The sequence below is a fragment of the Ammospiza caudacuta genome, chromosome Z, assembly GCF_027887145.1.
Source record: "Ammospiza caudacuta isolate bAmmCau1 chromosome Z, bAmmCau1.pri, whole genome shotgun sequence".
Taxonomy (NCBI): Eukaryota; Metazoa; Chordata; class Aves; order Passeriformes; family Passerellidae; genus Ammospiza; species Ammospiza caudacuta.
Window position 1 is genome coordinate 31587621 of NC_080632.1, and position 121896 is coordinate 31709516.

Genomic DNA, 121896 nt, shown 5'->3' on the forward strand with positions numbered 1-121896 from the left:
TCCTTGCCTTCCAGAGGTACTAGAGCCACTATTCAAGAGCTTAAATACTTCTAAATACAGCAAAGTACTCCACTTTTCAGAGCAGTAACCTGTTCACAGTGCATTGCAAGAGCTTCAACAGAATTTAAAAGGCTCCTTAAAAGAGATTGGATGGGTATAGTATTCTCAATACCTAAATAAGAATGTCTCACCATTACTTTCACTCCAGCTGTGAAAGGTTTCATCTAACAGGAGAGAGCAGCTACTGACTTTGGGCTGTTCTTCATCTCTCAGATCTATGACTGTTAATGGGAACTTCAAGAAAGGCATATAGAAGATAAGGGCACATATTCCTCAGGAACCATCCAAAAAACACTCTCAAAAAACTTGAAGGGCTCAAAGTCCTTCAACAACAATGTACTGTTAAGAGCCTAGATGGGTTTGGCTTTCTTGCATTAGCTTTTCTTCATATTTCCTTATGTCATTCTATAACGCCTAGTGTGTTTGTTTGTCAACAGAATGAACTGAAGCCCTTGGGAGCAGTGCATGGTGGTGGATTTTCTCTTACTAGTGATGAGGCTGACCTGGAATGAAGACTAGACAGAGCTAAAAGAATATAGTAGGTTTTTATTAAAAGGCCTCAATGGATACACCTTGGGCAGTACAAGAGCCTGACCAGGACTACACCCAAGATGGACCCAACATGGTCACAAAATGGACAACCGGTCACGGGGTCTCACACTTTTATAGGTTTTGATTCATTTACATATTGGAGTTAATTGTCCAATTACAGCTTCAGGTTATGAAGTCCCATCCTCATCTGATCTCTTCAATTCACTGTTTATGCTTTTGTTTATGCTTTTTGAGCTCGAGGCTTGTAGCAGTTGTCCTTGGTCTCAGCCTGGAAAAGGATTGTTTTGTCTGCCTACCCTGTGAAGAGAACCTGCTAACACTTAATATGAAGTTCAGAGTTACACACCAAGGCAACACAGAATCTGAGAAATAGGACTTAAGGTATCACAAGCATCACCCAGATTTGGTCCTTTTTTTTTCCTGGTAACCTCAACCTGACTGATTCCAAAGAAGACTTTTTCAAATAATGGTCAGAAGGAAAAAAACCTAAAATGTTGATATTATCCACCCTAGTATTTTCTCTAATTTTTTAATAGGGAAATTCTAGACTTTAAATAGAAGTAGATTTACTTTCCATAAGTCTGCTCCCTAAGGTTCCTTCAAACTATTCATGCCAAGGGGAAGAATTCCTTTTCCACATCTGAGTATACTGCAATAACTATAAAAATATAATTTTCTATCTAGCCATTGCTATTCTGATCTATACAGACTTTGTAGATCTTTAAGGATTCAATAGAATGTTAAAAATGTACCAAATTTGTTTCTGCATTACAAGTTACCTTTACCCCCCCCCTTATTCTTTAAACAGTCCCTAAATAGCAATAGGTGTTTTAGCTGCATCTAGATTTATTTCTTCTCTGAGACAAGTTCTTTGGTCTGCGTAAACATCTCCCAAAATCATAGAACACAGAAATCAGGCAAAAATGGCTTCTGCACTACGCTCATTTGCATGTGCTTAGGCAAAAAAGTATTTTTGAAAGTCTTTGACTCCCAACCAAAACTGCATTAGGTGACCACAATTGGTGAACTGCATTCTTTTCATGCTTTATGCTTTCCCAGACACATTTGTTATAGTTCTACACAAATCCAGTCAGGTAGTTTACTCCTTAGCCATCAAACAGAGAGAGAGCCTAATACCTGAGGACTATTTGACTTAGCTGCTCTAGTAGTCAATTAAAAAAAAAAAAACAAAAAACAAACAAACAAACAAAAAAAAAAACCTCCACATTATCTGACAAGCATGAATCTACCAAATAAACCTTCCATTGAACCAAATTTGATAATGCTGTCCAAAGCAGAGGAGAATGTTAATTCTTCTCTTGGTTTATTTTGGTAGGGGAGATGGAAGAAACCATTTTTAAAAATACAAGAAATCTTCCATTTGCAGCGTATCTTTGTAAATATAGACATTTCAGAGAGAGAAAGTTGAATCCTAAGGTGCTGATACAAATGACTGAGGAACAATTATGGTGACTCTGGGAACCCTTACTGTTGTCTTTGTAAAACTGATCTCATTTATAATTCTTGGAAGATTCTCTTATGCTTACATGCCTGACATGGCTTCAGCTAGGGTGGAGCTAATTTGCTCTCAGCAGCTGTTACAGTGCTGTGTTTTGGATTCAGAATAAGAGTGGTGTAGATAACACACTGATGCTTTGGGTTTCTGCTAAGTCATGCTTATCCTGAGTCAAGGACTTTTTGTTTCTTCTCTCATGCAATGCCACTTAGGCCATACACAAAAGAAACTGAGAGGGAGCACAGCTGGTACAGGTGGCCTGAATTCACCAAAGGGATATTCCACACCAGTATACAAACTGGGGGAGTCGCCAGGAGTCTGTGTGTGAAACAGGGTCTGGCATCCATCATAGGGAGAGATTAGGGGTTGAGCATGCAAGTGGCTCTGTGTTGCTTAATTTCCATCCGGGCTTAAACTACAACAATGCCACAGAAAATAATGAAAAAACAAAAATCAAAATACCTGCTACTAAGTGTCTTTTTCCTGATTATGACAAAATAAGACTATGTTGATGGTACCTGTTCTGTCTGATGGCACTGTTTCTGGCAAAACATGTTCTAATACACAGTTGGTATAATTCTGAGCATATTACTTTATCAGGCACTAAACAGGTACTAACCTCCTTTTTAGTCTACAGTATGGAAGGAAATAGACCAAACTACAGAGACCTCTTGATCTGATTTTTATGGAGCAAACAGAAGAACATGTGCCGAGCTGAAGGCATCAACAGACACTTGCATGCAATGGTGATCATAGAAGCACTACCATAAAGTCAGTACAAATTAAGCAGCCACTAATGATACAATACAGAGCACAATACAAATATGACAGGCCTCTTTCCCTAAGCAAGAGTATGAATGTGTTACACTTGTATATTACTTGTGCAGTGTAGTCCTCAACTGCTGGTAAAACCATATGCTGCAATCAGATAATCTCCTGCTTTTGACAAGATTTATTGGCCCACTGCTAGGTCTGTATCAGTCAGATCCATTGCTGGCAATGCAGAAGTTACAAAGGTCTCTTTTATTATTAGAGATGGGCTCGTGGGGCTTTGTTCACAGCACAGAAAAACACTGCCTCTTGGTGGGTTGAGTTTTATATACGTGTCTTCTGAAGACACTCATATATAGCTGTAGAATCAGTAAGATTATTCAGGGTGAGTATTTTGTTTTAACCAGTCTTAGCTTGGTCACTTCCCCACAAGTATAGGTAGACCAGGATGGAGCACATATGACTCCCATGGTGCTGCTGGCAGCATCTGTGGGGCCTAAAAACTGTCAATGAAGGCAAACTTTTCATAAGTGTTTGTAAAGGGAGAGGATGGGAGGCAATTTTGTTTGGAGGTTTTGTTTGCTTAATTTATAACTAGTCAGCTTGATAATGACCAAAAGTGAAAGAATATATTGATTTTGCACTATCTTGTTCAGCTCTGTGCTACATTGGTTCTATGACTGGTCAAAGAGGTGTAGATGGCTCTGTGCTAGATCTCCACTATAAACCAATATAGGTGTTGCCATTAGAGCTCTTCTGAAATCAATGTCAGAAGTTATGGAGCTGCCCTTGCTGGAGCACTTCAGCACACAAGCACAAAGGAAGTGGTATATTCTTATTATGTGGCAAGGTTTTGGTAGTGAGGGGCTGCTTGTTTGACCTTTGCAAGAAAAGACAAGAGCTGTCCACATGTCAGACAGCAAGGTCCAAAATGGACTCACCACTGAAGTCCACATATTTTGTATATGAAAAGACCTCCACAGAATGTCTATGTGCAGCTATGGAAAACATCTGGGTTATGAAATTGGTCTGAGTGCCCTAGCAGACTGGACATGAAAAAAAAAAACAGTAAATGAATTCCAAGTGATGTCTATTAATAAAGACTTAGAAATAACATAAACAAATCTAATGGAAATATTACACTTTATACTATCCCTCTGTCTCACTAGCAATACAGAACAGGCCAGTTTAACAATATTATTTTACAAAAAAAGGGGCTACATTAATGTCTGACCCTTCTAATTAGTGTGATCATAATCTATGCTATTTTTTCTTGTATAAACTTTAACAGTCTTTAAGGATAAAGTTCATTTTTTTTTCATTTCCACTACTTGAGTTGCAATGTGTTCTTGAACAGCTAAAACCTGCCTAAAACCTGGTAAAGTCTAAAGAAGGAAAAGGACATCTGCAGAGGCAGGCTTTTTTTCTATTCCTGTATGCATTTTTACAGAGCTCACAGAATTGTTAGAATTGGAAGGGACCTCTGAAGATCACCCATTCCAACACTCCTGCCTAGGCATTCCAATCATGCTGGCACCAGGGCTGCCCTGTGGTTCCACCCCCAAGAATTTTGGGTGCAACCACAATGGAAGTGACCTAGCTCAGAGCTGCCATGCTGCTGTGCACATGTTTAGAAGAGTTTGGGGACAGCTTTTCAAGCATGTCTCACTTTTTACAGGCAACTTTTACATGCTCATCATCAAGCACTTTGCACACTGGCCAGAATGGCCAGAGAGGTCAGAATCCAGAGTCTTGTACATCTGATGCTGAAATGGGATTTGCACCTGGGTAAGCTTGTCAGAAGGCTTTCCACAGGGTTTAGGCTTGTGAGCTGTGGTGGTCTCTGTCATCAGCCAAGGGTTTTTTTCAAATGTACCTTCCTCATCAGCATTCTTTTGCTTAAAAATGGCTTTAAGGTTGCTTCAGTCTGTCAGAGCATTGGAATGCTGTGATTCTTCCACAAACATATGTCAGGAAAGAAAATAATTTTAGAAAACAGCAAACAACCAGCAAGGATGGCATGGGGCATGCAGGATTGAACAAGAAACATTCCCCGGGTTGAGAATTTTGTAGGGCTCATCCATCAGTAGTATCCTAAAGTATCCTGAAGTATGCCTACTATTCTAGGTAGAGAGTACTGCCTATTCCTCTGGATTTCAGCTCTAGCCAAGGACAAAGCAGCAATTCACAGGATTTCTGGAGGAAATGTAAAGCTTTATGCCATGGAATTTATTGTAAATATATGCTCTTAATAGATGAATGCTACAATTGAAAAGAAGTCTGAAATTTTCAGATTGAAGGATCCTAACCACTAACCCATCATGTGTATGCTTTTAAGCCGTTTCTAGTCATCATTTACTACTCAGATCTGAAAAATCTCCATGCTGTTTACACTGTGAGATTGCAATGATCCATATGGCATTGGTGACATACTGACATATGTTGTAGCACATGTTGTGAAGGCTTCTGAGCATCAGTCTTTTCCTGAGGAGTAAGAAGGTGGGGATGCAGGAAAGAATGTGCATCTCCAAGCACAGAAAGTATGGATGCCTCCTCCTACTTTAGAGTTTGTGGTTTTGGCAGATATTTCTTTAAGTCTGTGTAATCTTTTCAAGATTTTCAAATCTCTTTTCTGTCCTTCATGTCTGCTCTGACCCTTTTGTGAAGGAGCTTCCCAAAGGTCAGTGAACTCACTCCCCACCATCCATGGAATAGGGACTTCCCTGCTCCTCTCTCCATTCTCCCTCTGACACTTGTCTGTTTCTTTTCTGTTCTCCCCTCTGTGATTCCCTGTGTTTCCTTGCCTCTCTTTTCAGAGGGCAGAGTGTGTTGCTGCCTCCCAGTTGACTGCTTTCCCTCTGGAGGACAAGAAGGAGGGCAAAGGGTGACACAAGGAGGAAGGGGTGTAAGGAAAGGAGCTGTGGGACACATGGTGTGGGGTGGGATGGAGATGAGGGCTTTGACCACATGAGGAGCACCCAATTTCAAATTTTTAGGTTCTTCTTTGCGAAACAAGAACCTAAACACTGCTCATGAGCTGAGGACTGTCATACTCCAGTAGGATTTTCAGTACTCTGGAAATACGCAGAAATACCTTAAATTTCTCACCAGCCCAAAGGTAAAAGATGGCAGCAGTTAAGAAACCCTGGGAAGTGGACCTAAAATAAAAAATTCAAATTAGTAGGAAATTAAAACCTCTGTATATTTTCCATGCAACCATTATTTTCTGAGACAGATTTTTCAGAACACACTTTGGTTTTCCATATGATGGCTGAGACCATCACTCATTTTTCTTAGTGTTCTGTGTTTGGACTTCCCAACCTGCCAAAATTATTATGTGTTTCACAAGTGACATATGACATATGCTGCTAATCAACCAATTTGTTTAAAGCTGTATTTTTTTCTGCCACAGATGGTGGCAAAGGCTTAAATTTAAAATTAGCTTTCAGACAACATTTTAACAATGTGCATGTCCAGAAAAATGTGTAATAACTCCCATCAATGTTGAAAATTTGACACCTCCATCTCTTATTTGTGAATCTCATTGTGAATGTATATATTTAATTTTGTTGTCGTCTGATATTTTCCACAGTTCTTGTGTCACCTGGTTTCCAAAAAATAATTTTAAATTTTCAATAAGTAAAAACAGAGGGGTGACTGGAAATGTTTTTCAGAGCTGAAATTAATTTTTACTTTGTCAACTTCTTTATTTCCTGGATGAGTGTTTGTCTGTTTATTTGTTTTGTCTACCACAACACCTCTTCACACAGCTAGACTGTATTTACTGTGATGAGAAACACTCTAGAAAGAAAGGCTTGAAACTGGCTTGTATCTACGGCCAACCACTTAGTGGGAATGACTGCTATCACTTTGAGCTTCCTGTTATTTAATTGTAAGTTTTCTGAGCTCAGGTTTGCAAAGCATCAGAGAAGTGACAAGCACAATATTTGAGAGAAGATGACAGAATAGTAAGTACACTCACTTTTCATCAAGTGTGTTTTCTGCAGTTGTCATTCTCAAGCCCAAAGAGACCTATTACTTAAAACACCCATCTCTGGAAAACTCTAAGCTTCAATGTGAAAATGGAATATTCCAACACTCCAAATTTTGTGTATACTTTCACAGACGCGTGTTTGCTCTTTTGTCACCTCATCATCTCTGGCTGATAGAAAACTCATCTCTAACCTCTTCATTCTCTGAGAATAATGGGAATTTCATCTACTGTAGAAACTTCTGCCAACTTCTAAAATATCCTCTTTTTTAAACTATTGCTTCCTTGCTTCTTTTAGCTGGTTTAAGCTGGCTTTGTTCCACTTGTGTGCTATGGATTCAGTTGTGTGCTGTTTCTGTAGTTCTCCACTTTTAAAAATACTTTTCTGAGCCCAGCAGCTACACTGCATTCTATTTTCTAGTCTCTTCTCACAAACCTGTTGAACAGTTCAGCCTTTCTGACAATTAATTAAGCATATTAGGACCATCCAGTCACAGTCATTCCTAGGTTCTTGTCTTCCCTCACTCATTGCTGGATTTCATCCTTCTCCTGTTTTTCTAGTCTATTTTTGAATAAGGAACAGCTGTAAATATATGTAATTAAATGTCCGTGTAACTAATATCTGACCTTAAAAGGGGGAGAAGACCATGCCAAGCATTAGGAAGTTTTTCTGTCTACTGCTCTGGGAGAGAGTCACACAGTGTAGGGCCTGTTTCAAATGCAAGCAGAGTCAGACGAAGTCACAATAATTTCAGAGTACTTTTGAGTTTGACAGTAGCTGAGGATGTTGTTATATGTTGTAATATGTTATTGTAAAATGATGAACTAATAGATCTGTATATGTAAAACGTTGATTAAGTTACCTGTCATTTTATAACCTGAAGCACATGAATGGAAAAAACAAAATGTATGTGAGTTCTTGAGATGCCACTGTCAGGGGAAACTGATGGGAAGGAGATTGCATGTAACAGATACTGTGTAGGCTTAGATGTTTGACACAGTCTTTTCAAGGTCACTGTAAAGTGAGATTGAAAATACCCACAGTAAATATGTGTTCCTAAAGGACTAAGCAACTAACAAGTTCTCTTATATGATTTACATCTGAATTAATGAATGAAACCCTTGGATTTTTCCTCTTTTTTCCTGAAGAAACTTGGAAGAATGACATAAATATCTGAACAATGAATCTTTTAAAGCTTAAGAGATGCCTATCTAAGGATTTTCAAATGGAATTTTTTCAGAGCACTAGTTATATCTTATTGAAAGAGAAAAATCATTACTGAGAGCTAAAGAGAAAAATCATTATCGGGAGCTGTAGTAACGTAAAATTATACTGAGGAGTTGATTACATGGCAATCATGAGTGACTCTCAAGTGGTTTGCCACATTGGAACCCTGAGGGGCTGAATGCTTGTTACTACCCTCAGTGGCTGTGCAGTTCATGGATTTATGGGTTTTGTCATCTCTGAAAAATAAATACTTCTCTGTTTTGGTTTCAGCTGGGATAGAGTTAATTTATGTTCAGCAGCTGTTACAATGCTGTGTTTTGGATTCAGAATGAGAATGGTGTCAATAACACACTGATGTTTTGGTTTACTACTAAGTTGTGTTAATCCTGATTCAAGGACTTATTCAGTCTCATGCTCTGCTAGTGAGTAGGAGCACAAAAGAAACTGGGAGGGAGCGCAGCTGAAATAGATAACTTAAACTGGCAAAAGGGAACATCATGCCCAGTGTATAAACTGGGGGGACAGAGTATAACTGAGTTATCAGGAAGGGCAGCAGATCTGGGCGTGGGAACAGGGTCTGGCATCCTTCAGTGGTCAGTGAGCAATTGCATTGTTTTTTTCCTTTTTACTACTACTATTATTAAATATTATTACTGTATTTTATTTTCAATTTATTAAATTTCTACTCAATTAATTAACTGTTCTTATCTCAACCTGTAAATCTTACCTTGATTCTCCTCTCCATTTTACAGGGAGAGAGCGAGGAGGAGAGAGTGGAGGCTGAGCAAGTATCTGTGCAGTTCTTAATTTTCAGCAGGGCCTGAAACCACATCTCCCCTCTTCCCTCTAAAATGAGAATGTGAGCTGTAGATATAATTTCCACAGGTTGATTAATTTGTCTTACTGTAATTTGCTCTTGCTTTCATTTTTAACTCCGCTTGCCAAAGAAACTGAACAGTCTGCTGTCATTTGGGCTGAGATTAGAAAGAAAGGGGTGAATGGAAAAAAGAAAGTAGATGGAGTGAAAGAAAGGTTGCAGAACTGAGTAGGAGCATTGAATTTATAGAACCAGGATGACAAAGTGAAAATAAAAATCAGAGAAGACCCTATTAGGACATTAAATAATTCAAAACCCCAGGAAAGCATGAAAATGCAAGTCACAATTAGAGATACCAATTTTTTCCTTATGCATTAAACCTCTTTCTATGGTATATTTCCCTGTGAAGAAAAACAATTACAAAAGGATAGCAGATGATCCAGATTAAGAAAATACTGGGCCAGTTCTGCCCTACACAAAGTGAATGAAAACCTTCAGTCCCTTGCTATGAGCAATCTATAGATCTGCTAAGTAAGAAGGCCAGAAGGAGCTGCTTGTCTCAGAGTAACAGAAGTATCTTTCTAAACTATTAACTGGGAAATACAGTGAAGGGGTTCAGTGTTGATGCCATGCCCTTCAACTTGGGGACATATTGATTATGGTCGATTAAAGTACTTCTTTGGCATACTTCCAACAATCTATTAAAAATGCCACTATAAGTAGTATTTTTCACACTCAAGAAAAAGACTCAATTTTGCATCTTGAAGAGACTTTTCTGATAGTTTTGAAACTTCTCCAAACATTTTTTTGAGCTCAAGAATTTGTTGAAATTATTGTTTCCTCAAAAACATTTTTTTGTTTGAGAAACTTGCATTTTATAGGAGGAAAAGGATGCTTTGAATAATTCCAGGCTCTGTTTAAGGAACAAAAGAAGCTCTTTTGAAAAATCTAGTGCAATTTGCCAAAATGGATGTAGAACCTATTTACCACTGTTTCAAAGTTAAGACTTTGTAACCAAATATTCATGAGTAATGATTCTTGTTACTCACTTTGACTAATATAGGAAAGCCATAAATATGTTTAATATTAAATAAATAATGTCTGTTTAAAAAAATTATCTACTTGTGGTTTTCAGTAATGGCGAAACACAGATTTAAGTCCTCTGGAAATGCCTTTGCAGATAGATGACAAGATGTTAGATATGTACAGCCTCAACAAGGATCATGCCAAATGTCTTGGCTTATCACCATGTTCAGGACCATGGTGAATGTTGCATAGTAAATGGAACTGATAATATTTAAAGATTTTCTTTAAATATTTTATAGAATTTATATGGGAAAACATCCAATCCAACTATTTTCCTATAATTCAGTGAATAATTGGTCTTCTTAACTAATGCTCCTCAACGTCAGCCCTTTGTGTATGTAGGCATGTGGGGCACTTGGAGGCTATTAAGGAATGCATTAATTTTATTTTTATGTGCATCAGAGTCGTGATTTTTCAAGTGTATATCACCAGAGACCTGCTTAAAGGCTTTATCTTTTTGATTACTTCAAGTTATTTCTTTTTATCTTGAATTTAAATGGACCTTGCTTTATTATTGCTGCTTTGTTTTCTAAGTGCTGCTGTTTTAACTGCTAGTGTACAGCATATTCTACATTGGGACTGGAGACAATTTTTCTGTAAAAGCTATAAAATGGGAGATTTGTCCCTCCACTACAATAATTTGTCCTTGGGTTTTACAGTTCACAAATCACAATTTGAGATAGATCAATAATTGTTAGCATTTCTATAACATCCTACATTTCAGGAACTTAAAGCACTTATAAATCCCCACGACCAGAGGCCTGAGAATGCCCTGCAAATGTTACTAATACTGTGGTGTGTGATTTTCTCCCACATGCAGGGCTACATGAATTTACTTTAAAACTGAAAGCAGAACAATCAACTCTTTGTACTTTGGCTGCAGTACTAGAACTGGAACAGAAAATGCAGATGTGGTTGTCCACAGCCCCTGAACATAACCTCAAGAAGACTGAAGAGATTCATTTGTGAGATTCAAGGGGAGAAGGGATTTACCTGGGTCAGATGAAGAGTTGACATTTTTGGATCAGGTTTATTACAGAACAGTAGCAGGGTAAGGAAAAGCAGTTATAGGGGAAAAAAAGCTTGTTATTTGTTTGAACAATACTATTGCAGCAAAAATCCTTGGATTAGACCTTTCTCATTATGTCTATAGGTTATCAATGCAATATGTATGTCATTTTCTAAGGCTCATCTCCGTTCACTATTTTTTGGATGCAGCTTCAAGTTACCTGGCATTTCTATTTACTTATTTAAGCTCCAAATGTTTCGTTGAAAGCTTTCAAATGAAAGCTGATCCACTGACAAAAAAAAAAATGGCTGGAAAATATCCCCCCCCAAAAAAAACAAAAAACAAAACAAAACAAAACAAAAAAAAACCAAAACCAAAAAAACCCAAAAAAAAAACCCCAAAAAAACCCAAAAGTAAAGTGAGGAAAAGGTTTTCTGTTTTTTTTACTTTAAATCCTTGATTTGAAACCAGCTGCTGAAAATATGAGTAATAGGGTCCAGAGACCCCAAAAACAAAAGTCCTTTTTTGAAGTCTGAGAGACTTGGAAAATCCAGCTGGAATAATTTATTTCATGGTCGCATTTCTTTTCTTTGAATGATTTAACATATCTGGAATGGAAAGCAGTTGATGAGAAATGTCAGCCCTAGATATGGCAAAAAAAAACAAATGAGGGTGTTTGCTAAACTGAACTTAGTGATTATGTTCAGGAAATTCACACTTTTGCACTCAAATATATATATTTGCTTCACCCCAATACAAACTATCCTCAATATCTGTTGCTGAGGCTTCTAGGGCAATAATTTCTGCAGCCCTTCTGCTGAACCGAGTTTTCCCTGGAGAATTTACTTGCCTTTGGGACTTGTGCTCCTGCAACTTTGCTGCAGGATTTAAATCAAACAGAACAAAGAGCAAATCTCCAAATATTTCCTGTAGGTCCAGTGCTTATACACTCCCTGATTTTCTTCTCTTTCAAATAGTACTCTAAGCTGCATCCATTATTAATACTGACATTGTTCATTCCCTCCTATGAGAACTGTAAGACTGAAGGTTTATCCTCTGTGTATTTGTTTATTTGTCAAACAGGGAGATCATTCTCTCTGAAATATATTTTGTAACAATCAGGCAGGCGAAGCTCTATTTAATGAACCTGCAGCTGAGGGGGCACTGAGAAATAGATTACTAAACAAATAATAAAATAAAAATAAAATAAAAAATAAAATAAAAAAATAAAATAAAAAAGGGAGGAAATTACCACTTTCAAATACTCCACTTCCCAGGAAAATTCCAGCTTTTGATGACTCTTTGTCCAGTACTACTAAGCTGAGGAAGAGTCTCTCTGCATGCTGTGACTGTCTATTCCAAATGGCTGACTGCCAGCAGTTTTGCTGGGAGTAGAAGCCATCTGATATAACAGCACAGAGAAAAAGACTGAGTGCATCAGCAGGACAGAGAACCAAATGGCATCCAGAGCACAGCCTGTGTTTTCTGTGCAGTTTGAGAGACAGCACAAGTTGAACAAAAGCATGATTTCATTGGTAACCATCTTTTATCCAATGGGCTATTTTTAAGCGCTAAAAAGGTAAAAGATGCGCTTGTTAGTTATAGCTTGTTAAATAAGGGCTTGAACAGCTCCAATCTTGGTCAAATAGTCCTTCAACACAAGAGTGAAGGAAGATGACAGAATCACAGAACTAACAAGGTTGGAAAATCACTGCATCCTATCAACCAACACCACCTTGTCACATAGACTGTAGCACGAAGTGCCACATCCAGTCTTTCATTAAACACCTCCAGGGATGGTGACTCCACCTCACTGATCCAAAAATGTCAACTCTTCATCTGACCCAGGTAAATCCCTTCTCCCCTTGAATCTCACAAATGAATCTCTTCAGTCTTCTTGAGGTTATGTTCAGGGGCTGTGGACAACCACATCTGCATTTTCTGTTCCAGTTCTAGTACTGCAGCCAAAGTACAAAGAGTTGATTGTTCTGCTTTCAGTTTTAAAGTAAATTCATGTAGCCCTGCATGTGGGAGAAAATCACACACCACAGTATTAGTAACATTTGCAGGGCATTCTCAGGCCTCTGGTCGTGGGGATTTATAAGTGCTTTAAGTTCCTGAAATGTAGGATGTTATAGAAATGCTAACAATTATTGATCTATCTCAAATTGTGATTTGTGAACTGTAAAACCCAAGAACAAATGTCCATTCCAATGTCCAGCCACCCTCTCTGTGAAGAAGCTTTTCGTTATGTCCAAACTAAAGTTCTCCTGATGGAGCTTAAGACTACGTCCTCCTGTCCTGTAAGTGATTCCCTGGGAGCAGAGACCACTCTTGACCTGGTCGCACCCTCCTTTCTCTAAAGAGACCTTACACATCTTTCTGATGAGGGCCTGTGACACTGTCTGTTAGCCCCATGTTGCACTTGCCTCAGAGCCAGACTTCAGCACAATGTGCCCACAACACTTCACATTTTTTGACCTAAATGTACTTTCCAAGTCCTTTTGTCTCCGTCTGAACAGTAGCACAAAAGCCAGCAGAAACTTCAGCCCTACAAACATTATTTGCCATCACAAGAACTGCCCTGGTAGGCCGTTAGTACCACACGGCTGTTTTCTCACTTTGCACCCTGCCCCAGTGGAATGGGGCAGGAGCAAAGGAAGCGCATTGGCAAAAAACCTTTCGGATCCAGCTAAAAATTGTTCAGTAAGTGAAGGAGTGGAAGAAGAAAGAAATACATTGAAACAAAACAAGTGCTGCAAAACCACTCACCACCTCTCACAGGTAGACTGAAGAAAAATATGGCCAATGTCTCTAAACCCTCTTCTCTTTATTTCATTGCTGCCTGTGGTGTGACACGGTGTGGAATATCTTGATAAACCAGCTTATCTGCCTTGTGTCCCATCTCAACATCCTGCCCACCCCCAGTCCCCTCACTGGGGTGGCAGAGGGAGAAACAGAGAAGCCCTGGGTGCTGGGAAAACACTGCTCACCAACACAGCTGTGCTATCAGTATTGTATTGGCCACAAATCTAGAACACAGCACTGTGCAAGCTGCTACAAGACCATTAACTATACCCCAAACAGACTCAGTAGTCTTGCGGTTTTTTGTATTATCTCCACTGTAAATTTCCTTGACTGATTTTCCATAGCTGAAAAGGGGGACATCAACATGTGTTCTCTGACTATAATGGGATTGCAGTACAAACTGCTTTGGTTCCTCTGGAAGTATGGCACAAGTCCTGCAGTAGCCACAGGATGAAGGCCATGAACAGTAAAACCCATAACATACTCAGAGCTACTTACAGTTCCACGGAGAGTGAGGGATTGGAGTGCAGCGAATAAACCCACAGCTGGTCCCAATCAGCTCAAAAAAAATTAAACTGAAATGTGCTTTCTGCTGATAATAGCACCTCTATACTCAGAAAAACATCATGTCATTCCCTGGAGGAGGTAGGCCCTGACATAAGGCAGACATTGCTGAGCAGTAAGTCTCTAACAGGCAGCAAGCACCTCTATTTTCTGTTTAACATAGTATCTTTTCTGAGATCACGCCAAGCTGCCAATGTCTGCACACTTTATCAGTGTCATCCCCACGCTGTTTTCCAAACAAGACAAAACCCAGAAGAGAGCATAGTTGCTGACTGGAGGAACTACACAGGCATGGGTGGAAACATGTTTAAACATTAGAGCTGTTTCCCATGACGAAAGCATCCTTGCAAGAAGGGCCCCAGTAATCTGGACCATTGAGGTGTTTTGAAAGGGCATTCAAGGTTACAAAATTTTGTGCCAAATACTAGCCTGTATCCTCACCGTACTGTTGGTCTAATTTTGTTTTCTTTTCATATTTGGTATGAATTTGCATTTTTTTTAGTGAGACATGACCATTTAAGGAGTTTCTGGAATGAAAGCTGAAATTACATATTATGAGGTGGCACTAATAAATGAAAGATGACCCATCACTAATAAATGAAAGATCACCTATCACTGAAGCAAGGCAATGCAGGAATATTCAGGCTCTAGAAATATGTGCTCAGGTAACAAATAATAATACTACTAATAATTACAGTTCGAGAACTTTTGTTGACATTCATATTAAGTTTTATTTATGTGTCTGAGTTAATAGGACATAAATCAGTAAGAGTGGCATAATTCTGTCTTCAAATGATTGAATTTGTGTACATATATTCTGCTGAAAGAGACAGAGACAACAAACTTTAAAAAAAATGAGCTTGTTTAAATATTGCTTTCAAATTCACTCAAATAATGCCTAGGCATCAATTATTTTATTTGTGACTGCCAGGTAGGTGCTTGTAGACAGTTTGAATTTGGTTTCTCTTCTTAATCAATGAAAAATCATGTTAAAGGCAGAATAAAGAGGATAATTTCAATGTTTCCATTGACCTAAAAAGCTAGCACCTGCTGATAAGGGAAAAAAATGGGAGTCTGATTTCTTAAGTACATCAACACAAATCACTTAAGATTGGGCCATCAAACACCTTATCAAGTTTCCATACTTTATACTTATGAACACTATTTGTTGTTAGTATGATACAAGACAGGTTTTCTAAAACTGACCAATAGGCTATACTAAGGTTTTTCTATTTTGCAAAACAAATTGCTAACATCAACTATTCAAAATGTACAAGCCACTTCATAGTTTCACAATTATAGTGGGATTTGTGACTTCAAAATGACAGATTTATAAACATAAATTCTCCCAATTTCAAACATGTCAAAATGGTTAAGTTCTTTGGTTAACTCTAGGAAATGCTTAGTTTTTCTTCAATCAAAGCCTAATTCTAATTAGTATCTGATCTTGGTTTTGTTTTTCTTGCAGATGTTTCAATCTGACAAGGAAAGGCAGTTAGTGCCTAACCTTCTATTCAATTATGATGCTTATCCCCAGTTACCTTTTCCTATTTATGCTAAAAAACAAAATCCTAGTAATAGTTTTTGAAGCATTATTATATTCCTAAGAGCCAAAGTGAGGTCTGTTTGAGTTTACTTTGCTCCTTTTTATTTGAGAGCACGTGTACATGCTGCATAATGTTGAAACACAACTACTGAAAGATCATCAGCCTGGGGTTGAAATGGTCTAAAAACTCCAAGTTAGCAATGTGTCTTGTATTTTCATCTTCATTGGCATATATTAATAGCTATGCATACAAAACAAATTCCCCTTTGTGGAGAATGAACAATGTAAATGCAATTTGTATCTTAAATTTGGAGTTGAAAATGTAATACATTCAAACATAAAAATGTTTTCATGAACTGAATATTCCTGAGGTGGTTTAAAATGCTTAAAATAAATATTGAGCAGATGACAGAAAAACTTGTCCTCCATATCACAAAAGCTGTTTTAAAACAATAATTTAAGTGCCTAATGAACATTGACTACTCTGGGATTCTAAATTATTAATTGTGCAATCTACATCAGTGGCAAGCATTGGTGGAAATAGAATGCAAATGGGCAAGGCAAACATACATTATAAATTTTGCTGTATTAAGAAGTACTTGCCATGAAACAAAAGAAATTGATACAAAAGAGAGTTTGTTCTGGGTCTTCGGATTCCAAGTTTCCTGAAGACAAAGGTTGTGTAATTTGCTCAAAACCTTTCGTTTGAAAGGATTGTATCAGCCGTACATGGTCAAATGCTTGTTCTCCAAGAGACAAACATACTGTTTGGTTGTGAGGTTGCCACACTGTAGCTGTTTGGGATTGTGCCTTTCTTTTGACCATTAGCTGTTTCAGCTTCCAGGCTGACCCAAACATCAGAACTTGTTCAACTCTACCAGAGAGAACTAACCTGTCTCTATATTTTGTTTTAAAGTTAAAAAAAAAAAAAAGCTGGAGTGGGTGAAATAAGGTAAACATCTCAAACAAAATGTATACCAATTTGTTTTCTAGATAAATGAGGCAGAAAGAAGGAAAAAACCTCCTATCTCTGTAATTACAAGTTCTCCATCATTTTCTGAAGTGCACTTTAGTGTATCTCAGAGATTATAACATGCTCTTATGCAATTGTTCATCTTGCCTTGTTTTGACCACTAATCCTTATTCTCAGTAATGGATTAGTTTTCATCTAGACTACAATCAAAACCCTCATGTTATTTTTCTGTGCACTGTACTTACTAAAAAATTGTGTTTTGCAACTTCAGCTTAATGCAAAGCTAGTAGCTGCATAATGTTTAATCTTATTATGTGTCCATCCAACTGAATGTGAGTCCGAGGAAATCAAGACCAGAAACATGAGATCCAGGCTTAATTAAATTTAACCAAGCTACTGGTGGGATGACTTTTGTAACCTGATGATGATGCTTTCCAGGCTGAAGGTGCTGGGTCTACTCATAAAGGAAATTAATTTATTTGAACTGAGGGTTCTGCCATGACCACTGAAAAGATTAAATATAAGAGCTAGAGTGTGGGTAGAAGGTCTGTTAGGTGTTTGACCATCTGGCATTAGAATGTAGTGATGTCAGGGCTTGAAGAGAAGAAAACAATGCTTTGGAAACTCCTTCTGACCTGAAGGAGTGATCCCCAGGGACATGGTGTATCAGCATCAGTTTGTCTGTATTTATGTACATAACTGGTGTTTCAAGCCAGGCTGAGTGTGGCATGCACTACCAAAAGCTAACAGCCAAGAGAGTTCTCACACTCTCAAGGTATTGATTATTGATTAGAATTGATTGGCCTGACAGTCAGGCTATTATTAAAAATAGGAAAGTGTTGAAGGCAATCAGTGATTTTTAAGTAAATACCTTAGTAATTACCTATATTCAGTATGTTCACCCAAGTGTATTAATTTAAAAGAATTAATCTAATATTTTTATTGCACATTCTAATCACAGAAGGTGCATGTGATCTGAAGGTGCAATCATTCATAAACTCTTAATCTCTCTTATTTATAATGGAAGACAAAAATTACCTGCAGAGGTAATTTTTGTAAATTGGCAGCATGTTCTTATTTTCATGCACTCTTGCCAGGAAGCATAATGTTCCTGTTCCCATATTATGAAGTCTAGATTTGTTTCAGATTTCTTGTAGACATAGAAGTTATATAAGTAAACTGCAATGACAAACTACTTAATAGCTGTTTAGACTTCTAACACATCCAAGTCAAATCCTGGATTTTATGTAACCTGTGAAAAAGGAAGAGAAGTATTTTCTTTTGAAATGTTTAAAATTTTTAGCAGAAGGCTGTTCCTCATGGCTCACTGAAATAATTTAAGGCTTACTAACTTACTCTTCTGGTAAAACTAAAGCAGAACTTTGTGATTTCTCATATTGAGTTTGGATAAGAGCTATAGCAGCTTTTGAAAGAGCCTTTTAGTGCTCCAGCAGTGAATTAATTAATTGATTATTAATAATTTTGGAATAGGGAATCTGCTTCTTGTTGAAGTTTTTTCTGAATCACTGTTGGCTATCTTTTAAGTGGGATTCTTGTTGTACAGGTCACAGTATTTAGGAAAGTTCTGAAAATTCTAGCAAAGAGTATTTTCAAGGACTTTGTAAGTTTACTAACTCTCAATATTTTTAACTACTATTATGTTATGGTAACCATATACTTCTTATATACAATCTGTAGCCAGACTGTAATACAGGAAAAATGAGGGAAATTAATTCTAGCAAAGCAGTTTTGTATGCAGCCTACCTTATTTCACTGGTACAAAAATAAATGGTAATGATAGAATGGCAACCAAGTGCAGTGAAACACAACTCAAGAAATGTTACCAGCTGGGTCTTGAAAGAGTTTCTAGGGTATACATTTCTCCAGGTTTTCTCCTTCTGTCTCTGACCTCAAAGCCAATTTTCACAAAGGAGGTTATGTGGTGTAGCTCAGCAGCCTTTGGTAGCTCAGACCCTTTCTTCTCCAAAGAGCCTGGGAAGGCTTTTGCTGATAATCAAGAAGACTCTGGTATCCCCTTGTGGCTCTTTCAGTTAAGCATGGGAATAACTGATAGTGGCTCTAAAGATGCCTAGGACTGAGCCTTTTAAGATAATGACTATGAGGAGATGCCACGTGATTCTGTTATAAAAATGATCCAGAGTGGCACTACAGAAGGTATCACATGGAGAGAAAGCTGGAGTATTAGTATTAGTCCTCAGTGTTGACCTCTAATCCTGCTGGGCGATTTCTCCTTGAGGTGAGAAAAGGGAGGGCCGAGAACACACATGTCTGTGGCAAACAGGGTCATCATCAGGAGCTCTTGGTGACAGGAGGGCAGGGTGCAGTGGGGGATACCAAAGAGCAAGAGCTCATCTCAGAGTTACAGCCTGTCATGGGAGAAGAGGACACTGAGGGTAGGGTGGAGGATGAACACCAGCAGTGTCACAGCAACTAAGTGGAGACTGGCAGACTATTCAAGGGTGAGAGCCCACTCTTCGACCCAGGTAGGGGGGCATGCTCACAGAAGGAGTGTGTGAAGGGAGAAAGAAGGGGATGTCATCATGTTTCTTTTAACTATTACAAAGCTGACAATTTTCCTTGTGCAAGAAAGAAACAGATTCTTTCACAGAACGGGACCACTACGAATTAAGAGGAGTGTGGAAAATCAGACAGCTACAGAAGAGCTGAGCTGGGTAGAGATGCTGACCTCCTGGCCCTGGCACAGTGGAAGCCATGGGAGAGATAAGCTCGAGGCAAGAACAAGAAATGAAGACGTCATGTCTGGTCACTCTGACTGCTCTGAGAAGAGAAGATATAAGTAGGACAGTGATGGCACAAAAGAATGTAACCATGGATTGATAACCATAAAGATTGTGTTGCTAAGGGAACAGGGGCAAAGGGATCCAAGCAGAAAATTTTGTATGTAAGTTAGAGAACTAAAAATACTGGTGATTAGTGTAATAAAATGAGTTTGCTTGCATAGCATGGTCTATGTCCTTCAATCACTGCAGAAGTGCAAGAAAAATTCTCATGTGTCAGTTCAGCCACAGACTACATATTTCTTGCCCAAAAACCTGACAGGAAATCTAGTAATATTCTAGTGAACTATCCTAACCACTCCTCTGTGGCATGAGTGACCTAGTAACCCAGCAGAGAGTGGCCTGATGCTAGGTTAAAGTGGCTCCTGTGAAGCAGCTGAAAAATGAGGCCATACAGTACCTCACTGGACCATATCCATGTAAGTTACATTCTTCCTCTCATCCCTACTCTTCACAAGGACCCTTGACCCTCTTTGCCTATAGAGAGCAGCCAGCCTTCTGCATCCCTACCTTCACCCATAGGACATGCCTATGGTGTCCTGGCAAATCACCCTTAGTGTGGGGACTGTTGGGACTGTCAGGATTACAGTTCATGGCCTAAAAAAAAAAAAACCAAAAACAAAAAACTCAGAACCTTCAGAAAACAGAAATCCAAAGTTGCAGCACTACATTTCAGCTATAACTAACTATATATAATTTTGACATTAATTGTTCCCAGATATTTTTTGTATAAAAGATTGATTTGGAAGATGACTAATACAACTTCTCTCCTTTAGCTGCAGGATTTGTAATTTAATCACAAAATTCTCATGTCATTACAATTACTGTGTCTGTTTGAATTAAAAATTATTATCTTTTACATAGTATGTAAATTTTTCCTGCTATATAATAAGAACTCTCTTTGAATCTTACAAATTCAAGCACAAAATTCCTGGCCAGCTTGATTTTCATTTCTTTTAGCTATAAGATATTATCCCAAATATATTACAAATATATTACCTGTAAGAGAGGTGAAAATTTGAAAGTTGACACAGTGGTCTTTCAGCATAAATCATTATTAGAAATTAATTAGAGTTTACCTGAAGTAGAAAAGCCATATATTTATTGCTGACAGTGTTTAGCAATTACATCTTGGTTATTTACAACAACAACCCCCTTTTTCTGCCTTGGGACATGACATTGTGATTCAGAGTGTCTAACTTGAGGTATAGCTTTGGAATAAAAAAATTAAGAATTTTTCCATCATATCAATAATCACTTACCCACAGGGAGAGCTGGGTAGCAGCAGGGTAGACAGAATCCATAATGCAGCTAAATAATTTTATCATTATTACCAAAATTGTTTACATGTAAGGAGGTTATACAGGACTGTGAATGACAGAAAAGGAGAGTTTCTCCCCATGGATAGGATCTGCTCTAGCCATGGCAAAACCCACAGGACCCTGCCTGATGCTGCACAAACATGGGGTGCCCAACACCTAAGGGGATGTAAGGTTCTTCTCACTACCTATAAGCCTCTTCTTATTCGTTTTATTAAATGCCTGTTTTATTAGATGCCTCATTATGTTGGGTTTTTCTCACTGAGATTCAGAAATATCCCTTCGCTGACTCACTCTCACCTCACTCCACTTTCCACCCCTGTGCAGGACAACTCCTTGAGTAGCCAGCCAATATCTCTAGAGAAGATGGCTTGCTACTTCTAAAAGGTATATTTGTCATTAGAACTTATTAAATAAGACTGCCTCAGTTTTTCCCATCAGACAGCCACCCACAAGTTCAGCTCCTGACAGGCTGTACCAGATCCAGCACACATACAGAGGGGAACAGATCTACATCCCATCACAGAGCGCTTAACCGAGCCACTTCTTTTGCACATAAACATTTGTGAGCGCAACAAATCACCTTGCCCTCAAAGTTACCGGATGTGCTATATCCTCACTGTGCTGGATGCTTCAAAAGAAGGTAGAAATTGCCCATATAGGGGTGTCCGATATTTTTGAGGGCAGTGATATTTTGGGAGTAGTCTTTGGCTCAGTAAATCTGTATGCACTCAAATGCATACAGATTTAGAAATAGATCTTCAGGTTTACTAGTAGTTTAAATGCTGATTAGTAATACTTAAAAGAGCACATCTTCAGAAAAAGGGAACCAAAATTATTTTTTTCTTCTACATTTTAATGGGCTCTCTTGCTTTCCTGGCTTTCATTTAAGTAATTTATTTGGACGGTGCCAGGGTATGGTGGAAACCAGCTCAGCAGCCATTTCTAGTTTGGGCACTTCAGATGGCCAAGTACTGGCCTTCTAAACTGAGCTCTATTGCTTTAAATACTTGAGTGACCACATGAACAGTGCTTTTCTTTAGAAGCTTAGCATTTATATATGCAAGAAATTATGAAATTCCCACTCCAAAGCTAGTGAAAAAAAGCTTGCCTTGCATAGCATCTGTTGTGGTGCTATTTTGAAGCTAGAAGCCAGAAAGCAGTTTATAGTTATTGTTATTTTCAGATTGTTCTTCAGCTGGCATGATTTGGGCATTATAGGATGGGAGAAAGACATCAAAACAAAGTTAAATATGGGTGTGTTTGACTCTGTCTTCAAAAAAAAGAAAGATTTCCTGTAAGGTGTCTTTTTGTCAGGTCCTCAGGACCACAGCAAACAAGTAAACTAAGAACACATCAGTCTTGCTGACACAACTTCCAAGATTCGTGCTTGAGCTGGGAAATCCATTTTAGTTTGAAATTTGAAGGCACAGATCACCAGCTATCTTACAGTATATGATTTGCTAATTTTACAGGAACCAAAATCTGCCGATAAAATACAATAGAATATTTATGTTGGAAGAGACCTACAGCTATCATCTAGTCCCCTTGCCTGACCACTTCAGGGCTGACTAACAGTTAAAACATATTGTATAAGGACATTGCCCAAATGTCTTCTAAATATTGAGTTTTGGGGCATCAACCATCTCTTCAAGAGCCTGTTTCAATGTTTGCCTACCTTCTTGGTAAATAAACATTTTCTAATGTCCAGACTAACTATTCTGAACCTGAACCTACCCTGACATGGCTTCCCATGCATCTTGTCACTAGATCCCAGGCAGAAGAGGTCAGCATCTCCCTCTCCACGTCCCCGTGTTAGGAAGCTGTACAAATCAATGAGGCCACCCCTCAGCCTCATCTCTCCAAACCCAGAGCCCCCAGCTGCTCCTCACAGGACATGCCTTCCAGCCTTTTTTTGGCTGGCTGGTGATGCTGTGTCTGCTGCCCCCCGGGATGGGGTTTGCCCTCCTGGCTGCCCGGGCGCACACTGCTGGCTCACCCTGAGCTGCTGCCCACCAGCACCCCAGAGCCCTTTGGCAGGCTGCTCCACACGCACTCCTCTCCCAGCTTACACTCGTGCCCAGCCTTACTGCATGCCAGGGGCAGAATCTGGATTTGTTCTTGTTTAATTTCATGCCACTGATAATTACCCAGTGCTCCAATCTATTTCAGATCCCTCTCTGAAAGTCACGCTAGGTTCTTCAGCCTGGTGGTCCCAGGGAGGCCACATATTGCCATCAATAGAAGATCTGGTCTGCAAACAGGTATTTCCATTCCATACCACAAGGAACTTCCAATACCGTACCTTCCTGTTGTTTCTTCTTGCATTGGTCTTAGTGCAGGTCATGTTATATATCTTTAATAAACACTGTATCACAGCATAGCTGGGGGGCTGTCAGGCAGCTCAGCAAACTGTGCTGCCTAATCCCCCTGCTGAAAGAGGGGAGCTGGACTGCTAGAGCAGATTGCCCAACACTTCTGTCCAGTTGAGATTTGAATGAAGCCAGGGACACAAATGCTACAATATTTCTCAAAACCTCTTCCAGTGTTGATGACCCTTCCCTTATTGAAAAAAAAAAAAAAAAAAAAAGGCAGCATTTTCTTTTGCTCAAAAGGAACTTCTTGTATTTAAATATATGCCCATTATCCTTTTGCTGTGTGCCACTGAGAAGACTGCTCCCTAATATTTGCTCCTCCCTCACCCACTGAGCTAGTCATTTAGCTTTAGAAGATCATCAGGCTGGTCACATATGGTTCCCCTTCATAAATGGTGAACTGACTTACTTCAAGTAGTCATGCTGACTAATCCAAGTCAGCTTCTTGTCCTTCATATACACAGAAGTTACTTCCAGGATTATGTCCTCCATCAGATTTGCAAGGACTGAGGTGAGGCTGAGTCCTCTAGTGCCCTTGGTCCTCCATTTTGCCCTTTTTTAAGACAGGAATGACACTTTCTCTTTTCCAGTCCCCAGCAATCTCTCCCACTTGCCACACCCTCTAAAAGGGAATGGAGAGTGGTCTTATAATGGCATCTGCCAGCTCTCACCACAGTTGTGGGTGCAACCACCAGGCCTCATGGATTTGCATGTGTCTGCTCTGTTCAAACACCCCCTAAGATGATCCTCTGCAATATTGGAAGTCTTCCTCACTTCCAATATTCCCACAGGTCTCCTGTCCTGGTATTCCTGAAGGAAGCCTTAGTTCCAAAGCCAAGGAACAGGTGGATTTTGGCTTTCCTAATTTCATTCCTGCACATTTGGGCAGTGTCTTCATTCTCTTGAATTCTTCCCTATGTCCAAGTTCTGTTAATGAGTTCCTCGTTCATCTTTGTAGGTATCCTGCCATCTGTGCTTTAATTCCTGTCTATTCTTGAGGTCCTTGGGCATCAGCCAATATAGCTGTTGTAGTAATCTTGCATATTGTTAGTCTTCGTTGCAGGCATTAGGGTTTTTTCATTTTAAATAAAGGAAAAAAGAGAAAATGATCATGGCATTTCAACACCAACAAAATTGTTATCCATATCACTATTAAAACAGAAAAAAAAAGTCTGCATTTCAGGTATTTTTTTTCTTTTTATTTTTTTACTTAATGCAGTCTTGATTGCTCTTGACTAAACTTTTTTTACATATTTTTAAAATTTAAAGGTTTGTAAGATTGTAAGGTTTCACCTTTTAAGTTTGTGCAGTATTTTGAGCCTTGTAAAGCTGCCATTTACTAGTAAAATATATTAATCAAGCAGTAAATAAATAAAAAGTTTCCTTCCTGAGTCCTAGTTTTCCCCAAGACTCAGTCTTGGGCCAACTCTGTTTAGTATCTTCATCAACAACATGGGTGAGAGGATTGAGTGTACCCTCAGCAAGTTTACAAGTGACACCAAGTTGGGTGGGAGTGTTGATCTGCTGAAGGGCAGGAAGGCTCTGCAGAGGGACCTGGACAGGCTGGATTGATGGGCTAAGGTCAGATGTTTGAGGTTCTGCAAGTGGAAGTGTGGGCTCCTGCCTTGGGGTCACAACTCCCCCAGGCAGTGCTACAGGCCTGGGGCAGAGGGGCTGGACAGTGCCCGGTGGAAAAGGACCTGGAGATGCTGATCAGCAGTGGCTGAACATGATCCAGCTGTGCCCAGGAGGCCAAGAAGGCCACTGGATCTTGGCTTGTATCAGGACTGTATCAGCAACAGTGTGGCCAGCAGGACCACAGGGGCTTTCCCCCTGTACTCGGCACTGGTGAGGCCACACCTTGAATGCTGTGTCCAGTTCTGGACCATCACTTCAGGAAGGTCATTGAGAAGCTGGAGTGATCCAGGGAAGGGCAACAAGGCTAATGAAGGGTCTGGAGCACAAATCCTGTGAGGAAGAGCAGCTGGGGGAGCTGGAGTTGTTTTAGCCTGGAGAAAGGAGTTTCAGGGAGACCTTATCCCTCCAACTCAGAATATTCTGTGATCTGAAAAGATATTAAATTAAATGTTTAAATTCTCTACAACTGCCTGAAAGGAGGGTGTAGTCAGGTGGGGGTTTGTCTTGGTTTGGAAAGACAGGAGTCTGCTAAGGAAGGCAGGAGCCTCTCCTGAAACAGGGATTGTAAACCCTCCCCACTGCTCCGAATTGCTATAAATTTTAAATTAAGGGGCTCTCAGACAAAAATATGGGAGCAGGAAATAATAGTTCTTTAGTAGGGAAGGAAAAATTAAAAAGGATAAAATAAACAATGCAGTTTAGAACAACACTGACAGAGTCAGAACCCAATGTGACACTCTGTGGGTCAGGGTGTTGGTGGCAGTCCGATTAGAAATGTGGCCACAGTCCTCCTGAAGTATCAGGTGTGGTTCTGTTGGAGCAAGGGGGTTGTGTAGAGAAGGATGGTTCTGTAGAGAAGGATGTATTCTTCCTCTGAAGATCCAGTGGAAGAAGAGGCAGCTGCCATTCCTCTGAGGAATCCAGTGGAGAAAGCCGGGCTGGTGTCTCGAAAACCTCTGGATTATATCTAGGTAGGAAGGCTTGGCTCCACCCACTAGGCGCAGCATCTCACAATGGGATGCTATAGTTCTTATCAGCCATGCAGGGACATTCAGTAGTCTGTTATCAGCAGATGTCCCCTCCCGAGGGAGGTGTGAATGTGGTCACTCAAAGAGAGAGATAAGGCAAACTGCTCACTTGACAAAAGACAATCTGCCATACAGGTGGTAATAGAATACATCTTGCATTGCAATCTGGAACAGGGTTACTACCTTTTCCCAGAACAAAAGGAAATTACCTCAAGTTAAACCAATGGAGGTTTAGATTGAATATTGAGAAAATGTTGTCAAGCATTGTAACAGACTGCTCATGGAAGTGCTGAGTTACCATACCTAGAAGTGTTTAAAAGATGTGTGGACATAGTTTAGCAGTGAACGTGGTAGTGTTGCTGAGTTGGCAGTTGAACTTAATGGTCTTAGAAGTCTTTTCCAACTTTAACAATTCAATGATTCATTATGCAGTATCAAATAAAAGAACAAGAAATGGAGAGATAGATGAGGATTTTACATCACTCCTAATTGAATTTAAATACTAAGAAACTGTGATGTTGAAAAAAAACTGTAATAAGGAAAAGACAATATGTGAAATTTTTTATTTAAACCAATACTTAATGATGTAACTATATTTTTAAGGCATCTTGAAGTATCAATTTACGTTTTTATCTTTTGTGCTGTAAGTACAACTCACACATTGAATTGATATTATTATCTTTGGAAGTATTGTTTTGAAGAACATCTGATGAGCAACAAAATCTTTAAGAGAAATTTACATTGTGCATGAAGAAACAAATTATTTACAATTAGGGATTAGGATTTGCTAACCTCTCTGCTTCCACAAGCTCAGAAGTACCACAGAAAAATCTGCTGTTGCATAAGAGTATTACTCATTCTGGCCACCTGCTTTAAAGATTCTTTGCCAAATCTCTTTATGGTCAGTTTTGAACCTTGAAATAGGCAGGGATTAAGAAGCATCACTTTTTCAAAGGATTTTCATTAAAAAGGTGATGAAAACAGTGTTTGCAACTTCATCTCTTGATTTTCACTGTTTAATATCACATAGCACTTGCAGCTCTTTTTCTGTTCACTCATATAATACCTCCACATATTTAGAACTTCTTCAACCCAGGCCATCTTTACTTTTACAGAAGGGAAAAGAACCCAACTATTTGAGCACTCCCTAGAAACCCAGACTTGAAGTCATTGACCACACTAAAATGATTTAAAAGTTTTTAATGTTATAATGGCAATACCTTGCCCAAATGGTTTATCTGAAGTGTTTAATCCTTTTACCAGACAGGAACACAGCTGTGTTTCATGATGCAGATAGGCATAGCTCTAAAAATCTTTGGAAAAGAAAGAAAGACAAAAAAGACTTTCTGAGTATTTACTCATTTGTGCCTAATCTCTGTGTATATGACAGCAAGATAGATCCGTTTTCAGTGCTTGCACACCACCTTTGATATCAGCTGAGTTTCTGCTCCTACGATGAGGACAGAAAGATGCTAGAGTTACAATCTACTGTTCTGCTCAGCAACAGAAACTGCAGTGCTACCAGTTCCTCTTCTTGTGAAAGTCAGAATTATTTTATCAGGAACTGAAGTGACAGCAGTACTTTGCCCCTTGCAAAGAAAAATGCTGCAAGGCAAGAAAGAGATCTAATAATGGAAAAGAATCAAAGAGTTAACAGATAATGATCAATCTTTCAGTTACTTAATCGGCTATACAATATACCATATGGGGATTCTCCTTCCCTTTCCAGTACGGTGCATTAATAAAGCAAACTTCAAACAAATACAACTAAGATGCACTCCAAGTGCACTCCAGGACTAACTGGATCTTGTTAATGGAAGACAATGTAGTATAACATATGCTTGAGAAGGTTCTCTGTGCTTCTTTACAGTGGTTGTCTGGTTAACCTGTATGTGCATATATTTTAAATGTCATTGGCAAAAAAATTGATTAAATGTAATGCTGTAGTAAACAGGAGGCCACAGCACATAGGTCTACAGTGAAACAACAGATGGCTCAGGTTAAATCTATTTATTAGCAGTCACTTGGCAAGGAGACTGGAAAAGAGAAACAAAAGAGACAAACAGATGCCAGGTGTAATATAATAACACTTGATATAACAGTTCCACTAAAACATGTTTAATTTTCTTGTCTCTCCTAGCCTCCCACCAGAAATTTAAAGAGTCTATTGTTTCCAAATAGGAATCTTTAAAAATATGCAAAATGCTTACTCTAGGATATGCTAAATAGCTGGTTTTCTACTGCTGAAAAACAGGAACACTTTTGTTACTTGAGTGGAAAATCAAGGACAAGAAGCAGTGCAAAGTCATCAAACAGTGATGGACGGCTAGTTTGCCATGGCAAAGCTGGATAGCTTCACTGCATTTCTGTCTGTTAACTGCTTTCACACTAAACTCCCTCCCCTCTTTGATTACTGTAACACTGCACTGTAGTTTCTTCAGAATTCAGATTCCATTTTCCACAGGCATTATTCTAGTTTTTGCTGTGAAGTTTCTGAAGGGATTAAAAATGGTTTTAGTGTTTTAATTTTGGCTTTAACCTTGAAGACCTAGTGAGCAATACAGTAGTTTATGTGTTCTGAAGAAAATTATCCTGTTTTTGTTCCCTTTAAAGATATCTAAAATGTCAGTGCATTTGTTTTCAGGCAATAAAGCTGTTAACTGGGGTGTTGACAATATGGTGACCATCTCACTGTTTTTTCCCTCCTCTTCCTTCAAAGGTTTGGAGTTCAGGAGAAACAAGCTAGCTTGGTTACTGTTAAATCAAACTCACCTCATATCCTTTTGTAAGTGTAACTTTAATTCTGAGTGATAATGAAGATAGTAACTGTATCCCAGCCATTGTCAAAGTGAATTTCTATTGCATGTGGTATCACACTCTGTTATTGCTTCCAGGTAACGTGGCCTCTCTTTCACATGGCAGCCTTTTCAGAAAGCTCCTTGTTAGTGCATAGCAAGAGCTGAAAAAACCTACAAAAGTCTCAGATTACCTCTTTTGCATTGTAAAAACGATACATGGAATAATAAAGACATTAGGATGTGTTACTATCCATTATTCAGTTCTGCAGTTATTGAACATCTGGCATGGGGAAGATGAGATGCTTATTTACTTACCATCTGTATTAATATTGATTTCCAGCAGGCAACACAAGCACTCCACTTTCATCTGTTTAAAGGAGGCAAGTGTGAAACAAAAATAATTTAACTAATATTAAGAGATACATGTTTAAATGTTATTTTTAAAGATTGTGTATTACATACCTTTTCCTAAAGTATCATTTGTACAACATTTTTTTATGGATTCGAAACAAGACTAACAAGGATTGTGAAAGGTCAGTTTATCTCAAGTTTACAAAATAACAAGAAGTATAACACTGCAGGTGAGTATAGCGAGATAAAAATAATTTTGTTTTGTCTATCTGATATTATCCAGTAGAGCTGAATCATGCTGATTTTCAAATATAATTAGGAAAAAAACCCAAAACACACAAGCAGCCTCTTCTGTAAATTGCAGTTATGAAAGCCTGATTAGCCAGAGGTTTCCTTGACCTCTGTTGGCTGTTGATTTGTTCTGTCTTTGGCCTCTAAAATTAACACCTTTCCATTTTAATGTGCACATTAGAGGTTTGAAAGAAACATATGGACATGTCATGTTTGGAAATCACCAGTAACTTATAAAGAAATCAAATGTTGAACAGAATTAAGAGGAATCGATAATGTTAAGAACAGCCACAAGAACCTCCATAAATTCCCATTTAAGACTGCAAATGAAATAAGTGGCACAGATGAAAATACTAATTAGTAAAGATTAGTTAGACTACTATTCATGAAACAAAGGAAGATTATGCATAAATTAGTGTTTTTTTTTTTTTTTAATGTGTGCAGGAGTGTGTTTTTCTCAGTATTGAATGAATTTATGGATGGTTTACTAAAAACAATGTAACCTTTACATACCAAGTAGCATATTTATCAAGAACATTGAACTTTTGACCCATTTAAGTCAAAGTAACCCATAATGCTTTTCAAAAACAAATGGGCAGAGAAGGCAACTAAAAGAAATTCTTACTACAAACTACTGAGAAAGAAAAAAGAAAGACGTCTAAAGGAATATGTTTTAAATGCAAATAAAATTATGAAACCATCCTTGTTCTGTCACATGAAAGAGAGGGATTACAATATAACTGGGTGGGGAAGTTGACTGTAGTTGTCCATCATGAGACGCACATGTGCCCAAGAGTTGGGCTGCTGAAGAACATTCCAACAATGGACAGGCGGATTGAGCTGCCAAGATTGAAATGTTTCAGGAGGAGCAGGACTGGCAACAAAAGGGTGAATTATCTCTCGCTTGGTGTATATTTATATAAATGTATGTGCATATAGTAAGAGGGTGCAGGATCTGGACATGATGTAAATGGTATAGAATACAGGATGGATTAAATGACGGAGTTAATTTCTGCCATAACCATGAGGGAGTGGAGCCCTGTCATCACCAGAAGGTTGTTCTATGCCACCTCATATCATTGCTGGCAGTGGGGCAAGGGGGCCCTCCAGCTTCTGGGAAGAAGGGCGTGCTTTCCAGAGGGAGGAAAGCAGATGTTTCACTGGCAGATGTTTCATTGTCTTGGACTTTGTGAGCATTTTACATATAAATCACTGTCTCTGTACATTTTTCCCATTAATATTGTTGCTGTTACCGCTCATTTTTTTGTCTCATTGCTCCTTCCGGTAAATTGTTCTTAATCTCAATCCATGATCTCTGCCTTTTGTGCATTCTTTTGGGGTGTAGGGAGGGGAAGTGAGAGGTGGTGTGGTTTTAGCACAATTACTAAATTGGGGAACACCATTCCTAAACCACAACAATCTTATTGTCCTGCATCCCAATTCCTATGTTCCTGTCCCCATGTTGAGGATCCCTTGTAGAGGAAGATCCTAATGCCATATAAAGTTGTATTTGCACAGAAAAATCACATTATCACATTCTGGCCACCTTAGTTTTCCATTCCCAGTAGATAAAACTCTGCTTTTAATAAGTCATCACAATATTCAGTCTGTGCCCAGTGCCTGGGACCATGTTGCTTTCTGCAGTTCTCATCCTTTCAGTTCAATTTCTCATCCTACTTCACACAAGGTAGTGACAGCTGTGATTGCTCAGTTACTTTCTGCTGGGCTCACATTGGTAAAAAGAAAGCGTCACAAGACCCTGAAGGACTAACAAATATAATCAGAGTCTGAGTTCTTTGTCACAGATCTGCCAGAGACTTCTGCTGCCTGACCATAAGCTGAATTATTTATACTTTTTAAGGTAAAAGAGTAGCTTACAGGGAATTCCAGACCTTTTTTCAGAAAAGTCTGTCGACTTCATTATTTGGAGAAATAATTTCCTGAGGGCAGGATTTATCAATATGTTCCTCCTCTGCTCTTCTGTGTAAGAGAGAGAGATGGGAAAATACAGTCCTTTTTGATTCCTACTTTTTCAGGAATCCCCAGGAAGATGTAAACCTGACAAGGATTGTTATACTTCTGCCTGTGAGACCAGTGAAGAAGACTAGAAGTGTATGGCTACAGTTCAAACATCAGCTTGAATCTCCAGCCAAGCCCTAGTTAGTTTTGGGGTTTGGGAAACAGATGAGACAGAATCACTTTGGCAGTCACTTCTGAGTGGAAGCTACATGGGTGGTAGCTTGGTCTCTGGGACAGTATCTTGAAGCTCATGGAAAAAAACCTGTTGATTCTGTTTACAAGGTGGTATTAACTTAGGGTTGTGGCTACAGTCTTTAAGAAACAAAATATGTCACACTTATCAGAGTCACCTATCAATAAAGAGGTAAAAAAATCAGTTCCATGCCTCTCCTGCTTTTCTGCAAAAACTTAAAAAAGTACATATCTATATTCATATGAGAATCTCTACACCTATATACCTTCACGTTTTCATCTACAGAAACCAACACTTTCATGATTGTCTTGGTTTTAAAGCCAGGTGTCTGCTAAGGAAGGCAGGAGCCTCCCTTGGAATGGAAAATGTAAACACCCTCCCACTGAATTATTAGAATTTTGAAATTAAGGGGGTCTCAGGAAAAGAGATTAGGATAGGAATAATATTTCTTTACTGGTGTGTAAGATAAAGCAAACAAGCACCCACGGCTGCGGCACCGACACCAAACAGGCCCCGGGCCCAGTCCCGGCCTGCTCGGCCGCGGGCCCTTTCCCTGCGCTGCAGTTCCGGGCACGGCCGGCAGGGGCGCTGCTGCTCCCGGGGCGGGGCGGGGGCGGGGATTCCCCGCGCCTGCAGGGGGCGCTGTGGCGCGGGCTGGGCAGCGCGCGGTGATGGCGGCTCGGCCCGGCCGGGAAGGGAGGGAGGAGCGGCTTCGCCTCACGGCCCCGGGGCAGCCGATCCCGGTGCCCCAGCAGGGCTCTGAGGAGCACCAAGCCGGGACGGCAGGAGTCTCGGCAGGCAGGCAGGGAGGGAGGGAGGAGCGGCTTCGCCTCACGGCCCCGGGGCAGCCGATCCCGGTGCCCCAGCAGGGCTCTGAGGAGCACCAAGCCGGGACGGCGGGGTCTCGGCAGGCAGGGGGAGCGGGGCTGCAGAGCAGTGAAAACTCGGAGCGGTGCTGAAGAAGCGGCAGGGGCAGGGCAGGGGCAGTTATTTCCGCTGAGAGAAGATGAGATTGAAAATCTGAATAATTTTTCCATAAAATGCTATAACTATAATGCAGTTTTCCTTGTGAAAATTCTTTAAAAGTTTTGGTTTTAGTCCAGCAGAGAAACAAACTTGAGAAGTGTGACTGCTATAATGACATGGAATTCTAGCTTTTTACCAGCTGTAATAATATCATTGTTTTCCAGAGGATTACAAAACTAGATTAAAAATATTTATTCAGACTACAGTACTTTTTAGAAGCTCTTCTGCCAGGGCATCTCAAGAGCAATTTTTTAAGCCTTGCAATATTCCAGCCATGAACAGCACACCTGCATACTACAGAAAAGACAGAGATTTAATAATTTCCTGACAAACTAGTAGCCTACCATCATGTATGCTAACTGTTGTTTGACCCAAACACAATGAATATTATATTCTACAAGCTAATGACTATCATTAAGCACACAAAATACTACTGTTCACAAAAGAAATCTCTGCAAGTCTCAGAGGAATGTAAGTCAAGAAGAACCCTTATTTAGTAAGAGACATGCTATCTGTAAGTAGGAAAGTTCAAAATAATTTAGTTTCTTTTTTAAAAAAATAAGACACTTCAGTGTTGAATCATCACCTTGGATGATTGGTTCAAGGATCAGGAACACAGGTTGTGTTTTTCGTGGTCATTCCACTAGCAAGAAAGAACAACAAAAGGAATAGGCAGAGTGATCAGTCCAACACATGGATAGGAGTCTGATGTAACTGGAAAAATGAGCTTTTTGACTGTGGGATGGTGTTTTTAACATCTTGTCTACCAACATCTGATGGGCTGCACCTTTCACAGAGAGGTAAATGAGTTCCAACACAGGAACTATCAGCACTAATTGGTAGAATCTGAAACAAGTCTTGAAGCAGGTAAGGGACAAAACCAGGCTGGCCAGTGGTAAGGAATGGGATGGCATGCCAAAACTTGAGGAACTGAGTGCTAGAGGCGTCCTTCAGTCTGCTCCAGGAGGTGTAACTACAATGAACCACACGTGAAATGCTTCTACACAATATATGCAGCATAAAGAGTGAGCAAAAAGAGATCAAAGCCTTGGTCCAGTGCCATCACTGGCATAAGTGAATGCCAGCTTGATGAGCACTGTGAGTGTTGTGCCATGTCAGATGGTTACAGGATCTTTAGGAGGGATAGGTAAGTGGTGAAGGTGGGTGACATTGTACGTAATGGAGGACTGGGATGTATGGATCTTGTAGTTGTCACTGGCCCAGCTGAGAGCCTTTGGGAAAGGATTAGGGGACAAACAAATAATGTGGATGTTAGAGTGAGAATCTACTATACACCTCCTAGCCATCATGATAAACCAGTGAATTACTCTTCTAGGAACTAACAGACGCCTGTAAATCAACTGTCCTTGTCCTGACAGGTGACTTCAGCTTGCCAGATGTTAACTGGGGAAACCACACAGATGCACAAACAGGTCCAGAAGACTCCTGAACACCTGAATGATTGTTATGCATTGTGTGAGAGCTTTAGACAAGCCCTGCCTTAGGATCAGATTTTTGGCAGCAACTCTAAATCCCTGTACCTAAATCACTCTGTTTTGCAAGTTCTTAAGGATGCCCAATCAGGTGTATTATAAAATAAGTTATTTACTGAATAGAAAGGAGATTAGCAGATAAAAGGCCTAATTTACAGTTACCTACTAGACAGGATAAAGCAAAAAGAACTACTAGTGGATTACATAAAACAGCACATGACATAAAGAAACCTATATTATAGCTAGCAAAAAAAATAACACAGATTAGGAGTCAATGTAATTTACCACTGGATTGACAATAGGGTACAATAGTGATGATAGTCCTTTCTCTCAGCCCCCAGGAGAATAATCACAAAGTAGGCATCCTGACTTCGGGAGAAAGCTCTACACATTTCAGGGAATGTATGGACTTCTGCTTTGTGAAAGTTTGGTGTAGCTTTTACAGTTTTTGAAGTGAAATGTCTGTCAGTCAGAAATTCCAGCTCATCTTTCCACATCTGCTTCCACAGCAAGATGTGTACTGTCAGCTGAAATACCTCACTACAAGGCACTGAAATAACTCACTACATGGAAACTGTCCTGATTGAGTTATTTCACCAAGGCTCATCTTATGTGAGAGAAAGATGTCCTGAGTTATTGCACCAGCTAATAAACAAGAGATAAGCTCTCCTGTGGTGGAGGGAGAAGCCCTGCTACTATGATAACTTCATGGTACATGTACTAAAGGAGCTGGTCAAAGCTCCTTGATGTGTTGCTTGTTAACAGAGACGGTCTCATGAGTGAAGCACTGATTGGTGCCATTCTTGGCCACAGAGGTCATAAAGCAATCAAGTTTAAAATCTCTGTTGTCAATTGGAGCAAAACTTAAGCTCTGGACAGGGGTGGAGCAGACATCAGGCTGCTCAGAATAGTAGTGAGGAAGGTCTTATGGGGAAAAAGTTTTTGAAGGTGCAGGGGCCCATCAGTGCTGGTCACCTTTTAAGCATCTCCTCTGAAGGGCACAGGAGATGACCAAAGAAAGCCATTGTTGTGATGTTTCTTGATTTTGGTAAAGCCTTCAATGTTGTCTCTCACAGGATCCTTCTGAAAAAAAATTGGGCAGCCCACAGCTGGATAAACACATCATGGGGTGGGTGAGCAGCTGGGTCACGGGTCAGGCACAAAGGGTGACAGTGAATGGGGTGACATCAGACTGGGGACCTGTCACTACTGGGGTTCCACAGGGCCCCATCCTCAGCCCTCTGCTCTTCAACATCTTCATAAATGACCTGGACACGGAACTGGAAGGGATACTGTGCAAGTTTGCAGATGATACAGAAATGGGAGGAGCTGTTGACTCCTCCAGGGCAGGGAGAGGCCCTGCAGAGAGATCTCCACAAACTGGGGGTCTGGGCAATCACCAGCCATATCAAGCTCAACAGGGGAAAGTGCTGGATTCTGCATCTGGGATAGGGCAGCCCTGGATGTATGGACAGACTGGGAATGAGGTGCTGTAAGCAGTACCATGGAAAGGGACCTGGGGATCCTGGCAAGTTGAACGTGGGTCAGCAGTGCCCTGGCAGCCAGGAGGGCCAACCCTGTCCTGGGGTGCATCAGGCACAGCATCACAGCTGGGCAAGGGAGGGGATTGTCCTGCCCTGCTCTGAGCTGGGGCAGCCTCACTTCCAATGCTGGGAAGAGTTTTGAGTGCCATAATATGAGAAGGATCTAAATCTATTAGACTGTGTCCAAAGGAGCCTGCAAAGATGGTGGAGGGCCTTGAGGGGAAGCTGTACGAGGAGCAGATGAAGCCACTTGTTCTGTTCAGCCCAGAGGTGACAGAGGACAGACCTCACTGCAGTTACAACTTCCTTGTGAGGGGAAGAGGAGGGGCAGGTACTGATCTGTCTTCTGTGGCAATCAGTGACAGGACCCAAGGCAATGGCCTGAAGTTGTGTCAGGATATTTGGAAAGGTTTTTTACCCCAATAGTAGCTGGGAACTGGAACAGGCTCCCCAGGGAGCTACGACCCATGCATCAGGATCGTAGCATTAGCCTGACAGAGTTCAGAAAGCTTTTGGACAATGCTTTCAGGCACATGGTGTGACTCTTGGGAATTGTGCTGTGCAGGGCCAGGAGTTGAATTCAATGAACCTTCTGGGTCCCTTCCAACTCAGGGTGTTTTTTGATTCTATTCTATGAGTCTGTTATTGCAATCAAGAGATGCATCTTTTATTTATTAAATAAGAGACCACTATTACATCTGAAATGTGGACTAATTATTCTAAATGCATTGATCAATTTGTTAAGAGCTTTTAGGTAAAAATGTAGAGTCTTTATTGCTGCCACAATCAGATTTACCTCACATAGCCATATTCTGCTCACTGATACAAATACCACCTCCTTTTACTTAATTTCAGGAAAACATCTCAGAAGTACTCTAGGCCAAAAAGGGATGATAAATGATTTGAGATAGAAAATTGAAGTCCATTGATTAGAAGCAATTTTTTATGTTTTACAATAAAAAGATGAACAACATGATTCATGGAGACAATTTGCAGACCAACTTCTTCTCTCTAATTGCTGCTGGTCTAATGTAGGAGCACACTACTAGAAAGTAGAGAAATCCATTTACCCAATAATATCATTTAAGCAGTAAAGAGAAATAGTGGATTTTTCCATTACCTTTTATATTAGCTTTGCTACATTCCACCTGTGACCCTTATTTTGAGAGTGCTATACTCCTTTAAACAATTCTGTAAGCATAATAAAGTTCCACTTCAAAATTTTTCAAAGTAGACTAAGGACATTTCAAAAAACCCCATAATTAAGGACATAACCAATCTCACTAATTCCTGATAATCTACTGTAAAACTAAATTATCTGCTAAGAGGTCTAATAAATTCTCATCTTCAGGAGCAGGAAAGAACATTTTCTGTATTTCCTTTGGAACAAAAACTAGATGCTATTCTCTTCTGACTACTTACTCTGTGGTTGTCCCAGGGTCTGCAAATTTTGTTTTTAGTATTGTTTGAGGCTTTGGGGTTTTGTAACAGGAAATAGAGAGTCCTATTTAAATCAAGATAGGATTTCTTTACTTTTAGTCCTGTTCATGGGATAATAGATGGCTTTTTGCTGCTGGAGAGATAGAAAGCATATCCTTAACTCCACTCATTGTATCAAGTCACAGTACACAAAATAATTATCTTTGTGTTCCAGATGTCTGCACTCAGAACCATTTCTATTAATTACTGGAACAGCATTAAAACAAATAACATTAGTAAAAACAACCCTGGTGCAGAAGTTGATTCTGTGCAATGCTTTTAAGTTTTTTTTTTTATTGAAATAAGAACTTTTGAAAGATATTTTCAAAAATACCCAGAAGGAAAATGCAAACACATTTGAAGTAAGTATTCTTCATTATTTCATATTGAAAACAAACAACATCAGTAGCAGTGTCAAGTTCCCTAGGAAGCTGAAATATTTTTATACATTGATTTCTGATCATCCCAATGAATGTGTGCAGTAAATGCAACGTGTTGTGACACTTTAAAATATTTTCTGTGTTATAGCAATACCAAATTATTTATGCAGGAATAACAGCTTGAATTCTGCATTATGCATAGAAAGGCCCCAGAAATGTGAAAAAAATCTTGCATCTTTTATGGTAAGATGTGTACAGAGAAAATAGAAGAACTGAAAATGCCAGCTTATTTCTTTTAATTGCAGCAGCTCTATTTATGAACATTAATATAACTAATAAAACTCTCATTACACAATGCTCTGTTTTAAAACATCAGAGAAACCTGCAACTTCCTGAAATCTGTATTAATGCTAACTGCAGTAATTCAAAACCAGTGTTAAATATCAGCTACTTTTCTAAATACTGATTTGAACACATTATTTAGCTACTGTAAGAGCATGACTAGCGTAGATACATCAGTGTTATAGTATTTGCTGATATTTCAGCAGTACCTAGGGTTTTAAAACAGGCCTCACAATTACCTGATTGGGATGTTAGGGAAAAAGAAAGGAGTTCATAAATATAAATTTTGCAAAGACACATTTTAATTAATATATTACACATACCTAAACACAGGAAGTAATTTTTTATAAGTGGTTTGTATCTCAAAAAGGGGTCAGTAGTTTTGATCTGTCTGTCTGCTGATAATCCCACTACATATAAAGGATTTACTGATGATTTAGACAAAATGAGCTAAGTAAATCGTTCTTGAAAGGACTTCTCCAAACCAAACAGAGCTCATTACCTGCTCCAGGAAAACCAAGGAAAAAGTGAAAAATAGGCTATGATGTCCTTTTTTAACAGCAGGAACTGGATTAACAAAAACTGTCAAGCAAGAACAAACTTGAATTTTAATGTCAAAAGACATTATGAGAAGCAATTTTCAGATTTGGACAATATAGACATATACATAGAGCTGGATATATATCAGTATATATTGATACTTTAAGCAAATTTACTAAAGAAACAACTTCTGCAAACTAAGAGATACTGTATTTTGAAATTAGATGGTGACTTTGAAGACTGCAAAACCCACATTTTTTTAGTACTGGAGGTAGTTGTCAGCACTTAATGTCTTTGTGGATTCAGTTGTGGATTTCATAAAGGTTTCCCTTTCTGCTACTGTGATCATATCTTCTTTTCCATTTCTTGCTAATGAATTGTACAGGTTGCAGGCCTGAATTTAGAACCATGCAAAGAAGCTCATTTTTTATCAGAGATGCCTTAAGATATCATTGCTAAGGGACAGAAGATGGGCCAGAAGAAGTTCCCAGCATAAATAGGGCTCCACTGGCAAAAAGTGCTTTGGTGATTCTACATGATAGATACAGAAATTACACAGCTGTGGATAAGCAAAATTGACACATCTATAGGTCATAAATGCCTTTCAAATAAACCAAATTTTTGTGGGTCTAACTGCATCCACCCTGGGATGGCTTTAGGAATATCTCAAGTGTTGTTATTCTTCAAAAGGAAAACATTCTGTATTTTGACCCTAAAAAAAAGCTTTATAGCTGCTTCTAATTTTACAGTCATGGGAAAATGCATTTGAAGGGATCTATCTTTTATCTTTCTTCTCACTTATCTCTGTGCTCATAGGCGCTGCACGTCCAGCCTGGATGCCTGTCCCTTTCTGCTATACCATCAAACTTCCATTTATTTTCAGCCCTGCCAGTTTCTAGAGTTTCAACTTTTAGCATCCGCGCATTTATCACCATCTTACAGTTCGTGCTCAGACCCTTTCTCATAGCTGTGCAAGTTTCTCACCTTAGTTGTTCTTCCTTTTTTCTTTTGCAGGCTTCCACATAACCAAAAGATTTGTTGTAGCATTCATGCTTTCAGTAAAGTATCTATAACGTAGTGTATACCTGAGTAAGATGGCAGTGCTCCTCTCTTCCAGCTGTTATGTGGTTACCTGAAATCAAATAAAACCCCAAATCCTTGACTTATGTAGGAAAGTGAGCATGGAGAAAAATTTTGAGAGTATACATCCTCAGGCTTGCATATCAGGAACAAAAATTTAATATTTTTGGGTTGCAATATAAAAAAGTAGTTACAGAAGTAGTTACTTCTGCTTCTTGGGGCAGAAATACCTCTTCCTGCTATTGTTTTTCTATTGACTTCTTATTCATCACTGAAAATACTAGAACAAGAAGGAAACATAACAGAAAGCTGCTGCATTCTGATAATCTTCATCTTGTAAAATAATCACCCAAAATTTTCTTCAGGATTGTGAACCAAAAGTAGAAAACCAGATTTTTCTGGACAAAGCATTTATTCTACTTGATTTCCTGTATTCTGAAAGGGCAATAAGTTGGAGACAGCAATAAGTTACTGGGGTACCCAACCCCCTGAGGTGGAAGACAGAGATAGAGAACAGAATGAACCTCCCACAGTCCAAGGAGATATGGTCAGTGACTTTCTAGAATACTCAGAACCACACAAATCTATGTGGCCAGATGGAATCCACCTGAGGATACTGAAGGAGCTTTTGAAAGTGCTGTCTGAGCCACATTCTATCATTTATTATTAGCCCTTGTCAAATGAGGAATCTTAGATGACTGAAGGCTGGCCAATGTGATGTTCATCTACAGAAGGGTCATAAGAAGGATCCAGGCAACTTTGGGCCTGTCAGTCTGACCTGGGTACCCAGGAAAGGCATTGAGCAGATCATTCTGAGTGTCATTGCATGGCATTTGCAGGACAACCCATCAGGAGGCAGGTCCTGCTTGAACAACCTGATCTCACCCTATGAAGTGGGTGATCCACTTAACAAATGAGGGAAAGGCTCTGAACATTGTCTGCTTTTTCAACATTTTTCACAGCATTCTCCTGGAGAATCTGGTTGTTCATGTCTTGGATGGGTCCACGGCTCACTGGGTTAAAAATTGCCTGGATGACTGGTCTGAGGGCACTGTTGAATGGAATTACATGCAGCTGGTGGCCAGTAACTACAGGTGTTCCCCAGGGATCAGTATTGGGACCATGCCCTTTTATGTCTTGATCAAGGATCTGGATGAAGGGGGTTAAGCACATTTAGTAAGTCTGCAGATGAATTAATTTGGGTAGGAGTGTTGATCTGCTGCAGTTTAGGAAGGCCCTGCAGAGGGATCTGGACTGAGGCTGAGAACAGCAGTATGAGATTCAACAAGTATGACAGTGGTGTGGTCAGCAGAACCAGGAAAGAGATTGTTTCCCTGTATATTGCCCTGATGAAGCTGCACCCTGTTTTGGGCACCTCACAACAAGAAGAACATTAAGGGGCTGGAGTGTGTCCAGAGAAGGGCAGCAGAGCTGGTAAAGGGTCCGGAACATAAGTCTAGAACCTGAGGAGTGGCTGAGAGAGCTGAGGGTGTTTAGCCTGGAGAAAAGGGTAAAAGAGAGAAAAGAGAGAAAGCAGGGGAAACCTTATCACTCTCTACAGCTCCCTCACAGGAGGGTGCAGCCAGGTGGGTGTCAGCCTCTTCTCCCAGGCAACCAGTGACAGGACGAAAGGTAATGGTCTCAAATTGCTCCAGGAGAAGTTCAGATTGGATGTCAGTAAAAATTCCTTCACTGAACAGGCTGTCAGTTGGAACAAATTACCCAAAGAAGTGGTTGAGTCACCATCCTTGGATGCATTTAAAACATGTGTAGATGTGGAACTTAGGGAAATGGTTTAGTGGTAGATTTGGCAATGCTGGATGAATGGTTGAACCCAATGATCCTGAAGGATCTTTTCCAAGTGGAATGAGTCTAATATACTAAGTAAAGCATTATTTCATATCTTAGGGTTAGAATTAAGAGTTAGGGATTATGGAGTTTGGTTTAGGGTGCTACAGTTTTGTGTTGGGTGTTATTAGGTTTGGTTAATGTTTCCTTGTATTATGTTTTATGTTTTTACTATTACTTACTTAGAAGTTCCAAGTGAGTGTAGAGAAACAGTATAAGACCCTTCAGTTGAAAAAACACAATTACTAAAATAGTACAAATGATGATGAATTTACAATTCAAGAACAAAAACTGGAAAGAATATGAGAAAAAGTAGTATAAGCTGTGCACAGAGTGGTAAAGTCAGAAACTGGAGGACAGGATTACTGTAAGGTTGTAAGGTTTCTGTGCAATTGAGGTACTTGTTTTTAACAATATACTAGTTCTGTGTATTTATTTCTCTAACCTAGTGAAGATTTTCCTTAGCTAGCTCTATCTATCCTCACTGAATTTATCAGTTATCAAAAAGATATTTCAAACAATACTGTAATAGGCACTTCATGTAGCTTTGCTATGAGTTCCAAATTATTATTAATTAATATTGTGATGATTAATGTTATTTATAAATGTTCAATAAGTGTTTTAAATCAGTTTTCATACTTTGATTAACTTGTGTGGAGATTTTTTGTTTGCTGGGTTTTTTGGTGTTGTTTTTACAGTTTAAGTAATACTAATGATGTGTGGATTGCGGCATAAACTGTACTTGTATTAGATTGTGCACATACCAGGTTTTTTAGAAACAACTTGACTAAGCTTTGTGTGGTAACTGAAAGATTGGTAACTGTAAGAATTTCAGAAAACTAGGAATAGATCTTATATTCATAAAATAGTTTTTCTTTGCACATAAGCGTTGCAGTACCTGAATCAGTGATGATAGACAAGAAGTACATTTTAACAACATTTTATATTCACTAAAACCTCTGATTATCTGTGTCTGATTGTCTCATTTTCTTGATTTCCAACCATTGAGTGCAAAGATACAACCTGTGGCTGAGGATGCCCACAAGCCTAAGATTGCTGAAAGAATCCAGGAGATAACACTTTCCTCTTGCCATGCTACCCTGCACGCCTAGTACTAGACATTTTCAGATAAAATACTCTACTACATGGGTTATTGATATAAATCTTTACAGGCTTTCTTTACTGCTGGTTATTTATTTAAAAAGTAATAAAATTTTCATGTGGCTGCTTTACTATTCCACCATAAGTTAATATTTGAATTCTTGTGTATATGTTGTTTACAAATGGTTTTCTATACACCAGAAGTGTGGAAAATCCCATTTTGTGTTTACTGTATCATTGATATACTTTAGTAATGTATTCTGAGAACTCATTGGGATACATGGATTGAAAATTCTCATTTAAAGTTAAATAGTTGTTTAGCAACTTTAAAATTTAATTAGAACCCTTTCCTGCATTTCATTAAGAGGTTATTTCATAATTACTCAGTAAATAGGTCCTACCTGTTTACTAATGCAGAAATGACAACTCATGACACTGCTGAATTACAACTGCACAGCTGGAGAAGGTACTAAGAGAAATAACAGATAACTGCATTATTTAAGAAACATCGGGGAAAAGTCAACATCAACAATCCTTCCTCAACCTTCACCCATTCTGCCCTTCACTGTTGTAAATAGTGCTACAAAATTCAGCATGGTTGTCTATATTCTAATTAGAACCAGTTCATTATTTACTTATGCAGCTTAGAGGAACTGGGACATTGGTACCTAGAAGAAAGCCATGCTTCTAACCAATGGAAGGATGGGTGAAATGCTGCAACAGACCCTGTACTCACTGCAGTGAGTTTAGTCCAGTGAGTGAACAGGATGGTGTAGAATTGGGTTCAAAACATACAATTTCCTTTGCTTGCGTGATACCTGCATTGCATGCTCCTCTGAATTCTGACAGGAAAAAAGGAGTTAGCACCATGATTCAAGACTGTTTAAAGGTTTATAAAAGGTAATGTTTTATTAGGATAACAGCTGGACTGATGATCTTAATGATGTTTTCCAGCCTAAACAATTCAATGATTCTGTGTTACTACCTCTCAAAAAGACAAGCATTTTGTTATTACTGTAACCTTATTTTTGTACTCATTCACAAAACTACAGTATATACTTTAACACTTCTGAGAAATTAGAGTTCAGTGGAATACTTATGAGAAAATAACAATTCACTGTGCCTTCCTTTCTCTTTCGGTAGGAAAATTTCAACAAGAAACATACTGTAGATACTAAGCCCTGTCAAATTAAGCAATTTATTCCAATTATTTTGTATACCTTCACTATTAGCTTTAATCATTATTACCATGTATGTTTTTAATTCTAGGCTGCTTTGCAGTTGAATTGGGCTTTCTACAATTACATATAGATCACATATGTTACAGAAAGCTTTGATTTTCTCTTTTCCCCTTCTTTATTATTCTTTTTTGCTCCTAATAAAGACATTCTTTGTTTCATGAAAGAAAACAAAGGATACAGTAAGCTCTTTCCCATTTTGATATTCATAGCTCTACCTCTTAGCTTCCTTCCCTTCAGTTCTTGACTTCCCTCTTCATATATTTTCATCCTATTTTCTTCCTGCTGACTCCAAAGGGTGCCTGTCGCTATCCTTCAGCAGAACAGTGGTTATGGCTCCACACACAAAAAACTGGCACATGCATTCTCTATGTCCCTCCCCCTGCTTCTTTCCACCCCTGCAGCATTTCCTCCTTTTTACCTCAGGGAACTAATTCAAGCTAAAATCCAGCCCAACAACTGCAGAGAACTTTTAACCCAGCAGCTAATGGTGATGGTTTTGATTGTTTTTAATGCAGACATAGAAGATGGCATGCAAGCATGAAAACTGGGCCAGGAAGGATTTAATACCTTCTTTTAGTGTCCAGTATGGTTTATAGAGATCTAAAGCAAATGCAGAACTAAGCTATGAAGTGATCAGGTCATTTTTTTAGTCAGCCAAATTCTACCAAAAATTTTACGTGCAACATGGGGCGTTATTTTATTAACTAGGGTTATTACACAACTTACTCTAAAAACGACACAAATTATATCAGCTTATACATCTTCATGCCGATACCACAATGTCCAACAGTTCTCAATCTGTGTCAATTGTACCACAAATAATTAATTGCACTGAACCTGTTCCCCGTAAAACCCAAACATGTTCACTTCCTGTGCCTGAAGAGCATGAGGTTACCCAAAGCATCTGAGAGGTTCACAGGCTTCTTCTGTAGAAATAATATACAAATTTTTGATTTAAACAACGTTCCAAATGGGTTAAAAGACCCATAGAGCAGCATGAAGCTTTTGGCAGATAAGTTCTGCCACAAGAGTGTACAATAAAAGTTTTGGTACTGTTATTGGACACTCAGTGCACACCACTAGAGCAGCATCAAGCACACCATATGTGTAAAGCACATTGTTTCCTTGCCTAGGACAGCAACCTTAGTTTATTTAAATAGACTTTTCTACAGAAACCAAATCAAATTAAAACCAGTATATGATGTTTAGGCTTTTTAAATGTTGCTTTATTTAAGCTTTTGTTTTTCTTCCCTCCAATCAAGTACAGAAGAATCTTGCTAAAATACACTTTCTTTAAGATACCTGACTTTCTTTCCAACCACCCTTTCCTTTTCCACTAAAAAATTCTCCTCCTCTAACAATCCCTTTCACTCCCAAAATGAAGTCAGAAACAGACACACCATTTCCCACTACCAGAATATACTTCTGTCATGATAAAAATTTGTTTTGCTTACTTCCATCACAAAACATCTTTCTTAAACATTTAAATGCTTATTATAATACATTATGAAAGTATTTCTCGGGAAGATGTAAATTACACTGAAGACATACTACTGGATTCTTAGATTCAAAACTATTCATGAAATAATGAGTCTTCATAAATAACATAAACTGTGGATTTAAATCAGTTTGTTAAGATTATCATAAGATTAATATTTTTCCTTAGCACATATTTTCATGTATGTACTATTCAAATTTTCATGTAGATGAGAAAGACGCTTCTGTAAAGAAAGCTTCCCACTACAAAGAAGCAGCAACAGAGGCTTTAATATTTAATTTCTATCTACAAGCTAATGGTTTTGTAAAAGTTCCATCAATACATAGCATATGGTTGAAACATGTCAGATTCTGTGTCACATGGATAAATTACTAGTAAAAATATGGAAAACGTATAAATATGTACACATGCTGTGTTTTGTATACTTGTTTCTGTCTTTGCAATGTGATTAACAATCACTACTTATGTATGGAGAAATAACACTGAGCTGTCAATACTCACACTTATGCTACCTCTTTATTTTTGTACATGTACCCAGGGCCTAATTTACTGATTCATTACTATAAAGGCCATTATGAAGATATCATTAGATCAAACTAACTCCCAATTCTATTTTTCAAATAATAGAAATGGAAGAATGGTCACTGAATCAGGAATTTTAAATGCATTTGGGAAAATGACAGTCACCTAACCTTCTATCAAGTGTCACTTGATAGAAGAAAATCAGACTTTTAGGGCTTTTTGGTCTCTTGATTAGTCATCGCCCATCACCAATATTAGACAGTAGATAAAGAACTTGGCTGGAGATTGAGGATTATTTCACACTGCCTTTTCTTATTTTACATTAAAATATTATAATTAATATTTTACAACACTGGTATTAGAAAATAAGGTCATAGATAAAACATCATGTTGATTTTAAAAATATCATGAGCATCAGCCTCATGTTCTTTCATGAACAGGCCCTGTAAGTAAGACACCTACTTTTCTCCTATTTTGTCTTTGCCTACACTACCCAATGTGATCCCATAGCACTGAATGGCTGATGCTTGCCTTTGTATCTGACCACCTCTAAAACAAAAAGTAACATCTATGTGGAAGTGCTCTTCCATATACTAACATTTATTTTAAAGTAATATATTATTTATACAGGCCCTTACTGCACATAAGCTTGTCAGAATATTCTCAGCAGCTCAAACAAATTTTTCAGTATTTGCATTTGAGTCACCCATTTGAAAATAAAAGGTTTAAGACAAAAGACATGTTTTCATAAAAAGATATCTAATGAAAGATAATTTGAATGTTTTAAGTTGCAAGTAGATCCTTATTTACACTTTCTACTTAATTGCACTTTCTAGTTTGGAGAAAATGTATGAGGGAATTACACTAACAGTTGGTACAAGGGTGTAAATTACCTAAACATATGCTTAAGCAGTCAGCAGCATTAGAGGCTGCTGTATTTTTTTATGATAAATGATAGATTTTTGTTTAATAGCAATAACACTTGCCCAAATTTTATATATAGTGTGGTAGATAGGAACAGGCGTTCGGAAAATCTCGCGATGTCACGGAAAGCAGCAGGATTCCTCTCCCCCTAACGCCTAATGATAAGAGATCACCCAAGAATGTAGACCCCCCTAACACTAGTAACTTTCCACTCCTTATTAACCAATTACAGTAAGGTAAGACCCCCTGACTTAGAGAAAAAACCTCCCCGATTATAAAACCTGACGAGACGGGGCAATAAAGGCCTTTGGACCGTCCACCACGTTGGTGCCTGCGTGTGTTCTTGGCCCGAGCGACCCTAGAGAGTTTGAGTCGCCGTGCCGTTTCCTCAGAACCAAGTCGCCTTGCCTTGCATCAGAAGGCAACAATATAGTACACATGTGTTAAATTACGATTGTACAGTAATTATGAATATAACAAGAGATTGTCCTAGGAGCAGGAAAGTCAGTTGTGAATATTTAGGTTGAAATTACATTTATTTCCTAAATCCCGTTAGTGGAGCACAACGCTTAAATTATCACAAATCACAATCTTTTCCATCAAAGATTCTTTCAATATATATTTTCACCTTAGCATTTATAGGTTTATTTTAATTTGAAGAAATAAAATAAGGTTTGTGAAGGTTGTTATTCTGTCAATAATTTGAAACTGAGAAAAGACTTTAATCTTCTGCAGTTAGTGCTACTATTGCATCATTCTTGGACTGTGATTATCAACATCAATAAAATAACTCCTTGACCCTTTAAGCAGAAATACTAATCTGCTTTTCATAGAATAATCATAGAATTGCCAAGGTTGCAAGAACCCTTTAAGATCATCCAGTCCCACCATCCAGCATTACCCCTGCAATAACCTCTAAATCACAAAACCACACCACCTTGAGTATCACCAGGGAAACCTATTTCCTGACCACCCTAACAGTGAAAAAGAATTCTTCTAATATCTGATCTGAATCTCTCCTGTCTCATTTTAAGGCCATTTCCTCTGGTCCTCTCCCTGCTGGCATAGGAGAGGAAACCAGCCCCCACCTCACTAGACCCTCCTTTCAGGGCATGAGGTCCCCCCTGAGCCCCCTCTCCCCCAGACTAAACAAACCCAGATCCCTCAGCCATTCCTCATAAGACAGGCTTTCTAGTCCTTTCACGAGCCTTGTTGGTCTTCTCTGGACACTCTCCAGCACCTCAAAGTCCTTTTTAAAGTTAAGGTCCCAGAACTGAATACAGGATTCAAGGTGTGGCCTCACCGGTGCCAAGTGCAGGGGGACAATCACTGCCCTGCTCCTGCAGGTCACACTATTCTTGATAGAGGCCAGGGTGCCACAGGGCTTCTTGGCCACCTGGGCACACTGTTGGCTTATATTGAGCTGGCTTCAACCAGCACCCCCAAGCCCCCTGCTGCTGAACAGCTCTGCAGCCACCAGCCACTCCTTCCCCAGCCTGTAACACTGCATGGAGTGGTTGTGACCCGAGGGCAGGATGCAGCACTTTGCCTTATTGAGCCTCATGAAGCTGTCCTTAGCTTGAGTGTCTCCAGGTCTCTCTGTAGAGCTTTTTCCCCCCTACAGAAAAGACTATGCTCGTCCTAGAAGAAAATTCCAACCTACCAAATATGCAAACAAAAAGTTGTTTAACATATCGAGGTGGACTATACCAGCTAAATTAACTGTATTGGATATCTCTGAAGTTTATACAAGGTAATAAGTGAAAAATCTAAGTCAGTGTGCAGGGAGATGCTCATTCAGCTTCGAAGAAGCATTAGCTATGGAATGTCTCCCAGCTCCAATCTCCACTTATCATAAAGATGTTCAACGAGGCTGAGGACTAGATGCTCTCTCTCAGTCAATTGGTTTGGAATTCCTACTGCTTTTTGAATAGCCACAGAATTGAGGCAAATTTTCTTTACCACAATGACTCTGTGAGAGCTCCCCTGGTACACAGGGAAATGGCCTTATCCTGAAAAGTCTCTAGTCTCTTACTCCTAGGAATATCTCTCTCAGTTCACCCAACTCAGCTCATCTCTCTGGTTTCTGTTGTATTACCAATTCAGATGGTTTTTGGAGCCTGCATTTTGCCCTTTTTTATATTAACTGAACTTTGTTGAAGTCAATGTTTGTTTTGTCCATGAAGATAATGTAAAAGATGTTTTGGTATTCACTTGCCACAAAGCAGTAGGTTATATATTACCATGGCTTTTTAAGTAGTATCATCTAGCCAAAAATGTTCTTCTAGCATCTGCAGTGCCACTACAGTAAAACTATTTTAAAGCTAGCATTAATTGTGACTTGTATTACAGTATGAAACCTGTAATACAGCCTAAATAACTTACAGCTTACAAAGGCAACACAGATACTGGAAGAAGCAGGTGAGGCATGAGCAGATGACAAGAAGCCTACTAACCTTCCCAAGCCTACTAACAGTGTCTGTTGAAAGGTATTACAACTTACTGTGAGTAATGGGACAGGGAATGTGGCGATGCTGACCAGATGTTGAGGGCTCAGTGACCCACATCATGTCATGGCTAACCTGAGCAGGCAAGGTCTGTGCTCTGCACAGCCAGTGTGGTCTTCGGGCTGTTGGGCTGTGCAAATCTCTTGGTGGTGGGACAAGCTCAGGCAGCACAGTGGTGGAGGAGCCAGTAGGCAGCTCTTGTCTTCACAAAACTCTCGTACCAGAGCTTATGCCACCTGCACGGCCTTGCCTTCATCTGAAATTATTAGTTCTAATAACTAGTTATTGGGATATTAGGACACAAGACAGATTATGGACTTTGGACCTGGTTAGCATAAGAAATTTGATAACAGGATGCCTTGGCAAGAGCAAACAGAACTTTGAGAATTAAATCAAGATTGCAAGAAGATCAAATCAGACAGATTTACTGAAAAAAAGAAAATTACATCAGATTTCTGCAAGCGAGAGATGTTTAAAATGCATAAGTTTGTTTATGTGATTTTTTACCCAATCATTGTAGTAAAACATTACTTGTGTTCCTAAAATACTATATGAGCAGTTGTACTCCACAATAAATTCAGACTCTTTGACCACCTCAGAGTCTTCCCTGTCTGTCCTTATTGCTGATAACTTTTGTTTTAAATTGTATTTTAGAGTCAAAGCGTCTTTCTTACTGAAATAATATGTACAGCACCTCCTTGTAGCAACTGACAACTCTACCCTGCAAACACATAAAACTCCCCAAGGGACGAGAGGGGGTGCTTGTATCCCACAAGGACATTCTGGATGACACTGGAAAGATTACAGCAGTACCTGATGAGTGGTTAAAGGCAAGTGCCACACCCATGTACCAGGAGGAGGATCCAGGGAATTACTAACTTGACAGTCTGACCTCAGTCCCAGCAGTTAGAGCAAATCCTCTCTGAATCCATACCTAGGCACATGAAGGTGATGGTATTTTGAAACAGTCAGCCTATGTCAAGCCTACAATGTCATGTCTGCCCAAACAAATTCCCTCTAGAAAGAGTTGTCTGATTGTGTAAATAATGGGAAAGTGGTAGAGAAGCTTCCACACATGGCAGGGAGGACCAAGAAAAGAAAAGAAAGCAATGAGATATAGAGAACTAGTACAGCACTGGTTGGACACATGGACTTGTAGAAATATAAGCGCAACAAAGACAAATACAAATTACTTCATCCTTGCAGAAAAAACTCCATGCAACAGTCTGGGCTGGGAAACAGCCACTTAAGGAGCTCTAGAGTAAGAGCTGTGGGTACCTGTGTGCAGCTTAACAGAAGTCAGCCGTGTGACCTTGCGGTGGCAATAACCATCAGAGGCAGCAAGCAGGTCCCAGAAAGAAGCTGCCCTCTGCTTTCAGCACTCATGAGGCTGCATGGGGAGTGTTGTGTCCTATTTAGCATTCACCAGCACAAGAACACTGCTAACAGTGAAGCAGGTGACCAGCAGACACTGCCAAGGTGGTCAGGGAGATGGAGCACATGCCATTTCCTGGAAAGGATGACAGCCAAGTTTTTTTAGCCTTAAGAAAAGAATCAGAGGCTGAACAAATTCTAACAGCCACACACTGCAATTTCACCCTGTTAGAAAACCCAGTACAATAAGAAGTTTTTAAGGAAAAAAGTGACAGACTGTGCAATATACATTTAGATGAGCTGGCGATCTGCAAGGAACTTACAAACTCTTCTGTGGAATTCACCAGTTGCAATGTCAGTTTACCTTCATCCTCTCATTTGCTGTTATTACTATTGATATTCTGTTCCTTCTAGGAGCATAACACCAAAGAATTGGATCTAAAATGAGAGGTGTTACCTACATGTTAAAGTCCTTTCTGCCTTTCCCTCTCAGATAAATACCATTTAATTTCCTTGCCACCAGATAATTCAGAAACATTGTATTATAAATCATTCTTTCCTCCCTATAGCAAAAAGCTTAAAGTTATTACCTTTTTATTCAAAACAGGAATGTCTGAGATTATTACAGCAAAACATCAAGAAATAGATCTTTAGAACCAAATGTTATGTTTATGGTTCCATCTAAAAATGTTGCATTACCATGAAAATTTCTGCTTTTTACATGACCTGAAATATATAATTCTTCTACTGTGAACTTGCATTACTGATCAGTCCACAATTTCTTTTAGGAAACCCCTTAACATTCTTCACTCATACTTTGAAATTACATTATCTCAACTAGCTGGTGCTTCCTGAGAGCGCTGCCTGCATTCAACAAGGAGGTTGCTGGGTTATAATAACATGCACATTTGTGGCCAAACTAATATCCAGTAGGATTAGATTAGTTCTCAAGCCGTTTTTTCCAGCCTACTCTATTTGAAAACCTGCCATATTTCTTGATCCAGCCATGGCCTTGTTCTACAGTTTGAGTGAATACTTTGAAAAGAACTAGGGCACAGCAAAGTTTCTGAGAGGCTTCTGTGTTCTACTAGCTTCCCTTAGTGACAGAGCTTTTAGAGGACATTCTGATGCAGGTACCTGGCACTGCCATAGCACATTCATTGGTTTCATTTTCTTGAATAACGATAAGGCAAGAACTGACTTTCATTGTTAACAGGGTAACATCCATGTCCCTGTGTGAGAATATATATTGACACTGAATTAATTGGATATTTTTACTGTGACCTGTGACTGGTGTTTTTCAACAAAAAAAAGGAGCTTATTTTCACCATTAAAAGGAAAACATTCTTGAAGAACACAGACTCTGAAACTGCAGTCAGATATGCTGCAAGTGCAGAAGTCTACTTAACACCTGAAACAAAGATAACAAGAAGTTAGTTGGTGACACACTGTAAACAAGAGATGACAGAAAGTGCAAAGGCTGCCTTCTGCCAGAAGGCTACATGTAACTTGCGAGAGCAGCTGCCATGACAAATGCCTTCAGCAGCTGCTACAGGAGTGCTGTTGCACTTTACAGAAATGCGGCTGTTCCTCTTCTGGGGTGGCAACGTGTGTTGTGAATTCAGCCTGTAAGAACAGTCGTTATGTGAAGGGCTCTGACACACACCACTGCCAGGTACAGTGAGGCAATATAAGCACACCATGCAATACACACAGCACCAAATCATTATGAATGTTAAGGGAAAAGTTGATTCTGAGAGTGGACAAAGTGGATAAGGCAAGAACCAATGACTGCTATGCAGAGCTACACAAACCATTTTCTGTTTGACATCAGCTCTTAAATAAGCATGCTCTCTCAATATAACTAATTGAATTCCTTTTCTTGTTGGAAAAAACTATGCAATATTTCTCATTAATTCTAAAAGCTTGAACACAGATCTGGAAACCTTATACACCAAAAAACTGTAGTGAACTATCTGCAAAGCAGTCATGCTGTAAACAGCTTTATTGAGATCTTCTTCCTTGCACTGGACCACAGGCATGACAGTGGCTTTCCAGAGAGCACATGTTGCAAATGAAGACAATGGAGGACAATGGAGGAGAGGGAGAAGGTCACACAAGTAACATTTCCTTTCAGGTGGGAAGGTGGGGGATGGAGGAAGATAACAGAAGGCACAAGCAGTTATTGTAGCAGAGATGGCTAAACATTAATGCAAATGCAAAAAAAGAGGGGCAGGTGTGACTTCATCATCTAAACCAAACACAACACGTAATTTGATTTTGCAGTTTGAATAACATGACTCTTGCTTTGCACAAGCAGAATAAAAATCTGTGGATTATTTGTGCCATCTGAAGTCTGAAGACTTCTATCCTCTTATGTGCTAAAACAAAAACTTCAAAGGAAGTTTCCTAACTCATTATAGGAGAAATATTTCCACAAAACAGCACTGAAGGTTTACAGTCAGCTCTATTAACTTCTGCAAGGTTTACATGAAATGAAACTTGGTCAGTTTCCTACTAACAAGCAATTTTTTTCTGAAACTGTAACTCAAGATCCAGTAATGTAGGTTCCAGATAAGCAAAAGCTTTTGCTGTTACAGTTTTAAACAATGTACTGCTCCCCAAATCCTCAGAAAATAAACCCAGAGGTGGCTCATGAGGTTTTTAATTTCCTCAGGTTCTCTTCAAAGTGGGAGGGACAAGGAAAGAAAGGGACACAGGGATGGTTGTTTTTATAAAAAAAAAAGCCTAAACCGCCTTACACCTCAAGCATAAAAACCCTCAAGATGTCCCATGCTCTACCTTCCTCCATTTTTACCTTACTTGGCAAATCATCTCTAGTTTTCCTTGGAGTCTTCAAGCATGGTTCTCAATTTGGGATTGAGCAGTAAGCTATACTGACAACTTGTCACAGCAAATCTCAATGGCCTAACAAACATTGTTCAGAGAAAGAAAAGGCTTTGAAAAAATATAGTGACAGGTCACTTAAAAAATAAATCCCTCTCCCAGCCACCAATTTTACATTCTTTGCAAACACTGCCAATGCTGGGCAGACTGCTCCAGTTACTGGTTCCCCTATTCCTGCCAGAATATGAACTCTTCAGAATCTACACAGAAAGAACCCAACTCAAGCCAATCAACCAAAGAAAAAACAAACAAACAAAAAACCCCAAAACAAAAACTAAAAAATGGGCGAAGGGGAAAGAATGGGAAGAAGCTAACAGAAGAACGAAAAACTTACTAAAATAATTTCTTATACTCTATACACTCAATAAAATATTTCTTTTTCTTTCAAAGTGACTAAGCAGCATCCACCAAAATTTAAATGAAAACTTTAATATATTATTTTAGAAGCAGAAGTTTTAAAAAATCAATCAAAATTAAAACCAGCAATAAGTATACTATACAACATGTGCACAGCAAAATATTTGATTACACTGTAAAGGTTAGTCAAGTAACTATAAGAGTTAATGAATGAGTTCCCTCTGGTTTCAAAACTACTAGCAATGATTAACATTAATGTGACAAAAATAGAATCCCCATATGTTATGGTAATTTTCTGCTAATAAACACCTTAAAACACCTGGCTTTCTTTTAAGTTATTTGTAAAAAAATAGAGGGTTTTTAAATCTCCTTTTTGCATAGGATTGGATTTTTTCCCTCACACCTGAATATTTAGAAGACAATCTTTCTTTTCTCTATACTTGAGGTTTTTGCACAGTGAATATAGATTTGAGTCTTCAGATTGGCATAGGCAGAAGGGACTGTACTTGATTTAAATTTATTAAACTGATTTTCTCCAAGAAAAAACTGAGAGTCTCCTGCACCTTTCTTTTAAAAATCAGGTAAGTGCCTGCAAAAGTAAAATAACAAGACGGTTTGTTCATTGTTATACATTTATTGACAAATTCTGCTACTCAAGATTGCCAGTCTAGAATGCGCAGGATTTTGCAGAATGAAAAAGTCAAGACACAAATATTCAAAATCTTTTTCCAATACTGTCACCACACAAAGCAATCTGCCCAGTTTTGCTCCCATGAGTCATCTCCTTGTCACTTTTACATTATAATTCCTGATAAAAGACACACCACTTAACTCGAAGTTTAACTTCCAAGAGTTCTTCAAGGGAAATCTGACTTTAACATTTCCTAATCTATAGTCTGGAATTTTGCACATATTATTTATTCAAACGTTTCTTCAATTGTTCTAGATGCCTAGCATCAGCATCCTGGAGAATTAATACAGTAGCTTTAGACTGAAATGGATTAAACTCAATGGTCATCAAACAACAAAGATCTATCAGCTGTTTTTGACATTTCTCTAAACCATCCTTAAGTTTTAGACGTAAAGCGGGATCCTTTTTCAGCTTATTAATTTCAGGCACTGAAAAGCCAATGAAACTTGTTAGAATATCATCAGCAAAATCTACTTCAAGATAAGCAGAGCCATCAGAAATTTTTGCCTTTATACCCCAGGACCCATTGCTTTTTGTGAGGTTTCCAGTGAGAGTGACAATAAAACATTTAACTTTCAGAATTGTAACAGTTTCTGGGTTTTTTGCAAGGAGAAGGGAAATATATGTAAAAGGTGGAGAATCTAAATCTAAATGTGTCTCTAGTGCCTTGCAAGGAAAGGTCTGTGAATCATGTCTTTGCTGATCTCCTTCTGGATCCATTTTTAAGGAAAATACAGGATCATCATTTAATACCCTGCTGTCAGAAGTGTGTTGGTGTTTACATCTGCTCTCATCTAGGTCTGTATAATTCTGCCCCTCTTCAGGAGGAGTTTCCAAAGAAAATGCTGATGAACTGCAGGTCTGATGTAAGCCCTTGTGCGGCAAAATGCTACTAATGTTATTTCCATCTTCATCAAATATCGTTCTTCTCATGTTCTTTTCGCTGCCGATAGGTTCCCTGGCCTTATCTCTTTCATTCACATGGTCTTCTTCACCGGTGCTATTTAAAGATGAACTGCAGGAGTTTCTAGATGTATGTGGAAGTCTGCCAGTAATTAAACCCATGTTTCTGTTCATCTCCACTGGTGGCACATCTTCCATCTCTCTTTGCATCTCTTCTTCCAGAAGAAAATCATCTTCTAAAGGAAAGTCATTTAAAAAGCCATCAGCATATTCCATGGGAGGTGAAACTTGTTCATCTGACTGAGGCAAAGGACTCCCAGATTTCTGTAGCAAAACATTTCCATTATGTGCACTCAGTGAACCTGAGGCAGTATTAAAATTGTTGCTTCTACTACAGTATCCACTTTCTAAAGATGTCCTGTTGTTTAAAGTAAATTCATCATTTTCATCAAGGCTGGCTAAAAGCTCTTCATCTGAAGGGCCAAGAGCTTGTTCTAACTCATCCACAGGCCTTGAAAAAATCTGTTCATGTCCAGCTTGTCCAACGGAATTAGGATTTTCAGCTTCTCCAATTAATCTAGCAAGGACTCTTTCCTGACAATAATCCTCAAGAAGAGTATCAACTTCACCGCCCAACAGTTTCACATTTTCTGGTTTAAGCAGAAGAACTCCGAGACGATATACAATATTGCCCTGTACAGTGATTTTTGTTCCAGGAGGAAGACTACTGCAGAGAACGGGCACTGGTTGATACTCCATGCCCTGAATTTGATGTACGCCATCTGTTAATTGTAGCATCAGCATTCGAGTCGGCTTTGCTTCCCAGGGCTTCTGAAATGTCTGAGTACTGGCTGTCACTTCTTCATTTACCGTGCTTTTCCCTCTTAGCTTCTGCAACTGAGAATATGCTGGCTGGCTAACATCCACCAGTGAATCAATCTGTACCGAGAAGCAGCCTGATAACTCTCCCTTGGGAGTATCCAAGATGCAGTTAGGCAAAATGGGATATTCCAAGTCTCTCAGATCAGTAAGAAGCCATTGCTCAAATACCTGCTTGTTAATCTGAGCTTGACTTAAATTACAACCACTGTTTTCTTCCTGGATCCAATTAATACATGCTTCCAGCCATGTTAAAGGAACTTTCACGTGCCATGTGGATGAAAGCCAGGTTTCCACTCTTGCTACAATGCTAGATGTAGACATTTTCTTTTATGGTCAGATACTGAATTCCCTAAAATTGAATCCAAAAAGACATATTTAATCTTTTGACAAAAACGGAAATTATTACAAGTTTCATGTTTATATTGCATAAAAAAATTAAATTAAAACACTTCTACAGACAAGGAAATTCATAGGCATTTCCAATATTTAACATTTCAATCAGCATAAAACGTATGTGCAATTATCAGCATAAAAGTTATGTGCAAAATATAAGAAAAGCATGGAGACTTATGCAAGCAACCACACTTCTTTTCTGTTTATTAAACTAGAAACATATAAATGAAACTATTTTCTTATAGATTGAAAGTGAACGGACAAAAAACCCAAACCATAAGAGCAGTAGGTTTTAAAATATATCTCCTCTTCTTTTATGGTTTTCTTTCTGTTAACACACAGCATACTTTAGAAATTGACCTGAGATGTTACTCTCTCACTTCACCAGCACTGTTAGGAACAGAAGAGGATCTATAGAACCAAGCTGAGGTCTATCAACACCTATATCAGAGGAGTGACTGACAACAGAAAGCTGGCTTTGAAACATTGTTATCTGGAGACCCAGTGCAGGACTTGGCTGCATAAGCACCAAGCCTTGGCAGCCATCAGGGACATCAGCGGCTAACTAACTCCTTGTTAGTTTAGGAAGTAGTTCTGCACAAACAGAGTAGAACAGAAGTATTTCAGTTGGAAGGGACTCTGATAGATCATTTAGTCCAACCACCTGACAAATTCAGAGCTGACCAAAAGTAAAAGCACATTAGTAAGGATATTGTCCAGATACATCTTAAAAACTAACAGGTTCAGGGCACCAGCCACTTCTACAGGAAGTCTGTTTCAGTGTTTGATCATGCTCTTAGAACTAGAATCATTCAGATTGGAAAAGACTTCCAAGATCATTGAGTCCAACCTCTGAACACTACCACCATGCCAACTAGATCATGGCACCAAGTGCCATGTCCAATCACTTCTTGAACAATTTCAGGGATGGTGACTCCATCATTGCTTAAACACCCATTCCGTGAAAAATTCCTGATGTTCAACCTGAAATTCTCTTGGTACAACCTGAGGTCTATTTTAAATAATGACCCCCAGGTTACAACAATTTCCTTTCAAGTAGATTGTGGAGACCAATAACGTCTCCCCTGAGCCTCCATTTCTCCACCCCTGCTCCCTCAACCACTCCTAACACCACTTACTCTCTAGGCCTTTCACCAGCTTTATTGTCCTTGGTAAAGAAATTATTCCTGTTGTCAAGACTGAACTTCCCTGATGCAGCTTTGAATCATTCCCACATCTATTGCTGGATGCCAGGAACTCAGCAGCATTCCCTCTCCAGGTCCCCTGCCCAGGGAGCTGTACAGAGCAATGAGGTCACCCCTGAGCCTCCTTCTCTCCAGCCCAGACAGACCCAGAGCCCGCAGCCCCTCCTCACAGGATGTGCCTTCCAGCCCTTCCACCAGCTCTGTTGTCCTCCTCCGGACCATTCCAGGACCTCCTTCCCACCCTTGTCAGAGCGTGGGGCCCAGCCCTGCACACAGGACTCAGGGTGAGGGCAGCGGGGCTGAATCCAGCAGGATGATCCCAATCCCAGCTGGTGATGCTGTGTCTGCTGCCCCCCGGGATGGGGTTTGCCCTCCTGGCTGCCCGGGCGCACACTGCTGGCTCACCCTGAGCTGCTGCCCACCAGCACCCCAGAGCCCTTTGGCAGGCTGCTCCACACGCACTCCTCTCCCAGCTTACACTCGTGCCCAGCCTTACTGCATGCCAGGGGCAGAATCTGGATTTGTTCTTGTTTAATTTCATGCCGCTGATAATTTCCCAGTGCTCCAATCTATTTCAGATCCCTCTGCAAGGCTCCTCTCCATCGAGAATATCAGCAGCACCTCCCAACCCGGTATCGCTAGCACACCTGCTAATGGTGCATTCAAACCCTGCATCCATGTCAGTACTACAAATATTGAAAAGATACCAAGTTGCCTAAAAGCGCATGGATCATGTTGAATCCCTCAGAAAGGGCGACCGAGTAGCTCAATCCTTCTACAGGATAAAACGAAAACAAAACCTACACTAAAAATATTTAAGAAACACCAGGTATGGGTTCTGCTGTGTTTATTGGGGTATTTTTGGCATTTTGACCTTTAGAATGAACAAAAGAACACCCTGCCTCCAAGCTCTCCCCGAAAAATTCACCACTCGGAAGATACCGCCTAGTTAGTCCAAGCAAAGCGCCAGCTTTCAACAAAGGAGGTGAAAGGGCTGAGGGAGGAAGGGAAGCAGAGGCGGAGGGAGGAGGAAGACCTGAGTGAGGTTAGGCCGCACCTTGCAGCTCCTCGGAGGGGACGAGAGCTCCAACTCACCGGGGCGAGCGAGCGAGCGGTGGTGGCGGGGCGGCCGCGGCTGCCGCCGGCCTGAGGGACGGGGCTGCGCCCAAGCCCGCGCTCCCCGAATCCGCCGCGAGCACCCAATAGCCAATGGGAGGCGCGCGTCGAATCATCGCGAGAGTCTCGCCACAGCCGGCGCCGGGCTGCACGCACAAGGCGGGGTTTTAGGGGACGCCATTTTCTCGCCTCTCGGCCACAGCAGCTCCCGCTTTTCTGGGCCGCCCCCTCGCTGCCCGCGCCGCTCCCAGCGCGGCTCCCGCAACCCAGGTAGGAAAGGCAGGCCGGCCGGCCGCGGCACGCGTCTAGCGGCGCCACCCTTTCCCCGGGCCCGTCTCGTCCTTTTCCTCACGGAGGGCGGTGCGGGTCGCGGCGCCGCCTCCTGTGCTGACGGGCAGCGGCTTCACCCAACGAGGCGGCGGCGGTGCTGCACGGGGGGCGGTGGCAGGGCCAATCGCGGGTGGCGCTGGTGGATGTGCGCGTCGGAGTCCGAGGCTGCTCCCTTTTCTTTCCCGTACGCGGCGGGGCCGGCGGCGGGCGCAGGTACACGCAGCCCGCGGCGCCGTGCGGCCGGGGCCGACGAGAAGGGGAAGGGGGTGGGAGAAGGACACAGGCCGGGTAGGGCCTTGCCTGGGCCGGTAGAGCCGCCGATGGACTCCGCTCTGCGGCGCGGCGTGACACAGCGGTGCGAGACGGCCTGTATCTCCTGCCCTGGGGCCTCAACCGCCGAGGGCTGCCGTGGCCACAGGGCTTTCGTGGGGTTTGCGGTAGAACGAGGAAAACACTGCATGGAGGACAGTGGTGTGTGGCCACTTCGGCTGTTGCTGAGGGGCTTAAGGTGGTCTCTGTCCCTGTTGCCCCGCGAGGACAGCGCGCGTTTCGCAGCACCAGCGGGTGCGCTCCAAGGGCAGCGGCGCGGCGGCCGCTGCCGGCTTCCCGCGCCCACCCCAGGCAGTTGTGCCCAGGGAGAGCTTCTGTGGGGGATTATGGCGAGCGCAGCGAGGGCGCTCCGGGCCGCGGCCTGCGCGGAAGCGGACCCAGAGGCCGATCGGGGGGCGGAGGCTCCGCATCTCGGCCTCGCCGCTCTAGGGGGAGGGCGGAGTGCCTGTGGCGCTAAGACTGACCCTGCTCCGCCCGCTGCGCCGCGCTTGGAGCCGCCGGGCACCTTCTTTGTGTCCGCTCGGGCCGGGCTGGGTAACGCTCCCCGCGGCCGCGTGGTGGTGGTGGCGGCGGCCCTTCCGCTCCCGGCTCCGCCTCGCAGCGGGCCGGCGGGCGCCATTTCGGAGGGCGCCATTTCCGTTGTTCCTCCTCGGGGGTGCCGCAGCAGCGCCGCCGCGCTCGCCCCGTTCCCCCGCGCTGGGCGGGCGGCTGGAGGCGGGGAAGAGAGGGGCAGGCGAGAAGCGCCGCTGCGCCTTGGAGGCGCTCTGACGTTCCTCAGCTCTTAGGTCTGTGGTCGCTGGTTCCACCCCTCGTGTCTGCTTTAGCCCTTCAGTGTTCGTAGAGAACCTGACTTTATTAGTTATGTGAATGTCCTCGATTTACCTAGCTGAGCAAAGATTACTGAGAACACATGACGTGATCACAGTTAGCTCCCCGCTGCCTTAGAATTCTTGGCACAATTGGAAGTAGATTGGCCGGTGTCTGAAAGGGCTGTTACACTTTGTCCATGTCTTCCTTACCGCCCGTCCACGTAACAGCGCAATTTTGGCAGCGTCTGTCTGAGATCCCTCTTTTACTGAACTTGTGCATGCCCGTTAGTGCGCTTCAAATACGTGGAAATGCCGGCATGTGTTGGGGAAGACAGAGCCTGCTTTTAGCCCCTGCAAGCCGGGCAGTAATTACATAGCTGTCTGAGAGTACGTTTAATAAATTAGAATCAGCTTCTTCCCCACCCCCATTGCCTCTCCGCCGATTATGGATACAACAATGAGTGCCTGCTGTTTGTTGAGGCAATGGAAGTTAATGGAATGCAAAGGGAAATATGTGATTGTTTGGCTGTACTTGTAAATCATGTTTTCAATGATAGTAATTGAATATTTTTTTCATTTATGCTTCTCTCTAATGTGATTTAGTCGCTAAAAGCAAGTCACAGACTTTCAGAAAATTGTAGTGAAGTAGAGGAGGTTTTGGAGGAGTGTCCATGCAGTGGGTTGTATGTAACTGCAGAGGGTGATTTTTTTAAAAAGACGTTATTTAGTGTAGTTGCAAGTTGTAATTTTTATTTTATTCATCAAATATAGTTGAGAGGAACACATGCTCAAATGCGTGCTAGTAGAGAATTTGTAAAACAAATGCTGATGATTGCTGTAACAGGAATTTTTATTAAGTGCAAATAGCGTTGGGCTAAATAGCAGGACCAGATTTTGGTGTAGTGCCCTTTAGAAAGAGAAACCAAGGCACATATCTTATAATGTTGAGATTATGTGGTTACTTAAAACTTGTGTGTGCCCAAGAAGTGTAATTCAGACATTAAGGGTTTATGTAAGTCTACAGATTTCACCTTCAACTTCTCTTCGTGGTGTGTTTGGCTTGGCTGTGGTTTTTCTTTTAAAAGGAAAAAATTTGCAGCAATAGTTTAGGTCAACCCTTTGGTTTCTTGCTGTAGCAGAATCAGACTCACAACGTGGGAAGACTCACAACTGATATATGCTGTTTTCATAGGCTCTTGAAGCAATAGGCTGTTGGATTTTGATCCCGCCCAGAATACTTGAGTTTTTGTCAGCAAGGATATATAACAGTGGTAAGTTCTAGCAGCAGGCATTTATTTTTTTCACTTTAGCATGAGGTACAGTTTGTCTTTTGACAAAAAAAAATGGACTGTCTTTATTTTTCAACAGGTTTTGCTTGCCTACACAAGAAAAAAAGGCAATGGAGACTGAACAACAGGAGGAGACCTTTACCAACACAGAGACAAATGGTAAATTTTTTAAAGGACTATTCATTTTTAGAAAGACTCTCTTTAAAATTTTAGTATTCCAAAGAATTTTATCATGATTTACCTTTACTATATGTTTGCATCAGCAGTAATTTTGTGTTCTGCATTAATTGTCTTCTATTTTAATTAATGTATCTTTACACATGCTTTTGGAGCATAAATATATAATCTTTCTTGTTGATGTGTTTTAGACATGAGAACTGAAAGTTATGACTAAATGTTGAAACATATTTCATAGGTGTATGAAGAATGTGAATATGAATGGTATAGGGCGTATCTGTTAATTGTATTTTGTTCATTGTAACAGTTACATGCAGGAGTATGAATATATGAAATATTGCTAAAAGCTTAATGGAAAATTTCTTGGGAAGTACCAGGAATGTTTGGGCATTATTGTTGTTGACGCATGCAATTTTTTCCCAGAATATTTGAAGTGCTGCTTTGCTGTTATTTCACCAGTATTTCAGTGTCATACAAACTACGTTTGAGCTTTATGCCTGAAAGGTTTTCCCCAATTGAAATTATAAATAAATACTAAGTGGGTGATGCTGCATTCCTTTGGACGTGTCTAAAATGTCGTGAATTTCGTACTGACTGTGTGCAGCATTTTCATTTAAACATTTTCAGTTGTTAATTAGTAAGAAAGCTGTTGACGTGAAGACTGGTTTCTGTGCTATGGATGGTCAGAATAGAGCATTAACTGTAATTAGTTTTGCGCTAATAGGAACAAATGTATTAATAGTACAGAGCATGACTTCGGCATGTGTTCCACTTCATTTTGACTTAGAAAGTTAAATAAATGTTTATGTTTCCCCCCTATGGACCTCTCTACAGGCAAACGTCCTGCAGAAGATATGGAGGAAGAGCAGGCCTTCAAAAGATCTCGGAACACTGATGAGATGGTTGAACTGCGCATCTTGCTTCAGAGCAAAGTACGCTTTTTTACTTTCTTCGTGTGTAGCATTGCTCAAGATGGTGGTGACAAAGTGTATGGTGAGATGGAAGTGTAGAGAAATTATGTGCTTTTTTGGAAATGAGGTAACTTATTAGATTAATTTTCAGTATATAGGAATGGTAGTTGTAGGTGTATTGCAATGGAATTGTCCTCCAGGTTCTCTTAAAAGGATAAGTCCCTAAGGATCAATACAGGGTTTATTAAAAATATATACTTGCTAAGAAGTAGAGCAGTAAAGAGTCTAAGATATGTTTACATTTGAGTGGAGGGTAGCTATTTGGGGGGTAATGACTGTATATGAGTCTTTGAAAAAGAAGGTTTTTAGAGGATTATAAATAAGTGCTTTTAGATTAAATATGTGAGATGAGAACCTAAGATTTTAGTAATTCTCTCAAATAGATCTACTAAACTTGTTCAACTATATCAACAGGAAGAAATGTGGGAGTAGTTTGTTAGGGATTGCAGTGATTTTGTTGACAAGTATAAATAATTCAAATTGCTGTGTATGAATTTGCTCTGGTGTTTCCAGTTGCTACAGATGATTTATATGTTCTGAAGTACCTCAGTCTTTGGTGTTGGTGTGAAAGACTGTTGCCTGAACTCTGTGTGGCATTTCTGACCAATAGCCAAGTCACATGGAGTACCATTTTGCATGCCTTTAACATAATATGTAATAAAAGCAATATTTTTTGTAGAATCCTTGAAAGAACATGGTAAAAATGTCGTTTTCCAATTCCTACTTTTTACTATTTGTCAGTTTATTCCTGTTAATGTTGGTGGCTTTAAGGAAGTTGGTGACTGTTAACATTAATTTCAGCCTTTTTCAATTTATATTGCTCTGAGAAATTAGTTACTTTACTGATGTGCAAAACAGTATTAGCACTTGAAATTATCAAATATTTGGAGCTTAAAATGGAATTTGCAAACATATTCCATAAGGGAAAAAAAAAAAAAAGATCAGATAATGGAGGAAGTAGTTGACCTGCATTACACTCATTTAGTTTCTTTTTTTTAATAGATCTAGGCTATGAGAAGCTCAACATGGGCAGAATTGCCTAAAACTTCTCTTTAGAATTGAAATGTTAATGGCAAAGCTGAGTTATCTTTCTTTGTGTGCTGTGTTCTGTGGTTGTAAGAGCTTTTGGTAATTTTTTTGTAATGCCAAAGTGATGTGTCCCCCCACCTCTTGGGCCAACCAAAATAGATCTACTGTTCTTAGTGTTGAGTTCATAAACTTTGTTTGTACTGAGTTGTCATAATGTAACTTCTGAAAACTATTTTCCAGAATGCTGGAGCAGTGATTGGAAAAGGTGGCAAAAATATTAAAGCACTTCGTACAGACGTGAGTATATATGAGTTTGAACTAATTTAACACTGCTTCTTTCAGAGCACTACATCGAAAACTTGATTGCGTGCATTTCTATAAATGGGAGCAATTCAACTCTATAGACATCCAATTTACAATCCATTTGTATTGATTGTCAGAGTAGATAACAGTTCCTCAATTTCTGTTTCAATTAAAACCCAGCCTGATGCACGGGATGAGAGGTTTATGTTAAATCTCTTCACTTTTTAATAGGATTCTGTTAAATTACACACTTGAGCTTGAAGTGAGTTACCATCCTAATTAAAAATATTGACAAAACTTAAACTCTTAATAGTACCATTCCCCATCCATGCATCAGTTATAGTACTGCTGAAACCCTTGCAGGTGGCTGGCTTAACCCAGTGATAGAGGAATTCTTTAACTTCCTTCAAAAAAGCAAAACGAAGTCATCCATCTGTTCCTTAACAGCTTGCACATGAAGCACAAAACCATTAATATTAAGGTTTCTTGCTTTAAATATGAGTATAAAACACTAAAGGAGCATTGTATTCTACTACTTGGAAGTATTTTTAAATGGTCATGACTTAATGCCTGTTCACATTTTACAGGGGGCTTGACTCTGGTGATTAGACACATGCTCAGCGTTAATGTTGTGTATTTTTAAAACTTGGCAACACTTCTTAAATTCCATTCGTTTACACTCCTGTACTTAACATCAGCTACAATTTCAATGGTTTTCCAATCAAGACTCTGTTCAGCACAATATTTGGTGGTATATCATTACAAATCAGTTCCAACTAAGTTCATAAACTACTGCAACTAGAGTTGAGATTTTAGTTGAAATGGTCAGGAATCATACATATGCTCACTAACTTTGGCAACTAGTTGTTCCTCTTTTTTTAGGGTTTTTTTAGTCGGGTTTTTCTGTTCTGATTTTTTTTTTTGTTTGCTTTTTGAGTAAATCAGTATGTCACCTATGTCCAGATAATTTAGATCGGTCTGGATCACAAACTCCCGATTTGCCCAAGGTTCTAGTACTATCAGTCTCGACAGTTTTTGCATCTACCCTCATGAGCCAGCCTGCTACTGAAACGTCATTTATTGAAAGTAGTAGTTTAGTCAGTAGTAGTTTTAGTCAGATCAAGTGACTCATTTTTAAAGTCCATACTGTTAGGCCACAGTCGGTGTAGCAATCCGTTATTGTGTTAGCCTTCAGAACAACTTAAGCTTGTTTCGTTAATTGAGAGTAATGAGTATAGTTTGTATTAAATTAAAATTTATTGCTTTTCCCCCTTTTCCCTCTCCTTGTTTTTTTGGCCATATATCTCCGTTGCCCATGTACTGGATCGACTTGCCCCTGCGTTGCCCACCATGACGTTGGCCCATCCGCCCCTGAACGCCCATGTGAAAACCCTGGTTGGCTATGCCCAAAAATGTGCTCGTTGCCAAACGGGTACCATACTTGACAACTTCCGATTGAATACCCATGCCCAATGCCAACATCCACGAACGCCAATGACCAATGCAGTACAATGCCAGTGTTTCAGTCCCAGACAGCAGTGGCCCCGAGCGGTATGTCCCAACAGTTTATGCCTCACTGCCTGAATAGAAAGAGAGAAATGTATTTTATTACCTGCCTTTGATATAATTAAATAGTATCCCCTTATAGACGGTGTATTGTTTTTTTTCAAGTTTTCTGTCTTATTTTCCCCATTAAGTCTTTTTGTCACTGAACTTTTACGTGAGTTGCCCACCCAAACAATCCACTAATTTTATTTCAATGGAAGGAGCACAGCTTCAAGTGTTGCATATTTGCTGCATTGTAAATCAGATTGGTTCAAAATAGTCTCTCGCTCTGTCTTTGTGGCCCACCTTGCTCCCCTCAACATTGCCTGTTCATAATTATTTCTGATGAAGTGCTAATTCCGGTTCGCTTTCCTTCACTTCTCATTTGTTTCGTCTTTTTTTTGTCTTGCATTTTGTATTTGTTTTCTTGGAGGCCCCATTAGTAATCTGAGTTCCATAACCTTATTCCAGATACAACGTTCACCACTTGTATATCCTCACATTTAAAATGAGAAGGTGTGCCAGTTCTACGAATGTAATAGCGAGGGTATCCTAATTAGTGGTGGCGGGGAACATGAATATTCACTTCTACTTTTCAGTTCTGCGTCAGTTTCTTGCCCGCTTAATTTGAGCCCTTCCAAAAGCCCATTCTGTCTTTCTCTTTCTGCGAGACCTACCTAATCTTAAATTTCTCATGCATATATACTGGGCATAAACAAAGATGCATGTGTTGTAAATTGAGCAAACAGGTTTACTTTAAATGGGGAATACTTGTAATCTCTTCTTTGTAGTAAATCTTGTTAAAATTTTGTGCGTGATGATAAAAATAATTTACTTCTATTTTTCTTTTCTACCTTCTCCATATTGTCTGTCATTGTGGCTTCCAACAGCATCTTGAGTATAAGTGCAGATATAGAGACAATTGGAGAAATCTTGAAGAAGATTATCCCTACTTTAGAAGAGGTATTTATCTTGAAATTTTCTTCTGTTTCGAACGAAAAGATTAGCTTTTGAATGAGATTGTTCTAGAGTATTTGCTACTTTTTAAAAACAGGAAACTAGAAAAGTGAAAAATGCCAAAAGCCTTTTAAAGAAGGGTTATGGCTGTCATGTTGGCATTTTTTGGGTAGAGGGCAAAGTCTGTCATTGTTTATTAAACTAACATTTTTGAACATTTTCCAAAAAATAAGAGTTGCACTGATGCCTTCTTAAGTCGTTATAGCAAGTGGTGCAGTGTAATTTAATAATTAATGTAAAAAATAGGGAAAACTGATACTTGACTGGTGGTGAGGTGTTTAAATTGTTGTGATTGTATCAAAAGAAATACACAACTACAGTTCAGCAATAAATTAAATCACCCCATTCTGTTTATAAAGAAGAAGCTTAAAACGCCAAATATTGAATTTTTGTGAATCATCTTTATTTGCTTCTCCCTATATGCATCGTATTTACAGTATCAACACTACAAAGGCAGTGACTTCGACTGCGAACTTCGGCTTCTTATTCACCAGAGTCTGGCAGGAGGCATTATTGGTGTCAAGGGTGCTAAAATTAAAGAACTCAGAGAGGTACTTGCTTTCTGTTCTTCTGAGATTTTATTTTGTTCAATAAGCAATGTTTTCTGTTCATAAGGGGTACATCTAAGTATCTGCTGTGTGATAATTCCTTCTCACCGTGTTGCATACATGCTTTTGATGTTGTGAGGCACAGCTGGAAGTTGCAATTTTCTTGCAGACCCTCAGAAGTAATGTCAGTGGTAGAGCAAGGACTTGGTTAAACATATTTTTGGTAGAGTACTGTTTTTAAAGAAAGTATTTTTACTTCATTTTATTAAAATTATATTAATTTCTCCTTTTAGACCAAACTGCTGCATAGTGTAGAAGTATTTGTGTGGTTGAACACACAAAATAGCTCAGAATGAAACCATCTTCACAGTAGATTTACTGTGGAAAGACTTCATGCTGCTTTTCTGTTTTTTAATTCTAACTCCTGGAAGACCATATGTTTTTTTAAGTGAAAGACTAAGATATTAAAAACTTTATGGTCTCTATGAACTGAAAACACATGGTTGTAGAAACGAAGGGAGACGACCCATCCTCTGATCAGCATCGAACTCCAATTTATTGATCCACCAGGCACATTTTATAACAGTGTTAATTAAGGTCATACATATTGCAAAACCCGAGCTCATCATAGGCTACAGATTAAACACTAATCCCTCCTTTTTTTTTCAATACCTGTGGTTTGTTATTGAAACCAAGATTTGCTTTCTCACCCTGATATGAATGGCTCTCAAGGCATCCCTGTCTGTCACTTTTACTTTCCCAAAACAGCCAAGGACAGAATGTTTACCTGTTATGAAAAACAGCCTGAGAACTTTGTTGTTTACAGAAACAGGCTGTGAGAGGCCTTTTACTTTTCCATCAGCTATATATGATTATGGCATGTCTGAACAAAACTCTATAAGCCATTTCTGAGCAAAATTCTCCAACACATGGTTGAGTTTCTTGGCATTGTGTCAGGCAGTTTCAGGTCAGTTCAAGTATAAGCCAATACTTGTTTGCATGGATTAAGAAAGACAAGACAACTAGACATAATCCTAGCAACACTGCTGTCTTAGCATTCAGAGCATGTTTAATTTGGAAGCTAATACAGCCTATAAGCTCACAATGGTTATGTGATCCTTTTTCTAATACTTAATTAAATGATGCATCATAGGTGCATCATAATTAAAATAGGAGAAAATTGATTTTTTTTTTCAGCCTCATACAAAACTTAGAGCAGCAAGATCTTTAAAATATGTAATCTTGAAATTTTGTGTGATAACTCAAAAGCAAGCATGAAGATTGAAGTGGGTGGGAACTTAATTGTCTTTTGAATCTATTTTTAAAATATTGTAATGGTTTTATAAAGTTTTTAAAAACATATTTGATAATCTTGTTGGTTTTTTTTCTTCTTTTTCTTTCTTTCTGCAGAACACTCAGACCACCATTAAGCTCTTTCAGGAGTGTTGTCCTCATTCGACTGACAGAGTGGTGCTTATTGGTGGAAAACCTGATAGAGTTGTTGAGTGCATCAAGATTATCTTGGATCTTATCTCTGAGGTAATGTTTATTAAATTTATTCTTTCACTGGCATTCATGAATGTTTTGGACATTAATGGGATGAAAAATGTTCTAGTTTAAATTTAGTAGCTTGTGCTTTCCCAGCAGCAAATGATGGACAGTTACGAACCTTGGAATCTGTTCCTGTTGTTTAGAATTGGGGTACACCTCATGAGCAATTTTTGGTAGTACTGGGCCATTTATGCTTTGCATGTGATCAGAATGAAAAATTCAAAGAGGAAGAAAAACAAAATGTTTTTTTATCTAAGTAGTTTTACTGTCATAGTTAAGTTCACAGGAAGCACATCAACATCTCCTTTCTTGGCAGCATTGTGAAATCAAGAACATGTTCCAAATGCATTGTGTTAGTAATTAAATATGCCAGTTGTAGTATAAATATCTGATTTGGGGAATTGTTTTGTTTGTTTATATTAGTCTCCAATTAAAGGACGGGCCCAGCCTTACGATCCCAATTTCTATGATGAAACGTATGACTATGGTGGCTTCACAATGATGTTTGATGATAGAAGGGGACGGCCAGTGGGCTTTCCAATGCGTGGAAGAGGAGGTTTTGATCGAATGCCCCCTGGTCGTGGTGGACGACCTATGCCTCCCTCAAGAAGAGATTATGATGATATGAGCCCTCGCAGAGGACCTCCACCACCTCCACCAGGTCGTGGTGTTAGAGGTGGCAGCAGAGCTCGTAATCTTCCACTTCCTCCTCCACCACCTCCTCGTGGCGGGTAAGTTGTTGGATAAGTGCATTATACAAAAACTCATGTTGTATATCTGAGTCATATTCATATTTTCAGTGATCTTTCCATGTGTCCATGTTGGTAATGATTAGGCAGGATTGAGCCTGTATTAGACAAGAGTATTTTGAAATACACTGAAATTTAATTACTTGCTGTGATGTGGTAAGTTGCCAGGACTAGGGTCAGTAGTTCTGGAACTTCTCTTGCTCAGTACTTGGTTAGAGTAGGTTGATACTAAGTTTATGTGAGCCCTGAATGGGAAAATTCAGATAAGAGTAAACAACCTAGCTTATAACACACGTAACACAATTAAAATGCTACTGTCTTTTTTGTTTTAGAGATCTAATGTCCTATGACCGAAGGGGCAGACCAGGAGACCGTTACGATGGCATGGTATGAGTTTAAAATTTGCTCTGTTGTGTCCCTAAGCACAGTTAGCATGCTGAACTACATGCACTTTTTGTCCATACAAATGATCCTCCTGTGGATTAATATTTGAGGTGTAAATTGTACTCTTTTGTTTTCTTTCTTTCTCCCTGTCATCAAAAAGATTCAGTGATTTTGATTGTGCTCAGATCTGTAGGGTTTCTTGCACTGGCCCTCTTTCAGATTTTTTTAATCAGTATGACATTCATTCTTCTCAGTTACTAAACTGTTCTTATCTCAAGCTGTAAGTTTTACTTTTGATTCTTGTCCTAGTTCCACTGGGGGTTGGGCGGGGGTGTGTGAGCAAGCAGCTCTGTAGTGCTTAGTTACCAGCTGCTTTTAAATCACAACAGAGGTGGATCTCTATAGTAGCAATATTCTTTTCTCCTCTGGCTTTGTTTGGCACCTTCTTTAAGATAGCAAGTAACACATTTTTTTTTCTTCAAAATTAATGTAGAAGATAAAAGTGAAAAAGCTATGAAATGGGCTTCACATGAACTCTTACTCTTGGGAGTAAGAGTTACTGGAACTCCAGATTGCAAGAATGCCATATGCTTATTAGTAATAATAAAAGGAAAGATTTGCAGTTACAAATATTTGCAGTCACAAAAAAACCCCCCGTTTCCCATGCTAATCTACATGCTAAGAAACTGAAAGAATGGAGAAGTACCTCTCCAATATTCCTTATCTGTAATTACATGTTTTCAGGGCTTAGGTTTTGTGTTCTTCTGTTAGCAGCTTATAAAGCCTGTGCTAGAGTACATAAACTTAACAGCCTGCCCTTCTTTGGGTATTTGGTTGAGCACAATCTTACTTACCTTGACTCTTGGGCAGTAGTGTGTTCTAATTTTGTTCTATCTTTATTCCAGTTCAGCTAGAAAATCCACTTTAACTTAGGCTTTGCCTGTCAGGTTGACCTTCACTTTATTGTCATGAGTTTCTATACACAAGTGGAGTAATTTCTGCTAGCTTGGTTTCTTTCATGGAAAAAAAAAGCAATTTCATTTCTTTTCATAGTGAAGCTGCTTATAACTTTGGCTCCTTTGCAACCAAGTGTTATAGCCATTAAAGTGAGGACTACTTTGCAGGAAAGATAGAATTTAATTTCTAGTTTTAGTTAATCGTGATCCTGGTATCCTAAATTGTGTAGGCAGAAATTTCCACACTGAGCATGACATCACAGTTTCAAGTGTTATGCCAAAAAGTAAAGTCCTCCTGTGCTATGAGCAGCAAATAGAAACTGTTGTGTAGCTAAAAGTTTAAATGAAACCAATATTACTGTGGTTTGTGATGGAAAAAGCTGCCCTTAAAGAGTAGAAATGCTCTTTTCACATGAATTCTATCTTACATAGGTGTAATAAAAGGCAGCAATTGATGAACATCTCCAAAATACTGGGTAAATTTATTGTACAAAACCAAATTTTTCGCCAGTTCTCTTTTTCACGAAAGGCAGAAAGATTGAACAGTTGACAGTCTTAAAGTCTGGATGCTGAACTGTGGTTTTTACTGTTTCAGAGATACGACAGAGCATTGACAGCTTTGTAAATGCTGAGATGAGAAAAACTCATTTTTGATTTTAAAAGATGCGTAAATTCCTCTTGCCTGTACAGATTTAATCACTTAAGATGATTAACTTGTCTGTTAGCCTGGATTAAAGTTGTAGTATAAGTACGTACTGCTGTTTAAATGCTCATTTGACTTACGGTCTGTTCTGAAGCTTTTTCTCCAAAGTACAGACTTGTTTATCAGCATATAGAAATGTAACTACTACAGTGTGTAACACTCCAGATCAAGTCCTGTGTACCATAAGGGCTATGGTGATCTGAAAAATCCTGAGTTCTGTGTATTTAACATACTCATTATCAGGGGCATGTAAAAATTAGTAAAGGAAGAATGTATGACAACTCTTCTATTTATTCGTGCAGATGCTGGAAGGAAGTAACAAAATTTCACTTTCCTAAGTCACTCTTAAAAACTAGAAAAACTTACTACAAAAGAATTTGACATCAGTTAGGACTGCATGCAGGGTTTTTTCTTATATGTAAAAGTTAAGCTCTTTGCCTTATCCAGCCCATCTGTCATCTGGTTTCTGTTCCAGTTCTGAGTAGTGACTAGCACTACTCAATGCTGGTCTGCAACGTAAAATGTTATGTATGCTAAGACACTCTGTTTCAGAAACTAATTTTGCACAAATAAACATCACTTGTTGAAATGGTAAAATTCTGAAAGAAAGAAATGCCATATATCGTATGTTTTAGAAACATAGTTAAGTTTCTAATGTAGTTAGGCAGTGGTAGACTGTTAGTCTACTTGCTAACAGGATGAGGTATATGATAGTAAAACATAAGAAGCAGTGTCCTTCCTGCTTAACCTGCAGTTGGCATAATCACTTGCAGTTACTTGTTTCAATCTTACTGAACCTTTTTCTAGTAGATAGAAGAATTAATACATGTAAAAATGTAAAAAGTTTTTCTGAAAGAAAAAAGAAGGCTTAAGTTTTGCCTTGCTTCTGAGTGAGAGGAAAAAGTTTCTGAGCTTCTTAGTGAGAGGAAAAATCTGCTAATACTATAGAAAGAGAAGGAAAACAAAAGTTGCCCATTTAGAGTTGCCCCAAAGTAAAATTAAAAGCCAGTGAGTTTTGAAGGTGATGTGAATCACATAATTTCAAGTCTTTGTTAATGGTATAAGGGTTTCTTTATACCACTTTGCATTCTGTTTGGCTGCCACATTCTCTAAAAGTTTGTATGACCTGAATTTCCTTTCTTCCTCTTATGTTGCATCTGGAAGATGATGCAGTGTCATGTGGATGCCTGCGATGACATGCAGCCACCAGAGTTGGTGAGTGTTTTCAGCCTGGTTTTGAAAACTGCTTTATTGAATGAGTTCAGTGATAAAGCAAATTTAAGAGATCTTGAGTGTAGTCCATGGCAACTTGTGCCTATTAAAATTTATGAAGCCATTCTTCTGACTTTGAATTTAGGGGCAGACATAATGGTGTGTCCTTTGATGGCAGGTAATGTTAATAGAAATGTGGAATTATGCAGCAGCCTGGTGAGAATAGGGGAGCTTCTCTGTACCTCTTTTGCCTCCTTTACACAGTATTTTCATTTGGATAAATGGTAACTTTCTCCATTACTGATGCACTGTAGATGTATCAATTTATGATTTATGTTTTGTTTTACTTCTATAATGTTGTGGGATTTTATTTCAAGCGGCAAATATTTAAAATAGCTTCTCACTTATTTGTGAATCAACTATGTTTACCTATCAATCTATTTGAAAATGTGTCTTTTGACCAGATAGGTTTTGGGATGTTATCGCAGAATTATAGACTGATTTTGGTTGGAAGTAACGTTAAAGATCATCTAATTCCAGCCTGCCATGAGTAGAGAACCTTGAACTAGACTGGGATGCTCAGGGTTCCATTGAACCTGGCTTTGAAAACTTCCAGTAACTGGGAGTCTGCAGCTTTTCTGGGCAACCTGTTCCAGTGCCCCATCACCCTCACAGTGAAGAATTTCTTTCCAATACTTAAACTAAACCAACTCTCTTTCAATTTAAAGTTGTTGCCCCTTGTTCTTCCTCTACATACCTGTGTGAAAACTCCTCTCCAGCCTTCTAGTAGGCTGCCTTTTGGAGCTGGAAGGCCACAATAAGGTCACCCTGGAGCCTTCTCCTCTCCAAGGTGAACAGTTCCAGCTCTCAGACTCTCTTACAGAAGAGGTGCTGCATCCCTCCAATAATCCTTGTGGTCCTCCTCCAGACTTAATCTAGTTGATCCATGCCCTTAATGTTGGGGGCCCCAGAGCTGGGTGCAGTACTCATATTGGGATCTCAAGGCTTGACCTTACAATGCAGCCCAGGGCACGGTTGCTACTCCGGGCTGCAAGTGCTCATTGCTGGGTCATGTCCCACCTTTCACTCGCCAGTATCCCCAAGTTCTTCTGGGCAGGGCTGCTCTCCATCTGTTTCTCCCCTAGCCTGTGTTGGTACTGGAGGTTGCACCAGCTCAGGTGAAGCACCTTGCTCTTAGTCTTGTTAAATTGAATGAGGTTTCCTGTGCACTCACTTTTGGAGCTTGTCCAGGTTCCTCTGGATGCCATCCAGTCTTTCAGGTCTGTCAACAGCACCACTCAGTTTGCATACTTGTCTGCAGGTGTACCTAATCTGTTTGTGTCATTGATGAAGACATTGAGTACCACTGGTCCCAGTGGAGGCCAATCTCTGAGGGACACCACTTAATGTCTGTTGAAACTCTGAGCCATTGACACTGCCCCTTGGATGTAACTGTCTTTATTCAATAAGCAGTCTACCTGTGGAATCTATCCCTCTCCAGTTTGGATGGAAGGATGTGGGGGCAATGTCAAAGCCTTTACAGAAGTCCAAGTACATGGTACCTGTAGCCCTTCTCTTGTTCACCGATGTAGTCACTCCATTGTAGAAATTAGAGAGTACATCAGGTGTTGCCAATGTCTTGAAGATGGCAAAATGCTGCCAAATTAATACTTTTTTATTAATTCATGTGAAAAGTCAGTTCTTACCTTTTGTACACAGCAACTGTTTTAAAATTCTATTATTTTGTACTGTGGAGAGGCAGATGTGATCAAGGAAAGGTAATTTCTTTAAAACAAGTTAGTCCAAAAAGTATCCTATGGCAAATACCAGCAGTAATATGCATGTGTATGCAGTAAGCTATGTGATCAGCCTCTCAGTTTAACCTTTAGCAGAGTCCTTCATTGTTTTGTATTTTGGAGCTCTGTGGTGTTGTCTTATCATATGTATTGCTTAGTAACATGATGAGACAGTACAGGTTGCTTAGAGACAGAGGATAAGCTCAACACTTTGATCTGAATAGCTTCCTTTTCGAGGTAAAAAAAATATGGTAAGGAATATTTTTTTGGAAAGTTGTTACATTATAACTTCTATGGGCCCCTCCTTGTGAGTGGATGAACTTGACTGACTACCAGGGGCCTACTCAGCTGCTCTCATGCCCCCTCCTTAGTAGAGTGACAGGAGAAAGTAAGACAGAAAAGTCTGGCTCACGATGGAGACAGGCAGATCACTTGCTAATTAACATCTTAGGCAAAACAGAGTTGGCTTGAGTAGGTTTACTGCCACTTTGAGTAACATGGTGAGAAACAGAAAAACACCTTCACCCACTTCCACTTGTTCACAGACTTAGCTTTCACTCCTTCATTCCTTTCTCTGCTATTTCTCTACTATTTTTCTGCCGTGAATTGTGCAGGGGTGGTAGGGAATGGTAGGTTCCCGGTCAGTTTGTCATACCTGTCACTGCTCCTTCCTCTCTGCACTATTCGCCTTCTACAGTGTAGGGTTCCTTCCATGGAATGATACAGCTGGAGCTGCTCAAATTATCTGTTTCCAGTGGACTGCAGTTCTTAGGGAACTGTTTCAGTGTGGGTCCCCTTTGTGTGGTGCAGTTCTTCACGAACAGACTAATTTGGTGTTGGTCCTCCCACAGGGCACAGGTATCTGCCTGTGTGGCTTCCTTCTGGGCATTTCTACTTGGTCTCAGCATAGTATCCGTCAGTGGGCTACAGTTTAATGATCCTCTCCAGTGTAGTTTTCTCCATGGGCTGCAGGGTAGTCTCCATGCCAGTTCTGGAGCACTTTTTTCATCCTTGCTCACTCTTGCAGTCAGTGCACATTGGGTTTTTTTTACTCTTTTCTTAAATGTTATCACTGAGATGTCGTCAGAAGTTGAATTTGAGAGAACCACATAGATTTATTCTTTGCTTCTGTAGCAAAGTATAAATACATGGTTTTGCACACTCAGAACACATTAGATGAAATGAGAACCTGATGTCAAATGCAGGTTTACAAATCCTAAAAATAACAGAGCCAGGAGTGCTCGTTGCAGTCATTTACATTCGGTGTATGGTGGTTCAGATGTAACAGAAGTAATTATTGTAATTATTGTGATTGTTTATTCTAAGATGTAAAGGGTTTGTAGCACAGTAAGAATCAAAGGTGTAGATGTAGTAGGGTGATTTGCTGGGCAGAAATCTAGCCCCGGAACTGGAGACTGGAATGTCTTTTGAGCTGTATTTGTAGTATTAATAAGGCTCTACTCTGATTTTGTATTCTAATGTTTAGTACAGAGGTCACAAGTACATCAGCATTAGCAGCTGTCTACAAGAAGCTGAGATGGTGAGACTGCCTTGGTATACTGGCATGGCAGAATTCTTTGTCATTTTATGTGTTATTCTTAGAGGTTTTGATAGGGCAGGATAAGAATCACAGAATATCTGGAGTTGGATGGGACCTACAAGAATCATTGCCTCCAACTTGTGGTCCTGCACAAGATGGCCTTTGGTCCAAATTGGACAGAGATTAATGAGATCTCTCCCACCCAACCCTTTTGTTTCTGGTCTTCCATATTTGCCTCAGGATGCCCTTGATGGCATAACACTGTTGTATTTATATCAGATTGAGGGTTGTGATGTTTGATTAAATGGGCTCAAAGTTAACAATATAATGCTTAAGGTAAAAATGTGTTAATGAAACGTGGCTGTTCACATTAATGTTTTTTTCTCTTTTCTCTTACAGTTTGAGGGTGGCTCTGGTTATGGTAAGTGTTCATATAGAACCTTTGCACGTAGTTCATTATATAGTTACTAAAGGGCTTGATGCATACACTTAAATCAGATTATTCTTACGCAGGGGGGCGTGGTTCATATGGAGATCTTGGTGGACCCATCATCACAACACAAGTAACGATTCCCAAAGATGTAAGTAAAGTTGAGTTGCTTTCAACTCAGGCTTTCTCTTAAAAAAAAAGTCACAGCCATTTTTCAGACTGTTTAAGTAAATCAGAAATACTTAAAATACTTGATTAAGTACTTCTAGTACAAAACAAGTGTTTCTAAATTGCCAACAGTGTAACGCTTGACTGTTTGGTTTCTGTCTTCAGAGACACCTTAAAGAATTCTACTTGTGGTTAATACTCAGTAATAGATAGGGTCCTTGTAACCCATGTTTTGCAAATGAGAGCTGGTTCTCTGAGTTTAATCTCACCTGTGTTTATACAATTAATACCACAGGGGATATTTTTAAGCTATAAAGAAAAAAGCTCCCATTGCAGCACTTAAAACTGAATTTGTGGAAACTACTCAAATGGTGTTGTAATTTTTTAACTTTTGGAAAGGCAGTTGTATCAGGAAATTAATGTTTTTGCTTTCTTCCTAGTTGGCAGGATCTATTATTGGAAAGGGAGGCCAGAGAATCAAACAAATACGTCATGAGTCAGGAGCTTCGATCAAAATTGATGAACCACTAGAAGGCTCAGAAGATCGGATAATAACTATTACAGGAACACAGGACCAGATACAAAATGCACAGTATTTGCTGCAGAACAGGCAAGTTAAAGTTTATTGTTGTCCTTACTGTCAAATTAACATGTATATTATAAAACTGCTCTCCTCTGTGAATCACTTTTTTAAGAAGGCAGGTTTTAAGTAACTATTTGAACCTAACTTCTCTAGTGGTAGTTCTGCCTTGATTCTCTTCTGCTCTCCATTCTAATTAAAATGAAGACACCCTCAAAACTAATCTTGCTGGAAGACATCTTAACCAAGCAGTCCTCTCATGTCTCTGGTGAAAACTGCTGCAAAAAAACTACTTTTAATAAATTTCATAGAGCCTGTAGAAAATATAGAAGATTTCAGTGGATGTTGGCCTAGTTCTGTGTGGAAGACTAGTGATTTTGTTGTTTTTAGATAACTAAATTGACAACAAATCGCAGTCTGCCATATGGCACAGACCATGCCTCTACAGGACAAGTTGAAATCGATTTGGGGCTGTTATGCAGCATTTCACACCTTGCTGACAGTACTTTGCCTTTTCTGCCAAATATTAACAGCTACAGATAGCATTTGCTGTATTAACATTCTGGCTGCTATAGCAGTTTTAATATCTTAGATTACTAATATTTAACTATGCCTGGAATACACTAATATAATTGTTAGCCATTGATATTTTAAAATTATTTATTTTTAAATGTGTTAGTAATTTGTAATTTAATATGCTTTAAGAATGTTGATGCAAGATGTATGGTCCATCATTCTAATACATGCTTTTTTCTTTTTCTTTTATAGTGTGAAGCAGTATGCAGATGTTGAAGGATTCTAATGCAAGATTATTTTTTCTTTTTTATAGTGTGAAGCAGTATTCTGGAAAGTTTTTCTAAGACTAGTGAAGAACTGAAGGAGTCCTGCACCCTTTTTTTTTTATCTGCTTCTGTTTAAAAAGCCAACATTCCTCTGCTTCATAGGTGTTCTGCATTTGAGGTGTAGTGGAATCTTTGCTGTACACCAGATGTAATGTTTTAGTTCCTTACAGATACATGGGGGGGGGAAGGGCGCACGAGACTAACATTGAAATTTTGAAGTGGCAGAGAGAATGGATTCTATTTTTGTTCACTGTTGGTGGTAAATTGTACTGTTTTACTGTAATTGTTGTGAACACCCTGCTTTTATGTACACTGTATCTTACTTTGAACGGGGAGAATATGGTAGGTCCTGTGTCCCTGGCATTTGTTGAGAGCAGTGTGCAGAATGAAACGCATTTTTATAAGAAACAATTTAGGATTTTTAAATAAATTTAGTGAACTTATTCTTGGTGGTCATTTTTCTTCAGGTCTGCATAAGGTCATAACTAAAATCAATACACCTAGTTTTTTGGTTTTTTTCCTTATAAATTAAAGTTGCTGTTAAGCTTGCTCTTCAGTCTCATTGATATGTAGATGGAGTTATGTGGGATTTTTTGACAAATTAAAAGAGATCGTGTGAAAACAATAACTGCTTTGCTGTGGGGGCAGAAAGGTGAAAATATGCAAATGTGTAAAACTTGACATTTTTGCAAGTGTTTGGCCCTCTTTGCAATACCTATATATATTGGTGACAGTATATAAATAAAATACTTTAAAACTTTGTGATGTCACTGAATAAACAGTTGTAAAGTACACCTGGTTTTAGACAGCTTGCTTCATGCAGAGTTGCTCTACCATTACTGAAAAAATTATACCTGTTTCCTGAGCTTTTGTTTGTATGAGGTAGGAATTGCAAATTGGCAAGATGAGATATAACTATGTAACTTGTTTTCCATTGTATGCAAAACTTCAACTTGTTTCCCAGATGTATGTCAAGTTCCGTAAGAATTATTTGTGAGAAATTAAAAAAAATACAACGCCTCTGGATATCTCATGTAATACCTTGGCATTTGTATTTATAGTTTAAAGTTTTAATTTCACTTCCTGAATAAAAACAGATGAAAAAGTTTAAAGGTGTGTGGCACATAGAGATGTGATGAGTCCAGACTAAGTGAAGATTCTTTTATTGTCTTTGGTTGGTTGGTTTGTGGTGTCTCCTTCTCTTCCCCCGATTTGTGGTCTATGAACTTGGCCTTTTTATTACAGCTGCCCTTTAAAATGGCATGGTGAAGGTGAGGAGCCTGAAATGTTATGCATAAGGCTGGCTCCCTTGGCAGAGTGGTACTGAATTCTGTAGAAGGAAATGCCATCACTCTCGTTAAGTCAGTGGGAAGTCAGCCGGCTTGATACACAGCTTGGCACCTAAATTCTAGAGTGTAATCCAGGCTAAGGTTTTGAGCAAAATGCAAGTTAACTAAAACAGGCTCAATTTCTCTCGGTGCTTCCAACTTCATGTATGTATCTAAAAGGGGTTTTGGACCGTCTTTCGTTTGGTTCTTCCTGTTTTGATCGAGCAAAAGAGCTCAACAACTCAACAGCACATTTTTGTTCGTTCCTCAGTCAGTTTTTTTTTCTTTTTATCCGTCTCTTTTACAACGATTGGAATCTTCCGGAAAACTTGTCTGCTATGAAGCTGAGTCTGCCCACGGCTCGAGCCTGGCAGGATTTCAGGGGGCGACTCAACACGAGCGTGCCGGCCCAAGCGGTCCCGGGCCGGGCGTCCGTGCTGGGCCCCGCCCCCGGGCCCCGCCTCCGCCCGCGCCTGCGCGCAGCGGCAGCAACGGGGAGCGGGGCGGGGAGCGGAGCGGAGCCGCTGCCCGTGCGCGCCCCGGAGAAGCACGGCGGAGAGGCTGGCCTCGGCAGCGTGCGTGTTTCCTGCCAAGCATGGAGGTGTTCCCGTCCCCCCTGGAGTCCGCCAAGTTCATAGCCGAGCACAGCAAAGATGTCTCCGTGGACGAGGAGGGAGCGCGACGGGTGGCGGAGAGCCTGTTCGACAAAGCCTCGGCAGCGGAGTTCGGGCTGGCGGGGTGGAAAAGCCTACACGAGCTGAACCCCCGGGCCGCCGACAAGGAGGCTGTAGACTGGGTGTTCCTGGTGGACACCCTCAACTTCTCCTTCTGGTCCGAGCAGGAGGAGCGCAAGTACCTTGTGAAGTACAAGGATAAAACCTACAGCGGCTACTGGTCGCTGTGCGCCGCCGTCAATAGGGCCCTGGACGACGGTCAGTGAGCGCCAGGGAAGCGGGGCCGGGCCGGGGCTGCGGGCGGGGGGCGTCGGAAGCCGAGCGTCGTGTATTAAATGAAGGCGGCGCCTAGGAACTGGGACACGCTCTTGGGAACTGCAGCTCGCCGTGTCGGTAGCTGTGTGTGTGCAGGCGTCCCGCTGAGCTTGGGGAAGGGAACTGGAAGTGCTTTCAAAATACCCTTGTACTGAAACTACCTAACTCTTGGCTGTATCTGGGCTATTTCTTCCATTCAAGAGACTTTAAGGATTTCCAGTAGTCAGCTGTGTGTGACTTGGGTTATTTCACATGTATTCTTAAGTTTGCATATTTCCATGGCAAATGAATAAATGAGGCATAAAGTGAGAATCCTCTGGACTAATCAAATGCTAGTGTCTAAAGTAAATCTGAAAACCCATATGCCCCTCAAACCAGTATTTTAAAACCAGTATTTTAAAGTTTTGCATTTAAACCCAGTACTTTAGCACTCACTCTTTTTGCTGTTCTCAGAAAAATACTCCCCAACCGTTAGTAGATATAGATGAAGGTTTTAATTAATTTTCTGCATAGTTATTTAGTAAATTAAGGGGGTATTAGCATTAAGACACTTTTTGTAAACGCACAGCATGGTTAGGATTCATGGGAAAACAGGCCTATTCTGACTAAACTAGCTATATACTGACTATATTTGCTAGTGTGCTATGTATACATCACACTTAAAATATGAAAACTAAGCAGCTGGGGAAATTGCATACAGAAAGTAACAACAGTTCTATGGTTGTATATTGGAAGTTTGCTGTAGAGGAAAACATTTTATGCACTCATAATTTTAATTGTGAGCAGCTCTGTGGACACGGTTATTGCTGAAAGCAAAGGTAGGTTTAAGAGTTGATGGACTTCTTAGATCTTCCTATAGAAGTTCTTTCCTTTAGCAGACCACTGCACTAGGTCTATATGTTATGTTATGTGATAGCCTAACTATCTTATTTTCACTTTTCTGAAGGAATACCTATCACCAGTGCATCCTATTTTGCCACCATGACGCTTGACCAAGTTAGGCACGTATTTCGCTCTGACACAGAAGTGCCTTTGCCCTTGACTGAAGAAAGACACCGGGTGCTGAACGAAAGTGGAATAGTTCTGTTAGAGAAGTTTGGAGGTTCCTTCCTCACCTGCGTTAAAATGAGTGAGAAGAGTGCTCAGAAACTGCTACATCTCATACTGGAAAATTTTCCTTCTTACAGAGATGAAGCTGTATTTGAGGTAAGTTAATTCTAAAGCTCTGGAAAAAAATCGTACTATTTAGTAACAGTAAAAGACACTTGATAGTCCACAACTAGTCAGGACAAGAGTCACTTTCTTTTTCCCACCAGAGGAGTACCTTTTTTCTCATATGATGTTTCTTTATCACTTTACTGTAATTTAATTTGGTATATTCTGAGTTCCCAGTTAGATCACACTTTCTTTGTACTCCTTAAAAATGCATAGTATTTGAGATAATTCCTGCCTGAAAAATGGGAATCCTTTTTCTTTTTTTTTTTCCCACTTGCCTTGTATTGCTGACAACCTTCCTCCCACCATCTTCTTTTTCTTTTACCTTAAGGCTCTCTGCAGCTAATGAAGGAAATGAAACTGGTAGAATTAACGCACAGCTACTGGGACTCCACCCTCTAACGGCTGTTGATTCAACAGGCATTACTCAAATTACTACAGATTAGAAGTAACCCGCAGTTTTACAAATGTTGACAGTATACTGAAGCATTTACTGAAAGAAACTGATGGGAATTAAGCAGGGATCATATGATATTTTTTGTCTCCCAGTTTCCACCTATACAGGCATGTTTTTCATTTAACACCTGTGACTTATGTAGCAGCTCATGTGCTCAGTTGCATGTGAAGTAGTACTCTGCTGTTACATCATTAAATCTAGAAGACTTTGTTAGTGACAGTACAGTCTATACTACTGGTCTGTGCAGTCTTTTCAGCTTCTTGGAATACCAGTCACTGAAGCTTTGAACCTATTGCATTTATTGCCCTTCAGTAGGAGGTGTCATTTTATTTTCTTCTGTCTCCTGCTGTGAAGCAAAATATATTTACATAAAAAATCAGAGGTTCTTTTGAATTATTCTTTGGAGCTACTGGTTTTGTTTATTTGGGTTTATTTGGGTTTTTTAACGTAAAAAGTAATTTTTTGACAATTTTTATGATCAAAAAGGGAATATTTTCTAAGTAAAGTGATATTTTCTTATTTTTATAGTGACTGTACTCATTGATGTTATATCTTTCATGAGATGATGATGAGTGCTTTATAAAGCAAACGTCCTTAAAAGCAGCAGCAGACTACAGAATGAAAAGCAGATCCAAAAATGATCCCAGACCATAAGCACTGACTTAGTAATAAAGCCTGTTGCATGAATATGGAAGCTTTTTTTCTGCTTTCACTAAGCAAGATGTGTATTTTGAAGGTGATGACATGGATCACATTATTTTTATGGCAGCAGGTTGAGCTCTCACAAGTAAGACTTCTAAAGGGTTAGGAGGGAACTGGAAAGATGGTGAAATATCCAACAGCAAGCCAGTGCTTTTAAGTAACTCTCCAAAGGAGAAATATATATAAGTTAAGTCATACATTAGAATCATACTATCAGACTGCTGCAGCTGACCTTCTAGGGAAGCTTCTAAAATTAGCACAATTTTTTGACTGTATCTTTTTCCAAATACATATACAAAATACTTTTAATAATTACATATGTAATCCCAGAAATGGCCAGTGTTAGTTTTTCTGAAAAAGAAAATGCAAACCAAGACCAAAATCTCCAAAACATTTTTTTCTCCTTGGTGGATAATTCATATTTAGATGCTGTGCTGTGCATTTGATTCCTAACAGCAGTTTAAGTTTTAGACTATATTGTACTCATATATCAGGGTTTTTGTGTTCTGACAGAGACTTAGTGGAGTCCTTTTTGATCTTCCCCTATATTGTATGTTTTCATCTTTTACTTACCATCCATTACCTGGGACTGAGGTTGTAAAATTCTCATGATCCTATTTTTTGCTTTTTGTTTAATGGCTGTGCTATCAAATTTTTCTCTTTGCCAACACAATACTCCTCCTTTCTTTTAATGTCAGTAGGTCATAATTAGGTATATTCCTTAATATTAGCACATTGTACTGCAGAGAAGATGCAAATGTTCCTGTACATGGTACTATTTCCTGAAAGGCAAAGTGTTGCAGAAAAAAAAAGATGAAAGAGATATAGTTGTATTGCCATGTTGAAAAAAGTTCCATTTTTGATAAATGAACTACCTTTACAGTCTTTCACAGACAGAATCAGAGACTAGGTAAGGGTTTAAAGGACTATACCATAAGTGGGTCCAGCCTTCCTGCTCAAGCAGGGTCACATCCAGAGCACTTGGCACAGGATTGTGTCCAGAAAAGTTCTTGTGCATTTCCCAGGAAGGAGACTCCACAATCTCTCTAAACAATCTGTGCCAGTGCTGTCACTTCCACAGTAAAGAAGTTTTTAAGTTCTTCCAATTTGACATGTAGTATCATCCACCTAGTGATTTTCCCTGCTTTCTGATAAATAGTGGGAAAATTTACTCAAAATGCTTCATAGTCCTTTTCACATTGAGATTTTTGTATAAACTTAATATGTTCTGTACAACAAAAACGTTAACAATGAAACAATGAAATTATAAATTTATCTGCTCAGCCATGAGTCCCAGACAATATTTTTTCCTAATTAAGCTATAGCATGAAATGAAAGGCCCGTTCTAATTCCACCTTCCTCTTCTCTTGGGAAATGGTGTGGTGCTAGAGACAATCAGTACTTTACTACTGGAAAATTCCTAACGCTATGAAAGAATGACATCCTTGCTTTGGGACATAGGAGCAATGATAAAATTTGGTCTGTTAATTATTTACTTCTTGTTACCACTTCTCGTGTGATGTTTAAGGTGGTGTTTTGTTGTTTAAAGTAGAAAATCATTTATGTTCTCTAGAAGAAAGTTTGTGCATTTTTGTCAAGTATAGCATGAGGCATATGGAAGGCAGGAGTTTTGAGGATGTTTTGGAAGTTGTTCTATGAAATGCAGTTGAACTTCCCAGTATTTTTGGAGAATACCATTCAAGGACAAAAAATATGATTTGCTGTCAGGAATAGTTACAGCATCTTGGCACTAAACAAAGAGGAGCATTCATTAAAGTTTTCACCAGAATTCTATTTCTTTAAGAGTACAGATAAATGGATTAACAAAATGTTTTAATTGTCTAGTACAATGCATGCCTCTTATGCCTCTCTTGTCAAATTAAAAGGTTGGATGTACTGTAGAGTTTCTGAAAATTAATGTTGCTGTTGTTCAATTACAGTGTTTACCAAATGGCAGTAAACAACTCTGAATGTGTTCTGAGATCCAGGCATATTCTAAACAATTTTTATTTGCTGGAGTAACTTCTATTATGTTACTTTTTTATTTCAGTTTATTTATGAGCATTCTACATAATCCATATTTGCATTTTGATATTGTTTAGATTTCAAGATATTTAAGAGTGTTGCAGTTTTATTCTGTTCTAATTAACTAATGTTTGCTTAACAATATGAAATGGTTAATGGTTATTTGCTATATTTATTGATCAGGCACTTAAACAATCCATAAATTTCTTTCTTTAGAAAAAGAAGGTGTCTTTCTACAAACGGGCACAAATACTTGTGGCTGACACATGGAGTGTTTTAGAAGGCAAAGGAGATGGTTCGTTTGATGATATATCCAGTCTGACAATATTTGCTGACTACAGAATTCCACAAGTTCTTGTTCACTTAAAAGCAATGAAGTATTCTGAAAAATTAATGAAGAAACTACGTGAAGGTTTGTTCTGTCCTTGAGAATATCAAGTAATCTTACTGCCCGATATTGTAGACTAAGGCTAGTTCTAAAAAGTGATATATTGTCCATGTAAGGGTTATGTGTCACATTTTTCCCTCCAGGGATTTCTTAGGTACTGGGAGGAACTTTTTCTCTAGCCATGATCTTGAGTGAGATCTCAAGGTTACTTTTTTTATAAAGACCTAACTGTTTTGTGGATTAAACATTGATATGGGAGAGATTAAAGAGATTCAAAGATAATTTGAGTTTCTGAATGAATTTCTGAAAATCTGCTGTTGCAAAACCACTTTTCAGAATGAGAATAGTTACAATTTTTGAACTTTACATAAAAGAAACAATGATTTTTGTCATTAATTCAAATTTGTAAAAGCATGGGAATTCCTCTGAACTGCTAGTTAATAAGCAAAGTAGTAACAATAATAATAATAAAAAATAATTATATAACTACTATTATAATTATAACATATATATGATTTCATTTTTTAACCATGATTTCATCTTCCCAATACTTACTAACCATGAATTTTAGTGAATAAAAATAAGCCAATCTCTTTTGCCTGTAAAATGACTGTATTTAGATGTAGAAGTGCTATTATGCAATTTCAGAAATACTCAGGAAGAAAAACAGATTAATGCAATCACCCATGAACTTTAAAAGAATGGCTGTACGTGTATTTGTGTCTTTATGCATATCTATATAACTAAATAGACATCATAGACATTCTATCCTTCCATGAATCCTAATGAGATGATTACCATTTAAACAATTCCACTGTTTTTCTTTACATTCAGTTCCTTTGGGGGGTTGTTTGTTTTCAATTTTAAAATCTTAGACTTCAGTCATCCTGGTAGAAAATATACTATGAAGTATGATAATTATATACTAAAAAGTATACTATTATAAAAGACTATCTTTTTTGTCACTGTAAGCAAAGAAATGATCATATGATTTGCAGTACACACTGCTCCTAAAGCAGTTCCTTAGAACCCAGGCTGTTGCTTGAATTGAATGGGAAGGAAGCTTCTAAGTGCAATATGGTAAAATTAAAGTAACCATTAGAAAATGTGTAGCAACACTGTTAACAGTTGCTGGGTAAGTCATGAGAACTAGAACCCTGCAACAGAATAAATGTGAAGGGGAAAAATTCACAAATTTAGTCAGTCCTTGTCCTCCTGTCTGCTCCATATAAATGGATTGCCGTCTCTTGTGTCTGCAGGAACAGTTTTCCAGTCTGGAGACAAAGAAGAGGTAGAGATCCGTGGCTGTTCTATTTGGTGTTGTGCATTGATTTGTAAGCACCTTCAGGAGCTCTATCAGAAGAAGGGTCAGGACATGCATGAAAAAATCAATGCAGTTTTACTCGATTATTATCTTTGGGATTATGCCAGAGATCACAGGGCAGAGATGAAAGATATCCCGTTCCACCGAGTACGGTGTATATATTACTAAGTCTAGTCCAACAGCTCTTGTATTGCTGCCTTATCTTTTGAACTTGCTTTTTCATATGGTGATTTGTCATGCACTAATTTGGAACTGTTAAATCAAATGCTTGTTTTCTAGTGATGTAGTAACAATGTGCCTTTTCCCTATTGTTTTATTACGTTTTCATTACCTTTCTTTTAATCTTTTGCTTGCCCTGACTGGAATTAACAGTGTAAACTTTGCAGGCAGCCCATGTTAAGGTAGGGTTTATTACTCTTGCTTTGACCTTTGTATTGGTGTATGTGGCTACCTGTGCGCACAGCCAGATGTGTGTGCAGATCCTGTGGTGTACCTTGGTGTACCTCAGCCCCTCCCTGTTCCTGCCTGTCCCCTGTCATACCTGCACAGAGGTGGCAGGTGCTTGGCAGATGCTTTACTGCTCAGAGATGGAAGTGTAACCTGTCCAGTCGTCCAATAAACAGTGTGGTGACAGACGTGCCATGAGGGTGTGTCTGTGTTTTTACTGCTAGGGGTGAGATGGGGGGGCTCAGTCCATGCAGTGAGGGAAGTGGGAAGCGAGGGGAGGAATCACAGAATCACTTAGGTTGGAAAAGACCTCTGGAATCGTCAAGTCCAACCTGTGACCGAACACGAGTTGGTCTACTAGACCATGGCACTGAGTGCCACGTCCAGTCTTGCCTTAAACACCTCCAGAGACTGTGATTCCATCACCTGACTAGGCAGCCTGTTCCAATATTTAATCACCCTTTTTGTGAAGAAATTTTCCGGATGTCCAGCCTGAACCTTCCTTATCACAGCTTGAAGCTATTTCCTTTTGTACTGGCACCTGTTGCCTGTGAGGAGAGGCCGAACGCCATCTTGCTACTCCTACCTTTCAGGCAGCTGTAGAGAGCAGTAAGGTCTCCCTGAGCGTCCTCCAAGCTGAACAGCCCCAGCTCCCTCAGCCGCTCCTAACATCCCTTGTGCTCCAGACCCTTCCCCAGCTCCGTCGCGCTTCTCTGGACACACACACCTCACCGTCCTTCCCTCACAGGGGGCCGAGTCCCGGCAGGGCGGGAAGAAGGGCGGGGATTCGCGCCGGTCCCGCCGCTGGGGGCGCTGTGCGCGCGGCGGGCGGCCGGCATAGCGGCCGTTGCCTAGCGAGGGTCGCAAACAGCGCGACACGGCCCGGCACGGCACGGCACGGCCCGGCACGGCACGGCACGGCACGGCACGGCCCGGCACGGCACGGCACGGCACGGCACGGCACGGCACGGCGGCCTCTGCGGCTCTAGCGGCTCCCGACCCTCACGCATGATACGATCCCGGCCGCTCCTCAGGTTTGGAGACGTTGCAAACACGGAAAATCCGCTGGGCCGCACGCAGAACATCCCTGCAAGCGAAAAGGTTGCATGTATGTTTGCCTCTGCCCTGTGGGAGCCGCGGGCGTCGACACCCGAGTGTCTCTCTTGCCTTGATGTTTTGGGAATGTTTCATATTCCCACGTTCTTTTACAAAGTAGATTCTTAGGAAATACGGTTTCCCTGCCACACCCGGGACATGATTTGTTAACTTGTTTGTTTAGGAATATAACTTTAAAAAGAGAGTAAGAAATGTTGGCACTTAAGAGCAGCACTTGCTAGGAGGCAAAAAAATAATGCACCCTTTCAATTATCATTCAAAACGTGTTTTTAATCTGTAGTTAGTATATTTATGTATCTGTTTCTGATTGGCCATGTCCCTAATGATACAAGTCATTCTCATGCTTTGCTTATTTGTTCCTGCGCTCAGTCAATAGAATGGGGCTCTTCTTTTTTCAAAGTTCAGCCAAGTCTTCAAATTAAAAGGAGTAAAATGAAATGCAAAAGCTCTTCTCTTCACTGCCATGAGATAACACTGTTTTAAGCTATTAGTTTTCAGCAAACTTGAATTTTTGGAGCTTAGCTGATTTCTGCCTGTTCAGTAATACAGCTTTCTTGAAGACAATGTGTGTGAGAGCACGAAGTTCAGCAAACTTTACCTTTCATGACAAAAATTCTCAGACTTAGCAACAACAACAGAAAATATGTGTGTGGGATCCCATGCAGATTTTTGAATTCTAGTGAAAAACAGCTATAAAGAAAGGCAATTCCTTAATATTTACAAGTGTGCTCCTGTGCAATGCCTATGCTGTAAGAATGAATATGCACCAGGCAGTATAAGGAACCATGTATGCTAAAATTATAATTACTAAAAAATAATTACATATGTGCCTAAAGTTTCAGATCAAAATCGGAGGAATGTTCTACATGTAGTAATAGATACATTTAAAACTACACTTCCTTGTGCTTGTTGAGTTAGAAATTTTGGTGCTTGATAAGTGGAAAGACGGTATGTATATACAACTTCTGGAGAAAAAGGTTTTGTTTGACTGATTTGTGTTGCCTACACAATATGAATGCAGGAACAGGAAAATGAGAGGATCCATTGTAAGCCTTTGCTTTACCAACAGTGTTTATTAAAACTCTTACAATATTGTTGCTTTGTATGACTGTGTTATATTCAAATAGGAAATCAGGCAACTTTAAGTCTGCTAACCTGGAAATAAATAGTTGCAAAAATAATTTATTAACTGATTATATAGTTATTAATAGAGCATCATTTATATCAGGTGGTTTTCAAGATTGTAATGTTGCTTACATGTTCCTTAGGAAATCTCAGCTTTTCACTTCAGGAGATACATTCTTTTGTATTATATAACATGGAAAACTTTTTTCTTAGTTGCAGACAGCTGTGAATGAAGTGAACAGAGCCGTGATGACAGATTTCTTCTTGACTATGTGAATACTGAGTGGGAAACACAGTGGTGGAGTCTGGCATGGAGGAGATCCCAGTTAAAGTTGCAGTCCGAGTCAGACCTCTGCTTTCCAAAGAAATACTTCACAACCACCAAGTGTGTGTTAGATTAGTGCCAAATGCTAAACAAATTATCATTGGAAAGGACCATGTCTTCACTTTTGATTTTGTATTTGGCAAAAACTCAACCCAAGAAGAAGTTTATGCTGTTTGTATTAAGCCTCTTCTAGTGTCTCTGACTGAAGGATACAATGCTACAGTGTTTGCCTATGGACAGACTGGTTCTGGGAAGACTTACACCATCGGTGGTGACCACTTTGGTAGGTTATAGAAAGGTTTTTGGTTTTTGGAGATTTTTTAATTGGTAAAGAGTGCATTTATGCAACTTAAATATTTATTACATAGCAGATAATGCTGCATAGTTTTAAGGATCAAGGCAAAAACCTGTAGTAAAAAAACCCAAAACTTCCAATTGTTTATGTGATAATTAAGGTTCTAAAAACTTCTCCATAAATTAGACTATACCAAAAACATCTAAGAAAACCCCAATTTGTTAAGTGTTCTTTCACATTCCACATTTTAACATGCAGTTTATATTACAACTTTTTTTTCTGAGATATAGTGGTTTTGAAAATTTTTACTGTACTTATCTTACCTTGCAAATGTCTTCATTAGGCACTTAATTATTTACTTGCTCATTCTGTGTTGGATTTGTTTGCTTTTTTGGGGCTTTTGAGAGAAATTTCTGTGACATCTGAGAAATTTATGCTTTAATTTTTCCAAATTGATATAAATAGAGTATTGTAAATATTTTGGTAGAGTCTTCCTTTTATTTAGAATCATAGGATCACTGAACTGTGTAGGTTTGAAAAGACCCCTAAGATCTTAAAGTCCAACCATTAACCCTACATTTCCAGGTCGACAACTAGGCCTATTCCATTGGATGACCACCAGTGAAGAAATTCTTCCTAATATCAAATCTAAACCTCCTCAGGTCAGCCTGAGGTAATTTTTTCTTGTGCTGTCACTTTTTGCCTGGGAGAGGAGAGTGACCCCCCTCCCCCCAGTTACACCCTCCTGTCAAGTGGTAGTAGAGAGCACTACGGTCTATCATGAGTCTGCTTTTCTCCAGCTTAAACAACCCCAGCTCCCTCAGCTGCTCCTCCAGACCCTGCCTCAGTTCTGTTGCCCTTCTCTGGACACACTCCAGCTCCTCAATGTCCTTACAGTGGTGGGCCCAGAACTGAACACAGCACTGGAGCTGTGACCTCATGAGTGCCCAGGACAGGGGGACAATCACTGCCCTGGTCCTGCTGGCCACACAACTGCTGGTACTCCTCAGGATGCCACTGGCCTTCTTGGCCACCTGGGCACACCTGGCTGGCCTGTGATCTGCTGCTGTCAACCAGCACCCACAGGTCCCTTCTGGCTGAGCACCTTTCCAGCCACTCTGCCCCCACCCAATCCATGGTGCTTAAGGGGATTGTTGTGCCTCAAGGGCAGGACCCCACAGCTGGCTTTGTTGAACCTCATACCACTGGTCTCTTCTGCTTATGGTTGTAACTTCACTTCCATTCCCTTCACTAGTAGGTATTTAATGTTCCTATAAGTACCATTGCTAGCTAAATTGTTTTGGTAGTGGATGTCACAGTCTAAGGCTGATCATAGCTCTGCAATTACACCCTTTTAGTTTAATGAATATATTTACTAAATTAATACTTAGATGTGAGCAACCTGTTAGTTTTTTGGTAAAAGAGATTCTTTTTGTTGTCTCATAGGCAAACAGCTTCCATAGTCTTGGATAAAGAACACAGATGATTAATGGAAACATTGTCCTATGCTGACTATGTAAAACAAAAGTAGAGTTTGGCACCAGTGTTCCATGTTTATGAAAAAATAGGAAATTACTGGTAGTGTTGGTCATAAATCTTGTCTCGCTATGTTACTGATGATTTTGCTTTATATAAGTAGAATTTATAGTTTCTCAAACCCTTGAAATGTCATTGCTAACCATATTGAGTAGGGATAAAGAAGAAATCTGTACTCTGAGGAGTATAGTTTTAAAGCAGAATCCATATTTTTCATAACTTTCATAACTATAAAATTATGTAATTAAAATCCTAGTACTGGATTTGAATCCTAGTACTGGATGCAAACAAAGTTTCTGACACACACACACTGAAAAATGAAAAAAACATTACAAAAATTCTTGTGAACAATGAGCTCTTCAGATTCCTTAGTGAATTGCATACTAAATATTGCAGGCTTCTCTCAAATTTCAGTCTTTGTAATTTATGTTACAGAATGACTTCAGTTTTCTGTGACATTTGTGCTTATATTTTAGCATCAGTTGCAGTGGATGAAAGGGGCATAATCCCACGGGCTATTCAGGAATTATTTCATCATATTTCTGAACATCGTAATATTAACTTCCGTGTGAAGGTATCCTATATAGAGGTTTACAAGGAAGAACTTCGAGATTTGTTGGATTTGGAGACCTCCGTGAAATATCTACATATTCGAGAAGATGAGAAGGGAAATACAGGTAGGATTCCAGCTCTCAAATTTGGTGTTTTGTGTTTCAGTTTCTGTCCAAATTATTCTTGCTTTCTCTTGAAAGTGCTTATTCACTACTAATGAATAAAAGGAAAAAAATTATTAATATAAGCTCAGTTTAGCTTTTTGGAAACAGTTTGAGGTTTAGATGCTTGTCAGCAATATAGATGTTCTATTATATAGATGGAAGTGGCAACAAATGGTAAAGTAAATAACACAGTTATTGTTTCTGCAAGTTCTGTCTAGAAACAAAATAGTATGCGATTATTCACTTGAATAAATATTTTAAGATTAAACCATTGTTTCTTCCTTCAAAATTACAATTGTTAAGTCAATTATATTGTAAATATCTGCTCCCCTTTTACAATGAAATGAGTGGAAGAGACCACTTCATTAAGAGAAGGGGAAGTAGATATTCTTAGAGGCTTTGAGATTAATACTTGCCCTGTAGGTATCCTGTTCACCCCATGAAAATGCTAGAAGAATCCACATCAGAGTTATTTTATTCTCAAAGTATCTAATCTGGTTTAGGTTCGGATTTTTTTTCTTTACATTCTAATTGTTGTGTTTAGTCTAGTATTCTTAAACTGTTATATTAAGCTGTCATGGGTTTTTTGTCTGTAGCTGGGAGAAAGCACTAGTTCAGCACAAATCTTGCAGACAACATCATTGCTTCAAAAGGATCCCACAATACATTTTAAATTATTTATTTTCTTCGGTACAGTTAGAGTAAGCTTCTTGTTCTAGGATGCTTTCCATCTCTCATTAAAAGAAAAATATGATAAAAAAGATTATTAGTAAGAGTACTTGGTAGAAGTACACTTACACTTTATTAGATTACTAACAGATACCTGTCCCAAAGGCCCAACTATCTGCACTATTCAGAATAGAAATTATTTTCTTAGTACAGGCTTGGAATAAGTTTTACTAAAAACTTTATAGTTCTTAGTCTTGTTTTTAACTGGCAGAATATTGTTTGAGCTGATTTTGCTCATATTTTTTCTAGGTAGCAGCACGCTGTAAATTGTAAAGGTAATGTGCAGTGTGCAATGTGTAAATGAGTTGTGTCTTGTGTCTAAGACACTGTTTCAAATGTTATGGCACAATAGACCCCTACATTAAATATCTGCAGGTCCCAGATGTGTTGTATCTCATGCTTTGCACACATTGTATCTTCAATTTCTATGGCCATATGCTATGACTTCATAGGCAGGGCATACCCATAGCAGGCTTGTATTTTCTCTAATACACTATTATAGGTATTGCTGTAGAATTATCATTATAAACTATTGCTATTTAGAATTTATTAAATTATTCTTACTTTCATCTGGTTTGGCGTTTGAAGTGATTGTCGGTGCTAAGGAATTCCAAGTAGAATGTGCAGATGAAGTAATAAGCCTGCTGGAAAGTGGCAATGCAGCTCGTCACACAGGCACAACGCAGATGAATGAGCACTCTAGTCGATCTCATGCCATTTTTACCATCAGTATTCATCAGAGGCAGTCTGCAGAGTATCAGAATGCTGCACAGGATTCAATTTCTTCAAAGTTTCATTTTGTGGATTTGGCAGGATCAGAGAGGGTAGCAAAGACTGGAAATACTGGTGAACGCTTCAAAGAATCAGTTCAGATCAATAGTGGTCTCTTGGCCTTGGGAAATGTCATCAGTGCCCTTGGAGACCCAAAAAGAAAAAGTGTACATATTCCATACAGAGATGCTAAAATCACTCGTATTCTGAAAGACTCCCTAGGAGGAAACGCCAAGACTGTTATGATAACATGTATAAGTCCATCCTCACTGGACTTTGATGAATCTTTAAATTCCCTCAAATATGCCAACAGAGTAAAAAACATTAGAAATAAACCAGTAGTAAATTACAACCCAGAAAAAGACCGAATTGATGAAATGGAACTTGAAATCAGATTGCTTCGGGAAGCTTTGCAGAGCCAGCAGGCCCGTAATCAGCAGTTATATGACTTAAATGAAGAAAAAGCCCGTATCAGTTCACTTGAGGAGCAGCTCACTCACCTTCAGGCTCAATGTTTCAGTTACAGAAATTGTGTAGATGAAGCCTTACCTTTTCTGGTTGATTTGTATGATGATGTTAGCTTAAGAAGAAGTCAGCGGGACAGGTTGCAGAGCTGGATCACTATGGTACAGAAAGTAAGGAAGGAAGCTCTCACCATCCAGGAGGCTGACACAGGCACTGAGACCAGCCCAGTACCACATCACATTACAATACTTCAGCTGAAGAGGGAACTAAAGAAATGCCAGGTATTTAATTATAAGCTGTTTATTTAAATGACTAAGTAAAAAAAGCAATCTGCCAAAATTTGAGCTGTATTTTGAAAGATGGATAAAATTGTCACCTGTACTTAATTTGACAATTAAATTTAATTTCTAGCTTTGTAGAATACTCTTTGGCCAATCTCTGGTATGTAGGTGTTTTGTAATGGATGTTTGAATACACAATCAGTCACAAAAGAGATGAGTTGAAGTAATGTTATATTTTCTCTAGTCAGTTTCAAGATAATTCTTCAGGCTGAGCTGTTTTATCTGTTAGATATTTGGTTTTAGCTATGCTAGTATGCTAGGTTTGGCTGAGATGAAGTTAGTTTTCTGTATAGCATCCCCGAGGGTGCTGTGTTTTAGATTTGTGACCAATACAATGATAATAAGACAGTAATGCTTTTGCTCTTTCTGAACAGTGTTTTGTACAGTGACAGGCCTTCTGTTTTTCTGCCTGCAACCCCCAGTAAATAGATCGGAGGATGCATGAGTAGTTGGAGACACAAACATGAAACAAAGCAGATGATCTGAACTAATCAGAGAGATTTCATACCACATAATGTGATGCTCAGCAATAAAAAGGGAGAGGAGGAGGTTTAGGGAGACTTAGCTGTATTTTACCCAGAACTGGCTCAGCAATAGTCAGCCTTGGGAGGTGGTAGGCAATAGCTTTTGCATCATCTCTTTTGTTTTATTTTCTTTCTCTCTTGCACTTCATCATCACTTACTGATCAGTTTCTATCTTGACTCACAAATTTTCTTGCTTTCACTTTCCCTTTGCTCTTCCTCTGTCCTCCTAGGAGATGGGGGTAGGGGGAAGTGAAGCGATAGCTCTGTGTGCTTAGCTACCTCCTTGGATAACCCACAACAGTCTATTTTGGAACCCAACCTGTGGCTCAAGGCTTTCAAAATAATAACAGATTTGATGACAGTGTGCTAGAGTAAACTTGTTAATACCTGTGTGGTTGAGATGTTTTAGGACTGTTGCAGGTCATGAAGCTGCATATTTGCTTTGGGTGCTGATTTGTATGTGTGCGTGAATATTTAGATGCTTGATTCCTTTCTAGCTGTAAAAAAGCCTCCAAGAATCATTAATGACTATTTTCAGATTTTGCAATTTTGTTTGCTCTTTATTACTTGGTTTTCCTTTGCTTGGGAGTGCTATGACAAAACTACTGTCCATCAGCGTAATCTGGTACTTGGGTCTTACATTGTGGATGTCCCAGTACTCCAAGAAGCACCTCATAGATAAAATCAGCAACTAAATTTTACCCTCTTCTTCCCTGAGAGACATTTTGCAGAGAGAGAGGTAAAAATGGTACCCATCCCTTCCTCTCCTCCAGAACAGTTTTTTATAGTTTTGATGTAGTGGCTTCTGAGTTCCTTCAGTATCCTTATGTAATCAGACTGTTCATACTAATGTGTTGTGATCCCAACTTTGATTAATGTTCATAAGGTTAAACAGCTATTTGGGGTTGCCACATGATTTGAGCATGCCAGGAACATGCTCTAAGGTGATTGATCCCTGGGGTGCCAGTATGTCTGGGAGGAGATGGGCAGGAGCACAGGGCCATTGCTGCCTCTGATTACTTGTGATTTCATATCTGAACAGGCTCATTAACCCATCAAACTAATACATTATTTGAAGAAATGAAGGTGAAACACAGTGACTTCTATAGCTGTGTTGGATGTGCCCCATGCCTATAAATGCAAGAGGGCCTGGTCTAAAAGCCCACAAACAGGCTTGTAGTGGTCTGAGACTCAGAAGATGTCTTGGTCTGAGGCCACAGAGACACTAAACCAGAGACTGAACCCTCAACTGTAATAGCTGATCTTGTAGTAAAGAAACAGTGGAAGCAGAGATCAAGTTAATAAGAGAAGAGGCAGCTCATGCTCAGAGGAGGAGAGAGGAAGAATCAGAACAGGTAGCCTGTTCCACAGCAGTATAGGAAAGGAAAGAGACAGAAATCATGAGAGGCGGAAGCTACCTGGTCCCTATCCATGGCCTAGCTGCAAGGTAATGTGTAAAGATTTTGCCTGACAAGATGAACTAATTGCTACCTGGTTGCTCCAGAGCTGGAATAGTAGGGCTAACAGTCTGGAACTAAAAGGAAGGGGAACACAGTAGCTGGGACTCTTTGCTAGGGATTGTGGGACTGACAGAGGGATTGGAAGAGGTTCAGCCACCTCCAGCTTCCAGAGGTGACTCCTATTGAGCATGAAGACAAAGTACTCTTTTAAGGAAGATACTGTCATCCACTGAGGCATGTGGACTGCCACAGAGGAATATATTTAATGTCTGAGGGAATTAGAGGTGGTGGAGGTGATCTTCAGTGACATGGACAATAATCAAGCCTCGAAAGATCCAAACGATGTACAGTCCACACAATCTGAGTGGCTGAAGTCTATACAGAACACACAGACATCATATGACAGCAACCTAGTAAGGCTGAATTAGGCTTACTCTGTGGCACCAACTTTGCATAGAACAGTTTGCCAGCCCTAGAGATTTACTGAAAATCTCTATTCCCTCTCCTTGATATGGACCTGCATCTCAGCTGTGGAAAGATTGTTACACAAAGTCTAGCAACTCAAAAGATAATGTGGATAATCTCTTTAGCCCCTTGCTTGGGCAGGCCAGCATATTGACTAACTTGACCAGGAATTACTCTGCTTAAGGGAAAGGGGGCCATGACAAATCCCACCCTACAGTTCTATCTGTGAAATGGATATGAGAAGTGGGGCGGTGCACCTATTTTCGTCCTGGAACTTTGCACATAAAGCAGTCTGTACATAAAGGGGGAAGAGGCAGTGGTTTAAAGGGGTCTTCCAGGAAGATTACTGTTCCAGTTGTTGTCAACCAATTCCTGAGATGCAGTAGACCCCTTCCTCTTTCTGATACTGATTCAGTGGACTTACAGCTCTGTGGGTTTGAACTCCATGCTTCTACAATGTGTTACAATCTGCTCTATTCACAAAGGAGGAAAGGAAGTGGCGGAAGGAAGGAAGCGGCGGAAAGAAGGAAGTGGCGGAAGGAAGGGGCGGAAGGAAGGAAGGGGCGGAAGGAAGTGTCGGAAGGAAGGGGTGGAAGGAAGTGGCGGAAGGAAGGGGCGGAAGGAAGGAAGGGGCGGAAGGAAGGGGCGGAAGGAAGGGGCGGAAGGAAGTGGCGGAAGGAAGTGGCGGAAGGAAGTGGCGGAAGGAAGGAAGTGGCGGAAGGAAGGAAGGAAAGAAGGAAGTGGCGGAAGGAAGGAAGTGGCGGAAGGAAGGAAGTGGTGGAAGGAAGTGGCGGAAGGAAGTGGCGGAAGGAAGTGGCGGAAGGAAGTCGCGGAAGGAAGTGGCGGAAGGAAGTGGCGGAAGGAAGTGGCGGAAGGAAGTGGCGGAAGGAAGTGGCGGAAGGAAGGAAGGAAGGAAGGAAGGAAGGAAGGAAGGAAGGAAGGAAGGAAGGAAGGAAGGAAGGAAGGAAGGAAGGAAGGAAGTGGCGGAAGGAAGTGGCGGAAGGAAGTGGCGGAAGGAAGTGGCGGAAGGAAGTGGCGGAAGGAAGTGGCGGAAGGAAGGAAGGAAGGAAGGAAGGAAGGAAGGAAGGAAGGAAGGAAGGAAGGAAGGAAGGAAGGAAGGAAGGAAGGAAGGAAGGAAGGAAGTGGCGGAAGGAAGTGGCGGAAGGAAGTGGCGGAAGTGGCGGAAGTGGCGGAAGTGGCGGAAGGAAGGAAGGAAGGAAGGAAGGAAGGAAGGAAGGAAGGAAGGAAGTGGCGGAAGGAAGTAAGGAAGTGGCGGAAGGAAGGAAGGAAGGAAGGAAGTGGCGGAAGGAAGTGGCGGAAGGAAGGAAGTGGCGGAAGGAAGGAAGTGGCGGAAGGAAGGAAGGAAGTGGCGGAAGGAAGGAAGTGGCGGAAGGAAGGAAGTGGCGGAAGGAAGGAAGGAAGTGGCGGAAGGAAGGAAGGAAGTGGCGGAAGGAAGGAAGTGGCGGAAGGAAGGAAGTGGCGGAAGGAAGGAAGGAAGTGGCGGAAGGAAGGAAGGAAGTGGCGGAAGGAAGGAAGTGGCGGAAGGAAGTGGCGGAAGGAAGTGGCGGAAGGAAGTGGCGGAAGGAAGTGGCGGAAGGAAGTGGCGGAAGGAAGGAAGGAAGGAAGGAAGGAAGGAAGTGGCGGAAGGAAGTGGCGGAAGGAAGGAAGGAAGGAAGGAAGGAAGGAAGGAAGGAAGGAAGGAAGGAAGGAAGGAAGTGGCGGAAGTGGCGGAAGTGGCGGAAGGAAGGAAGGAAGGAAGGAAGGAAGGAAGGAAGGAAGGAAGGAAGGATGACAGATTAAGTAGAAACATACCACCCCTCCATGTGTCTTAATGATGTCTCATAGATCGTCTCCATCTGGCCTTCTTGGTGGTGAGGGTCCCTTGCCAAAAGCATAGTATCCAATGGATTAGCATACATTTGGGCCAAGTGGTAATGCCCAGGTGCCTCCCCTGAGGGGGGCCATGTTTGACACTGTCCCTTGAAAGACTTTGGGTCAGCTGCATCATTTTGCATCGTGAACAGTCCTCTGGCACAGGGTCACGCGAACCCTTCAGGGGGCCTTTGATGAACCTTGATGCCCCCTTAGCTCCCACTCATGTGAATGTCCCATAGATTTGATTTTCTGGGGTGGGGGACCTCACAGCTGAGCTAATCTGCACAGCAGAGGGTGCATGTTCAGTGCCTCTGACTAGAGGTTTTCACATGCACCCAAAACCCTCCTCCCCCACCCTTTAGTGGCGGATAGGAAGAATCCAAGCTTATCTGTTGCCAAGTTTCTGCAAACCTGGCAACAGATAAGCCTGGGGCCATGGCCTCCACCCTGAACCCACTGGGCTTGGCTCTTCTGTGACTGCTCTCCTAGCCTTATCCATTACTTCCCAGGCCTGAGATGCTTTAACCAATTTTCTTTTTTTTTTCACTTTTCTTCTCTCAAGTAGCCTTAGTCAGTTTAACTCACAGAGTTTCAATCAGGAGGCACATTCACTCTGGGCTTTGGTGGTGCAGCTTCATCATACAGTTTTGCCATAACAGGCAAAAAATTGTTATGACAATGTTTAAGCCATGAGTGATAACATTTCAGTCTCTGACACCATGGAAGGACTGTGCTGGCCTGTTGTAGGATCATACAAATATTCTTGTAGCATCCTCAGTGATCCTGACTGATCACTGTAGCCAGACAGAACCCACATCATGGACTAAATAAACTCAGTGGACATTTTATGGGTATTTTACAGGACTAGTCTATAGACTAAAGGAATGATATCTGTGCAAAAGTCAAAGGATGAGAAGGGAAGAAAGGATAGTTAATAAGGTTGCATTGGATAGCGTGGGGCTTGAGCATGACATAAATGGTGTGGAGTGTTAAGTGGGGGTTGTACTAAGTCTAGCCAAGATGGAGTTAATATTCTTCATAAATGCTTGCAGGATGCCATGTTTTACATTTCTGACTAGTACGATTCCGAAAGAAGACCGGTGTTTTAGGTCTTGCTGGAGAGTGTTTGCACAGTATCAAGGGACTGACTCTGACTGTGACACCAGTGAATTGATAGGCCGGTGTGCCAGGGACAGGAGGAGCACAGCCAGGCAGACGACCCAAGTGAACCAAAGAGATATTTCACATCATTTGACAGACTCAGAAACTGAAAGGGAAAGGAGGGGGATTTAGTTATGCTAGCTGTCTTTTTGCACAGGAGCTAATGGGAATCTGCCCTTTCAAGGCAGAGAGTGATTGGTTTTGCAGTAATTAACCACCTTTATGTTATTTTCTCTGTTCTTTCACTTCATCTTCACTTACTGTACAATTTCTGTCTTGACCCACAAGTTTTCTTACTTTTACTCTTCCTTGGGACTGGGGGCTTGGAAGTGAGGGAGTGTACTCAGTTAGGTAAGTTAGTTTTCCCCTTAGTTAGGGGGAGAAAGAAGAGAAAGAGAGAGAGAAAGACAGAAAGAGAATTTTTCTGTCTCTGGGAAGTGTGTACTTAGGTGCATATCCTCAGCAGTTGTCCTGTGAACCCAGAAATTGTTTTGAATCTTGGAAGATATTACTTTGTCAGAAGCATTACAGATATAATTACAATACAGATATTTTCAAAACTATCAGTGAATTTACAGATGACCCAGGGACTAAGTTTTGCAAGTTTTGTCTAATATTATCTATTACTATTTATGTAATATGCTAGTCTGTCTAATATTACAAAGTTACAGTTTCATCTCTTATCTCTTAGCTATTTCCTAAACTGTATTTCTCACAAAACCTCCTATACTTCCTTTTCCATTACTATGCCTTTAGCTAACAGAGTTTCTAAACTATTTGCAGATTTCTTTGTCTAATCTTTTCTAACATTTGCTTTTGTGTTAAACATCAACTTTTGCTTTTTGGTGACATCATACTTCTTTATGGTTTTCCAAAAAAGGTGAAAATTTCAAAACATCTGGGAGTCTTAGCATGCAGATACCCCATGAGGATCCTGTCATATCGCTAGTGCTGATCAGATGTTTCTCTCACAGTAAATAATAGTCCTAGAGACGGCCCGTGGGGAGAAGAGCTCTCAGCCTTCTGACAGCATGTCTCCTAACAGAACTGACACATGATCAAATAAATAATTCGTTTTGGAAACATCCCCATATGCATTTAGGGAGTACTTATACTGGATGTGCTGAGTTAAAATGTTGACTGTGAACATCAAAAGAAAAGAAATGCAGGTTATTGTACAGTGAAAATCATCTCAAATCAAAATTAATAACAGATTTTATTACTTAAAACAACTATACACCAGTTGGATTCTGAGTGAAGTTCTGATGCCAGATGAATAGCCCAGAAAAATTAATTTGAGTTTGGTCACGTGTGGAAGGAGGCAGTGCTCCAATAAGTTAGAATTTCGTAACATCAACCCATTTTTAAGTTTGCAATCAAACTGATAAAGCTATAGATTATTATCTGGCAATTGCATAAATAAATTTTGTCTTTTCATTGTTTTCAAGCAGTCTAAATTACAGCTTTTTTTCTTCCTTCTTGTTTTTCTTCTGTGACTTGTTTTAAACCTCTGTTTCCCTGGTTCAAAACAGTGTGAAAGCTGACCTTTAACTTAGCTTGAACTCTCTTCCCCAGGGAGTATGCCATCCACAGCCAGGAAGAGATGGTTAGAGGAAGGCTAAAATAAATGAGACACTACAGGCTCCAGAGCAGGGTTTGCATATGGACAGATTTAATAACTAGTAGAGGACCTGCTCTTGTCTGTACATACACATTTCTTTGCTAGCAGCTATTGTTGCTTGGATAATGCTGTCTTACACAATATTAAAATACCAAATTGGCTGTAGCTAACACCCAAACTCATTCATATGTCCACCACCAGGACTCTTGGAGAAAAAAATAGGAAGAGCAGGAATGAGAAGGTTTGTGGGTTGATGTAATGTTTCAGTACTATGTCTTTGGCTTCTGCAGGCTTTCTAGAAGACTAATAACATTTGGAAGTCTCCATCCATCAGTATAAATTCATTCACAAGAACATATGAACAAGCATTCTTATGTTTTCTTTAATGTTTAAACTGTTATCCAAGTTGCAGATTGAGGACAGCTGTTCTTATTTTTTCATTAGAGAAGTATATTAATCACAAGATGCTGTGATCTTGTAGCTACATATAACAGCATACTAAAGATAATAATTGAATTTAATATATACTTCAATCAATTAGGTTTGGTTATGAGTACATTATCTCCTTGGGAAGAATGAAACTTGTTAGAACAAAATCAATAGATGGAACAGAAGTGAAGAAATAGCTGCTAGAAACTGCAGATAACCACTTAGACAATTTGCTGTGCATACTTCAAGACTTTGCAGTGCTGGTCATGTCTCTTAACAACAAATGAGGTTTTATTTTATTGTAGGAATAATAATGTCCCTTTTGCCTAACTGAACTTTTCTTTTATTATGCAGCAGGTACTAGTTATGGATGAAGAACTATTTAGCCAGAAGAATCATGAAGTACAGATACTGCAGAATCAGATAAAGACATTACTACAAGAAAAGAAAGAACAACAGGAACTTTTAAAGGAGGCTCAAGAAACACAAAGATTACAGGTATTTTCCCACTGGTACATATTTATCTGCATTGAACCATCCTTCTACCATGTGAATGCATTCAACAGTCCCTCAGATTTTTTTTTTACTTATTACCAGTCAATACTGGGGACATTTTGTTTTAATTAGAGCTGTTTCACAGAATGAGTTGGGTTCTTCTAGTGGATGTATCACAGTAATATGATTTCTGGGGACTGTATATGAACCTAGCTGTGCCAGAAGCCTCTTGCATAACTAGAAGTGAACCATTCATGCTCTCCATGCTTCCTGAACCATAACACACAACCCTCTCCCCAGATTTGTATCATTGTTAAGGAGTTCCAGGACAATTAATAGATTAGGATTTGAAAGACATTGAAAGATGCTTTAGAATTGAAAAAAGACTGTATGGATCCTATAGAATGCTTGAATTGAAAAGTTATATAGAAACTTATTTTGTTATAGCTTTATTAAGAATTAGAGTATTGGCTCCTTTTGGCTTTATAAGACAGAATTCCATCCTGACGTTCTGATCATTTACTATTAGAGAAAACTGAGTGACACAATGGAAAGTGAGGTAAAGACAAAAAGGCTGCTTGCCTCTTTCCTTTTGTAGATCTTGAATTTGCTAATGAAATTACGGTGGCTAGTACATGCATAACGTGCACCTAGAATAGTTAATATTCTGCTGGTGTTGCCAGATATGCGGATTACAGATAATTTATTATATGAATTTTTAAAAGAGAAAAGCGTAAACATGGATAGCTAGTGCTCTTCTCCTTATCATACTTTTTCTCCTTTTTCCTTTTCCATTCTGATGGCTTGGGGAGAGTCAGTGCATTAAAGGTAAGTAAACCAGTCATGATATTTTTCTTCCCTCTGTCACTTTCTTTCTTTTCTGTCATTCTGGCTAAACTTTTTTTAGCCTGCACACCATAGTGTCAACTGATAGTGTGATAATGCTTATTTACATTTTGGAGGATACAAGGTAGCTGTTACAGTGTAGATAGAAGGTTCTTTCAGTATCAGAGACAGGAAGGAAGCCTGAGAGCTTTCAGGCAGCATTTTGGCGTTTAGTTCACTAAACTGCCACTTCTGTTTAAGAACGTATAATGCAAAGCAAGTGCTTCTGTCAAATATTTTACATTGTGTTCACAGGCATATGTAATTTAATGGTACATGATAGAATAAGGACTTCTAGAGTAGTAGGTATGAGGTAGGAGGTAATAAATGTTTATACACATATGTATTTATGAAATGGGTTACATTATTACACTGTGGAGCTGTATGTGCAATTGTATCAGGGATAAATAGTTTCAAGGTGGATCAGTTGGCTGTTACTTCTTCCAAAACGATAAGAAATATGATATTCATACATATATTCGATTTTCTATGACATAGGAATAATATGTATTGTATTCCAACACAATGTCAACTTGTAAAGCATTGTTTGTGTTTAGAAGGAACTTTCAACTAAGACAACAACATAAAGAATTAATAAAAATGTGTTACTCAAAGTAGAAAAATGTAGAATGTATCGTGAGCTATATTTCAACTTCTCTGTTGTTGCTAGGCCATATTCAAAAAGAATCAAAAATTATAGAGTGAGCTGATAATGGATATAATCTTGGCCTTATGGACAAATCGGTTTAGATAACATAAGTTATCTAAGTACTAAGTACTTTTGAACAATGTATGGAGAATGCTGTAGGAGAAGCAGTTAAGGTCTCCAAACTAGCATTATCAACACACCTGAGGCTGGGTGGAAGAAAAAGTAGGAAGTGAACCTGGGATCATGTACATGTTTAGTTTATTAATACAAGTAATCTTTAAAGTGGAATTGTACAAAGTGGAAGAGGAAGCCCATATACATGTTTAATTAATAAGACTCAGACCATAAGTTTAATTTGAAAATATTTGTTTAATTCTCATTTTATTTCTCCATATAAAGCAAGCATGAGCTCCTAATTATGTCATTCACTTCTCACTAGATGCCTGGATAGGCTAACGTAGCTAAACCGGGTGTGCTGAGAGAGAGAGATTTCAGGTCAGAGTCACAATTTAATAGAAAGGTTAATATAAATGTAATGATACACATTAAAACTGCCTGAGACCCACAAAGCCAGATTACAACCTGCCATCCTGTTGGCCAAGGTGGTGGTCACAGTCCTATCAAGTGGTGATTGCAGTCCTGTTGAAGTGATGGTTGCAATCAAAAGTGGTGGTCCTGTGGAAGTTCTCGGCCTTGTCTGGATCTGTCCAGGTGTGATGGGAGTTCCAAGTTCCCAGTTATGTATGGTCAGGTTCAAGGGGGAGTATTCAGCACCTCTCCCAGGATGGACAGTTGGGAATGATGTAATCCTGAAAGTCATAGGATATTTTTGGGAATCCTTGGTGGTCTAAGTTGTTACAGCTGTCCATTATGGTGGTGCTGTTGGGCCATTATGGGCCATTGGCAGAGGTGACCCCCTCAGGATGGGGGAGTAATCGGTGGGACTGTGCTGGTGTTTCCCCAGAAGGAGTCAGTACTGCAGAGTCGTTTGTGAAGAAAAAGAAACACTCCCCTTCTCAGAGGGTTTGGCTCTTCTCCCTTATCTCATTTAACACCCAGCTTGTAGCCTGAGGTGTCAGCTGGGCAACTGCTGGGCATCTACTGCAAACCCATCATTAACAGTTTGTCAGAAATGGCATAGAATACTCAATTTGGTTACACCCCACACTGGCACTCTCTCTGCAACCTAGGATACTCAGGTTGGTCTTTCTGAACAAAGATGTGTCTAAACTTTATTGGATTGGGGAGTGGGAGGGGATTCTGAGACTGATGATATGTCATAAAATTCCCAGTTTGCTGCAGAATTTGCCGGTGCCTTGCACAATAATTTAGGGTCAGCGGGTGATTTACAAGATTCATGACCTTTGTGAGGAAGTTGAGAATATGGTACAGTGCTCAGTTTTGCTTTTGCTTTATTTTTTTTCCTCATGAGATTGAGAAAATGGTGGAACAGCACATAGCCATTGATCAGCTAAAATTGAAATTAGAGAAGTTCACAGATGTGAAAGCTTTAGATTTCCCAAGTGCTTATGAAGATGGGCCAGCTGTCATGGCATTTGCTAGGAGGGGCTACGGTGTCCCAGTAACAAAAAACCTGCCTTCAGAGACAGAGATCCAAAAGGTAAGGTCTAATCAGATTTTCCCCCTTTTACTTTGTAATGATTATTGGCCAATCATTAGACGCAACATGATAATATACAATGTCTTCCTCAGATACTGATGTTTAACTTCCCACTGAAAAACTAGTTTTGTAACATTTGTTTATGCCACAATTATCCAAAATGTTTAGGCTTAAAGTTTCCACCTACAAGTGCTATGGCTGTCATGTTTTCAGCCCCCAGCTGGTTTTGTAGGGGTTTTGAGGGTTCGAGTATGAAACATTATAAAAAATGAATTTTATTCTTACCAATACGTTGAGTACATGGGATAATGAATTGCTACCAGTGACCTCTTTCACATTTGAAACGACTCCTCTAGGCTCTTGCAAAATGCTTTGTTACAAAGGTACTCAGAGTTATTATAGAAAACCTGTGTAATTGCTTACAAGCTCAGGTGGTGAAACATTTTTAAAATATGAGTAATGAATTGCTGAACTATTGCAAGTGTTTTTACCCATCACTATTTTTGTGTGCTTTTTGACAGGGGTATACCAGCCCCCCCATCTTGTCTCTGGCCCAGATAATGGCAGAATTCCATATTCGCAGGCAGATTATACTGACCAAGTTAGAAGATCAAGATAAAGTCCTTCACTGCCACCTCTCTGATCAGAGTGATGAAGAGGAAGACAATACAGGCAGTGAAGAGAAAACCTCATATAAGTAATTTTTTTGTTGTTCTTCAACTTTTGTTACAGAAAAATGTATAGCAAAGGTAGTAGTAGTGCCTAATCCTTCCATAATACTTACAGTGAACCTGTGGGACCATCTGGGCATACTGCAAAATAAGTTTAATATATGTAGGTTTAGCAAAGATTGCATAATCCTTGCTTGTGGGTCAGAATCTACCTTGAAGACCGGGAGATTGGGTGATGGTGTGTGTGGGACTGGTGTGGATGAGGAAGAAGGTAAGAATGCTTTTGTAAGTCTGAGCTTCTTCTCTGTTAAGATCATCTACTTTGCATGATGCTTAAAGAAAAAAAATCGCTGTGCATTTGCAGAGTAGCATGTTTATTGTTCTGTCATAGATGTTCCATAAACCGAACATGGACAAAAAATCATACTTCTGTGTGCTTCCTTCCTGATGTAAGTGACATGAAATGTCCAGTAGACAAGTCTGGTGTGTCCAATAAATCTGCACTACAAACCGACACAACTACAGGTATGATGGGAGTCATTAGAGCAAATCTTACTACAGTATCAGAATATGCAATAATGGCTTTAGCACATGTAATTAGTTTTCCCAGAAGAATATCCGCAATTCTTACAAATATTTTTTGGTTATAATTCAAAGTAGGCTTTCCAATTTCTGTTTTTCTTTCCCATTCTGAAACTGATGTTAGTAACCTCTAGTAATACCTACTAGCCAGAAAGGAGTTCACTTATCAAAATCTGGTCACATATAAATCTTTAGAACTGCTTCAATGAAAGAAATGGATGCTATTATTTCACCAAAAATACTGAAGTGGTTTCTGGAATATTTTCCAGACTTAGGGCCTTGAAATGCAAGTGCATAGCATCCTTTTTTTTCCCTGTTTACACACATGGCAGGGTAGAATACCCTGCTCTCTTTTCTCCTTTTGATTCTTGTACTTTATATGGAAGAACTGCACACAGTCGATATTGCAGAGCACTACCTTTTGAATACAGCATCTATTCCAGATTTTATAACTCTATTTTGCTTTGTTTTTTTCAAGGTGAAGAGATTGACAGCCTCCAGAAAATCCATGTTTTTAACATGCAGAAGTTAAAGAATTCAGAGTTGAGACTTGCTAAGGCTGAGCAAAAAATAAGAGAACTTGCACTTAATATCAAAAGGAAAGAGGAACTTATTAAGGAGTTAGTAAGAACAGGTAACTGTCTACTGTAGGAATACTGGATACTGTAGGGAATTAAGATGTTCTGAAACAAAGGAAGAGACATTGAAAACCTAAAGTCCTGTATGTCTTAGTTTTTATATAATTATCTTAAAAATACTTTTAACAACCTAAAAATCCATGGATTTTGCTAATTACTTGCTGTAATCACTGAAAATTTTGATTACAGCCTACTCTACTATGAAGATTGATTGTTAAATATTTTTTGTGCTTTGTTGATTATCACTTTTATCCAACAGTAGTGTAATTTTTAATGTATGGTCAGTGCTATCTCTTTGTAGATGCGTATTTGTGACATAGTATCTGGGATTGGAGAAAAGATACATCTTTGTATCTTCTATGTTCTATAACAGTAGAGAAATGGGAGTCAGAAGTGGAAAAGGAAAAAAATCAGTGGCCCTGGTAGCATACATCCCTTACACATCTGTCCTGATAGAGAAACTAGCCTTGTGATGACAGGAAGGATCTCTTTCCTCAGCCCCTTCAATCACACTCTTCTCTTTTGTTTACCTTCTCTTGAGGTGGTCTGAGAAAGGTTCTGTGCCATCCCAGATTGCCCAAATGGGACAAGTCACAGAGTAGAAACACAATCCAAGATCATATACTAATTATTAAGCTGAAAGTTGAGTAAAAAATTTATGGCATATTCTTCTGGGGGAAAAAAAACCAAACAAAATTATGAAATACAGGATAGCCATTTTGCCATAATCTACAGTAGGCATAAGAATTTAACTCTGGGACTCAGATGGCACTTTATTTGGTGGCATGAGGTGACTCATGAAATGTTCAGATTTAGGACTCTCTTTATCTCCATTTCAGAGTTAGAAAGGAACTGCAGGTTCCTTTAGTGTTGGAAAATGTATCAGAAATTACTCCCTTAGCCAGAACAAAGTAAGTAATATTTCCACTCCAGAAGTATTACATTTCAACTGATTATCATGTTTGTTTTAAACTATTTGTATATGCTGTCTTTAAGGTAAGGATGCTCAGTCTGTAAGCAGGCAGTATTCTTTGAAGATAAGTATACTGGAGCAAGAAATTGAGCAGGCCAAAAGAGAACTGGCTGAAGCACAAAAGCAGCTTCAGGAGCTGGACAGTAAAGAGCTGAGAGATATTCCTGAGAAAGTCATGTTACTGAAAGAGTGCCAGAAGAAGATGGAGGCAGCTAAGTTGAAAGTGCAGGTATTTCTGATCTGATTATTATGATTTGCAAATCTCTATCTCACTGTGTGAACCTTAACACTCTGTTTGTAAAATTTTTACCTGTTTTACATGCTGGAAGCTGGGTAAATTGAAGTAGCTAGTGAGAAACTTAATACTATTACACTCAAAATGCTGGTTAACATCTACTTGGTTAGAAACATGAAATACCTTCTTGGTATGTAAGACACTAAGAAAGTATTGAGAGATATGAGATTTCCATACATCATTGTATATAGTCCAATAGAGGAATTTATCCAAGAGAGGGTATTATAAATCTATTACTTGCCTTAAATAAAATCAATGTTTTATGGAAATACTATATAAATTGTAGGTCTGAGCAAATCCCTGTGATGCCTTGCAAGATCAGGCCCACGCAGGCATATTTGTTTGACACTGACCTTCTGTTTTTAAGTTCTGTTGTATCTAAGTTAGTATTCTATATAGGATCAGCTTAGGTGCTCTGTGCCTCTCAATCCTAGAATGACAGGTCAGAAAATTCCATACAGAAAGAGGGAGTTTGCTTATTGACTTGAGCTCAGGACCAGCATTCTGACCACCACCATTCTGGCACCAGCATTCTGACACCATTGTGTCTCTGCAAATTTTCCAGAACTGTGGTGTCTGCTAGATTTTAGTACTTTTACTGTATTGCCAAGCATAAACTGTACCTTTTCATGTTTAATTCAGCCTGTGCCAACTCCACCAGATAGCTCAAAACTACAGTAATAACAAGTGATTGTTTGGGCAGAAGTTACTAAATCTTGGTTACCCTAAGAATTCAGTGAAATAAAGAATGAAGCTGAGTCATATTTCAGTTACAAGTTTTCCTGCTCTTAAGCTGAAATTTTGACATGAACATTCAGACCTTACAGAAGAAGCAGCAAGATACCAAGAATTTGGCTTCATTATCTAACCAAAGTGAGAGAGAAGCAAGAGACCTTGAGCAGAAAGTGGCTCAGATGAAGCATCAGCAATCCCAGATGCAAAAGAGACTGTGTGAGGAGAGTGAAAAGAAGAAGCAACTGGAAGCGGAGCTTCAGCAGGACCAGCAACAAATTCAAGTAGGATTCTTCCTGTTTCCCTATGACAAAGATTAGGATGAATAATTTTTGCTCCTGCTTCCCCAATAAACTAGACTACCAGGCTTTCCCTTATTTTCAATAATGCCTTAATGAATTTCTTGATAAATGCACCAAAGAAATTGTCTATAAACAATTCACATTAATCTCCGTTTTGCCTTTCTCTTTTAGTTTTTTTTTTCCTCATTTTATTACCTGGTGTCTAGTTCTGAATTGCAATTTTATAAATAAATTTAGAGTCAGTATTTCAGATTATATCTTGGGGAGACTGTCACATGAAATGTATTTGACTGTCTGATGTAGGAAGAATGGTGCTTTTTGTTTGTTCAAAGGAACTTCAGCTTAAGATGGAGCAACAGCAGAAGATCCTCAAAATTAAGGATAAAGAAATTGCTGTTTTTAAAAAGAAGAAAAAAAACTCAGTGGGAGCTCCACAGAAACTACAGGTAGTTAATCTATTCCAAATATGTGTGACCCCTGAAATAAAAAAATCTTTCTTCATCTCTAGTCATCTATTTTTGTAAACCATTTGTATGAAGAGTATTCCATCATAGTTTTGTCTTTTTTTTTTCTCTCTAGCAAAAATTGGGAGTAGAGCCTAGTGGCTCTTGTACTGTACTCTTTTTGAATGAAAGAAAGGAGTGCCTTTAGTGTCTTCTCTTTTTTTTCCCCTATAATTTGTCAAAAATACTGATTCAGAAACCTGTGAATTCAGGAGATTTGGTTATCCAGCAGGTTTGAGGGTGACCTTGATGTGTTGGGTTTTAATTGTTCTGTGCATTGTTCAGGTGTTTTATTTTGTTTGGTTTCTACTCTGACATAAATTACAGTGGTTTCTGGTTTTGATTGTTGATAACAGGGTTAGAAAAGTATGTATCCTATGTAGCAGTGCCACCTACATTATTTCAGATGTGGACACTGAAATATGAATTACCTTAAGTCTTTAAAGGTGAAAAGAAATTTTAAAAGTTAAATAAAAGAAACTTTTTATGCCTTAACAGGAATATATCCTCTGATAAACTCTGGCTTCAGAATAAATTTATAATGGACCATGCTTGCAGGTCAACAAGAAGCTGGGTTTGGGCCATTAAAATGCAATGAGGATGGGCTAGCTGAATTTTCATGGTACCATCTAAACCTAGTTGCTGTGCTTGGGTAGATGACATCTATTTATGTAAATAGTTTAGAAAATATATTCTTTAGAAAAGATACAGCATCTGATACAAGCATGTTTATATGAGATGTAGCAACATAATATTGCTGAGGCCTCTTTTAAATCAGTCCAGTTTCTGTATTATTCTGAGTAAGGATTCTGTGGCAGAATTAATACTGACATTAGAAATGTTAATGTCTTCTACAGTTTTATCAGTAATTCTGAAGAAAGATACAGCATAAACATAACATTCTGAGTCAAAATATCCTGGTTAATACTTTCTGGATCTCTCTTGAAACTTTAGAAATTAGAAGAGCAGAAGAAGTGGCTGGATGAAGAAATGGAAAGAATTCTTCAACAGCACCAACAGTTAGCAGAACTAGAAGAAGATTTAAAGAAAAGAGAAGCCATTGTAGCAAAAAAAGAAGCATATATGCAAGAGAAAAGCTACCTGGAAATCAAGAAACTGAGATCTAGCCAGGTGATTCAAGAAAAAAACCCACAAAACTCACCACAGTCATAAGTTAGTCATAAGGCTAACTCAAAGACTGGTGGTGGGCGAGGGCAGATAAGATAGCAGAGGGGGCTCAAGGGACCTCCTGTGTCTATACCACTGTGATGCAGGTATTATGTAGCTTGACCAATTGACATTTAAATTGTAATTAACACAGACAATCATTTTAATTCACTTTTTCCCCCCAAAATTGCAACAATGAAACAAACCCCAAAACCAAACAATTCTGAACTGTGGAATTGTTATTGATGATAACATAATATATTTAATATAATTAATATAATTTAATATTATTTTAATATTAATAATATTAATATATTTAATATAAAATAATATTGAATATATTAAATTATATTATAGGATTTTTTATCTATTATTTATGAATATGACCAAATCTTTCTGCTTTCTAGAGAAAACAGCAGGGAAATGTCTTGCAATATTTACTTTTCAGCAGAAAGAGTGAATGCAAAGTATCATTGTCACATATAAAGACTAGTGCCTTTAATTTTTATTATGTAGAAAACTACATGTTGAACTTTTTTTTTAATGATATCTGTCCACTCAAAGTAAATGAGGTCCCATTACAAAAAACAAGCAATTTTTTCGAGTCAGAATGTGACAGTGTCATTTACTTTTTTCTTACTGGAAAGAAATATCTCATTTTTATATCTGTGGTTGTTGTGGTTTTTTTTAGGCTTTGAACAAAGATAGTATGAAATTGTCTACCCGCTTAAGTATTCTGGATCAGGAGCTGTGTGATAAAAGTATGCAGCTTCAGGGCAGCACCACTGACAAGTCAGACATTTTGGAAAAAATTCAGGCTCTCCAAATGGAAAGGGATCAGCTGCTCAGAAGGAGAAATAGTATGGATGAGAAACTGAAAGATGGTAAACTGTTGTCAACTGAAGTAAGTAAGCACCTCTGAGATAAATACAGGTTTAAGTATTGTTTGATAATAAAGAATTCCAGTCAGAACCTAAAATGTCTCCAGATATCAGGTAAGCTAGAAATAAGGAGCAGAAGTTAGACACTTTTGTAAATAGCAATTTTAGTAGAGGTGCTATGATAGCACCAATTATGTACTGGTGAATGAAGTTTAAGATCAGAGGAACGTAAGTCAGATTGTATCTTGCCAAACTCTATTGGTCTAAGAGTCATATAATGAGAAGTAAGGGAAACAGAAGTTAATCAGTTTATCACAGGGAGGTATTTTAATGTCAGGATACAGAACAAGCGAGGTATTCACATAGTCATGCCCCTTGATTTTTTTCATAGAATCTTGTGAAAAAAGCAAACTTTACCTGAAGGACTACATAGTCCTACAGTGAAAATAAGTCATATTACCTGGATGGCCCATTACTTGGAGTTGATCAGTATCATTATGTTGAACATAAAATAAATTCATATAAAAGGAACTGATTACTTTTAGGTCTTGAGAAGCCATATGAGACTATGGCTGAGTGATACTGCTCTGGAAGGATCCCTATATGTCTCACTCATCAAAGTCTACTGTGCTTCAGGCCAGGCGTTTCTGCCACTTCCATACACAAATCATGGTCACCAAACTCTTTACTGATTGACTGATTAATTCATTAATATAACAGAAAATTAGTACATAAAAAAAATAAAATAGCAGAAGTCAAACTGTGGTGAGGATGAAGGAAGGATTAAAAGAGAAACATGACTTCTAGTTTTGTGATGAGCCAATTGATCAACCTCTGTGTTGTGACAGGAAAAGACAAAAGTTCTAGATTTGCACTCTACATCTTGTTTTCCTCTCCGCTGTCTGTGCTACAACTAGCTCATCTTACCATAAAGTTTAGGTTCACTCTTGAGAATGAAGTTAAAGATGTCTTGAAAGATTAATTCTGAGCTTTCTTTTAGTAAAGATCTCACTCATGTGTTCCTCTGTAGGAAGAACATATTCTTTTCCAGCTAGAAGAAGGAATTGAAGCCCTTGTAGCTGCAATTGATTACAAGAATGAAAGTATTCATAATCGCCAGCACTTACTTTGGTCATCTTCTCAGAATCTTTCACAGAGCAAGCATAATGTAATAGGAAAACTAGTTTCCCTGTCTGCTGCGGAACTCAGAGCTATCATCATCAGTTATTTCAACAAGGTTTGTTTTGGCTAATGAATACTATTTTATCCCACTTTCTATTACTATTCTAGATATTGAGATGGTGGCAGGAAATAAAAATAAATTTAAGAAGCTTAAGCTTTTGGTTAATATATCTTCAGGTTACATAGATCTGTGATTAAATTGTTTTTAATTTTTATGTTAACTTAAATAGGATACTTGTGGGTTAACTTTGTACATCTTGTTTTAATAGATTAGCTAGAAACGTGCTACAAATCTGGAAATTACCTTGCCTTTTTCCAGTGCTCTGTGTTGCCAACTTAAGGAGAAACAACGTGTTTAAATAATGGTCTTGTATTCAAATTCTTCCTGAATGCAGAATTTCAGAAAGCTTCATAAAGCTCAGGCTGCTATTGTTATTGTGTTTTTCCTAAATCTGGTTGTGTTGGGTTAACACAGCCTGGCTTTTAGAGGGGGCAGAAGCCACAGAAGCAGCTTCTGGGAGAGAAAGCTGCTCGAAACTTCTGCTATGTTCAGCAGAGCCAGTCTCTGAAGGCTCTGACAATGGACATGTTGCTGGCCCAATTAGAGAAGTTGGTGATGCCTCTGTGATGACATATTTAAGAAGGAAAAAAAATGCACATAGTTCTTCTTTTCTGAGGGCTGGGGGCGTGCCGGGGTGGCTATGTGGCTGCTGTGGCCGTGTGGCCGCTGCCACCTCAGTTTGGCCAGCGGTGAACTGTGCCTGCCTGGCCACTTCTACTCTGCTGTGCCACCGACAGAAAGGCAGGGGCAGCAGCAGCAGCTTCTCTTTCCCACACAGCCACAGCTATCTTGGCACAGTCCACAGGGAACTGTGCCTGCCTGGCTGCTTTCAGTCAGCTGTGCTGTGTGCAGAAGGGCAGGGACAGCGGTAGTGGCGTCTCCTTGCTGGCGCCTCACATCAAGAGAGGAGCTGAAGGGTGCCAGCACCACAGTGGCTGGCATTGCCCATGTGGCCAACAGTGACGGGCATGGTGAGCACTTCCCCAATACTGAGCCAAGACGAGATCAGCCTTTTAGCACTGCAAAATCCCATAAGAACTTTTCAATGGGTAGAACTTGAGACCAAACAAACCTGCAGACAACAATTTTCTTCTGAGTCAGATAAATGGAGGTGAAGACACATGAGGAGAACAACATGGTGACACTAAGGTCAGTGGAAAACCTCCTCCAGGAAGAGGAGGTGCTCCAAACATCAGAGCTGAGATTTTTCTACAAGCTGTGGTGAGGACTATAATACAACAAACTTTCCCAGTATTCCATGAAGTGCATAGGGGGATGCAGAGATCCACTCACAGCCCATGAGAAAAGGTGCTCATGCTGGAGTAAGTAGATGCTGAAAAGCTGTAATTTAGTTGGAAACTTGAACAGAGAGAGAGGATAGAGAAAGAGAGCCCTTGCTTTCAAGCTAGAACAGTTTATCCTTAAAAGACTATACCCCATGAACTAAAATGACCCACACCATGCAGTTTTGGGAAGGCTGCATTAACCATGGGAGGGACTCATGTTACAGCAGGTCAGGTGGGACTGCTACTCGTGAAAATTAGAACCACACTAGAAAATCTCACAGAGAATTGTCTCCCGTGGGAAGGACCCTACCGCATAGTAAAAGAAAATCTTCTCCCTAAGTGAACTGAAAAAACATTTCAAGTGAAAAAACTGAGCAGAACTCTCACAGCCTGTCTCTCTGTGCTGTCAGTGGGAAGAAAGGAGGGGCTGGAGGGGGAGAAAAACAGTGTACTAAAACTTTTATTTTAGTTCTCATTATCCTCTTTTAATTCTGTTAATACATTTTTCATTATACCATTTAAATTTGAGACTGTTTTGCCCTTCAAGTGTTTTCTCCTGGTCCTTAACTCATAAGCCCTTTAGTTTTTCTTTCCTCCTCCTTTGCTAAACTGTAGCAGGGAAAAATGAGTGAACAGTTTTTTGTGAGTGCCCAGCTTTTAGGCACATCAAACCACAACACCAGTGAAAACTGATACTTTGCAGTGTGTGCAGCTATGTGCTTAGGAATCATACTGACATCTGGAAGCATAAATATTAAATGCATTATGATATGGTGTCTTTGTGACCTTGGGTGAACCTTTGGTAATTTTGTAAAAAAGTTGTCTGTGGGATGCAAGTTGGAAGTCTGGAGAGCAATATTCTTTCAGATTAAATTTTGCATAGGATATTAAAAAACTCCACTAGTCAATGTGATCAAAATGTATGCATTTTAGTTCTGAAGAGTCAACCTGTAGCAGTGGCAAGTCTATTTCCAGTATAAGCTTAATTACTTGTAGAGATCCAGAGCTATTGTATGTTTTAATCTATTAGGCTGAAGGGTAAAAGATTTTCTTAAAACCTCTTGATAAATCAAAATAAGTGTGTTTCTTTCTAAGATTGTTGGCCTGCGTGAGTCTGAACGAAAATTACAAGTGCAGATTGAAGAACAGGAAATGAAGTCCATACACCAGAAAAACATGATGCGTGAATTAGAATCTGCACTTGAACACATCAAGTTGCAGTGTGACAGGCAGCTGACTCACCAGCGCCAAGAACATGAGAAAAAAATACAGTTTATACTGAATAATTTCAAAGGTATTTTTTTTGGGGTGGGGATTATACACGAAGTATTTTCTTTGGTCATTAACAGAGAAGTATTGTATTCCAGCTAAAAAAACGAATAAGGTTCAGAGATATATTTTGGCTGTCACTAATTCTATTGCTATGTAAGATGTCAAGGATAGACACATGATGTCCATATGAATGCAAAACAGATTATTTTTTTAAAGCAGTATCAGAATTGTTCTATTTTCATATTGAATTTGCTGATATTGAAAAGTCATAAGATACTGGTTCTGTTGATCTTGATCTTCTAAATACTATTACAACTAAAAGGTGGGATTGGCACAGCCTTTTTCATCTTATTTCATATTAGTTAAAACATGCACATTGCAAGCAAAATGCCATCAAGATACTCTGCCTAGTTGGACATCTTGATTTTTGACACAGAGACTTGGTCCTTAAACTGATTTTATTTCTCGTAGAACAAAATAGTGAAGGTATTGCAGAAACCCTGAAAGGGTATGAAGTAAAAATCCAGCAACTGGAAAAAGATTTATTTTTCTATAAGAAAACCAGCAGAGAGCTGAAGAAGAAATTGAAGGGCCTTCTTGGAGAGTCATCTGAATAATTATTGTCATCCAGTAAATGTAAGCATATTATCTGATGTTTATGCGATTGTCAGTAGACTGTTTGAAGAGTGGTGAACACACAGAACTATGTCAGATAGCTGTAAAACATCATATTTTTACTGTATTGACTATTCTTCAGGAATATATTCTACCTCTACTGCTGTTTCAAGTGAGAGACATTTGTTTATAGCTGTAGCTGTAGCAGTGGTGTGCCAACGGTTTAAATTCTTGTTCTGCTTTCTCCAGATTCTAACAACTTCAGCATCTACAATGTCAAACTGTTATGGTTAAGGCAAAGGAATTTTGTTCTCTGAAAGCCTCTGAAATCTATTGTTGCTAACCACTTTGCTATATGCCATGCATTTGATTTCTTAAAAGTTTCTGGGAGGTTGTGAATGTAAAGTGCCACACTTCCAGTTACTAACTTATTTTAGCTACTTACATACTAAAGCTGAAAGAGCATTTATACATTTGAAGGGGAAAAAGAAGTGGTCTCTCTTACGACTCTGTGCTTTGACATAAAAAAACCCCAACCAACTGAACAAAAAAAACAACAACAACCAACTGTTAGTATAAGTTTTTAATTGTTTCATGTCCTTCTTGCCAGAATCCAGATGTACAACAAAGCTATTCATGTGGAGGAGAAAAGAAGGTTCCGTTTCATCACTGTTTCTGTTGTCTCATACCTCTCAATGCCACCACAGTACCTCACATACCCAATATAGCCTTCTTGGCCTGTTGGTGTTTCTTTTTAAGGCTCAGCAAGACTGGTTCAACCTCCCAATGGATGCTTCTGTTTCTTTCCACTCAGTGCCATGCCTTCCTACAGAGAGATGCTGATCTCACACCTCTACTCCCAGAGTGAATTAGGGCTCGGCCCTTTCCCTCTAGGCAAGATAATGAGCCTGCACATTCATTACTATAAAGTACACCATCAAACTGTGAACATGAAGATTCCAGAGACTGGATAATAAAAGAGGATGGGAAAGACTATTCTGTGTCTAGTATACACAGAAGCATGTGGTTTAGGATATGTATCTATGTGGGCAAACACTTGTCCTTGGCAAATTGTAGCAGTGGGAAGAAGGGAGAAGGTCCCTGTAAACTTCCAACTTTTTTCCAATGCATATATTTGCAAATTTTATAAGAGGTACTCCACATCTAGTTATTTTTCTTTTTAATACATTATGAAACATGTTGCTCTACAATGCAATAAAACCATAATTTGTTACTGGGCTTTAGAAATAATAAAATCCCTGTTTGTATATTGCAGTCATATTTGTTCAATGTCTTTTTTGTGTTGTACTAGTATAGTTGCTGACTGTTTTCCAATATATTAATAATTTCATATTTGTCATGGTTCAGTTGTTTTTAGACTGCCTACTAGGATACATGACAAGTTAGAATGGTGAGCCTTGTATTAGCAGCACCTGCTCAGATGAGATTAATGGCAAGTACCTCCTATGTTCTTGTAGATGGCGAACATTTTTAATAGAAAGGGCTGATATGTGAGGTGCTGATAACTTTCTACCATGTGCATGCAGGAAAACCATGTTGCCTACCTATGACAGGCACTCAGAGAAGTTGTAACTTTTAGTTATTTATCTGCTGATAATTTCATTTTAGATAACAGTATTGGTGTTGTTATCCAGTCAAGAGGAAGCAGAAGTTACTTCTGATGAATTCAAGTGAAAACAGCTGTTAACAAAGTTCATGTCTTTACTAACTACAAGTAAAAGTACTTTTTGAAGTATCAGAAAATTCCCACTCTGTCAGTCTGCTCAGTATACTTTAAGCAATGAATATAAATAGTAATAAAATAATTTAAAATAATTCTATACTGCTTTACTAGATTTTGTTTCAGTGCCAATTCCTCGTGGAAATTTTTTGGGTTTTGCTTTAGATACTATCTAGACAATGGTAACACAGACTGAAAACAGGGAGGGAAGGCAATTTTCCTTAGCCACTGTAGTGGCAAAGGTGGCTATTCGCTGTGGTGAATAGTAGTACTGTGTAATTATTAACAAGCAAATATTTTCTTCTGGGTGGTGAATCAGATTTCCAATTTCAGTTATATGTAATAGGAAAAAATACAGCAAAGTTCAGATCTGTATTCTTGTTATACTGCAGCTTTGAAGGAACTTCTCTTAAACCTGAGAAAATTCTGATTTTTTTTTAACTGCTTCAGTATCGAACTTAATGTACAGAAATATTCCCAACAATATGTAGCTCTTAAATGCAAGAAAATCTGAATAGGATTTAGGAAAACAAATAGGTTGGAAATAGGTTTTGGATAACAATACATTTTGGATGCCCCATTCATGGAAGTGTTCAGTGTCAGGTTGAACAGGGCTTTGAGCACCCTGACCTTAGTGAAAGACGTCCCTGCCCTTGGCATTGGACTGCCAAGATGGTACGTAACAGACTGAGATTTGAAAGGTCCCTTCTGACCCAAAGCATTCCGTGATTCTAAAATTTTATGGTCTGTGTCTTGTTTATACCTACATGACTTTCAGCTGGAAAATGCAGATCCCAACATGTGCAACTACCACAGAAAAAGCTCTTCTATGCCTGTTAAGTGTTAAGGAAAGTGCCATTCTCCAGAGCCAGCCTAGTAATAAACAATTCCTCTGATACTACAAACACAAATCTCAAGCATTTATTTTGTCCCATGGTAACTCTCAATGCAATATAGCTATAAAAATGCAGAACTGTTTTTGTGTTTGTGCAGCACTCAATGTGGTACTAAATCCTGGGATCTTACTTAGTGATAGTTGCTGAAGTTTAACATTACAGAATGTTAAACTATGAGTAGGAGCCGGCTGATTAGAAGATTAGGTTAGAAAACCTCTGTCAGTTACCTGGGAAAAATGCAGAGAACACAGAGGGAAAGAACCAGAGAAGAGACCTAAGAGTAGACAAAGCAAAATACCTATAAGTCTAAAGAAGACTTTTTTCCCCACACACGGTAGCACTAAGCCTTTTCCAAGTAAAGTATGTGTGAAGAGAGCACTTTGGTGGGCAGCAGGAGATGAAAGTGGGACGAAATTCTTTACTAATAAAGTACCATGAACCTGTAAAGCTGTTACAACTTATTACTGACTTCTGAAAACTAGTTTCATGAAGACGCTAACAGTGAAATAAGACTTTTCAAATAAATGAGACAGTGTAACTAACGGTCCATATTTATTCAGATTTCATAATAATGCTGAAAGTCGTATTGTAGACCCACCAATTTGTTTGTCCTACCTTTGTTTGTGTGTTGTTTCTTTGTTTTCTGGCCAACTCTTTGAAAATAATTTTCAAATACAGTATCTTTGTATTTGATGGTACTGATGCCACTGTTCAAAACTGTGGACCCTGTGACCACACAGGATAAAGTGTGCGTAATTATATCCTGACAGACAGAACACTACTGGGTGGAATGAAGTAATCTGGCTCGCTACAGTCTGATTCAAAGTAAAGCCCCTTCATTTGGAGAGGTGCTATAGTTTCCGTTATCTCCGGCACTACAGAAAATACTTACAAAGATTACAAGAACATGACTTTTATTTAATCAAATCAGTGGTGCCTGTAACTTGGAGATGTGACTTCTTTTCCAACATGTTTGTATTTGTAACAAATTTTGAATTCGGAAATCTGGGATATTTATCTTTCCACAAAAACTAATTAGTCTGTTTCAAGGTACCATTAAATTGCTAGATAATTTTTAGAGAGAGTAATTTGATTATTCTATATTATAAAATAGAAGTCAAAATCCAAAAGACTGATTACCTGCTATTCTATAAATTTGTCTTCCTTTAAGTTTTAATTTGTCCACCTATCCCTATTTGACAGATTTAGTTTGATGTTCTTTTTCTTTCAGGGCATTTATTTAAAGCTTTGCCCACCCCCCTGCCCTGTCATCCCCCATTGTAGAACTAACTTGTGTTGTTTCTTGTGCTATTGAGTTTGACATACTTAAAAGTTAGTTTGTATTATGCTTACTGATTAACAGAGTTCTATTTAAATGAAACCAAAATTGAATGCTACAAGTGCCTGTTGATACCATCATAAAAAAGTCCATACAAACCAGTTTTTAAGTGTTAAAGAAACACATATGTTTCTAACTTGGATAATGCTGAATACAGTTCTTATGCAACACAACTCCTTTCCCAACTCCCTACTTGCTGTATTAGCCTGTCTAGTATAGAATTAGTCTTAATTACACAGAAATTCTTCAATCAGCTGATTTTTTCCTCTTCTGTGTTGTTCTTACTCTTAAATTCTTTCTATGTCTCTTGGGGGACAAAAAAAGCATCTTCTCATATCTAGTTCCTTTTACATTTGTAATGACTGAATGTTCACAAAGACAAAGCTTTTCTTTCTTTTTTTTTTTTCTGTTGCACTTTGTTTCAGGAAGGATACGCCTCTTATGCTTTCTTTGGAAAATTCAGCAATTGTTTCAATATTATTTCTCACAATGAGTCACTTTAGAATGTCACTGTATGTAAACTGGCAATAGACAGCTTGGTTATTATTTTGATTTCCTGTACAAATGTTCAACACTATTTTGTATCTGTTCTAGTTACTTTGAAATAAGCTGTAAATTGTGTCACAACACACTAAAACCTTTCTTTTTCAAAAAGTTTAACTAAAAAAAATAAATAAATAAATCTAACCCTCATAACTAAGGGTGAGGTGAGAAAGCCGGAATAAAGATGAAGAGCAAAAGACTCTCATTTGCTGAACACTGAGTTCTGACTGCACAGATTCAGTGCTACCTTTAAATACGCAGTTAAAGTTCTGAAATGACAGGAACTTTCCCAGTGAAACAGAAAGTTCCACATAACAGAGTCTAGGGAGACAAGGAGGCTTGTTGGAAAGACCAAAGCACAGTGTACATATAG

The 121896-nt window shown here is 39.4% G+C and overlaps 4 protein-coding genes across 12 annotated transcripts; 3 read left to right on the forward strand and 1 right to left on the reverse strand.

The window, feature by feature from the left end:
• Window positions 1-54140: 54140 nt before the first annotated feature.
• On the reverse strand, window positions 54141-59283 carry RMI1 (RecQ mediated genome instability 1). 3 transcript variants are annotated; one of them, XM_058823544.1, is made up of 2 exons: window positions 59085-59283; window positions 54141-56740 (listed from the first exon to the last, which is right to left on the reverse strand). In XM_058823544.1, exon 2 carries the CDS (start codon window positions 56710-56712, stop codon window positions 54829-54831), a length of 1884 nt encoding a protein of 627 aa, XP_058679527.1. In that variant the 5' UTR covers window positions 56713-56740; window positions 59085-59283; the 3' UTR covers window positions 54141-54828. The 3 variants fall into 3 exon arrangements, with proteins under 3 accessions (XP_058679527.1, XP_058679529.1, XP_058679528.1); XM_058823546.1 differs by having other exon boundaries at window positions 59047-59215; XM_058823545.1 differs by having other exon boundaries at window positions 59026-59135.
• Window positions 59247-79456, forward strand: HNRNPK (heterogeneous nuclear ribonucleoprotein K). Of its 7 annotated transcripts, none has more exons than XM_058823552.1 (16): window positions 59247-59375; window positions 61767-61845; window positions 61943-62022; window positions 62875-62972; window positions 64281-64337; window positions 65851-65894; window positions 66779-66851; window positions 67343-67456; window positions 68864-68992; window positions 69428-69735; window positions 70086-70140; window positions 72961-73011; window positions 76744-76765; window positions 76843-76925; window positions 77383-77552; window positions 78291-79456. In XM_058823552.1, the coding sequence occupies exons 3-16, from the start codon at window positions 61974-61976 to the stop codon at window positions 78322-78324; spliced, it is 1287 nt and encodes a 428-aa protein (XP_058679535.1). In that variant the 5' UTR covers window positions 59247-59375; window positions 61767-61845; window positions 61943-61973; the 3' UTR covers window positions 78325-79456. The 7 variants fall into 7 exon arrangements, with proteins under 7 accessions (XP_058679535.1, XP_058679532.1, XP_058679537.1 ...); XM_058823549.1 differs by having other exon boundaries at window positions 61943-62021; window positions 62862-62972; XM_058823554.1 differs by lacking the exon at window positions 59247-59375 and adding an exon at window positions 59563-59648 and having other exon boundaries at window positions 61943-62021; window positions 62862-62972; window positions 76858-76925.
• Window positions 79457-80247: 791 nt separating this feature from the next.
• QNG1 (Q-nucleotide N-glycosylase 1) lies at window positions 80248-87425 on the forward strand. The gene is made up of 4 exons (XM_058824021.1): window positions 80248-80624; window positions 81628-81887; window positions 85297-85492; window positions 86728-87425. Exons 1-4 carry the CDS (start codon window positions 80288-80290, stop codon window positions 86958-86960), a joined length of 1026 nt encoding a protein of 341 aa, XP_058680004.1. The 5' UTR covers window positions 80248-80287; the 3' UTR covers window positions 86961-87425.
• An 830-nt stretch (window positions 87426-88255) lies between these two features.
• Window positions 88256-118258, forward strand: KIF27 (kinesin family member 27). Its single transcript, XM_058823842.1, has 18 exons — window positions 88256-88347; window positions 89694-90088; window positions 92113-92313; window positions 93670-94598; window positions 102549-102692; window positions 105656-105844; window positions 106366-106541; window positions 106907-107040; window positions 107576-107731; window positions 108732-108937; window positions 109822-110019; window positions 110370-110483; window positions 111495-111671; window positions 112399-112611; window positions 113619-113825; window positions 116213-116411; window positions 116861-117025; window positions 117615-118258. Exons 2-17 carry the CDS (start codon window positions 89791-89793, stop codon window positions 117004-117006), a joined length of 3687 nt encoding a protein of 1228 aa, XP_058679825.1. The 5' UTR covers window positions 88256-88347; window positions 89694-89790; the 3' UTR covers window positions 117007-117025; window positions 117615-118258.
• The last annotated feature ends 3638 nt before the right edge of the window (window positions 118259-121896 follow it).

Excerpts from the sequence above, each read along its gene's own strand:
- RMI1 (XM_058823544.1), bottom strand. The coding sequence starts at position 56,712 with ATGTCTACATCTAGCATTGTAGCAAGAGTGGAAACCTGGCTTTCATCC.
- HNRNPK (XM_058823549.1), top strand. The coding sequence starts at position 61,974 with ATGGAGACTGAACAACAGGAGGAGACCTTTACCAACACAGAGACAAAT. Across the intron at positions 62,022-62,861 it reads TTACCAACACAGAGACAAAT|GACCTCTCTACAGGCAAACG; the intron begins GGTAAATTTTTT and ends TTCCCCCCTATG. Across the intron at positions 64,338-65,850 it reads TTAAAGCACTTCGTACAGAC|TACAATGCCAGTGTTTCAGT; the intron begins GTGAGTATATAT and ends TGACCAATGCAG.
- KIF27 (XM_058823842.1), top strand. The coding sequence starts at position 89,791 with ATGGAGGAGATCCCAGTTAAAGTTGCAGTCCGAGTCAGACCTCTGCTT. Across the intron at positions 94,599-102,548 it reads GGGAACTAAAGAAATGCCAG|CAGGTACTAGTTATGGATGA; the intron begins GTATTTAATTAT and ends TTTATTATGCAG. Across the intron at positions 110,484-111,494 it reads GAGCTCCACAGAAACTACAG|AAATTAGAAGAGCAGAAGAA; the intron begins GTAGTTAATCTA and ends TTGAAACTTTAG.
- QNG1 (XM_058824021.1), top strand. The coding sequence starts at position 80,288 with ATGGAGGTGTTCCCGTCCCCCCTGGAGTCCGCCAAGTTCATAGCCGAG. Across the intron at positions 81,888-85,296 it reads GAGATGAAGCTGTATTTGAG|AAAAAGAAGGTGTCTTTCTA; the intron begins GTAAGTTAATTC and ends TTCTTTCTTTAG. Across the intron at positions 85,493-86,727 it reads AATGAAGAAACTACGTGAAG|GAACAGTTTTCCAGTCTGGA; the intron begins GTTTGTTCTGTC and ends TTGTGTCTGCAG.